Consider the following 122,678-nt stretch of genomic DNA (forward strand, 5'->3'; position numbering starts at 1 on the left):
CAAAGGTTACAAGACCCCATTTCTACAATTGTTTTCAAATTAGCTAGGTGTAGTGGTGCATGCCTTTATTCCTAGCTACTAGAGAGGCTGATGTGGAAGGATCACTTGAGCCCAGGAGGTCAAGGCTGTAGTGAGTCATGGTAGCACCACTGTATTTCAGCCTAGGCAACAGAGCAAGACCCTGTCTCAAAAAAAAAGTTGGGGGTGGGTGTGTGAAAAACAACTGTCTATATGTAGATGAGAAACCAGCAAAAAAGACTTGAAAGGAGCAATAGGAGGAGAGAAGCAAGAAGAGGTTGATGTCCTAGACACAGGTGAAGTTAGACTATACCTTTCTCTGGAACTCGCTGGAAAGACTCCATGACCGTCAACACATGATTATCTGGAATAACCAGATTGCACAATAGGAGAAAAAAATGCAAGTTGCTGGAATCCTATTTACAGATATCCTCAAATATGTTACATGTCCAGGTAACAGGCTCTTGAAGATGCTCCAAATAAATGTCCTTCCTCAATTTGTAAACCACAGAGATCTCTGAACCAAATCTTCTCTACTTTGAACTTTAGTTCTCGAGTGAAAGAACAGACAATTGAATACTTTGTAATGTTTTTAATATGAAAATTTTTAAACAATTTATTTTTGACAAAAACTGGAAGGACAACCACCATCTTACAGCCCTGAGTACAATACGAAGGCTTGACAAAGCACACAAAGAGGGCAGGGACATGAGGTCCAATCTTGTAGCAGCTTCTGAGGAAGATCTCAGTCCAACGGCAAGTTCAAGTCCACACGTGAAATGGCCAGGATGCCCTCCTGGAAGTGGAAAGTGGCAGAGCCCTGTGAGGAGGAGAGGCGTCCCTGTCACACAGCAACATCTGCATCAGCCCTGTGACATCAGAGACGAGATGGCGAGGAACCAGAGAGCAGAGGGCAACAGACACCCAGAGAAGGGGACAGAGACCCAGACAGAGGGGCACAGGAATGTGGAAGGACAGAGTCCTAGAAAGAGGAGGAAAGACAGAGCCCGAGCAGGGTCAGGGCACAGGATGGGGGTTAGACAGAGATCCAGAGAGAGTGAAGAATGAGGGCACAGAGTCAGAGAAGGGGAAGAGGGTCCTGGGATATGAACAATTCAGGGCTATGGCTTCATGTACAAATTCTGATTTCAACACTGCATGATGGAGACTTTCCACCCCCACAAGACAAGGATAATAACAGAGCCCCATGAGTTTGTAGTGGGGGCTAAATGGGATCATTCCATTGAAATCTCTGGTGGAGGACGTGACCCCCAAGAAAGCTCACCTGTTATCAGTTCTATAACTGGATGTTGAAGTAAGCCACCAGGGCATGCACATAGTCATTCTGCTTCACCTGCAGGCAGAAGCAGGGGTGAAGGTCCAGTCTCCCACCTTTACAGTGTAGATGTCCACCTCCTGCAGGACCGGAGAGGGAAAGCTCCGGATGTGTCTCCACCCCACTTCATTTCCTCCTCCCGACCCTCGCCAGCTCCTGGAGGGCCCGTGACCTTGCTGTCCCCTTCCTGCTGGTCCTCACTCACTGGTGCCCGGCCTCGGCTCCTCATTCATTTCTCATCCTGCCTGTCTGGCTCCAAACCAACTGCCCCAGGTTCAAGCCTGTATTCCTTGTTCCCTTCTTTCTCACACCCAAACCTGGGAGCTCCACCCTAACTCTGTCCAGTGCCCACTCCTGCCCCGCCCCCCACCTGGCCAAACTTCACTCAAATGCAGGGGCCTTGCTTTGTCCTCTTCCTGAACCCTTCTTGACAAGTCCGCTAACGTGATGACCTCAAATGTTGACCCAAACGCCGACCTCAAACCCTGCGCCAGCTCCCCATGCTCTCAGGAGGGTGGCTTGGGTGGGATGCCTGCCCTTCCAGCCTCCTCTCCTCTGCCACTCAACAACTTCCTCTCCCCCTCAACAACTTCCACTATCCCGCCGTACCAAACCCCACCCCCCTAGCTCCAGCTCACTAAATACTCACTATCAGCATACTTAAAACAAAACAAAACAAAACAAAACAGGGTCTCTGAAGAATAAAAAGAGAAAAAACAAACAAATAAACACTGTTGCCCAAGTTGTAGTGCAGTGGTGGGATCACAGCTCACTGTAGCCTTGAATTCCCAGGCTCAAGAGATCCTTCCGCCTCAGCCTCCCAAATAGTTGGGACCACAGGCACATCTCCGTGTCTTGGCCATGATGTGATGTGATGATGGCCATGAGACTGCAGATGGAGGCAGTCTCAAGAATTTGTAATAATCATATTCCAAAGCTGTATCTCTTCTGATGTTAAAACTCAGCAGAAAGCTGCAACAGAAACTTGGAGATAATAGGCTAGGGAACTGCTCAGTAGCATCAGACCCCAGCAAGTAGGCTACTTTGATGGGATTGACTTTATTAAATAGATAATAAGGAAATGTATTCAGTGCATGTGTTACTTGCCGTTGACTACATCTGAAGCCCTAGTTGCAACAGAGGGATCTGAGCATGCAAGAAGAGTGCACTGAATCCACAGCTACTGTGTTCTCCACAGAGCTTTTTTCTTTTTTTTCTTTTGAGACAGGGTCTCTTGCTCTGTTACCCAGGCACGATCATAGCTCACTGCAGCCTTGACTTGCTGGGCTCAAGCCCAGCCTCCTGAGTACCTAGGACTACAGACACATGCCACCAAACCTGGCTAATTTTTTATTTTTGTAGAGACGAGACCTCCCTCTGTTGCCCAGGCTGGTCTTGAACTCCCGGGCTCATGAAATCCTCCTACCTCAGCCTCCCAAAGTGCTGGGATTACAGGCATGAGCCACCATGACCAGCTAATGTTTGCATTTTTTGTAGAGATGGTGGTCTTGCTATGTTGCCCAGGCTGTTCTCAAACTCCTGGGCTCAAGTGATCCTCCTGCCTCAGCCTCCCAAAGTGCTGGGATTACAGGTGTGAGCCACCACACCATGCTCCAGAGAGCTTTTTGAGGGAAGAAAAGACATCTTTAATTTCTTATTGGAATGCTGTGATGTTTCTTATTTTTTCACTCTTCTATCATTCCTTGTGCTCTCTGCCCCCACTTTTCCTCCAACAGTCTCTTGAGTAGGATTTGTGGAAAGTATGTCTGGTTGTTTCTTTTTTTTAAGTTAGAATTTTATGAGTATTCTCATGAAATTAGGAGTTATGTGTGTATTTTGGAAGCACAGTCTTAAAACCTACAGCTGTCACTTAATAATTTCACTGTAAGTATAGCTTCAAAAAAATACTTGCACTCTTAAAGCATTTAGATGAACACATTAGAGATAAAGGAAAAATTCACATCCCAGAGCTCTCTAATGTCCTAAAAGTGGTGCTTTATGTGTGCTAGACATCATTCTCAAATGTCACAGACAGAGTCTTTCCTTGGTCTGAAGTTCGCATTTCCCAAGTGCCTTTTTCTTTTCTTTTTCTTTTCTGTTGAGACGGAGTTTCGCCCTTGCTTCCCAGGCTGGAGTGCAATGGCGCAATCTTGGCTCACTGGAACCTCTGCCTCCTGGGTTCAAGCAATTCTCCTGCCTCAGCCTACGAGTAGCTGGTATTACAGGCATGCACCACCACACCCAGCTAATTTTTGTATTTTTAGTAGAGACAGGGTTTCACCATGTTGGCCAGGCTGGTCTTGAACTCCTAACCTCAGGTGATCCGCCTGCCTCGGACTCCCAAACTGCTGGGATTACAGGCATGAGCCACCGCATCCTGCAGCCTGGTGTCTTTCTCATACCATCTTGCCCTCAGGAAAAGGGGCACACTCAGGTTCTGGTCAGAACCCTCCTCCTAGCCTCCATTCTGGCCTTGACCTCATTCTCTACAGCTATAAAAGTAATAAGTTGAATAATACTCTGAACAGAGAGATCCTGCAGCTCTGAGTTTTCATGGTTCCAAGAGCACAAATGAAATAAGAGCATCACCTAAATGTTATAGGAACATGACACTCGACTGTTGTCTAGCCTGTGTGTGTGCATGCGTGTTTTAGTATTCTGGGAAGATGAGAATTACAGTGAATGTGCTTCCAAGCAATGATGAACAATAAAACTGGGTGCAATATGGCTGACCATCTCTACGGCAACCTCTGTTGACCTGTGTATGCATGTTTTACTTATTTTAGTACACCACACTTTAAAATATAAATGATCTTATGTTGATGATCATGCATTTGTGACCATCAGTTATTTGTGACTGTGACAACTTGGCTATTTTTTTTGCTCTGGAATCTTAAAAAAAAGCTGTGGAGGAGTTTGGGGGAGAAGACACCAGGAGAGAGATGCCTCATTTTAACCTTTTCTGGAACAAAGAGGTGATTACTTCAGAAAAAGATGACTTCAGTATCTACTTCCTCCCACCACCCCCATGAGCTTTTCATGGTGATGTAGAAATACCTCAGTTGGCCCTGTCCTTTAAGCACTGACATTAGGCTGGCACTTCTGCTCTGTCACCCAGGCAGGACCACCAGGGCACGATCACAGCTCACTGCAGCCTCCATCTCCCAGGCTTAAAGGATCCTCCCACCTCAGCCTCCTGAGTAGCTGGGACTGCAAGCATGCACCACCTTGCCTGGCCAATTTTTAAATATTTTATAGAGATGGAGTCTCACTACTTTGCCCAGGCTGGTCTTGAACTCTTGGGCTCAAGTTTCCCACTTTCACCTCCCAAAATGCTAGGATTGCAGGCATGAGCCACTGCACCTGACCATCTTCTGTATTTAAATGAGTCTGGGGGAATCTTTTTGGTGAAAGGCTCTGTTGTCTTATGCTTATTTGGGACAACTCTTTGAGGGCCTCAGTTGCTAATGTCTCATCATGGTAATTTAAGAACTGCTATGAAGCATCTTCAACAGCAGTTTAATCATCATTAAACCGGATGGCCACGCAAACTCTTACATGGCAAATCTGAGGTGTCCTGAGGTCACAACTAAGACAGTGAGTTATGGATTTAGACCATGGCTGGGTGCCATGACTCATGACTGTAATCCTGATGATTTGGGAGACCAAGGTGGGTGGATCGCTTGAGGCTGGGAGTTCAAGAACAGCCTTGCTATGTTAGCAAGACTCCATCTCTACAAATAATTTGTTTTACAAATTAGCCAGGTGTAGTGACACTTTCCTGTGGTCCCAGCTACCCAGGAGGCTGAGGTGGGAGAATTAGTGCTTGAGCCCGGGAGGTTAATGCTGCAGTGAGACAAGGTTGCACCACTGCACTCCAACCTGGGTGACAGAGCAGGACTCTGTCTCTTAAAAAAACATTAGATTCAGCCACAACATCTGCAAGGCAGCAGCATTTGAGAAGTCGCTTCTCTCTGTGGTCTGGTATTGGTTTTCATCCTGGTATTAGAAATGCATCAGTGCTCCTAGGGAAGTAGCAAACATCTCTGGCAACTGCCCCATGTACTGTGAAAATGCACATTATAAGAAAGAGCCAGACAGGGCCTGAGTCACTCCTTGACCCATGGGCTGTGATAAAGGTGTCATGGTGGCCACAGGAAGCATGATTGTTTTCTCCTTGTACATTGCAGAGGACTGGAGGTTGAAGACGTGACTTGTGCTGTTGTCCTAGAAGCTGGCACTTTCTCAGGGACTCTTTTCTTGTGATACCTGAACAACCACCCAGAAAATGCGAATTGGTTACTCTCCAAAACTATTGTGAAAAAGCAATGCTTTGGGCTTGAATGCTCCATCACAGTTTCCATCTCATCAAGAAACCCTAGGCCAAGCTTGTGCAATCCTCGGCTGGCAGGCTGCATGTGACCCAGGACAGCTTTAAGTGCAGCCCAATACAAATGTGTAAACTTTCTTAAAACATTCTGAGATTTTTTTGCATTTTTTTAAAGCTCATCAGCTATCATTAGTGTTAGTGTATTTTATGTGTGGACCAAGACAATTCTTCCAATGTGGCCCAGGAAAGCCAAAATATTGGCCAGCCCTACCCAGGCTTTTCCAATTTAGCCCTTCCACGTTTCCCACAGCAGGCCAGTCTGTCACACCAGTCTCAATGGCCAGCAGGGCTTTTCCTCACAGACTGACAGCTGTGGTCGCTAAAGTGTTCAAAAGTGATGTTAACATATTCAAGACTCTTTCTTAAGGCTTGAGGGTTCCAGCAAACATCTCTGCCATCTGTCTGCCTGCTTTCCTGCTGTTTCTGTTAATCCTGAAATTCTGACATCATATCCCATAGTCAAAGCAACTGACTTCTGTGGCTACTAGAACTTTCTTTTTTTTCTTCTTCTTTCTTTTCTTTTTTCTTCTCTCTCTCTCTCTCTTTTTTTTTTTTTTGTAAGACAGGGTTTCATCATGTTGCCCAGGCTTGTCTTGAACTCCTGAACTCAGGAAATCCACCTGCCTTGGCATCCTAAAGTTCTAGGGTTACCAGTGCCGGCCACTGAGCTTGGGCCACTACTAGAACTTCCTTCCTGCTTTTCCCACTCTGCATTTCATGCTGCTATGGATGAAACTCAGCTTCTTATTTCTAGGCACTCTCAGAGTAAGAATCCATGGGAGGCTTTGATTCTCAGAGCATATAACCCCATCTTTCCTCTAGTTCTGACGTATTTTTCTGTGCCGTTGTTACTGTGGTTATACCCAGAGAAGTAGCATTATGTTTGCATTCCTAAAAATTCCTACATTTCCCCACAAAGAGATTTCACCATGGTTGTCTATTTTAACAGACAACATGTACATACATTCATTTTCTGAGTGCTTGAAAATAATTTTCAGCTTCTGATCTGCTATATTGTTCTTCCCAGCTACAGTTTTTGGAAGTACAGCAGAATAACTTGCTACTCTTTTGAAGGTCATAATAATAAAACAAAACACACCCTTTTCTATCATCACCCCAAAAGCCTTAATGCATGCAACAAAGATTGTGAAATGGTCAGAGAATAGTTTGTCATACAGAAAGGATGTCTTTGTTTTTTGGCAAAAAGCTGGAACATGAACACCTACAGCACAACAGGATTGTGACTTCCTTCCTTCCTTCCTTCCTTCCTTCCTTCCTTTCCTTCCTTCCTTCCCTGCCTCCCTCCCTCCCTCTTTCCTCTCTCTCTCTCTCTCCCCTCCCCCCAGCCCCCAGGCTGGAGTGCAGTGGCACAATCACCGCTCACTGCAACCTCCACTCTCGGGTTCAAGCAGTTTTCCTGCCTCAGCCTTCTGAGTAGCTAAGACTGCAGGTGTGTGTCACTGCAACCAGCTAATTTTTGTATTTTTAGCAGAGACAGGGTTTCACCATGTTGGCCAGGCTGGTCTTGAACTCCTGACCTCAGGTGATCCACCCACCTCGGTCTCCCAAAGTGCTGGGATTATAGGCGTGAGCCACTGCGCCCAGCCTTGACCTGCTTTCTTAATGTGAAACAGTTTAAATTACTTTCAACTTTAGTGTTAAATGGATTTTTTTGGCTTTCAAATCTTTGAAAAGTTAACAATCCAAATGTGGCATGAGTGGTATTATTTTAGTAGTTAGATGAATGAGCTACCAGATCCCAGTATTTCCCATTTTACCAAATAAAAGGGCATCCTGTAGAATTCTGCTAAACCAAGACAGGCCTTTCCACTGAGCAGTAGTGACAAAGGTGTCTAAATATGTGAACTAGTGGCATTTAAAAAATTTAATAATATTATAATAGAAAGATGGTCCCTCTACATTGCCCAGCCTGGTCTTGAACTTCTGGCCTCAAGTGATCCTTCAGCCTTGCCTCTCAAAATGCTGGGATTATAGGTGTGAGCCACTATGACTGATGGTGGCATTTTTGTCTTCTTCAAGGAAAACATTAAAAGATGGGTTGGATAACTTTGTGAAAATTTTTGTTTCTTAATTACTATTTTGGAAGCGTTTGAGAGAGAGATTGAATGACTTTCTATGAAATGCCAAGACCAGCTGCTCTGAGAGATGATGAGAGAGAGGCCACTAAGGAAAGTCAGGAAAGCAGACGGACACCTGAGGGATTACAACCCTCATCTGCTGGGCGTTAATCAAATCTGCAGTGAATATGATTTACCTTATTAGTGTTAGAGTGCAGTTGCAGCATTTTTATAAATGTTTAAGCTGAACTTTTGAAGATTTAGATTTCATTAAGTAGTACAGTATATCAACATGATTTGGCCAGACATAGTGGCTCACACCTATAATTCCAGCAATTTTTGACAGATCGCTTGAGCCTAGGAGTTTGAGACCAGCCTGGGCAACATAGCAAAACCCCATCTCTGCTAAAAATAGAAGAATTAGTCTGGTGTGGTGGTCCAGGCCTGTAGTTCCAGCTGCTCAGGAGGCTGAGCTGGGAGAATCACTTGAGCCAGGGAGGTTGAGTCTACAGTGAGCCAAGATTATGCCCCTTCACTGCAGCCAGTGAAAAGAGCGAGACCGTATTTTAATATTTCCTTATAAAATGCATTTTCGGGATCAATTCTACATATTACAATTGCTCCAAACATTTTCTTGGGGAAAATGGTGTGAGGTGTGTTATATGGCTTCTGTACTTCCATGTATAGACCTATATTGCTAAGTGTATAGATATTTTCTGAAAGTCTGCGGTTCCTAGAAATCTAAGTTTTAGGAAAGCATTTGTGCTCCATTTCTTCTTTATTTTTGCTTATGGAATTAGGATTTTCTTGCTGCAAGTAACAGAGTATTTGACCTGCAGTGTCCAATATAATAGAAATTTGTTTTTTTCAATATCAAGGAGTCCACTGTTGTTTTAATGGCTCAACAATGTCAAGCTTCTGGGCCAATTTTGTAAGGATTTTCATAGCTTACACCTGGTGCCCAAGAGCTTTGACACTGGATTCCAAATGACAATGTCCAATGCAGCAACAGCGGAGTGAAGATTTATCCAGAAGAAGAGTTTATCCCCAAAATGCCCTGGAAGACACTTTCCTGTATGTCTCATTGGCCGTGATTGGGTCACATGCCCATGTCCTAACAATTACTGGTTGGCTTGCAAAGTGAGTCTCTGTTGCTTAAAGCTTTTGTAATAGAAAGACAGCTGCACCAGTAAGGAAGAAAGGAGATGAAAGGGCTTCATAAGAAACCCACTCTCGCATCTAGTGCTCTCATTTTTGAGATTAGGAGAGTGATTATGCACTATTGCATAATCAATGGCTCAAATGCAGATTTCTCTCCATCAAAGAGCATCTCTTTACTCTCACAGAGAGAAGAAATGCTGTGTATAAGTGATGTACTGAGAGAAAAAAAGAGAAAAAGCATGTGTCATTTATAAAATGAACACCAGCATGCTAGAAAGCATTTCGAGGAAAGTAGTGGTATAACTTTGTGCCCTATGCTTCTGAGAGAGTATGTTCCATGTAGATTAAACTCATGTTTGCTTTTCTCCTTTCCTTCCTGTTTACCTGGGTGCCCCATAACGTTCTAGCAGTGGCCTTTGAATAGCTCTGGTACGACACACTCTCACTTGAGTTATAGACACGGCCCTTCCTAAAAAGGCTTTCCCCCACTGAGTCCACTGCACACACCCATTACCTTCTGGTAGCACCTGTGTGTGGCAGGGGCACTGGACATTAGTTGAAGCATGTCTCATGTAATTTCCCCCAGAGAGATATGCATTTGTATAGAATAAAACTATTTCACCAACCCTTGCAGGGAAAGGTGTTCTGGGCTGGGAGAGACAGGAAGTCTTTGGGGGTTCCAGTCCTTCTGCTCATTCCTGGCATCACAGGGATTAAGATCATGCCTGTTATGTTCCCTCCAGAGATGAAGTCTGGTGAGTCTTCATCAACTAGTCTCTGGGTCAGTCTTAAAAATGTTGGAAGATTTCTTTCTTGCTATTAGACTCTACCTTTCTTGCCTGCTATAGCCATAGCTAGTTTCCCAATGACCAAGTTTGGGCTAAATTATAAATCACTTACAATAGGTAAATATAGAGTAGTGGAAGATTTTTTTTAAAAACACAAGCTCCACTTAATCACCTTGCAGGCTCAGGTGGCTTGTGCCCCTGCCTGAGGCACCTGGTGGGACAGGCACTCACCACTGGGGCTTCTCTCCTGGTATCTTATCTTGCAAGGTTGAATTTCCCAACAGGTGTGCTGTGCATTCATCCTGAGCCAGCTGTTTTTATGCCAAACCTATTTATGGTACTGCTCTTTGTCATTATAATTATGTGGTACAATGAAATATTCTAAAAATGAATGAAATATTTTAAAAGAGTTAGTGTGACTATATAATAATAGCAAAAAATGAAAATCACTGCCAAATTAGCTGTAAGCAAGATGACTGTAAATAATGTGGGATTTTTTTTTTTTTTTTTTTTTTAGAGTAGAAGGAGCATGCACAAAGATAGACTTCATGGGTCTTAAGTTCTTGCCTTATTCTATAGTAACCAAAACCTTGAAGTTTTAGATGATCATTAAGAGTTGTTTTTTGCCAAAAAAAAGTCTCTGTTGCCTGTAGAACAAGATTCAAAAGGGAGAGTTTTAGCTCTACAGCTAAAGCTTGGAAATTAATATATATTTCCATTTTTCTGAATTAAAATAAACTGGTTAAAAAGCACTTTTTGAATTGTTTTCCTCTTTAACTGATATTTTTAAATTAAATTTTAAAAGTTGAGAGTTTTTGCTGTATCCCTTTCTTTATACCTGACATTTTTCTGTTTGAGGATGCCTTGGGATCTGGCAGCGAATGCCAGACAAGATCCTCCCTGGCTGAACTGTATAGACACCAGCTCCTGTCTCCCAGTCCATTGCAGAGAAGGCAGGTCCAGGTGTGGGCGGGAGCAGGTGATGTGTTCTATGGATCCTGGACACCATGGCAACCCTGGGTCAACTGGTAGGCCCAGTGGGAACACCCAGTCCTACTTTGTTCAGTTCAAGGCCTGGAGCACTTCATTACCTGCAGAGATGCCAGTGTGTCCCCATGCTTGCTCTGACCAAAAACTCAGCCAGTCTTGCTTAGGCTTAGGATTTCACAAATGGAGCTCCCTCACCCAGCAAATCAAAGGCTGACCTGTTTCGAAAAAGTTATGGAAGGGCTTTGAGTTTGTAAACAAATTTTTCTTCTCTGAAACTCTCCGTATAATTATGAACATTTCCTATTTGTAAGTTCTCCTAACAGTGAGGATTTAGTTTTGTTGTTTCCTTTTGATTTTTAAAAGCTCCTGTATACCCAGTTCCTATACCATTTTTCCCTATGCACTCTGGCATGTGTACACCAACATGCACTTTACACTTTACATATCTACTATTTTTACTCGGTCTAAAACTAACTGATTTTAACCTGACACCAAAGTTTTCAAACTCTACTATGAATTATTACATAATTTTATAAATATATTTCAATTATACCTACATTTGGCTAACAATATAACTTTAAATAAGTCCCTGCAAACCATGGTTTTCATGCAATTCAGTCAAACTGAGGGTAAATGCTACAATACTGTTGGGAAGACATATGTGTTCAGTGATGTGTGTATCAGTGTTGGGGGGGTCCTGTGAAGATGAAGGGCAGTAACATTGTTTCTTGACAACACTCACTACTCTGATAAAAACGAGACATTATTACAGTGATTTCTGCCTAACTGGATGTTACATGCTTGGCTTCTCCAAGCGGTGACATTTGCTTGTCACATCAATGATCCAAGTTCAAATCATATTTTCTGTGTGACAGCAGTAGGCTGTCATGGGTGAAATGAAACTTGTCAGTTTCAGGCACAAGAGCAAGTGCTGATTTTTAACACTGACACTGTCAGAATTAAGACTGTCATTTCTAGGAATGAGAATGAAAATAAATATATAATTAAATCTGTCAAATACGTGTTGGTTATTAAATTTGTGTGACCAGTTAGAGATACATTATTTTTGGGACCCTAGTGTGTAACAGCAATGAGAGGTGGCCCATCTTTACTGGAGTCCTCATTCCTCAAAAGAGGCTTCTACAGTGGCTGGGACTTAGGCTGTAAAAAGCTGGCTCTTACCAAGCTTTGTGGTCTAAAGGAGGAATGATTTAGAGTCCTCATAACTTTATTTTTTTCAAGCCATCCCTAACTTATCTACTTGATATCTATGAGACAATATAAAAATAAAAAACTATAGAAATAACTGTAATTTTAAATACGTGTATTTAATTTATATGTTTAAAAATACATGCAACTGCAAAATATGAATTTACAGGGTTTTCAATTTTTTCTTTACTTTTTTTTTTTGAGATGGAGTCTCACTCTGTCGCCTAGACTGGAGCGCAATGGTGTGAACTCAGCTCACTGTAACCTCTGCCTGCTGGGTTCAAGCGATTCTCCTGCCTCAGCCTCCTGTGTAGCTGGGATTACAGGCACACACCACCATGCCTGGCTAATTTTTGTATTTTTAGTAGAGATGGGGTTTCACCATGTTGGTCAGGCTGGTCTCAAACTCCTGACCTCATGATCCACCCACCTTGGCCTCCCAAAGTGCTGGGATTACAGGTGTGAGCCACCATGCCCAGCCAGAGTTTTCAATTAATGAAGTATATGTATGGAGGAGTGAATCATGACATTGATGAATGAGTCTTTACTGAGTGCTGTTTTCTGATAGAAAACATTTATGTCTTTTATTGGGTTTTAATATAATTTGAGTGTTATTAATAGCTCCAAGCATGCAAATTATACTTTCAAGCAGTCACAAAAGGATAGGGGACCTTCAATCTTCAGTGGTTCGTTTATTCATTCATTAAGTATGGATTGAGTGCCAGCTATGTACATGCTCTCTTCTAGGTTCTGGGAATACAGTAGTGAGCAAAACAAAGTCTTGCCCTCAGGAACTTTATATTCCGGTGTGTTTGGGAGGGAGACAGGAACAAACAAGTCAACGTACATGTGATGCTAGTAAATGCTCTGAAGTAAAATAGAGCAGATGAAAAGGACAATGAGTGCCAGGGTAGGAGTGGCCATTCTAGTATTCTACATATGGTGGCCAACAAAGACCTCATTACTACCATGACATTGGAGGAGAGACCTGCAAAAACTGAGAGGCCAGCTATGCAGATAAGTTGAGGAAGAGTATTCCAGAAAGGGAAGTCAGAACCTGCACAGGCCCTGAGGCATTATATGTTCAGCAAATTCAAGGTACCCCATGAAGGGCCATAGCTTCAGCGTTGTGAATGAAGGGGAGACAGAAGACAGAGGTGAAGTGTGTGGGGTTGGGGACTAGATCTTGTATTGTCTTATGAATGAATGTAAGGATTTGGGCTTTTACTCAAGGTGAAATGGAATCATTTGAGGTGTTTGGAACCAAGGAGTGGTACGAACTGTCTTATGTCTTTAAAGGATCATGCTGGCTGTGTTGAGAATACACTCTAGGCAACAGGGACAAGGGGAAAATGTTATAGAAAGACCAGCAAGGAAGCTACTGCCCTAATAAAGACAAGATAATGGCAGAGAAAGATGGTGATAAATGGCTGTTGTATGCACATATCTTGAATGTGGAACTCATGGGATATTCTGCTGGGTAAGCTGTAGGATGAAAAGAGTCAAGGTTGACTTCAAGGATTTTGGTCTGAGGAAGTAAAGGACAAACCTGTTTGCTGGAGAGAAATACGGTGGGTGAAGCATGCTTGCAAGATCAAAGTGGGAGAGACCAGAAGTCTGAGAAGATGTTAGATATTCAGAAAGAGATGCTACATAGTCAGTGGGATATAAGAGTTTCACATACAGGGGAGAGGTTAGGATTGGGGATGGTACAACTGATGTTTGAAGCCATGACAAAGGAATAATGGGGAGGAAGCTCTTTAGAAAAAAATCACATCTGTGGGTTAGAAATGATGACATGGTCTTCTAATTGAGTCTTTAATGCCGTTTCTATGTAAAGCCAACACTGAGAATTTACCACTTTAAACAGTTCTAGTAGAGTGATGGTAGTGTGCTCTTAAATGTCTGCTGTCAGGAACTCAATCCATTCATGGCAAGCATCACATGTACTTAGAATAACTAGCAATATACAATCTGTAATAATGGAACAGAATCAAGGAAAGCAGCCTGAGTAGAGGGTGAAGAGTCATTAGCTCCTGTTCCCACCAGCTAAGCTTGATTTAGTCCAAACGCACAGTCAGTTCTTTGATGAATTTTCCTGTTTATACTTTTTTTGTTTGTTCTTTTTGTCATGTCATAATTTGCCTCAATTACAGCATGATAACACTTGTAAATAAAGGTATACTCATCTTCCTAATTCAACTTGAAATGTGTTTATTCTTTTTTAACCTCTCTTAGCATTTAACATTATTTCTTAAAAATAAGAAAACGTGATATTAAGCTACATACACCATGCACAAAGCACCTGGCTAGATGGTATTCAACAAAATGTGCACATAGATTAAAAACTGAGAAAACATCTACAAGATATTCCAAAATCTGACAATTTACACAGCGTATAATAAGAACACAATTTAGTATTAGTGATTTTAATATTATGGATGGTGAGATGGTTGGCTCTGTGTCGCCACCCAAATCTCATCTTGAATTCTAATCCCTATAATCCCCATAATCCCCACATGTTAAAGGAGAGACATGTGGCGGTAATTGAACCATGGGGGCAGTTTCCCTCATACTGTTCTTGTGACAGTGAGTTACTTCTCACGACAACTGATGGTTTTATAAAAGGCTCTCCCCACTTCGTTCAGCACTTCTCCTTTCTGCTGCCTTGTAAAGAAGGTGCCTTGATTCCCCTTCGCCTTCTGCCATGATAGTAAGTTTCCTGAGGGCTTCCCAACGATGCTGAACTGTGAGTCAATTAAACCTCTTTATAAATTACCCAGTCTCTGGCAGTTCTTTATAGCAGTATGAAAATGAACTAATAAAGATGGATTTTAAAATCTGTGTAATAAGTGGACATTTTGATTTTCTCTAACAGTCGATTACATGCAAGTAGATTTGTAAGAGTTTTATGTTTTTTTCTTGGTACTCCAAGATTAAGATTAAGTTCCAGGTTCAGCTTTATGTTGCAGAAGAACATATAAAGCAGGGGAAATACTGAAAGACTTATGGTATCAACACAAATATGCCATTGCCCAAAATGTGTTTGTGTAGACTAAAGGTTGCATTGTAAACTGGATGTTACGGTATTCCTGTTGAATTGCAGAGCAACGCAGGGTGCCAGAGGGAAACCAGAAAAAAAACCCTGGGTTTTAAATGTTGTCCTTCCACTGACAAACTCTATGACCTTGGACATCTTATACCTTAAAAGCTGGACACAAAGAGAATCTCAAACATCATGCACAGGGCAGGGTACATAATGGGTTCTGTTAAAAAAAATAGCTGTTATTGCCGGGCGAGGTGGCTCATGCTTGTAATCCCAGCACTTTGAGAGGCTGAGGCGGATGGATCACCTAATGTCAGGTGTTTAAGACAAGCCTGACCAACATGGCGAAACCCCGTCTCTAGTAAAAATTCAAAAATTAGCCGGGCGCAGTGGCGGGCGCCTGTAGTCCCAGCTACTCGGGAGGCTGAGGCAGGAGAATGGCGTAAACCCGGGAGGCGGAGCTTGCAGTGAGCCGAGATCCGCCACTGCGCTCCAGCCTGGGCTACAGAGCGAGACTCCGTCTCAAAAAAAAAAAAAAAAAAAAAAATTAGCCAGTCATGGTGACACACGCCTGTAATCCCATTTACTTGGGAGGCTGAGGCAGGAGAATTGGTTGAATCCGGGAGGCGGAGGTTGTAGTGAGCCGAGATTTTACCACTGCACTCCAGCCTGGGCAATGCAGTGGATGCCGTCTCACCAAAAAAAAAAAAAAAAAAAAAAAAAAAGCTGTTATTACAGTTGGTCATTTAAATTGAAAGCGCCAGGTAACAGAGACTGCTGAATTGAGACACACATGGTAACAACATGAGACAACAAATAGAAATGTCATGTTCTAAGAGGGGTGCCCCATAAAGACAGATTTTAAATGTGATGCATACCGGTCACATTATGTCTTGGGTGCACAGACATGAACCGTGTAACTTCTATAAATGATCAACCATTTTTTTACACCATTTTTCCATAGCATTTGTTATAGAAATATGTTTCTAAGTAAAGTCAGTTTGTCTTAGATCTAAAGAAACTTGTTCTAGGGAAAGTCATTAAAATCTTTTCTAAAATCAAAACAAACTTCCAAAATAATTTTCCATGCTCTGAAACTAAGGGCCAAGTAAATCATGCAACAACTTTTCAGTAGCTCCAAACTCTGAATAGTCACTGCACTGTGTTAAAGCAATCCTGTCCCTCACAATGGTATTCAGGTATTAAATGGTATTGAGGTATTCAGGTATTAAAATCTGAATCGAAGTTGCCTCCTTAGTGTGGGAGGCAGCGCATCAGTCTCATAAAATCTTAATTTGAAAATTTCTTTACCACAATATTGTTTAACATTGCAACAACTATTATTTCAGGAAGGCAATTTGCAGGACGCATTTGAAATATATTACTCTAGAGAAAAGAAGAAATAATTTGAGGAATGGCAAAGTAAAAGTAAAATGATTTCTTTCATATATGGTGAGAAGAGTCGTATACACACATACATGCTTCTAATATATGATAGAGAAGTATCTAATTTAATCTGGGAGCATAGTAAAGTGACAGGTTCTGTTCTTAGGAGACACCTCCTGCCTGTAGGTGGAATACATTAGTCCGTCTGTCCTCCATCTCTAACTATGCAGGTATGTCTTGTTCATTGATTGGCTACACAACAAATAATCTGATCTGCCTCATCAACAATTCCTACTGTTTACAGCAGGTGTCAGTGCTTTATGAAGTGACACATGCTTCTTTCAAACAAACAATAATTGGTTTTGAAGTCATTCCAAACTTATGGAATAGTTACAAGGAAAGTTACAAAATGTACAAAGTACCTTTATTAGATTCACCAACATTATACATTTTGCCATATTTACTCTTCCAATCTCTCTCTCTGTATGTGTGCATGTGTGTGTGTGTATCCCTCTTTCTCTCTCTGTGTCTCACTCTTTCTCTCTCTCACTCTCTCTCTATCCCTTTCTGTCTCCCTCTCTCTGTCTCTCTCCAACCAATACTTTAATGTTATTGTCTCAGAAGAAAATCAATCTCTTACAATAACTGTACTACAACTTTCAAATTCACAAAATGTGATTTAATGCCTTAATCACATGGCAGCCTACCACATTTCAAATGTTGCCAGAGGTTCCAACATGCTGAATTTCTGTTTATGCTGAATTCATCTCTATGCTATATTTTTCTTGATGCTACATTTATTTTTATGCTATATCTCTCTTTATGTTATATTTTTCTTTATGCTATATTTCTCTCTATGCTATGTTTTCCTTTATGCGATATTTCTCTGTCTGCCATATTTATTTTTCTCCTGGCCAAGGATCCATCCCAGGCTCACACATGGAATTGGGTGGTTCTGCCACCCTGGTCTTCTTCGATCTGGGATGTTATTTATCTCTTCTTTATCTTTCACAGCATGAATATTTGTGAAGAGTGCAGGCTATTGCATGTGCCTCTTGAACTGAAGTTGCACCCCAGGACAATGTCACCCCACAACCTTAAATTCCTATGATTTATTCCTTCCTGGGAATTTCATTGCCATAACAAGGGCTGGACTCTCTACTTCCACTTCACAAAAGAAAAGCCGTGTTGACTCTTAAGAAGCACAAAAAGTGGCAGGAGAGAGCTGCTGAGATGTTTCAAAAATGCATGTCTGGCCCTTGAATTTGGAGATAGTTATGGAGAGAATGATGCGTAATTGTGGAGGTTAAATATTTTTTTTTTTTGTATCAGCCTTACCCAAGTCTACCTATCAGAGCAATGGGCACAAGCATGCATACCCCAAATTAAGCCAGAGAGGAATGAAGCCAGCCCGTGGGGAAGAGGCAGAGGAATGAAGGCACGGCCAGACCAATGAGGGAGGATGGATGTCCTTGGTCATTATCCATGGAAGACATCCCCTCTAGCCTCAGAGGAAGTGCTAATGTCAAGTCAAAAGCACTGTTTAGGAGTGCTGGCCAGGCACAGTGGTTCTGCCTGTTATCCCAGTACTTTGGGAGGCCGAGGAGGGCGGATGACCTGTGGTGGGGAATTCGAGACCAGACTGGCCAACATGGTGAAACCCTGTCTCTACTAAAAATATAAAAATTAGCCAGGTGTGGTGATGGGTGCCTGTAATCCCAGTTACTCGGGAGGCTGAGGTTGGAGAATCACTTGAACCTGCCTGGGCAACAGAGCGAGAATCCATCTCAAAAAAAAAAGAAAAAAAGAGAAGGTACACCTTTGGCAGGAACTAAGAAAGTTACTCATTTTTAGTGGTTCCCTGACTGCTGCTTTGGGCGGTTCTACTGAGGATCAGGGAAACAAACTCATGCATTATGAATGGTCCTTTCCCTCGGAATGCCAAGGACGAAACTGCCAAATTTTTATTTACATTTCAAAAGGAAATGATTATTATCTTAATAATAGGTGCAATGTTTTCTTATTTTCAAACAAGGTTCTTGATGTTGAATTAAAATAGATTTTATGGTAATTTCTTATTACAAAGCAATACATGCATAGAAAAAGATGGAAAATGCAAAAAAATGGAATATATTTTAACATCTATATTTTAATATATTTACTATATTCTATATTTCTACAATTCATAAAAATTACAGTTAACATCTCAGCATATCACCTTTCTTTTTCTACATACATGTGAATGTAATTTTTATTCAAATATGACAAAATACTGTATCACTGTTTTTGTTCCCTTTTTTCATTTTACATATTCTGAATTTTTTTCTATGTTAATAAACATTCTTCAGAATGCTTTTTCTGGCTGAAGAGTTTTCTATTTTGTAACTCTGCCACAATTAACTTAATCTGTCTTTTTTTGTTGGGAATTTAGAATATTTCTGGTTTTTGTTAATGGTATAACAGAAATTGCAATAAATATACTGTAACTAGTGTTTTCTATATCCCTGGAATTATTTTTGTGGTACTTTTGACAATATAATTTATGAGTCAAGAGTTAAAGGAAAACATTGAGAAGATCATAGTATTTATATCTAACTTGACCTATGTATATAAAAACATTTTAAACAATGGAGTTATTCTTCTTGTAGGCCAACATCATTTTAATAGACATCTTTGTTTTGGTATGTTTTTGTATTTTTCTTAACTTTTCTTAAAATAACCTAACTTTTGTCTCCAGATGCCAGCAACTTCTGTGTGCCTTGCAGAGCCAAATAATATTCTTTTTTTTAATAATGTTAAAACGTTTATTTTATGACTTGTCTTTTTACAAGTGAAGAAAAACTTGTGAAAATTTTGTTTTTTCATTAGCATACTAGCTTAAATCTTTGTTTTTGTTTTTTTTTTTCCAAAGGCAATGTCCTACTCTGTACTGTCTCAATAACTCCCTGTGATTTCTACAAATGCAGAAGGCTGACTCTTTCCATGATATCTTCCACTGCTCCACCTCTGACCACACAGCCTCTCCCATTTCTTCCAGTTCCCCACTTGCAGTAAGTAAATCTCCCCTTTGTGATTTGCTGTCTTTCCCCTTCCTCTGAGGCCAGAAGGTACACAGATTCCTGAAGTGCAGCTTCAACCTCAATCTGGCTAATCACAGTGTTTTTCTCAATTAGGATAGGTCCTTGCTCAGAATGTTTCAATTGCAGCTGCTGAGAGAACACAGTTATGGGCCTGGGGGGAAACAAACTGGCAGCATTTCTTTCTTAGAACCATGTCTCAGGGACCACAATCCACATGCACAGAATCACTCCAAGACTCAGCTGCTGAGTATCTGTTTCTCCTTCACTACTAGTGAGTGCTCAAGACTCAGGTGAACGGTGGGAAGAGGTAGGATTTTCTTCATAGTGTCTGTGATTCTCTCATAATTTTATTTTTACTTCTCACTGAATTATGACTAATTAGTAAGAATTTCCAGATGAAATATAAATGTTAATATTATGAGCACACAAATTTACATACTCATGTAATGAAATTTGTGATTTTATAATATCACATTTGAATTGAAGCTTTACTAGGCTATTTTTGATTACGATAAATTAGTATAACAAAGTATTTTATGTATTTATGAAGAATTCTATCTTTCAACACACAACAAATGGAACTAATTTAGAATAATTTAATCATATATCTTTTTTATGGTTTAGAGATACTTCAATATATTTTAATACTTTAGCACTATTTAAATAATGATGTCATAGCATAAAATATTTTCAACATTTCACAATACCAATAAATTAGCAGATGACCATAAAACATTATGTTTTATTGGATTATAGTAATTGCTACCAGAAGGATTTTTTTCTTGATAACACAAACTATCTGGCACCATCATTTTTTTGTTATATATTAAAACTCAGTAGTGTGAGTGACCAACTTACATGAATAGAGGCTGGTAATATCCAGTACAATTTCAAATATTTCTTTAAATTTAGTTTGATATTTAGATTTTCTAAATGATCTGAAACATACAAGATGTGTGTATTCACTTGTATAAGATTAGTTAGGAGAGAATAATAATTTGTGAAATCTTCTAAATTTAGTATCTCAAGTGACAAGTAATTTTTAACTCAATTGTTGAAATTCATAATTAACATTTTGTGTATTTAATAAGGTTAATGCCTTTTAGTGTCTATGTTTCTTTAAAATGAAAGACAGAGAGAATGAAAACAAGACACTGTTGCAAACAGAAGAAACAAAACGACAATGACAGAAGTTGTCCATTTTTTACTCACAAGGGCATGAAAGCCTTAAGAAATTTGATCAGTAGCAAACTTTTCTATATCTGTACCATGAGAGAATTTTAAGTTTTTCTTAAACGAGTTCATGTTAAAAGCCTTGTACTTCATGTAGAAGAGGGAAGATGTCTGAAAAGATGGGTCTTAATGGATCCTAATCATTCCTGATCAGGGTACCTGAGCAGAAAGACATGCCCTCCATTTCCTTCTTAATACAATATTTGACACAGTTAATATGAGTATAATTTTTCTGTTACTCTGATGCACAGGGATATGATGGTAAAATACCTTGAAAGCATTTAGGAAAAAAAGTCCTATATTTTGCTCAAAATTTTAGAGTTTGGTAATCAGAAAAATTGCACTGGCAGACATAATTTTATGATTTCCAAAAAGTTATAGCTCAGAATTAGTGATCGAGCCCCTCCCGGGTGGTTTTTTTGTTTCCTACCTCTGCAGTGACACTTTCTTCTCCCATATTTTTTTCTCAGATGAGATGAAAATAAAATGTCTTGAGATTGTGAATATCTGCACTTGTGAGCACTGTGCTACCATCTGCACTCTTTGCTAAGCTAAATTACAATAGAATAGTAGATGCATTCCAGTTTCATTTCTCAATGGTATCTGGAACTTGCCAAAATCATTCTTTTGTCATTTGTACAATACACAAACGATATTTATAAAATTGTTTTAGCTGGAAAAGGTGACTCCCTTTTCTGATGTTGCCAGCTGTGTTTGTCAGTTTACCAACTATTGCCAGTGAATAAAAAGACCTACTGCCCTGCCAACTAGGTCATGTGCAATTCTCATAATCACTTCATTCTTCATAATCATAGTTGATGGCCAGTAATATGTTTTAGGACACTGTTCATAGAATACGGTGAAATTGATGAGAATATGACACCTTTCATTATTAAACTAGTAAAAATAAAACAAGGTGTTATTTATTTTCTGATATGGATTTTTAAGCATAAATATATGTCAGGAAGAATGTAAAAAAACTATTAAAACATATCATTAAAAATACAATTCTAAATAGTACATATTAATATAATAATGAAAAGATAGATTTAATCAAACTTTATCTTGTCCAAAATAGCATATTCTGTAATGCAAAATAGTGACAGGTTTGTGAATGGCTTCTTTCTCTCATGACAATCTTTTCTTCTGATGTCTGATCAAGGCTGTTGACTTTATAATCAGCCTTTGGTTACTGGTCCATTGAAAGGTATTGTTTTCCCTAACATCCACGATTGTGCATATCCTTTGGGGCTTACAGTATTAAGAATATCCTGAGAGGAAAGTGAGAATAATGAAGATGAACTTTATGTGTATTATCTGTCTTCTGAGAGTGCTCAGGGGCTTCACCCTCAACCCAAAGGCAAGCTGATTGCCAGATCTCATAGTGAGTGCTGAGAATTGCTTTTAGATTTCTAAGTGTGTACTGCATCAAATAGGACCCGATTCTTACACTCAGATCAACCTATATGACCTCGTGGATTTTTTTCTTCTATTTAATTTCTCTCAGTGGTATACCATGTTTTCAGATCTCATAATTATTTTATGTTGGAATTGCCAGACTCAGCAAATAAAAATACAGAGCATACAGTTAAGTTTAATATTCAGAAAGAAAACAAATAACTTTTTAATATAACTATAAAATATTTAAACATTTGCATGTAGAATTCCTATGCATAACTATTATTACATATTACATATATATACTCACTTTTTATTTATGTGAAATTCATATTTAATACTCTTGTACTTTATCTGTTGATCTCAATCCATAAGAATCATAGTCCTCCTCGGTGTCCAGGCTCAGCACCAATGACCTAGAGTCCCATTGAGTAGAAGGTCACATGAGAGTCATTTACAGAGTAGGGGCATGAATGAAAAATGGTGAGAGGGATGTCTTAGGGGTAAAAAGAGAAAATATTAAAATTATTATTTATGTTACTTTTTCTATTACATTTATTCTCTCTCTTTGTTAGATAATCTACAATACCTGAAGAATAATAATAAAAAGATTCTGGTCCATAGTTATTAAATAATTCCATATGTGTTAGTGATTCATACTCAAATTTTGCTTTACTTGTACTGGATTGTGAACCTTATAATGTGAAGATCATTAAGACTTTCTGTCGATATTCTTCTGGTGTTTCTCCTGAATGCAATATGGCAACAGATTCAAACTGAGCTGGGGGTGCAGATGTATATTGTTGAGAACTATCAATTGGTTGGTTCTGTAAGTTGAAATAAATATGTCCCTTTAATAGATTAAGTGCTTGAATAAAAAGTAAAAATTATTTGCTGCAATTTTTTTGATAAACTCATACGCATCAAGTGGTCTCAGAGCCTTAGAGCAATGTCTACCTCAACCATTATTTTCTGAGTATGAGCCAAAAACACAGACTATCACATAATCTGCGTTGCCTTACATATTTACACTTAGGGACCAGTTAGTTTTAAGTGACCTTGAAAACAATTGAATACTTTTACATCTCAGAAGAAAAATAGAGTGCCTACAGATTTTGTTTCAGTATTATACAGCTGAATTTTTCTATACCAGTATTGAATTGATTTAATAAAATAATAATGCCAGCATCCAGAGCAAATAACAAGAGAACAATTTTTAAACTATTCAGTAAAATTTCAGAAAAATTATTTTGATACAGAGATCTTTCAATTAACATATGATGAAAATTCCCTTTACTATTGAAGAGCAAAGTGTTTTCGAAGGCATGGGAGGGTATTTCTGTATTAAGTGAAGGCTCAAGAAAAAGATCTTCACATAAGCATTTTAATGTAAAATTATGGATGCCATAAACTTGAGAAATGTGTTGTTCATTCCCTTGAAAATTGAAAGCAGGGTTTTTAGTAATTCCTTTCTGAGATGATGAGGGTTTAGATGAGGAGTACCATATTAAAACTAAGCTTCAAGAGAACCAGGACCATTTTGAAAAGATACAGTTAGTACAGCAATGTTCACATCCTAAACCCCAGATCCTGTGAATATCTTAGCTAATATGACAAAGGAAAATTAAGTACAGATGGTGTCAAGGTTAATAAGCATCTGACTTCATGACAGATTATCTTCATCATTAGCAGAAGCCTTATCTAATTAGAAGGGTACTTAAATATGAAACGGAGGCAATAAGAAAAGCATTAGAGTGATGGGATATTGGATTGATTCGCTGCAACTTTTTTCAAAAAAATTTTTGGTGATTCTTTTTCCATTAGCACAAAGTTTACCTCAGTTCAGTTGTAAAAACATCCATGATTTATTTTATATGCATGTTATTATGGGTGGTGAAAATTAAGCAAACAATACAGAAAGTAAAGAAATTCTTTTTGAGGAGTGAGCCACAGGTACTATATGAGTATAGATAATGTGCACCCTACATAGGTGTGATTGTGGATGTGTTGATATTTGATATATATATGAGTTATTTGTTATAAAATATAATACTCAGGCTGCATTTAAAATTTTTATGTGAGATAGTGAGGGTTAATCAAGATAAATGGGTAAAATTAAAATGGTAAGGTTGGTAATAATTTTGACTATACAGTAACAAACATTGATGATAAGAGGTCTATTGCTTTTTTTCAGTTATATAAAATATAATTCCTCTTCATCATTAAGATGACCATGTTCCACTTAAGGTACTGCTAACAACTGCCCTTCTTTTTCAAGCTGGTATTGGACTCACAGCCAACAACTTCCTCCTATTCTTCTGAATCTTCTCACTCCTTCAGGATCAGAGGCCTAAGCCCACGGACCTCATCACCTGTCACCTAGCCCTTGTCCACTTAGTGATGTCCCTCACTGTGGTCTTCTTGGCATCTCCAGACCTGTTTGAGTCACTGTATTTTCAGAGTGACTTCAAGTGTAAGACATTCTTCTACATGCACAGGGTGATGAGGAGCCTCTCCATCTGCACCACCTGCCTCCTGAGCATGCTCCAGGCTGTAGCCATCAGCCCTGGCACCTCCTGGTCTGCAAGGATTAAACAGAAGTTCACAGGTTACATCTTTCACTCCTTCTTCTTCCTATGGGTTCTCAGTTTGTCTCTCAGTAGTAACCTGCTCTCCTCCACTGTGGCTTCTTCTAATGGGACCAAGACCAATGTGCTAAGTATCAGCAAATACTTCCATAAGCTACATTATCAGGAGCTGTCTTTCATGCTGCCACTGCTTACGAATGTCTTCTTTGTAGCAATCATGCTGCTCTCAAGTGCATACATGGTAATTCTCCTGTCCAGGCATCAGAGACGATCCCAATACCTTCATAGAACCAACCTGTCTCCAAAAACCTCCCCAGAGAAAAGGGCCACCCAGACCATCCTCCTGCTGGTGAGTTGCTTTGTGGTCATGTACTGGGTGGACCTTATTATCTCATCCTCTTCAGCTCTATTATTGGCTTATGACTCAGTCATTGTGAGTGTCCAGAGGCTTGTGGGCAGTTTCTATTCCACTGTCAGCCTTTTCACACTTATTAGTTCTGATAAAAGAATAATCAAAATTTTGCATAATGTGTGATATAAATATAAATTTTTAATGAATTAATTATAAAATAGTCTGAAAAATAGATTGCTTTGACATTAGTTAAATTATCCAAGAAGTAGATGATTTGATATATAATCTAATGACACTTCTAATCTATCTAAATTCTTTTGAAACCTATGCTGCCAAAGTCTTAGTGGTTTCTTGAATTCAATGTCCACCCTTAGAGTCTCCTGTGTCTACAGGTTCTTTATCTTTAATTTTGATTCCCTAATTTTTCTATAAGACAACTTTTCTATCTTGAAGTGTACACTCAAGAAGCTCCTGTTGGTAAATAGGAGCTTTCTTTCTCTCTCTCCCTTTCTCTCTCTCTCTCTCTTTTTTTTTTTTTTTTTTACTTTTCCAGATAATTTAGTTTACCCTTATTTATTAAAAATATGCTAGCTATGTATCCAATTATAGGTTGAACAATACTTTTTTTCAGAACTGTTCATATTTATTTCTCAGTTTTCTGGGTCTATACGGGCTGTGGAGATTTTACTCTCACCTTGTAGGTTATCTCTCCTTCTCATGGCTTTTAATTGTCTTCATTCTATTTGGTGTTATGCAGTTTGACTGTTATTTTGTTAAATATCTTTCTTTATTGCTCTCTTTTAGACACAACACACTTCTGCATTTATGAGTTTATATCTGGTTTTTAATTTTAGAAATTTGAAAATAATTATTTTATTAGTGTGATTTATTATTTGTATGGACTTAAGTAAAATAATTGTGCTTTGTTCCTTCTTATTCTGTTACTTATATATGTATAATTACATTCATATTGCTATTATTTTGTTTCTCTTACTGTATTTGGCTATATTCATTCTGTTCAATAGTCCAATTCACTAATCCAGTTCACTAATCCTCTCGTCATCAACTCAGTCTAATTTAATATTTAACTCATACATTGTATATTAATATGATTTTAAATTATTCCATTTCTATTTGACTCTTTTCCAAATTTGCTTGTTTAGTTTTCTGATTATTTTGATATCTCCTTTTCCCCATTTGCTTAAAAATTTAAACATATTTTCAACATGCCTAGGTATTGTGATGCCTAATTTCTTCTGACCCCTTTACCTGATGGCTTGTTTTCTTCTGTTTTACAATTTTTAATTTGCTTCTCACACAAATAAAGATCTCACATTGAAACAAAATAGTATGGCTTGGCTTGTAATTTTTATTAAAAGCAGTAGTATATGTTGTATAAAGCAGTATATTGGGGGTAAATAGTTTTTAGGTTATTGATGAGCAGTTTTCCCTCAGATAGGCCTTAGAGTAGGGGTTTGTGGTCATGTAGATGAGAGGTAGACTGGGATTGAAATTTGTTATGGCAGTAATAACCTTCTGAGCACCAGGGAATTCAAATCCTTTTCAGGATACTTTGCCAATACCTCCCAGGTTTGCTGTGCCTTCCCTTCGTGCCTTTTATCAGAGATGGTCTCGTGCACAGCTGTATTTTACTGTTATTTTTACTCCTTTTTTTTTTTTTTTTGAGATGGAGTCTTGCTCTTGTCATCCAGCCTGAAGTGCAATGGCACAATCTTGCCTCACTGCAACCTCCCCCTCCCAGGTTCAAGTGATTCTCCTGCCTCAGCCTCCTGAGTAACTGGGATTACAGGCACCCACCACCACGCCTGGCTACTTTTTGTATTTTTAGTAGAGACGGGGAGTCACCATGTTGGCCAGGCTGGTCTTGAACTCCTGACCTTAGGTGATTCACCTGCCTCGGCCTCCCAGAGTGCTGGGATTACAGGCGTGAGCCACTGTGCCTGGCCAACTCCATGTTTTTAACTTGGTGGCAGGGGGTGAGGGAGTGAGGATCTCTCTGATGTTCTGAGGAAGCCTCAGACAGCACTGTCAACTGGGGTGTGTGGTTACTGACGTTTAAAGATTTTCCTGCCCTTCTGTAGATGCAATGCAGGGACACGAGCACATTTCCGTTTCTCCCCCAGTAGTAGAGAGGCTCCTAGTCCATGTTTCTAACTCCCAGTGGAAGTGGGTCTGCAACAGTGCCCTGTAAATTAACGGTTTAGTTTATTTGTTGTTGTTGTTGTTTTGAGACAGGGTCTCACTTTGTCACCCAGGCTAGAGTGCAGTGGCGCAATCTCGGCTTACTGCAGTCTCGACCTTCTGGGCTCAAGCGATCCTGCTGCCTCAGCCCCCCAAGTAGCTGAGACTACAGGCATGTGCCACCATGCCCAGTTATTTTTGGCATTTTTTGTAGAGACAAGGTTTCACCATATTGCTGGTCTTGAACTCCTGGGCTCAATTAATCTGCCTGCCTCGGCCTCTCAGAGTGCTAGAATTATAGGCATAAGCCCTGCGCCTGGCTAGGCTTCAGTTTCTTTATGGGAGATGCATCTGTGCAGAGATGTGGACGTTGGCCTTGTTTCTCCACCATCAGCTGCTGTGAGTTTTTTCACGGTTCCCTCTGGCTCATGTTTGGATGCTCTTACACTGCACATTGGGTCTTGTATTCTATAGGAGAGATGGGAGAGCTATGTCTCCAGAGTTGTAGCAGTGGGTGGGATAGTGGTCCCTCCCCATCAGCATTGTTGGGGAAGCATTCTCAGGATTCTACCTCATCTTCCCTGACAGGCCTTGTAGGGTTGCTAGAAACACTCTAACAAAGGTGTAAACCTTATGTCTGTAGACTCCAGGGTTTCACCTTCTCCTTCACCCACCTACACACAGGCACCAGGTACTACTTCAAAAGTTCTGGTTTAATTTTGCCAGTGTACATGGTCTTTTGGGTGCACATAAAAGCCTGGGGCCCCCATTACCTGCAGGCTTCTGCATCCCCTGATGTTGGGTTTGTTGTCTTCCCTGTGAATTCGGGTGTCCACATGGCTCAGAACAAGCCATTCATTCATTTGAAGTTTCTCCAGCTTTTTTGTTTGTGTAATGTATGAGCAACTCTTTGTCAAGTGTCTACATCTACAAACTTAACTCAGAAGTGAATATTTTTAAATACATTTCTTTTCTATCATACTTTTAGTACTTCTGTACAATTACCTATGCTAATTGTTCTTTAGTATTTTTTATATTTGTATGTCTTTATCACTCTATTTTATTTATTTATTTATTTATTTATTTATTTATTGAGATGGAGTCTCACTCTATTGCCCAGACTAGAGTGCAGTGGCGTGATCTTGGCTCACTGCAACCTCCGCCTCCCAGGTTCAAGCGATTCTCCTGCCTTAGCCTCCCCAGTAGCTGGGATTACAGGCATGTGCCACCATGCCTGGTTAATTTTTGTATTTTTTTAGTAGAGACAGGGTTTTGCCATGTTGGCCAGGCTGGTCTCAAACTCCTGAACTCAGGTGATCCACCTGTCTCCTCCTCCCAAGGTGCTGAGATTACAAGTGTGAGCAACTGTGCCTGACCTAGTTAGAAGTAATCTTATTTGTTTATTTTTAGTTTTGTTCCCTGGAATTTTGAGGTTAAATTCAAAATCTCGTTGCTCAGACCAATGTCATGGGACTTCCACCCTATTTTTTTTTTTGTAGCAGTTTCAGAGTGTCAGCTCTTACATTTAAGTTTTTAATAAATTATGAGTTAATTTTTATATATGGTGTAAAATGAAGGTGTTATTTTATTGTTCTCTGTGTGAATACCCAGTTTTCCCAACACCATTTATTGAAGAGACTGTCATTCTTTATTGTGTATTTTTGTTACCTTCATCTAAAATCAATTAGCAGTAAATGCATGAATTTCTGAGCTTTTTATTTTGCTCCATTAACCTATGTGTCTGTTTTTATGCCCATACCATACTGTTTTGGTTACTATAGCTTTGTACCATGTTTCATTGTCAAGTAACGTAATGTTTGCACATTTTTTTTTTTTAGCTGATATTGCCCTGATTCTTCAGGGCCTTTTTTGTATCATATAAATTATAGAATTTTTATCTTATGTCTGTAAAGTATGTCACTGATATTTTGATAAGAATTATATTAAATCTGTAGATTATCTTGTGTAATATAGACATTAAAACAATATTAATTCTAGAAATTCATGAATAAGGGACATCTTTCTATTTGTTTTTATTTAATTTTAGACCTCAATTTTTAAAGCTTTTTTTTTTAGCTTTTAATGTAGAGATTTTACCTTTTTGATTCAATTTATTTCTGAGTGTACTTTTTGTGTGTATTATAGATGGAATTGTTTTCTTGATTTCTTTTTCAAATACTTTTACATAGTTTCCTGTTAGTGTATAAAAACCTTATTGACTTTTGTATGTTGATTTTATCTCTTGCAAGTTTACTACATATCTACATTAGATCTAACAGTTTTTTAGTGGAGTTTTAAAGGTTTTCTATATAAAATTATGTGGTCTGCAAAGAGTGACAAGTTAACTTCCTTTCCAATCTGTATGCCTTTGATTTTGTTCTCTAATTTCTCTGGCTTGGATATAGAGTATTGTATTGAATAAGACTGAGGAAAGTGGGCATTCTTGTTGTGCTCCAGGTCTCATAGAAAAAGCTTGCAACTTTGTCTCATTTAATATATTATTAGCTGTTTATTTGTAATACATGTTGGTTTAGGTGAATTTATTCTATACCTAATTTGTTGAGAGTTTTTATCATGAATGGATGTTACTTTGAAAAAAATTTATTCGTATATTTAAACGTTATACTTGGTCCTGTGGTGTGTCTTTCTGATCAGAAGCTGAGATGTGCATCCATAGCTACAGGAGGGCATAAGGGCATCATTTCTCACATTCTGTCAAAATGACCTGCTCGTGAAGTCTACTGTGAGTGTCTGACTCCATAAAATAAATTGAGGCCCAGGAACTGTCATCTGCTTTCTTCGTTGAATTATGCCAAGTGTCTGAAAAAGTGCTTAATATATACATGATGAATACATAAGCCCTAACTCTCACCTCTTTAGATATATCTGACTGTGACTTTCTCAGCACCCAGGGATATCCATTCTCTCTGGGTCAAGGACAAAATCCAGCTAAAATGAAGCTCAATTGTCCTTTACAAATGTAAGAACAGGTTTGTCTTCTCTATGATTTTCCAATTATAGAGGGACATGAGTCATTGAGACATGAGAAAAAGCTTCTTGGGTGAAAGAACAGAAAAAAATATATAAATATGAACAACCAGAGCATGCCCAGCAACCTTTCCACCAAGCCAGGCACTAGGGATCCACTTTTCATGTTCTATGTCATTCATTCCTCACAAAAACCATATGAGGTTCATGGTACAATTCTTTTCAGAGATGGAAACTGAGGCTCATAGAGATGCACTGTTATTCTGAAACACAGTAGCTGGCAGAGTCTCCACTGTGCCTTGGAGAAAACAGAAGCTTGCCTACTGAACAGCTGGTCTGGGAACTGTGGAGTGGTGGTGAAGTCCTGGTAAAAGTTCAGGAAAATGGTAAAGAAGAAGATAGTTTGGCCCCGGAAGTCTGCTGCCAGGGACTGCATCAGCTTCTCCCTTGTGCGTGGCTGGGGGGTTGGCTTCATTCAAATCTCTAGGTTCAGGATAGACTCATTTTCTACTTGTGTGTGTGTTGTGGGGGTGGGGGCGGGGACAAGAAGGAACATACAGTTAGTGACGAAACCATGAAACACCAGAGGACTAGAATGTGTGGCTCAGACCAGGAGGTCCCCATCCTTTGGAGACTTGTGCATGTGGAGGATATAGATGTTCATGGTGAAGAATATTTAGTCTTCCAATGTCAAATTTGATGTGGAGGTAAAGAATAATTACTCCATTAATAACTTCAAGGCATCTTCATCAGACCGTATCAGCTGTAGAACAACAGCACTCACCTGTATTAATAACCTTTATGAAGAGCACTATCCCAGAGAGTTCCCAAAAATCATTCTCAATGTAGAAATGAGAAAACACAGGCTTTGTGATGTCAAATGGCTGCTCCAAAACACATGGGTCAAAATGAAAATCTTTCATGGTGAGGGTTGCATGAAATTTCTTCTAAGCTACCTGAGGCTCAGTCTGTTCCTGACATAAAGGGGAAGGGCATGGGGAAGCCACATTTTCTCTCTGTTTTAAAGACAGGGCACAGGGAAAGAAACCCTAGCACAACCCTTTGGACTTAAAGCAACATAACTGGGTTTTGTAACCTCAAAGGGAGAGAAACAGCTACAGCAACCCCATACCTGGCAAAATCGTCCATGCTAGAAACTCCAGGGTTGGTGAAAGCCCATCAGAGGGCCAAGGATCTGAAGAGATAACTCAGTGAACAGAAAAGCCAAATAAGTATAAAACAACTGAAAGGTAACTCAAACATACCAGTTGGAAAAGTGGAAATAGAAACATAATTTTCTTTGCCACATTGATACCAGCATATCAAATAATTCAAAGAAGGTTAACATCCCAGGGAGTCTGGATCCAAAATGGCAGATACATTCAGAAACTCCTGTTAGCAGTGTACCTGTCACAGCCCTTCTGGAACACAAACCGGCTTAGCTATTCACACTTTACACATGCCTATTCTTTCACTGAGTCATTTCTTTCCTGGGAGACTCATCTACCAGGGATTAGTACATGTTATGAGCTAAATTGTGTTCCCTTCCCAAAATTTATACTTTCATGTTTTAACACCTAGTGCCTCAGAATGTGACTATATTTGAACATATAGTCTCTGCAAATGTAAGGTTAAGTGAATTCATTGGGACACATCCTAATTCAACATGACTGGGGCCCTCATTGGAAGAGGCAGTCAGGGCACAGAAAGCACGAGAGAAGATCCTGTGGACATAGAGATAGAAGATGATCAGCTGCAAGCCAAGGACAGGCCTCAGAGAAAACACCTAGCCACCAGCTTCAGGTTGGATTTCTAGCTTCCAGAACTATGAGAAACTCAATTTTTGTTGTTAAAGCACTTCAGCCTGTGTTACTGTATTATGGAAGCCAGAGCAAACTGTCATGGCCTATTAGGACACACATAAGATGTTCCTTGAAGCATGAGTAAAATGGAAATAGAATTTATTACGTCAGGCTCCATCAGGATTAAAAGGCTAAATTACTGAGAAAAAGGCTCTCCCTTATGAAATATTATGAAGACATATGAGGGCACAGGTCCTGCCCTGATGGGGCTATAGGGATGAGTTCTGTGAGATGACTAATGCATAGAGTAACATAAGACCCTTTCTGTGTAACCTCCACTATTTGGATAAAACCCTTCTCTAGTAAGAGTGTACATTTTTAAATCTTAGAAAAGTTCTGGCAGAGAAGGCATTGAAGCTGCCTGCTGCAGGAGGTATCTGGGGTGGGTAGTTAAAACAACAAACATAGTAGCAACCTGCAAAGATACTTGTGGCCTAGTGTAAAGTTAAAACAACACAAAAGTGTTTTCTTTGATATTCTTACAAGTATATGACTGGTGACTGTGCACCTAAGTTGCTATTATGGACTAATGGAGGCCAGATTCCTTTGGGAAGGGATTGTGGGACACTTAATTGAGAAAGCTCTAAAACATTTTCCAGGGAGTCCTCATATTTGGGTCTGGATCTTGGGCCTTCTCTGGTCTTTTGGGTCTCTTTGGAGACCCCACTGTGCCCACTTTCACCCTAGACCAGCTCTGCCCATGGTTGTTGCCATGATGCATCTGCTGTTTGTCCAATGAGATAAAGTAGCTGGACTCATCAAACAGCTCCTCATGGATCTCCTGCATGGAGCTCAGCAAAGAGAGTGCCTGGAAGCCTGGCCAAAAGGTGTCAATAGCATGCCTGGCTTTCCCCACAGGGGACACTCCCATTAGAAATTCTGCCCCCCAGATCAGGCACAAAGGAACATTTGCATTGACCTCCTACCAGGGAGAAAATGAGATGACAGCTTGACGTTTTTAAATAAACATCTGAACAGATAAAGGTGGTCCCCAGCACTCAACTTTCTATCCTGCCAGGCATAACCTGGGGTATAAACTTGACAGATGTGTTAGCTTCTCAACAGCTGGAAACCTGCTCCTGTCAGAAAAGGACCCATTATCTCTTTCTTTCTCACAAGACATGGTGCTGAGGAGAGGTGTAGGGCTGCCCAGATGATATCAAAGGTGGGGCCTGACCTGGATGGGCCTGCCCTGCATGGCCTTCTGTTACCTGTGGGTGCCCCTTTCCAGAAGAGCCAGAGATGACGAATGAGCCAATGTCTACGTCATAAGAAAATGCTGTCAGTTCAAGCCTCCCTGAGGTGAGAGCCTCAGAAATCCACAGCAGGAAAACATCTTGCTGTCTTCAGAGTCTTCTTACTAAACACAGGGATATCTCTAAAATGAGGGTCCCAGTTTACCAGAGTTCTAAATTCTCTTGGAGTCTGTAACTAAGGAAGTGAGGTCACTTCAAGATTCCATCACCTGGGCTCCTTCCTTCAACAAGACCGACCCACAGGCCCTGCTGGGCTCCTGACTGCTCACCCTCCTTTCCCATGTAAACTCCTCACCTGTTCACAGTTATGAGAACCCAGCCCCTAGTCCCTTTCTCAGCTTCCTGAGAAGAGCTGGATGTGGTCGAGGACCCAGGTTTGAGACAGACGTGGGTCAGAGCATCTTGTCTTACTATTTCTGCGATCTTAGACAAGTCAGTGTGTGTTTCAGGACCTTCTCTGTCACCCAACATGCATAATGGTAACAATGCTAGAATCTTCTTCCTGGGAAACTCATCAGGTTTATATGAGGTAAAACTTATAAAACCCATGGTATGGCATCACAAGTAGATAATGCGCAAACTTAAAGATGCAAAAATTACCATAAGGGATGGGAGGTGGCATGATATATAATTTAAACAGGCCTGGGGTCCAGCAGTGTGATCTTGGGAGAGTCATTTTCTCTCTGTGCCTTATTTTTAATTTTGTGCCATGAGACGTTGAAATTAAATGCAATTCAAATATTGTCATTTTCTAACATTAACCCTTCCAGTGTTTTCTCATATTTAGAATTAGACCCATGTGCCTCACCTTGATATATAAAGTGAGCAGCTGCATAAAATCTCCCAGCATGAAGACGTTAGTGACTCACTTGTGACCAACAGAATATAACAAAAATGTTAGGATAACACCTCAAACTTCAGGCTGCCATAGCAAGGAACCATAGACTGTATGGCTGATAAGCAATGAAATTTTATTTCTTATAGTTGCAGAGTCTGGAAGTTGAATATCAGGATGCCAGTATTGTCAGCCTTTGGTGAGAGCTCTTCTGAATTGCTGACTGCAAACTTCAGGTTGTATCCTCACCTGGTAGAGAGAACAAGAGAAATCTCTCTGAGATTCCTTTTATAAAGCCAGTAATCTTATTCATGAGGACTTCATCCTCAGGACCTAATTATCTCCTACTTCCTAATATCATTACATTAAGGGTTACAATTTCAAGATATAAATTTGGGAGAAAATAGACCATCAGTCTATCATGACTCCCAGAATTACATATGAAAATGTTGTAATTTCCCTTCTACTCACTCTGTCTTGTGCTTGCTCCCTCAATCTCTGTTCCTGTCTCTGTATCTCTCTGGGTCTCTCTGTTGTATTCCTCACATTGCAGAAGCAAGCTCCAATGTTGATGCTATGAGTTGCTATGTGTATGGGTCCATGTGGCAGAGAACTGAAGGCGTGACAAGGCCAATAGACAAAGAAAAATAGGCTCTCAGTCTACACTGAATTCTGCCAACAGCCACGTGAGAGAGCTTGAAAACAAATTCTCCCTCAGTTCAGCTTCAGCCTCATGAAAGACCCTGAGTCAGAGACACCCAACCAAGCTGTGCCCCTATTCCGGTTCCAACAAATTGTGAGATATTAATAATTTATTGTTTAAAGGTGCTGTGTTTTGGGGGCACTCTTTTCAGAGAAGACCAGATTACTACCCTCATCTTTCAGCCCCCAGGATCCTCCCTCTCTCTGTTTCTCTTTTCCCAAGGCTCCCTGCAGTGAAACTGGCCTTTTGCTATACAAAATGCCTATTTTTGGTATATATAAGAAAACCGTCAGTTGTTTAGCCCAGATAGTTGAGATAAATGTCCAAAGATACAGAAAAATTAAATCCATTTTATTGTTTACCTTTATTCATGGGAACCATGATTTCTTCCTGTCCAGGCCCAGTACTGATTCCCTCAAAAGCCTCATTGAAAAAATACTAAAATGATAATCCAGAAAATCTAGTTTTTTCTAGCATGTAATCATCATGTTTAAAGTAAGGAGCATGAATCAATGAGAATGGGTTCAATATCTGCTTGAGGTGAGACAAGAAAATGCTAAAATTATTATCTATTATTTTATCAAATTTTTTGAACTATCTGGTTTTGATGTTTTGCTTGTCATGTATGCAGTATATTAATAAGATTAAATAGACATTCAGTTAATAAATGATTGAACATTTTTTAGTTCCTTCCAAAACACTTTTTTTACTAATACTATAACAAGCAAAAGTTTTTCATACTTTGTGTACATGTGTCTTTTTCATATAATGACTTATTTTATTTTGGATAGGTATCCATAGGGGGATTGCTGGATCAAATGGTAGTTCTATTTTTAGATCTTTAAGAAATTTTCATACTGTTTTCCGTAGTGGTTGTACCAGTTTATGTTCCCACCAGTAGTGTAAAAGTGTTCCCTCTTCATCACATCCATGCCAAAATTTATTTTTATTTATTTTTTATTTTTTAATTATGGCCATTCTTGCAGGACTAAAATGATATCTCATTGTGGTTTTAATTTGCATTTCCCTGATAATTAGTAATGCTTAGCTTTTTTTTATATGTTTGTTGGCTGTTTGTATATCTTCTTTTGAGAATTATCTATTAATCCACTTTTTGATGTTTTTTTTTCTTGCTAATTTTTGGGGCTTCCTTATAGATTCTGGATATAGTTCTTTGTCAGATGTATAGTTTGCAAATATTTTCTTCAACTTTGTTTGTTGTCTGTTGACTGCTGATTATTTCTTTTGCTATTCAGAAGGTTGGTTTTTAGTTTAATTAGGTTCCATTTGCTTATTTTTGTTCTTGTTGCATTTGCTTTTGGAGTATCAGCCATAAATTATTTGCCTAAACCAATTTCCAAAAGAGCTTTTCTGATGTTATCTTCTAGAATTTTTATGGTTTCTGGTCTTAGATTTAAGTCTTTGATCCATCTTGAGTTGATTTTTGTATATGGTAATAGATGAGGGTCAAGTATGGGGCAGTTTGGGTCTTTGAGGAGAGGTTGTGGACCTCTAAGGCCAGACGAGCTATAAAAAATTTTATCTCCTCTGTTTTCTGAAGTTTAGCAATTGCAAAAAAGTATAGAACTTGAATGGAAGTCCTCCAATGATACTGGGTCCCCAGGTCTTTGGACATTCCTCCTCAACCCAGAAGACAGCCACTTCTTTGTCACTTCAACAACAGCAGGAGCATGGCTGTTTCCAAACACTTTCTACAACTCTCCTCTCAACACACAATCTATACCCCTTAGATGCTGGGTACTTGGTATTGCACGGTTAGTCAGCAACATCCCATCCCTGAGCCCTAGAGGCCCCAACACATACCCTGAAATGACTGAAGCACTGAGACCCCATCTCCTGACACCCCAAACCAAGAGAAAAAGGCTGTTTGTGTCCTACGTTTCTACCAGCTACCCCAAGGCCACATGATTCACAAGTGCACTTCATGGTTCAAACCACCAGTTCCTGCCCCACCCATGGCAGAGTAGACCTTTTTTTTTTTCTCTACACTTGCAGGGCAGTTACTGACCATGGAGAAAAAACAGTCATAAATTTTGGCCCTACTGTTAAATCTAAGTCTACCCACTAGACCCAAGGAACCATGTACATGATAAAGGGTCAAGCCTTTCTGTTTGCTCATGAGAACTGCACCAAAAAAAAAAAGTGTGGTCCTGTTGGCACTCCATTAGATAATGCATGTTCTTGCAGAGCCTGGTGTTAACGCTTCAGAGACAAACTGTTCCTGGGTAGAGATTTCCTACATAGCAGAGCAGCTCCCTCACTCTGATATATTTATTGAAATAATTGCCATGAGCGTTTGTCCCACAGCACTCAAGGGCGCTCCTCAGGTTCGTACTTTTTTTTTTTTTTTTTTGGGATAGGGTTTCTCTCTTATCAACCAGACTGGAGTGCAATGGTGTGATCTTGACTCACTGCAATCTCTGCCTCCCCAGTTCAAGCGATTCTCCTGCCTCAGCCTCCCGAGTAGCTGGGATTATAGGCGCACACCACCATGCCTGGCTAATTTTTTCATTTTTAGTAGAAAAGGGGTTTCACCATGTTGGCCAGACTGGTCTCAAACTCCCGACCTCAGGTGATCCACCCTCCTGGGCCTCCCAAAGTGCTGGGATTACAGGCATAAGCCACCACACCCGGCCAAGGTTCATCCTTTCTTTCTTTCTCCACCCCGTGGGGAGCAGTGTTCATCACTGTCCTGCTGTGAACCCTGCAGTATTGATGCAATAGCTGGTCTTTTGAGCTGTTTTTACCTGTGCCAGTAGAGAGGGCTGGAGGCCCCACCTACCCTGTGGGCTTTTGGAGGTGACCAATGCATCCCAAGGCTAGGGGACAGGCATCCTGCCTCTACTCCACTTTCCTGGGGCTTGCTTACTGGCTGGGATGGATTTTGGAAGTGGCTGGAGCTGCCTCCCAACCCCTGTTTTAGGGGTGGCCACAGGCCAGGTAATAGTGAGTATGAGTGGGTCAGGAAGGCTTCCTCTGTCCATGCTTAGATCCCTTCTCTATGATGGAGGAGAGAAGGTCAGACCTGAGCCTCCCTAGAGATGCTCCTCTTTGCCCAGTCCAGGTCAACCAACATGTGGTGTGGTGGGCTACCACTGGCGGGCAGCAGATGTAACCACTCCAGGAAGTTATCAAATGGATTATATGAGTGCCATGGCTACTATGTCTTCTCAAAAAGTCAACCAGATTTTAGGTCTAGGGGTGGAGTGGAGAGAGGGCCCACACTGGCAGGTGGGCAGCCATAGGTCCATAGGTGAAATTCATCCTTAAGGTGGAATGTGGAGGGGTCCAGAGGTTTATGCCAAAAGTAACATGCCATAAAAGTTACTAAAAGTAAATTATAGAACACTGTCAATCATAAATATATAAACTAAACATCAACAATTACAATTACTATTGTTATTCATCATTACTATCATTATTACCACTATTAGAAGCAGTAGTTGTTGTTGCTGCTGCTGTTGCTGTAGGAATGGTAATAAAAACACTAGCAAAGCTCTACCACCTCCTTGCTGGCTTGCTAGTTTGCTAGTCTGGCACAGACTTAGGACCTCTAAGGAGGGAGGAAGGGAAGGGAAGTAAGGAAGTAAAGAAACAAAACTGAATCCTAAATAGTTTTCCCTCCAATTCCGGGGTCTTGTTTTTTAAGTCAAATTCTTGTTTAAAATGAAAACAAAGAATCAAGTTTTTCTAGCCTCCATGTGTGTCTGTTTGACGGAAGACAACAGAAGAGAGGCTTAGGTTCATGAAAAATGTTTAATCCTTCCCGAAGCCCGCGCCTGCTTAAGAGCCCCCTACAGGGAGCCTCACAGGAAATTTTGTGAAGCTGAAGCTTTCAGGCTCCACTGGGGCCAAGGAAAGTTTGAATCAAGACTGAGGACGGGCGGGGCGCGGTGGCTCATGCCTGTAATCCCAGCACTTTGGGAGGCCGAGGCGGGCGGATCACGAGGTCAGGTGATCGAGACTATCTTGGCTAACACGGTGAAACCCCGTCTCTATTAAAAATACAAAAAATTAGCCAGGCATGGTGGCAGGCACCTGTAGTCCCAGCTACTCGGAAGGCTGAGGCAGGAGAATGGCGTGAACCTGGGAGGCGGAGCTTGCAGTGAGCCGAGATCGCGCCACTGCACTCCAGCCTGGGCGACAGAACGAGACTGTGTGTCAAAAAACAAACAAACAAAACAAAACAAAAAACAACAAAAAAACCCTGAGGACAATGATCCTGTGTATTTGAAGGTAGCAGGTAGGGTGGTACTGGACTGCAGCTGAAAGGAAGGAGGCAGGTATCACTTAGTGAGTTAGTGGAAGCCTACATTGAATGACAGAGTTTGTTCATGAGAGAGACCAGATTCCAGTTTTATGAGCAGCGATCAGTAAAACAGACACACCTGCACAGCCGGAAATGGGGGACAAAGATAGAATGTATGTGTTCCAGCAGCAGACAAGGTGTCTACTAAGAACACACCTGCTACTTTACCTTAGAACTCTGTTCTTACAGACCAAGCAGACATTCTCATGTGAAAAACACCATATGTTTCCATCACAACCTGACAGGAAGAGACTGGTAGAGTATCCTTCTCTCTATCCTTTGCTTTCTCCTTCCCCATTTCTCTGCCTTTGTCTTTCTTTCTTTCTTTCTTTCTTTCTTTCTTTTCTTTCTTTCTTTCTTTCTTTCTTTCTTTCTTTCTTTCTTTCTTTCTTTCTTCTTTCTTTCTTTCTTTCTTTCTTTCTTTCTTCTTTCTTTCTTTCTTTTTCTTTCTTTCTGTCTTCGTTCTTTCTCTTTCTTTCTTTCTTTTCGTTCTCTCTCTCTCTTTCTTTCTTTCTTCTATTTTTTTTTTTAGAGGAGTCTGGCTCTGTCACCCAGGCTGGAGTGCAGTGACACCATCTTGGCTCACTGCAACATCCACCTCCGGGATTCAAGCGAATCTCCTGCCTCAGCCTCTGGAGTAGTAGCTGGGATTACAGGTGTGCACCACCACACCCGGCTGATTTTTGTATTTTTAGTAGAGACAGGGTTTCACCATGTTGGCCAGGCTGGTCTCAAACTCCTGACCTCAGGTGATCCCCCGCCTCAGTCCCCCAAAGTGCTGGGATTGCAAGCATGAGCCGCCACACTCGACCACCATTTCTTTACTGTTCAGAAAGTATCTGGCGTAGGTGTACAAGCATACTGAAGTTTCTGTGTGCCTGCTTGTTTTTACTAAATGACCAGTGGGGTCTGTTGATTGACATCCAGTGGAGATAGAGTGGGAACAGAGTCCCTTTCTTCAGTGGCTCCTCACTCAGCCCTTACCCTCATCTACTAGTAATTACTTTGCCCTCATTGATGTTAGAAACAAGTGCTTGTGCCACAAAGAAAACCAGCACTTAGACAGAAAACTTCTCAGCAGGATACATTTACTTCTGCAGAAGGGTGCTGCCTGCTTCCTTCTGATTGCAAGAGCACATCTAGCGGGGTAGGGTAGGAGTTTTTTACCCTTAACGCAATTCCTGTTTCTGTGTCCTTTCCCCATTAGCTGGAGTCAGACCGCACAGTCTAAGCTAACCCTATTGGCTACTGTTTGAAATTGAGTATGGCTAATTAGGAGGGAAGGGAGAGGCTGTACTTTGCTAAGGCGGGAAGGGTTGTTTACAGAAGAAGTACAAGGCATGTCTGGGCACGGGGAAAGGTTGTTTACAGAGTAAAAGAGTAAGAGGTTTGCTAGTTACAGATTAAGAAGAGAAACAAGTGCTCCTTAACAGATTAAGCAGGAAGGGCTGTGTACAGAGCAAGAAAGACTAAGGAAGCTTTGAAGAGGAACTTATTGGTCTTAACCAAAACAAGCACAAATAAACCAAAAAACAAAAATCTGCAACAATGTAAAAACTTTTGCATACATTTTTACACTGGACGATTTTAATGCTTTTTATTATTATAAATTCAAATAAATTTTGTAACTAATCTTTCTGCATATCTCCTCCATATATGACAGTATGTCTCTAGGTAGGGATAGGTGTTTCTAAAAAGAAGAAGAAGAAAGAAGAAGAAGAAGGAGGAGGAGGAGGAAAAAAGAAAAGAGGAAAGGAAGGAAGGAAGGAAAAGAGAAAAAAAGAGAGGAGGGGGAGAGGAAAAGGAGAGAGGAAGGAAAGGGAAGTAAGGAAGTAAAAAAAAAACAAAACTGAATCCTGAATAGTTTTCCCTCCAATTCCGGCAACTTGTATTTTAAGTCAACTTCTTGTTTAAAATGAAAACAAAAAATCAAGTTTTTCCAGCCTCCATGCGTGTCCATCTGGTGGAAGACAACAGAAGAGAGGCTTAGGTTCATGAAAAATGTTTAATCCTTCCAGAAGCCAGCGCCTGCTTAGGAGCCCCCTGCAGGGAGCCTCGCAGGAAATTTTCAAGTCTTACTTAGCCCAGAAGGTGCCTGTGAGGTGAGGGGTTCCTGTCCTGTATCCCCATAGACGTCTCTTTATGGTAAGATTTCTATTTCTTTAGTATATATCCAATAATAGGATTGCTGAGTCGAACGGTACTTCTGTTTTAAGTTCTTTGTGAAATCCCCACTTTGCTTTCCACAGTAGCTGAACTGAGCCCCCTCCCCGGGCCAGGCGCCAGATGGTGGGCAATGGCAGTGGAGAGTGGGCGGGGCCGCAGAGGACAGGGCTCTGCGCCTCCCTCCCTGTGTCTTGTGCTCAGGGCGGCCCGGGGCTGCGGTGGCGCAGGTCCCCGACCCTGCCTCTCCGGACACGGGAGAAGGGGAGCCGCGGGGGCGCTAGTGACGGCGGCATCAGCTGCCACAGCGGCGGTGGCGACTCCTGCGAGAGCGCGGGGTTCCTCCGAGGGCCAGGCGGGGCTATGGGCAGAAAGACGCCCAAGCCCCGCGCGGTGGAGGCGGCGGTGGCAGCGACGGCGCGGGCTGGAGATGGTGGAGTGGAGGGACCCGGGGAGCCCCGCACAGATGGGGAGAATGTATTCACCGGGCAATCAAAGATCTATTCCTACCTGAGCCCCAACAAATGCTCTGGAAAGCGTTTCCCGTTTCAGGAAGAGAGCTCAGTTACGCATCACGGAGTCAAATGCCAAGGAAACCATTAGCCGGAATCTCCAGGAAAAGAGAAGAGAAAGGAAATGCAACAAGGAGCACCAGGAAGTCAGAGGAACAGAAGATCAAACATGCCAGGAGAAGTTCCCTGGCACCTTTTCCAAACCAATAATCTGAAACAGCAGAACCTCCCAAAACTCTAACCTCGTTTTGTGATTCCACCAATGCAGCATCGCCAAGCAAGCTCTGAGAAAGCCCTTCAAGGGCACAGAGCCCCGCCATCCCCCACTCCGGAAAAAAGCTCAAGGAAAAACGCAACAGACTCGCAAACTCTCGGATTTCTACCCTGTACGAAGCAGCTGCAGGAAGAGCAAAGGTGAGCTGCAGTCTGAAGAAAGGAAAATAACAGATGATTTGATTGAAGATGGGAAGAAAGAAGGAATGAAGATTGACCTCGTTGATGGCAAAGGCAGGGATGCGATCGCCATCAAGCAGTTCTCCCAGAGTGACTTTGTGGTGAAATAACCACGAGGCCTCATCAAGACCGCGACGCCAAGATGCAGGAGGCTTTTTACGCACAGGACCCTCCGTAAGCTGCTATATCTACCGTTTTCAGTATCTGAGCAAAACCTGCTGGATGCAACTAGAGACACAAATCCCTTAGGAAGACTGATCAATCACAGCAAATGTGGGAATTGCCAAACCAAACTGCAGGACATCGACAGCTACCTTACGTCATCCTCATCGCCTCCCGAGACAGTGAGGCCTGGGAGGAGCTCCTGTATTACTGTGGGGACCGCCCCAAGGCTCCCTGGAAGCCAACCGGTGCCTGAAGCATTAACCCTGGGCCGGGCGCCCTCTGTGCCCCACCTTCCCTTCTTCAAAGGACAAAGTGCCCTCAAAGGGAATCAATGTTTTTTTACACACTTAATCTTAGCAGATTACTTCAGATGCTTTTAAAAAGTATATTAAGATGTCTTTTCACTGTAGCATTTAAATATATGTTACAGGTTTCCAAGGTGGACTTGAAGAGATGACCTTATATTACCAAAACTTTTCTCTTATAGTTGTTTTTGGACTTTTTTACATGAAGTCAAACGTTTGTGCTTCCCAGCATGCAGTCAAAGACACAGCACAGGTTTTAGAAGAAAGTCAAACACGAGCATGTTCTCCTTTCTCCAGTGGAAGAACCAGGACTGTCCCCTGACACCCCAACATCCAGGGACAGGATGTGAGGAAGATGCTGCCTTTCAACTGCCTGGATGGGATGTTTCCAGGCTCATGTTCTCCTAAAGTCTGAACAGGCACTCATTGAAGCCTGTGAATATGGTTTTAAAAGGTTTCACAGTAAGCTAGGTTTCCCCTCTGGCTTTCTCCAAAGGTTACTGAGCCTGTGGCCCTGAGCAGTGGCCAGGCATAGATTTACTCTTCCAAGCTGCTACTTTTCTGAATATCTTGAAGCATCAGGGTGCATAATAAAACTAGATGTGGGCAGGGAAACTGTTGCTTACCTTCCCTGCTGCAACAGGGTTTCCTGAAACTGGGTTAATTCTTTATAGAAATGCAAACAATAAGTTTATTTTAATAAAATAAATAAAAAACACAGAAAACAACTTATAGATGTCTTCAAGTGAGTGAAGTGGCTGTGGGTTTTGAGAGCTTTCTTTTTTGCTGTAGATTTTTATATATAAGGAAGTGATTCAGTTTCAATCTTATGTATGTGGCTAGCCAGTTTTCCCAGTGCCATTTATTGAATAGGGAGCTTTCTCCCAAATTACTTATTTTTGTTGAATTTGTCAAAGATCAGATTGTTGTAGGTTTGTGGCTTTATTTCTGGGCTCTCTATTCTGGTCCATTGGTCTATGTGTCTGTTTTTGTATTGGTACCATACTCTTTTGGTTACCATAGCTTTGTAGTATAGTTGGAAATTGGGTAACGTGATGCTTCTAGCTCTGTTCTTTTTGCTTGGAATTGCCTTGGCTATTTGGGCTCTTTTTTGATTCCATACAAATGTAAAATAGCTTTTCTTCAAATTCTGTGAAGAATATAATTGGTAGTTTGATAGGAATAGCTTTAAATCTATAAATTGCTTTAGGCAGTATGGCCACTTAAAATATTCTTAAAATATTGATTCTTTCTGTTTATGATGATAGAATATTTTTTCATTTGTTTTTGTCATATCTGATTTCTTCGAGCAATGTTTTGTAATTCTCATTTTAGAGATCTTTCACCACCTTGGTATGCTGTATTTTTAGGTATTTTTTTGTGGCTATTGTGAGTAAGACTGCAATCTTGGTTTAGCTCACAGCTTGGATTTTGTTTGTGTATAAGAATGCTACTGACTTTTGCACATCAATTTTGTATCCGGAAACTTTGCTGAAGTTGTTTATCTTTGGAGCTTTGGGGCAGAGACTATGGGGTTTTCTAGGTATAGAATCATATTGTCTCCAAACAGAGATAGTTTGATTGCCTCTCTTTCCATTTGGATGTCTTTTATTTTCATCTCTTTCATGATTGCTCTGGTTAGGATTTTCAGTACTCATTTAGTATGTTGAATAGGAGTGGTTAGAGAGAGCATCCTTGTCTTTTTCTGGTTCTCAAGTAAAATGCTTCCAGCTTTTGTCCATTCAGTAGGATGTTGTCTGTGATTTTGTCATTGATGGCTATTATTAAGTTATGTTTCTTCAATGCCTAATGTGTTGAGGATTTTTAACGTGAAGGAATGCTGAATTTTATGAAAAACTTTTACTTATGGCTGGAACCATATATGACAGTCAAAATTTCAACTGTGGACTGCATCCATGAGAGATTCAGGACCTCAGCAGTGGGCATTGTCCATATGTGAGGGTGACAAACTTAACTTTTGACTGGATATACATATGAGTCACAATTTAAATTGTATGCCAAGCATTATTTGACATATTCTGTACCATGTGAGAGAATTATACCATATGCTAGAGTTTCATAGTCCTCTGAGACTTCTGTGCAGTCAGGAAACCCAGGACATTACCGATTGCCCAAAGCCTAGGTATGGTCAATATCTTCTTTGGGCTTGGTCTAGGTACAATAGTCAAGATTGTGCTTGTGATATGGATGCAGAAATTAGTCAACATCCAGCCTATTGCCAGATCCACATATGACAGTCACAATTCCAACAGTGGACTGCACTCCACTGCACTTCACGCAGATTGTGTGAAGGTGACAATCCTAATTGTTGGCTGTATGTGCCTATGAGAGTCACATTCTCACCTGTCTGGTGGGCCCTGCTGTCACTCTTTATACAATCCAAAGGCTTTATAAAATACATGTGAGTGCTGTAATCTTCTGTGACCTTTTTAAAATTAGGAGACCAAGGACCTTACTTGTTGCACTAAGTCTACCTATGAAAGTCAAAATTTATCCTATTGGCTAACTCCGTGTAAGAAAGTCTTTATTATGACTGTTGCGTGGGCCTAGGTATAGGTCACAATCCCACCTGTTGGTAGGACGAGGGAGGAAAGTCACAACACCTGAATGCTGGGCCAGGGAAATGTCCATATTTCTCCACAAACAGGACTCATGCAGGAAAGTCACATCACCTTTGTTCTGAGGTCAGTAATATGTCACAATTAGGAAGGAAGGAAAGAAAGAAAGAAAGGGAAAAGAGCAGTTTCTAAGATGTGTATCGGGAATACACATTAAAACATATAAGCTATAGATTGGCTACATATTGTTCTTTGTATTAGAGATTCCAGGAACCTGAAGATAATGCATGAGGCAGTTAGTCAGGAACAAAATGTCTTTAAACTAGGAATGGGCAAGGGCCATGGCTGAAGCCCCATACTCATGCTCTCAGGGCCTGATAAGCTTTGCAGACCTCACAGAGCTCAGGCTGCTTTGAGCTTTTCTTCTTTTCTTACCCTTGTGTTCAGAACACAGGAACACTTAAGAAGCAAGTTCAAACAAGAAACTTGCTGAGCCACAAGGAAAATAGCCTGGCAGTGCCCTCCAGGAAGCTGGCCATCACCCTTTTTCCCCACCTTGACTTCAGCTTCCAATACCCACATACCCTGGATCACAAGACCAGCAAATCCGCTCAACAATCTGAGGAGACAGAAGCCACAGAAGGCCCTGGAACCACTGCAGGACCCCTTGGATCACCCTAGGATATACTCACAGCTGTTCTCAGCATTCAGGGGCCGTTTATTTCCATCTTCACATAACACCAAAGAATTTTAAACAGTGACAGGGTAGACTAGCTGAAACCTGGAGCTTGGGACAGCTCAGCACTGTAGTCCCTGGTACACATCTGCCCACCTGCCACCCAAGTGAAGATGCTATTGTCAAGAAATCGGAGTCGCTGCAATGGTGGCACATCAACCTATGGTGCAACAGCAACCAGCCAGTGAAGACTCAACTCAGATCCCTTTCATTATCAAGTGATTGGTTTAAACTTCACAGGATAAAATAAGATATTTTTATTAGCAATTAATATGGGTTAATAGAAAACAAATACAGAAATAACTAACTCTACATTTTTCAGAATAGCCTATCCTAATTGTTTCATATACCTTCTACTATAATTCAAATAGGCTTTGTCCTACAATTTTGCAATGGATGTTAAGATAAAATCATATTTGTTAAGTATGTGAAGATAAGCTTACCATGGAGTTCTTCACTCAGTGTGATAACTTAGAGAACACAATGTTGCAGAGAAAAAAGCAGATGTTTTTGAAAGAATTATGAGGGACACATTTTTAGGTATTGAAATGTATATTCTGACATCAGGAAAATGTGCATCTTATTTTGGACTTTGGTTCATAGTAGGTGCTACTGTACATCTGCTGATGCTGCTGAACTTGTTCTTCACCCTGCAGGTGCAGTGGACATAACCTGAGGTTATCACGCTCTCCGTGACTAGGCTCCACTGCTCTTGGTATAGCAGTGAGATGTCAGGTGAGAGAACTGGACCACAGGCCCTGCCCTGCTGCCCCCACGTTCCACCCCCACCTCCAGGCACACCTTGTTGCCCTGATGTGGTGCTCTCTGAGGAAGTCTTGCAGCTCTTCCACCCAGAGATGGAGAGAGTGGGGTTGCCGATGGCCAGGCAGCAAAAAGCAAATGGGCTGGGTGGCTGGCATGGCAGGCAGCTTCCTGTCCATTAATTGGGGCTAAGTCCATTAGGGGCACTTCTGGCAAAGCTGCACAGGAAGGCCATGGCAGAGGTGGGGTGCAGAGGCCCATCTAGCCCAACCCCCTTCCAAGGCTGCCCCTGCCTACCATCCAGCCTCAGTTTACCCTACTCTGTAGGGAGAATGTTGGCCATTCAAGCCTCTCTACCTGGACTTGATAAGGCTCCCAGGAGCCTCAACACAAAGTCCCCCAACCCCAACCCTCAGAGGTGGGCCATGCATCTTCTCTCCTTCACCTCTTCTTCCTCCAAATGGCCGCTCCTGCTGAGGCCCAGGGTGCTCCAGCTGGGCCTGGGAGTCTTCAGGGCAAAGGGGCATTGTAGGGGGTGCCCCCATCTACTCAGGGAGGCACACTGTGGCAGGCCCACCAATTGGGAGACCCAGAACTCATCAGGCAGCCCAGCTGTGTGAGTGAGCCAGGAGAGGCCTTGAAAGCAGTTAACCAGGAGACACTCCCAGACACCTGCAGAACCAGGAGCCTCAGAGGCAGCCAGGTGGCATCGGTTCACACTGGAATTCGAGACCCTGCACCACCTTCTGCAGAGCTCCAGGCCCTGGCAGGCAACGGGTAAGGATAGCGCCTGAAGCCCTACCTCCTCCTCTTCCTGAAGTCCAGGGCTGCCTCCACCCCCACCCTCACAGCCCAATGTTGTTTCCCCCCTATGGACTAAGGTGGGACCCACCTTCCTGTTTTGTCTCATGGGGAGGCTGGAGTGCATCCCCCAGGATGGAGGCATTAGGGCCCCAGGACAGGGGAGAGGTAGCCTCCTCCCAACAATGACCTCATGCCATCCACCCTCAGAGATATGCCCACCTTTAAGAGGGGGCTGCCAAGGCACAGGTGGATATAATGTGGACAGACACTAGGAAGAGGCACCTCCCAGAGCTCTGATCTACCCTCTCAGGACTCCCAGGCTGGGGGTTGGAGATCCCTGGGGTGACGGAGAGAGCCCAGCAGGCTCTGGCAGTGGTGTTTCTCAGGACTGGAAGACCACAGTGAGTCAATGCTGCCCACTGCCAGACAGTGCCTTCTGACAGGGGGCCCTCCAGTGTCCCGCACAGCCTGAGCCCACCAGGACAGAGACACCTAACACCTGCCTGGGATGGCCGGGTGGGCAGGGGCAAGCAGAGACTCAGGGCAATGGCACCAGGGTGTGTGGTGGGGGCAGGAGCTGCACAGGCAGCTGAACTGGATAAATGTTTATCCTAACCCAGATCTGATCCTTTCCTGGGATCTACTACCCTGGGTTTCCCCCAAGATCTGTCTCTTTGGCTGGTTCCTCTCACCTCCTTGCCTGCTGCACCCCAGAGGGCTCAGGCCATACACCATCTGTCCCCAAGATGTAACTATCCCCACACATCTGTCCCACAAGGACCATCAACAGCACTTGCTTATCTCTTAGCATTTCCAGTATCAGAACTCCACATCCCAACTGTCTCCACTATGGCTGGGCAAAGTCCACCCGCGACTGTTCCAAGCCAAAATGGCTGGGCATGGTTCCCCTGAGCGCTCTCTCACACCCACAGCCCATCTGCTGAGAAGTGCTGCAGCATCCTCCGTACAGCCCCCACAGCCACTCTCCCCTCCTGCTGGACTGTGACAATCGTCTCCTGCTTCCCTTAACCGTTCACTCTAGCCACCCCGTAGCAGCCACCTGAGCCCCCATGCCTGGTTGTACTCACCCCTGTGGTGGTCCACCTCACCCGGAGCCAACATCAAAGTCCCCACAGGCCAGCGCTGGCCTCCTCATGACTCTTGGAAGCCTTGGAGCCCTGTGCCTCAGTCTCTCCATCTGCAGCATGGGAGTCCCCTGCCGCCCACCCCCAGCCTGCCTTCCAGAGCCCAGGGCCAGGCATCAGAGCCATCCCAGTGGCCCGGCCCCTCCTTCATCCTGAGGAGACCCCTACCCTTGGTGTGACCCCAGGAAGTTTGTCCCCCAGTCCTCAGTCCCTTATTGGCCTCTTGGGGGCAGGGCTTGGTGGGTGGAAGGCAGGCCCCACCCCAGCCAGCCTGTGTGCCTGAAATGTAGCCTCACTGTGCTCTCTCATCTTCCTCACCTCCCGAGGATGGTGCATCTGCAATGCAGGAGACGGGGTGAGTGGCTGGTGGCCTCATGACAGCCCATGTCCAGGCACATGCAGCATCTCAGCTAGGGGACGGAGTCTTTCTTTCCCAGGGCGGAGTCTCTGACCTGCCCCAGGAGGATTCCAGGTGCCCCTCACGCAGGCAGTATCTCCTGTGAGTACCCTTCTTTCTACCAGTTATTAGAGAAACTCTGGGGTTGGGGTGCTACAGCCACACCTCTTGAGACCCCGGCAATTCCCCGGAGTGCTGGGCCAGGCAGCTACTCCCTCCCCAAGCAGATGCTGGCAGTGTGCTAGGACCACACCTCCCAGCTGATCTCCATTCAGGTGGTTGGTGGCCAGAACCTTCCTCCTCTCAGCCAGAGTCTGCTTCTTTTCCCACGCAGTCTGCCTCTTTCTACTTTTTCTGTCTGCAGAAGTGACAAGTTGGAGGAATTAGCTAGAATGACCCATATCCCTCCCCAAATTCCCTGTTGGTGGGGGAGATGGAGCGAGGCCTGCAGAAAGACTAGCTTCTTATGCTCTTGTTGCTGCAACACCTTGCACTGTCAACTACCTGGATTCCCTGGGGAATCTCAGGCAAGGGCACGGGGAATCCCAGCAGCCCCGCCTTTCTTTGCCTAACCAGTCCATTCCACCTCTCTTCAGGCTCATTCTCCTCACCCAGCCCAATCTCTGCACTCCTACCCTGCAGCAAAGTGCCTTCCCCTCCCAGGGACTTTTCCAAAACTACGGGGAGGAAGAAGGTCTGAGGTTTTATTGCCCACCTGGGCCTGATAAACCAGGAAACCATGAGAAAGAGCCCCAGAAAGAAAGACCAAGACTACAAAAGAGGCACAGAGAGAAGGCAGAGAACACAAAGGCAAAGAGAGACACAGAACAAAAAAGGAGATAATTCAGACACTTACTATTGGCAGCCTGGTTAACTAGGACTTGAGTGTGGTAGTTAGGGCTGGGACTATTTTGATAGCTGGGTGATGCCAAAGACTTGGTTAGTACAGTAACCATAGGGGCAGAGGCAGGGACTCTAGCCTAGCTCTAAGCCAGCAACTTTAGAAATCTAAGAAAATGTTTTGTTGCTTTCACTAAATAGAGAAAATGAATTGGACATAAACCCTTCTACCTTGAGAATGGAGGATCTCAGAGGAGTGGGGGACAAAAATCAGGGATTGAGAGTGAGTTCCCAGGGACAAACAACCTCACAGCTGTGTGTAGCACATAGACATGATCCATCTTGGCTCATTTGAGCTTCTTAAAGCAGCAGGGAAGGCAATATTCATCTCAGATGAGGTAACTGAGTCTCAGAGGTTGCATAAAGCCACACATCTCTATGTGGCAAAGCTGGGTCTTTAAACCGAGAGCTCTGACTCTAGACACAGAGACCTTCCAGCTCCACCAGCCCCCTGGGAAGCTCCTGAGCACTGCTGGAGGCAGGGATGGGGTGCTGCAGGGATGACCAGATGCTCCAGGCTCTGCCTGCAGCCCCTTACCCCAGCAGGCACTGCCTGCAGCCCTCTACCCCAGCAAGCCCCTCCTAGTGAAACAGAGGCTGAGCACCAGCTCAGGGTTTGGGCATGAGGAGGTCTCAGTTTTACAACAACAGCAGCTGGGAATATCTTTCTGGAATCCAACAAAAGTCTGCCTGCTGCAGTGGACACCTAATTCCTCACAAATATGCCAGGACTTCCTGGGGATCCCTGCTGCTCCCCTTCTTCCTGGATGTATTCTCCAAAATGCATCATGTTTGACGAAGCCTTCTTTTTAGGGTGTCCTCCTCAAATTTCCTCCTATTCTCCTCCTCCTTTCACTGAACCCCATCTTTCTGATTTTCAGAAAGGGGAAAGACAGCAAATGAATGACAAGGACAGGAATCCCTGATTCTTGGCTGAAGCTGGTGGTCTTTATGGGTAAGTTCACCTTCTTCCCACTGGGCAATGAGCTTCCTGAGTGTATACTTACAGCACAAGGCTGGCACACAGGAGTCTACTGAATGAATGAAAAATGAGCAAATGAATCAGATCCAGATTCTTGAGTGTTAGTTTCCATCATCCCCTCCAGCTTGGAGCTACCCGAGAGGGCCTGTTACTGTGATGTCTTCAGCAGTTGCACAAGAAGGAAGCTGCACAGGAAAAGAGCTGGTTTCCGGAAGTTCCCCTGAAATGGGAAGAAGCCTGTGGGTATGCAAAGTGCCACCTGCTGGTAGGTTTAGCATAATCAGAAGGGAAGTACTCCTTGTCCCCCACCTCCACAACACCCACTGCCTCTGGGTGGGCCTCACATGTGTGTCAACTAGCCACCCTGCCCTGCCCCTTTTTGGCTTTCTGAAGCTGCCATGCCCAGGCTGGTAGAGTTTCATTTCTTTTTTTTTTTTGAGATGGAGTCTTGTTCTGTCACCCAGGCTGGAGTACAGTGGTGTGATCTTGGCTCACTGCAACCTCTGCCTCCTGGGATCAAGTGATTCTTGTGCCTCAGCCTCCTGAGTAGCTGGGATTACAGGCACCTGCCACCATCCCCAGCTAATTTTTATATTTTTAGTAGAGATGGCCAGGCTTGTCTCAAACTCTTGGCCTCAAGTGATCCGCCTGCCTCAGCATCCAAAATTGTTGGGATTACAGGTGTCAGCCACTGTGCTGGGCCTCTATTGATTGTCTTTGAGATCAGCAGTAAAGTAAGAGATGAGCGTGGGATCCCCCAGATTCCTCCTGTCTTCGGTATGTTAAGGCTCAGCCTAGAACTGTGCTCAGCCTTCCCATTGTGGCTGAATGTGGGACTCAGGGCATGTCATGTAATCTTTCCAAGTTGAAATTTATGGATAAAGCCCAGATAACAAAAAATAACTTCCATTTATCTCCCTAGGTGTTCTGAGCCTTAAGGTATGGTTGCAGCAATGACGCATTGCAGAACCAAACAATTTAGTCCTTAGGGTAGACTATCCAAAAGCCAATAAACAACAACAAAAAATAAGCTTTCAAACTAACAAGAGAAGACAAGATTGCAGCGCCTTCATAACAGTGTTGCTTTATTGATGCAATGCAAGAAAAACTACGTTAGAATCTATTGATTCTCTTTGAGATTTAGTGATATGCTTTATTCAAATTCTATTCACAAACCACTTCCTCCACTTGTCTTTCACAGGAACTGAAATTGGCCAGTTACAAGCAGAATTGGTTCTACTGTCCTTAGAATCACAGAAGCAGACATGTTTTAGAATACAAAGACACTAAGCTTTCTTTGGGAAACATGTCCTGTTGAGGAAAATAATCTCACTTCTAAACACAAATTAAAAGCATGCCTAACTTTAGATTTATTTGATTACAGAGTCTTTCTCGGGGCAGTTTTAGAACAGGTTCCTGTTGGCATCAGAGAGCCAATAAAAAATCCAGGAGAAGAAGTAACACAACAACTTAGAGAAACAAGGTTGTTCATTTTTTAAACAGCATTGAATTCATATTTACACTGGTGAGTCAACTTATTTATACATACCCTGTAGGTTTTGCATCTCCAGAATTTGTTAGCATTCCGAGGATGATAAACTGTATCTTGAATTATTTGTGAAAAAATAGTAGATGACACCTGGTGGTGTTTATTGAAACTATTATTCAGGTGTAGAGCCAGAGAAACTCAGCAGAAAGGAAGAAGGCCAGGTTTTTAGATGTCACGATGGATGGTTAAGAATTTCAGCTTTGGGGCAGTGTTATAATACTCAAGTTATTTGCCTCTGGTCCTCATTTTCTCCATCTCTAGCATCGGTTCTGAACTCAGGGTTTTCTGCAAGTATTAAATGGAATAACGCATGCTGAGATATCTGTGTGGGCCCGCCCAGGGTTAAGAATCCAATAAATGGTAGCTCATATATCATCATTATTACAGAGAATCTTTGCATGTTTATATTTCATCTTTGGAAAAGAATTAAATTTGTTGAAAAATAAAAAAAGGAGAGTAAGTCTCAGACCTCCTTAGCATGTGTTCTCTCTCAGTTCTAAGAAGGGATGTTGTCTCCCTACGCCCCCAGCATGGAACTGGCAGGATGGAGGGGTTAGTTAGCAGGCAGGGTGAGGAAACACGCAGAGGTTTCACTTTTTCCGTCTTCCCTGTGTAGCTGCAGCATTTGGCTTGATAACTTGTGAATTCCAAGATCAGAAGACCCACCTGAATTGAATTACCAGTGCCCCAATCTTTCCAAATTATATAATGATTTTTAAAAAATTAATTAATTAATTACTTTTATTGAGACAGGGTCTCGCTCTGTTGCCCAGGCTGGAGTACAGTGGCAGGGTCTCAGCTCACTACAACCTGCGCCTCCCAGGTTCAAGGGACTACCCTGCCTCAGCCTCCTGAGTAGTTGGGATTACAGGTGTGTGCCACCACACCCAGCTAATTTTTGTATTTTTAGTGGAGACGGGGTTTCACCATGTTGGCCAGGCTGGTCTTGAACTCCTGATCTCAAGTCATCTGCCCGCATTGGCCTCCCAAAGTGCTGAGATTACAGGTGTGAGCCACCATGCCTGGCTCATGGTAATAATTATAATAATATTCTTCTTTTTTTTCCATATCACTGTGTTATATTGTAGCACAGGACACTAAAGTTGGACCAATGACCATTGGCTAGGAGCCCACTGGGATTCTGATGGTTATTGACTGCATTTGTATGTCCTCTGCAGATTCACATGTTGAAATCCTAACCCCCAATGGGATGATATTAGAAGGTAGGGCCTTTGAGAGGTGATTAGGTCATGAGGGTGGGGCCGTTATGATGGGATTAGTGCCCTTATAAAAGAGACAGGAAAGGCCAGGTGAGGTGGCTCACACCTGTAATCCCAGCACTTTGGGAGGCCAAAACAGTGGATCACTTGAGGTTGGGAGTTCAAGACCAGTCTGGCCAACATGGTGAAACCCTGTCTCTCCTAAAAATACAAAAGTTAGCCAGGCATGGTGGTGCATGCCTGTAGTCCCAGCTTCTTGGGAGGCTGAGGCAGGATAATTGCTTGAGCATGGAAGGCAGAGGTTGCAGTGAGCCAAGATTGTGCCATTGCACTCCAGCCTGGGTGACAGAGTGAGTGAGACTCTGTGTCAAAAAAAAAAAAAAAAAAGGGAAAGAGCTTGCTTCTCTCTCTGCTCTCCACCATGTAAGGTCACAGTGAGAAGGCAGCTGTCTGTGAACCAGGAACAGGGCCCTTGCCAGAATCCAATCGTGTTGGCACCCTGATCTCAGTCTTCCAGCCTCCAGAACTTTGAGAAATAAATGTTTCATTGTTTAAGCGCCCCAGCCTATGGTAATTTGTGACAGCAAACTGGACTGACAAAAACAAAGATCATTCCAAAAAATAAGAGCCCTTTTTTTGTTTTTCTTTCTGATTCTGGCTCTCAGGTACCACCATGGCAGGTTATTTGGGCTCTCTAAACAACTGATCTGGGATCAAGAGAGATACAGATTTCCCATTTGTCTGTCTCCCTCTGTGAATGACAACTCTAGATTTTATCTAATATCTGTGGGAAAAACATTCAGCAAAGGGAGAGGCCAGTCCACCAACATGCAGAGGCAGCAATGGTCAGGAGAATCCGCCTCACATCATGCAGCCCTCACCCTACCTTGTCTGAAAATGATAATCATGCTGCCATTTATAGTGACTCTCTTAGGGGTCAGATGGTGGTGGTAGTTTGACAAATTTTATTTCTGAATCTCACAACACATTTTTAGGCAGTTATGATTGCTCCCATTTTACAGATGAGGTAACTGAGGCCTGAGCGTCACAGCTAACAAGTAGAAAGGCCAGGATTTGGGCTCCAGAGCCTGCATTTAAACCATTATTCTATTTTTACTATGTGATTTTTGGGAAGGCACATAACCTTTTAGAGGATCAGTACCCTCTTAAGCAAGACAGACATAAGAATTCTATCACGCCTGTAATCCCAGCACTTTGGGAGGCTGAGGCAGGTGGATCACAAAGTCAGGCGATCGAGACCATCCCGGCTAACACAGTGAAACCCTGCCTCTACTACTAAAAATACAAAAAATTAGCCAGGCGTGGTGGCAGGCACCTGTAATCCCAGCTACTTGGGAGGCTGAAGCAGGAGAATGGTGTGAACCCAGGAGGCAGAGGTTGCAGTGAGCCAAGATCTCGCCTCTGCACTCCAGCCTGGGCGACAGAGTGAGACTCTGTCTCAAAAAATAAAAATAAAAAAATAAAAAAAACCCAAGAATTCTATTTTGCAATAAGCACAGATAAAGATGTTCAGTCAGAGAAATGCAAATTAAGGAATCCTTGCCAGAACAATCAAGCGAAAGAAAGAAAGAAAGGACATGCAAATTGCTGATGATATGATTGTATACATAGAAAACCCTAAAGACTCCCCCAAAAGACTTCTAGATTTGATAAATGAATTCAATAAAGTCTTAGGTTACAAAATCAATGTATACAAATCAGTAGCACTGCTACTCATCAACGGCCAACCTGAGAATCAAATCAAGAACTCAATCTTTTTTTACAATAGCTTCAAAAAACAAAACAAAACAAAAACAATCCCAGGAATATACTTAACCATGAAGATGAAAGATCTCTGCAAGGAGGACTACAAAATTGTGCTGAATGAAACTGTAGATGACACAAACAAATGGAAACATGTTCCATGCTCATGGATTGGAAGAATCAATATCATGAAAATGACCACACTGCCCAGTGAAATCTACAGATTCAATGTAATTCCTGTAAAAATACCAACTTTGTTTTTCACAGAATTAGAAAAAACAATCCTAAAATTCATATGGCACCAAAAAAGGGCCCAAATAGTTCAAAGCAATCCTAAGTGAAAGAACAAATCTGGAGGCATCATATTACTTTACAAATTATACTACAAGACTATAGTTATCAAAACAGCATAGTACTGATATAAAAGTAGATACATAGACCAATGGAACAGAATGGATAACCCATAAATAAAGCCAAATACTTACAACCAACTGATCTTCAACAAATCATACAAAAGCATAAATTGAAGAAAGGACACTCTATTCAACAAATAATCCTGGGAAAACTGGATAGCCACATGTAAAAGAATAAAACTGGATCCCTATCTCTCACCATATATAAAAATCAACTCAAGATGGGTTAAAGACTTGAATCTAAGACCTGAAACTATAAAAATTCTAGAAAAAAAAAATTGGAAAAACTATTCTGGGCATTGGCCTAGGCAAGGAATTTGTGCCTAAGATCCCAAAAGCAAATGCAATAAAAACAAAAATAAATTCACGGGATCTAATTAAACTAAAAGCCTTCAGCACAGCAAAAGAAATAATCATCAGACTAAACAGATGATTCACAGAATGGGAGAAAATATTTGCAAACTATATATCTGACAGAGGCCTAATATCCAGAATCTACAAGGAGCTCAAACAAATCAGTAAGAAAAAAACAAATAATCCCATCAAAAAGTAGGCAAATGACATGAATAGACATCTCTCAAAAGAAGATATACAAATGAAAAAATGCTCAACCTCACTAATCATCAGGGAGATGCATATTAAAACCACAGTGACATACCTCCTTACCCCAACCAGAATAGCCATTATTAAAAAGTCAAAAAGCAATAGATGCTGGTGTGGATATAGTTAAAAGGGAATGGTTATGTCCTGCTGGTGGGAATGTAAATTAGTACAACCTCTATGGAAAACAGTATAGAGATTTCTCAAAGAACTACAAGCAGATCAACCATGTGATCCAGCAATCCCACTACTGGGTATCTACCCAAAGGAAAAGAAGTCATTCTATCTGGAAGACACCTGCATGCATATGTTTATTGCAGTACAATTCACAATTGCAAAGATAAGGAATCAGCCTAAGTGCCCATCAGGTGATGAGTGGATAAAGAAAATGTAATATACATATACCATAGAATACTACTCAGCCATAAAAAAGAAAGAAATAATGTCTTTTGCAGCAACTTGGATAGAGCTGAAGGCCATTATTCCAAGTGAAGGAACTTGGGAATGGAAAACCAAATATCACATGTTGTCACTCATAATTGGAAGCTAAGCTATGGGTTTGCAAAGGCATATACAGTGGTATAATGGACATCAAAGACTCAGAAAGGAGGAGGGTGGGAGGGGGTGAGGGACTGAAAAACTGCATTATTGGGTACAGTTTACACTGTTTGGGTGATGAGTACACTAAAATCTCAGACTTGACCACTGTACAATTCATCCATATAACCAAAAACTACTTGTACCCCTAAAGCTACTGAAATAAAAAGAATTGCAAGTGAAAACCACAAGGAGCTGTCACCTCACACCTGTTAGGATGGCCATTATCAAAAAGATCAAAGAAAACAAGTGTAGCCAAGGATGCAGAGAAAAAGGAACCCTTGTTCACTGTTGGTGGGAATGTAAACTGGTACAGCTGCTATGGGAGACAGTGTGGAAGATCCCCCAAAACCTAAAAATAGAACATGATCCAGCAATTCTACTACTGGGTATATATCCAAAGGAATTGAAATCAGTCTGTTGAAGAGATAACTGCACTCTCATGTTCATGGCTGCACTATTCACAGCAGCCAAGATGGGAAATCAAGTTAAGTGTCCATCAATGGATAAAGAAAATGTAGTTTATATACACAATGGGGGCATATTCAGCTATTACAAAGAAGGAAATCCTGTCATTTGTGACAAGACAGATGAACCTGGAGGACACTATGCCAAGTAAAATAAGCCAGGTACAAAAAGACAAATACTGTGTGACCGCACTTCTTCTTCTTCTTTTTTTTTTTTTTTTTGAGATGGAGTTTTGCTCTTGTCACCCAGGCTGGAGGCAATGGCATGACCTTGGCTCACTGCAACCTCTGCCTCCCAGGTTCCAGTGATTCTCCTGCTTCAGCCTCCCGAGTAGCTGGGATTACAGGCATGTACCACCATGCCCGGTTACTTTTTGTATTTTTAGTATAGATGGGGTTTCACCATGTTGGCCAGGCTAGTCTCGAACTCCTGACATCAAGAGATCCACCCGCATTGGCCTCCCAAAGTGCTGGGATTAGAGGCGTGCGCCACCTCACCCAGCCTTGTGTGATGTCACTTCTATGTGGAACCTAAAAACGTTGAACCCTTAGATGTAGAAAGTAGAATAGTGGTTACCAGGGGCTGGGAGTGGGGAGTGGTGGAGTGGGGAGGGAATCAGATGTTGGTCAAAGGATACAAAGTTTCAGTTAAATATAAAGAATAAGTTTTTGAGATCTATTGCACAGCATGGTGACTGTAGTTAAAAATAACATATAGTATATTGCAAAATTGTTAAGACAATGTATTTCAAATGTTCTCATCACAGAAAATGATGTGCATGAGGTGATTAATAGGTAAATTAGCTAGATTTGATTATTCCATAATGTACACATATATCAAAATGTCACATCATACCCCATAGTTATATACAATATACAATTGTTATTTGTCAAAGATAAAAAATATGTAAAAATATATTTTTAAAAAAAGATGCTCAGCATTATTAATCATCAGAGAGATGCAAATTACAACCACAATGAGATACAACTTCATACTCACTAGGATGGCTATAATAAAACAGACAATCACAAGTATTAGCAAGTGTTGGAGACATCATATCCTTCATACATTGCTGGTAGGAATGCAAAATGGTTCAAATTCTTTCGAAAACAGGTGTTTCCTCAAAAAGTCCAACATAGGCCAGGCATGGTGGCCCACACCTGTGATCCCAGCAGTTTGGGAAGTTGAGGCAGGAGGATGGTCTGACCCCAGGGGTTTGCAACTAGCCTGGGCAATATAGTCAGAATCAGTCTCTTAAAAAGAAAAAGTTAGTGGTGTGTGCCTGTAGTCCCAACTACTCTGGAGGTTAAGGTGGGAGGATTGCTTGAACCCGGGAGGTCAAGGCTGCAGTGAGGTATGATTGTGCCACTGCATTCCAGCCTGGGTGACAGAGCAAGACCGTCTCAAAAAAAAAAAAAAATCAACATAGAGTTATCTTATGACCCAACAATCCCACACCTAGGCATATACCCAAGAGAACTGAATATATATGTCTGCACAAAAACTGGTACACAAATGTTTAGAGCAGCATTATTTATAATAGCCCAAAAGTGGAAACAACTCAAAGGTCTATCACCTGATAAATGGATAAATAAAATGCAGTCTATCCATGTAACAGAATATTATTTGGCAAAAAGAAGCAATGAAGTGCTGATACTGCTATAACATGGGTGAACCCTGAGAACATGTTGAGTGAAAGAGACCATTCGCAAAAGACTACACATTGTATGATTCCATTTATATGAAATGTCCAGAAGAGACCAATCCAAAGGGAGAGAAAGTAATTAGTGGTTGCCTCGGGCTGGGAACAGAGCAATGTTGGGGAGTGACTGCTCCTGGGTACAGGGTTTCTTCTTGGGGTTATGAAAATGTTCAGGAATTAGATGGTGACGATGGTTGTGCAACTTTGTGAATAAACTAAAAACCAGTGAATTGCACGCTTTAAAATAAAGTGGTGAATTTTATGATATGTGAATTATACCTGAAAAAAAAAGTCAATGAATGCTTAATGCAGAAAATAAGAAATGAAGGAAACAGAAATTGCAATTGCAGCATCCGGAGATAACCACTGCAAATGTTTTGATGTTGATTTCCAGACTCTTATGTAAGTCTATACATCTTTGGAAAATAAACTGGGATCATATAGCCCATATGCTTTAGTGAAAGTTTTGTTTTTATGTTGTTAGTACTTTTCCTCTGCATTAAGAAATAGTCTCCCGGCCGGGCGCGGTGGAACACGGCTGTAACCCCAGCACTTTGGGAGGCCGAGACGGGCAGATCACGAGGTCAGGAAATCAAGACTAATCGAGACCTGGCTAACACGGTGAAACCGTCTCTACTAAAAATACAAAAAATTAGCCGGGCGTGTTGGCAGGCGCCTGTAGTCCCAGCTACTTGGGAGGCTGAGGCAGGAGAATGGCGTGAACCCGGGAAGCGGAGCTTGCAGTGAGTAGAGATCGCGCCACTGCACTGCAGCCTGGGGGACAGAGCAAGACTCCGTCTCAAAAAAAAAAAAAAAAAAAAAAAAGAAAAGAACACAGAAAAAAAGAAATAGTCTCCCTAAGTATCTGTGGGTTTCACCTCTATGTCTTCTCAAATGTTTTGCCTTCCCATATTTCTCTGCCAAGCCATGCTCCTCTTCCCTACTCTCTTCTTCAGGAGAAATTTCCGAATTCATCTGCTCCACCTCCCTTTGGCGCCTCCACCCCCCTCAGTGCCTCTGTCTCCCCTGACCGCCTGCCAGAGCTGCTAGAGGAACCAAGGGGAACTGAAGCCTTCCGGAACATGAGGTTTGTGGGACTCGGTTGTTCTGGAGGACAGAGTGAAGGTCAAGACCAGCAGAGTTAGGTGGGCACGTGCACTCCAGAGCATGCATACAAGGGGAGGGGAGAGAGCGAGGTCCAAGGAACACCCAACTGGGCCCAAGAAGGAGTTGGGGAAGGGCACTGACAGGCAGATTATGTGGCCAGAGGTTCTGGTGTCAGGTCCTGGCTCTCCTTCTTCCTTGCCCTTGGTGGGCCTCAATTCCAACAGCTCTAAAAGAGGGAACCGAGTGTTAAACTTTTCCCAACAGTGACACCAACTGTCTGAGCTCCCAGGCTTGACCCACCTCCAGAGGTTCACCCAGGGAACTGGCCCTTCCAGATGCTTCTGTCATGCCACCTAGATGTCTCCATCAGAAGGAAAGGGACAGTGATGCTATCACAGGGAAAGCTGAATTTGCTCTAATTCACTGAGGGAGAGAGTTCCCATCTAATTTTTACTACTTCCAAGTTACTTGTATCCTACTCAGGGCTCTGAAGTTGGGGCCTCACCCTATCTTCCACATGTCCTCAGGCTGTGGTTCCCAAACTTGAATGTGCACCAGGATCACCTGGAGGGCATCATGAAACACACCAGCCCCACTTCCAGAGCCTCTGAGCTCATGGTCTGGGCTGGGGCTGGAGACATTGCATTTCTAGTACGTTTCCAGGTGACGCCGCAAGGAGCACCATTCAAGGAGCACCATTCAACAGCCTCACCTCTTTCTTGCTCCCCCAGCCACCTGCAGCAAATGTCTCCCCACTAAAGTGGGGGCTCCCAGTGATTTTGGTGGCTTTCACCATTCTGGGGATAGTTTGATTGCCATTTCAATATCCTTTAATTCTTTTGGTGGATAGATGGATGATGGAGAGGGTAGGGGTGAGGGGTGGGGATGAAGGAAAAAAAGGCACCAGAGCTTTATTAATAAATGGTAGATTGAGAGGCCAAGGTGGGCAGACCACTTGAGGTCAGGAGATTGAGAACAGCCTGGCCAACATAGTGAAACTCTGTCTGTACTAAAAATACAAAAATTAGCCAGACGTGGTGGCGTGTGCCTGTAATTCCAGCTACTGGGGAGGCTGAGCCAGGAGAATCTCTTGAACCGGGGAGGCAGATGTTGCAGTGAGCCAAAATCACACTACTGCACTCCAGCCTGGGCCACAGAGCAATACCCTGTCTTAAAAAAAAAAAGGATAGTCAGTATTTATTTGCACGCTGATCATTCTGATCACAAAGCTCCCTCTTGGAATCATTCTACTAGGTTCCCTTGGAAACATTTTGTTTTTTCGTTTTGAGACAGAGTCTTGCTCTGTCGCCAGGCTGGAGTGCAGTGGCTCAATCTCAGTTCACTACAACCTCTGCCTCCTGGGTTCACGTGATTTTCCTGCCTCAGCCTGCTGAGTAGCTGGGACTACAGGCATGTACCAACATGCCCAGCTAATTTTTGTATTTTTGGTAGAGACGGGGCTTTACCATGTTGGCCAGGATGGTCTCGATCTCTTTACCTCGTGATCTGCCCACCTTGGCCTCCCAAAATGCTGGGATTACAGGCGTGAGCCACTGTGCTTAGCCTGGTAACATTTTAATAGAGAACCAGCTGTTAGGTTGAAGAAACTACTTCCCAGCCAATTTCTGGCAGTGTGTTAGGGACATTTCCAATGAGATGATTCAAATAACACACTTTAAACAAGGCCTGACATAGAACCAGTATACAACACATTTCCCTAGGAGTACATCCCACAGCATAGAGATCAGCAGTACAGGCTCTAGATCAGAAGGTCTGGGGTTGGATCCTGGCTCTGCTACTTGTTAACTGTGTGACTTTGGGCAAGTTAGTTAAGCTCTCTGTAACTCAGTCTTCTCACCTGTGAAGTGGGGATGGGGATAATAGTACTCCCAGGCTTATAATGAATAATGGAATTGTTATCTGTAAAATACTTACGACAATGCCTGGCTCAAAAGGAGCATTTAATCAACATGGGCTATCAGTCCTGGTTCAATGCTTTTGTGCAAACTGAAGCATAAAGATCACTGTAAAGGCAAATCACATGGGCTGGGCCCCCACTGGGGTTATTCTAGATGCTTCTCTCCACTAATAAGGCTACTTGACAGGCAAAATAGATGCTAAGAATGTGAGTTGGAGTCATACTCCCTGGATTCAATCCTGGCTAAAAAACTCCTTCTTAGTTATGTGAGCTAGAACAAGGTGCCTCACCTCTTTTATCTGTTAAGTGGGGACAGTAGTGGTATCTACTTCACAGGATGGTGTGATGGTTAACACTGAGTGTCAACTTGATTGGACTGAAGGATGCAAAGTATTGATCCTGGGTGTGTCTGTGAGGGTGTTGCCAAAGGAGATTAATATTTGAGTCTGTGGGCTGGGAAAAGCAGACCTACCCTTAATCTGGGTGGGTACCACCTAATCATCTGCCAGCATGGCCAGGATATAAAGCAGTCAGAAAAATGTGAAAAGGCTAGACTGGCCTAGCCTCCCAGCCTACATCTTTCTTCCATGCTGGATGCTTCTTGCCCTTGAACATCAGTCTCCAAGTTCTTCAGTTTTGGGACTCGAACTGGCTTTCCTTGCTCCTCAGCTTGCAGACAGCCTATTGTGGGACCTTGTGATCACGTGAGCTTATACTTACTAAACTCCTGTATATATCCATCCTATTAGTTCTGTCCCTCTAGAGAACCCTAACTAATACAGATAATTTCGAGGATGACCCTAGTCAAACTGCAGGAATGAAGCTTAAGAACAGTGCCCAGTGTCCAGGCATGGTGGCTGATGCCTGTAATCCCAGCACTTTGGGAGGCCAAAGTGGGCGGATCACCTGAGGTCAGGAGTTTGAGACCAGCCTGACCAACATGGAGAAAACCCATCTCTACTAAAAATACAAAATTAGCCAGGTGTGGTGGCACATGCCTGTAATCCCAGCTACTCAGGAGGCTGGGGCAGGAGGATTGCTTGAACCCGGGAGGCGGAGGTTGCTGTGAGCCAAGATCATGCCATTCCACTCCAGCCTGGGCAAAAAGAGAAAAAAAAAAAAAAAAAAACAGTGCCCAGCATGCACTGCAAGTCCAATACATGTTTGACAGTATTCAGAGGGAGTCGGCACTACACATGGTTTGAGAGTCACAAATCTGTTTCTCCAAAGCACATCACCTGCCAGGTCTGTGTAAAACTGCACAGATTAGGAAGACGCATATGAGAGCACAATCGTGGCCTGAACTCGTTAGGTTCTTGGACTTATTTGTTTACAACGATCCACCCCATGTTTTATTTTTCTTATGTAGTCTTTCTCTCCAAATTCCAAAGGCCTTGGTGGTATTGTTTTTTGAACTGATGTGTGAAATGCACTACACCTCAGATGGGTTTCTTCTCGGCTTGCAACTAATGCATTTTTTATAAAGCTCTGTATCCAGTTTCCTTTCAAACTACAGAGAGGATATCCTTTTCCTGTTAAGCTGTAAAATTATTTATTTTCCTTCAAAGTAAAGCATTAACCTCCAGAGTTCTGTAAAATAGGTTTGATGTACATGTTGTGGGAGTAACAAGGAGCTGGAAGCTGAAGTTTTCATTGGAGTTCATATGATACATGAGAAGCCTCTTATTATATTTCAAGATATTTCAGGTTTTCCTGACAGTATCCAAGAAGCAAGCATTACATATATACTGATACATATACCACTGAGTTTTTTCCTTTACCGTTTTTTTAGTAAATGATATGTGTTCATTTTAGAAAACTTGAAGCATATAATTTTTAAAAATCGCATGTAGTTCTACCAGCCAGAGATAACCACTTTTTTCTGTACATGATTGTAAATACTCCTCTTCAAAATGTGATCAGGCAGCCGGGCACGGTGGCTCACGTCTGAAATCCCAGCACTTTGGAAAGCCGAGGCAGGCAGATCATGAGGTCAGGAGTTCGAGACCAGCCTGGCCAACATGGTGAAACCCCGTTTCTACTAAAAATACAAAAATTAGCTAGGCATAGTGGCGCACACCTGTAATCCCAGCTACTCAGGAGGCTAAGGCAGAAGAATTACTTGAACCTGGGAGGCAGAGGTTGCAGTGAGCCAAGATTATGGCACTGCACTGCAGGCTGGGTGACAGGGCAAGACTTGGTCTGAAAGAAAGAAAGAGAGAGAGACAGAAAGAAAGAAAGAGAAAAAGAAAGAAAGAAAGAGAGAAAGAAAGAAAAAGAAAGAAAAAGAAGGAAAAGAAAGAAAGAAGGAAAGAAAGAAAGAAAGAAAGCGGGTCTCACCATACTGCTCAGGCTGGTCTTGAACTCCTGGCCTCAAGCAGTCCTCCTGCTTTGACCTCTCAAGGTGCTGGGATTAGAGGCTAGAGGCTTGAGCCACTGCACCCAGCCACTCTCTCACATTTTTTAAAGCGTTTTTTGGGGGGCTTTTCTCCTGCCGATATGGTTTGGCTCTGTGTCCCCACTCAAATCTCATTTTGAATTGTAATTCCCACGTGTCAAGGGAGGGGCCTGATGGGAGGTGGTTGGATCATGGGGGTGGTTTCCCCCAAACTATTCTCGTGATAATGAGTGAGTTATCATGAGATCTGATGGTTTTCTGTTTGGCAGTTCCTCCTTCATTTTCTCTGTTTCCTGCCACCTTGTGAAGATGTGCTTGCTTCTCCTTCACCTTTTGCCATGACTATAAGTTTCCTGAGGCCTCCCCAGGCACGTGGAACTGTGAGTCAATGAAACCTGTTTCCTTTATAAATTATCCAGTCTTGGGTGTTTCTTTATAGCAGTGTGAAAATGGAAGAACACACCTGCATTCAATCTTTCCAATGACTTCGACTAATTTCGCCAACTTCCACCACCTCCTAAAGCTGTATGCTATCATAACGACAGGGTCATGGTGCCTGCAGGCTCCTGGCTAGGAGTCAGTGTCCAGCCAGTGTCCGGGAGTCAGTGGGACATTTAAAATAAGTCCACTCTGCCATGTCTAGTGAACTGATTGCATTGGGGCAAGGCATGGAAGGAACGGGCTGTGGTTATTGTTGCCAGGCAATATTAATGGGGGCAGGTAGGAAGGACAAATGCACTTGAACACCGCATGGTATAATGATAGAAACAAACACAAAATCTTAACAAGAGTCAAAGCTACCTGTGGCTCTCAGTCCATGTTCTAGGAAGCATCAGTGAGAGTCAGGAGGGCGAGAAGTTGGTATAGCTTCACACTAGTGAAATATTTCCCAGAAGGACAGAGCACCATTACTGTGTGCATCACCAGAGGGGGATGGGGTTAGCCTGGGTGTTGTTAATTGAGTCACTTCTGATGTTTTCTGTCTGATAGTTACAAATACATCATTTTTGGAGGGTACTTAATTTAATAATATACAGAGTAAGTATCCTCTATTTTAATGTATTCTCTTTCTCCCTCCATTGCTAGAGTATAGCAGAAAATAGTTTTTCTAACTGAATATGCAACTGGGCCACCACTTCATTGAAACAACTCAGTACACTTAATTTCCCTTGTAAAATTGATTTTCACTCCATGTTTCGAATGTTTTGGCACTGTGTTAGAGGATACGCACAAATGGAAGTCTAGACAGCTGGTTTCTGGTTTCTAACCACTCCTGCCTTGATTGTGCTTGTTATCAGCTTCACTTTTGGAAAGCATTTTAAAGGAAAGATAAAGTAGCTAGTTTCAGAGTTTAGGTTTAAAATGTCTTTCCATTTTTCAGTCAAAAGTCCAAAATGGCCAAAAATAAAACAATTAAAAAGGCCTTTAATTATCAGGTCTATTTGGAATATCAATGTGTGTAAAGCATGTGGGGCACCACCCACTCCAAGCTCCATTTCTAGAACATTTTTTTTAAACTGTGATTCATTTAAACTTTTTTAAATTTCACCAATAACAAAATAGAAATAAACAAATATGTATATACACACTTATCTGTATATATTATTTTAGGGGGGATAATCAATTTCACGCGTTTGAGGTTACAAAACACAATAGAATAGAAGTTGATCCGTGTAAATTCAAGTTGGTCTGAATCACTAGCATTTATTAATTATCATGGAGCACAACCTGCATCTCTTTGGTCGATTTACTGACACAATTTCCTCAATTATGAAGAGCGGTGAGGGGGCGGCATTAGGGGAAAAGGCAAGTCCACGTAATCTAAGACAATGCAATATAAGGGAAAGGAGAGGACCGTAAAAGGCTCCTGATGCATCCCATGATACAGCCACTGTCCAACCGGCCTGACCCTCCCCTCACTCTTGGGTTCTGTGATAAAGGCTCCCGGTTTGGGCTGATGGGAGAAGGCAAGTCACTTCCTGTAACAGGCAGCACTGGGAAGCCACGGCTCAATCTAGTCAGAACAACTGGGTTTCATATTCATAGAAATCTCAGGTCCAACTTTAATCAGTCCACTCTTGCTGGGCAAAGGGGAGAAAGGGTATCCTGAACATGTTTTCACCAGGGCCTGAAATCTTAACAGCCTGACAACACAAGGCTTAGATTCCAGTGGAAAGATGGGTGATAAACACACACATAAATAAGCAAGTAATTTCAGAGAGAGGCAAGCGATGTGAAGGGTCAGAGGCAGGGGGTCTGGGGAGTTGTCCTGCAGCGCTGACATCTATGAGGCAGCGTGAAGCAAAGGTGCAGGCCAAGGCAGAGAGGAACGGAGGCGCCACAGATGGAACATGCTGCTCCCCAATGCCAGCCCCAAGCAAAGCCAGCCCAGGGTGAGGTGGACGGAACCGCCACGCAGCTGTAACATCACGGAGGCGGAGTTGGCAGTAGCACCACATCCCACTGCTGTGGAGCCTGCCCAGTCGGATTTCGGAGTCCAAGAGGGCCATGACCTGCAGCACATCAGCGACCAGGAGATGCCCAAAGGTAAGGAGGCTACTGATACTGTTTGCCCTCAGGTGCGCCTGTGGCCACCGCTGACCCAAGGTCCCCACTAGAGGTATCCACAGCCTCGGGCTCCTGCCTTCTGCCCCTAGCCAGCTTTCCTAGACCCAGGGACCAGGCAGGAGGACTGGCCTTGCTTCGTGCCTGCCTACCCTCCCCCCGACCCCCAATTCTTTTTCCCTGCAGCATCTGGTGGTTTCTCTCCTGCTCCCGACCCCAGTGCCCAGTTCTGGCCCCTTTCTCATCCCCCCAGGCTGGCCGAAAAGTAAGTTTCCAAAATAGAAAATGTATGCTATAGATTTCATTGCTATAGAGGAAGTGTCTTACAGCTCTTCTGTTTATACTTTGGTTGGCCTCTGAATTTATTTAAACGTTAGAATAATTAAGCTTCATGATGAATGTGCCTTTGTAACTGGAAAGTAGTGTACTCTCGGAATATTGAAAAATCGTGAAAGAATGAACAAAGATAGTATGTGAATGAATTGTACCTTTATACACAAAGCATGCAAGTACTTGTGAAAGTTTTTCCTTGTTTGGTGGTGTAAGTTAAGCCTCTGAGTGGTTTTACACACTAGGTAGTAGATGGGTAGTGCTGGATGAGAGTCCAAAATAGACTCCTTGTATCATTCTTTAGGATTTACAACCCATTTCTATGTATGTCTCATGTATCACCCTGCCTCTACAAAAAAATGGTTAAAAATTAGCCAGGTGTGGTGGCTTGCACCAATAGTCTCAGCTGCAAGGGGATCGCTTGAGCCCAGCAGTTTGAGGCTTCAGTGAGCTATGCTGGCTCCATTGCACCATTGCACCACTCCAGCCCGGGCAACACAATGAAACCCTGTCTCTTTAAAAAATCGTTTTTTTCCCAAAACAGCTCTTTGTTTTAACATATTTGACATACTGAGCTGGTGTCTGACAGTAATTGACCACAACATCACTTGCTGCTTGAGACTTTCCCTGAAATGTGCTGGTAATAGCAACATACAGGAGGGTGGGTATATTTGATACGAAGAAGGAGGAGGGCATGTATATGATTCATCTACAAGTTGCATCAGTTTAGGTGTAAGTTTTAAAAAGAAGTCCCAGACACAGCCTGGTTTCATTCCACATACGTGGAGAGCTTCTGTGATTTTTTCATTCTCCAGTAGAATTGGGACATTGTGGCTTTTATTTTCTTTACATTTATTACTAAAAACTTTTCTCAAGACTGTTAAAAGTGATTAAAATGGATGTGTAGCTTTAAAAAGAATCTTTTCTACTCATCTAAATTATTACATTTTTCCTTCTTCTTCCTCTACAGATTTTGCTTCTGACCATCCAAAGGAAAGCACACTCTTCCTGAGAAAATATCAAATGAGTGGTAAGACAATATTGTTTCTTCCTCCAAGCAAAAAACTACAAACTTTCTGTTTTGTGTATTACAGAAAGTATTTAGAGGAACTCAGATATTAGTTAAAAGTTTTTCATGTTTAATATATTTACTTGTCTTATTTTAATATGTGACATAATTTCCTTTAGTTGTCATTGTTCATGGAAACATGCAGACTTTGTGTTTACACCTTTGGCGACATTTTTATCAATGCAATTAATTGGCCACATGATTTAATGTAGTAGTCATGGATTTATGCCTTTTTCTTCATACGTCTTTGCCATTTTTCGCTTGCTCCAAAGAGTACATTTTGATGATGCGTGATAGGATTTAGTCTACAGCTTGGATTTCACTTGAACAAATCAAAAGAATCCATTGTTCTAGATTGGGTCTGTGATTTTGTCCTCCTTTTTACACAGTGCTCTAACCACATGAGCCTATCACATCCGTGTTCATGCTACTCAGAACTTATTCATTCGAATGTAATGGAAATGTAAACATGGCCTGTGCTGTTTTCCAGGTTAGCCTTAGTGTGTGAAACTAGTGTAAAGTTTCCACATCCTGCTTGTTTTAGGATGAGAATTAGAACTGTAGGAGTTTTCTGTACTCCTGCTTATTTTTTGTAACATTCTGCTAAATCTTACTTTATTTTCAAAAAAGCCATACACCATGTTTTTCAGTTAATTTCACCAGCAAGAATACAAGAAGTGGGGGTTCTATAATAACATCTGAAGTAATGCAGCACAGTAAAAAATGGGTTTCTCCCCTGCATTTTCATAGTTTGTGTGGACTTTGCCTGTCTTGAGCTGGTAACTTCTGGTTAGGATTGTTGTATTTCTCAGTTTCTTCCAGAGCCATGAGCTTCTCACACACAGAGTACATGGAAGTAGAAGAAAACCTACCCCATGCCCCTGTCTCTTCAGCAGTGAGAAATGTGTGTCAGTGAGACCAGTTCAACTTCAAAGGAGGAGGCATTGTAGGGAACAAAGTGTGGCCCAAGTCCCCCTTGTAGCTTTTATTCTTGGGACCTGTGTTAGAACAAAATGATTGTGTGTGCTGAGGATACCATGCTCAATTAGGTTGGACACTCATTTTAACATTTGAGTTTAAGATAGGCTACTTTTCAGTTGTGTAAAGACCCATTTATTTTTTCAGTAACATATCAGTAGATGACCGATAAGTCCTTTGGGATGCTTGCAGGGATTCTAGTGCATCTAGAGATTGGCTCCTGGCCAGAAACTGGTTCTTAGAGCTGTCAGCTATGAGATCTTGTAATGAATGTTATGTGTAAATGTAGAATCAGAAAACACTACTGCCTAGGGGTTCAGATATACAGTAGGTAAATTTTTTATTAGCTAAATTTTTCATCTGTCCTGTATTTTGGCATTTCTATGAAGGAATACCTGAGACTGGATAATTTATAAAGAAAAGAGGCTTTATTGGCTCACAGTTCTACAGGCTGTACAGGAAGTATGGTGCTAGCATCTGCTTCTGGCAAGGGCCTCAAGAAGCTAATAATCATGGTGAAAGGTGAAGAAGTCATTTTTCACATGGTGACAGAAGGAGAAAGAGAGAGTGAGAGGTTCTGTGTGCTTTTAAACAAGCAGATCAGGCCAGGTGGAGTGGCTCACTCCTGTAACCCCAGTACTTGGGAGGCTGAGGCAGGCAGATCACTTGAGGCCAGAGTATGAGACCAGCCTTGGCCAACATAGTGAGACCCTGTCTCTACAGAAAATTTAAAAATTAGCCAGGTGTGGTGGTGCATGCCTGCAGCCCCTGCTATTCTTGAGGCTAAGGTGGGAGGATCACTTGAGCCCAGGAGGTCAAGGCTGAAGGTTGCAGTGAACCATAATCACGCCACTGTACTCCAGCCTGGGCGTCAGAGTGAGACCCTGTCTCAGAACAACAACAACAACAAAAAGCCAAGAAGATTATGCATGAACTCAGAGCAGGAACTCACTCATCACCAAGGGGATGGTGCTAATCCATTCATGAGGGATCTGCCCCTGTGATGCAAACACTTCCCCACCTCCAACACTGGGCACTACATTTCAACATGAGATTTGGAGGGCACACATGTTCCCTAATTTGTTTTGCCTTTCCTTGTGTACATGGCGATTCTTTCAGTTTTACGTAATGGAATATCTGTTAGGTCAAAACTAAAACTATGTTTTTAGCTTTTACTTTATGAGATTCATCATGCCAGATTATTTAAATTATAAATTTTGTTGGTAAGAATTTTTAAAAATGGAATTTTGTCACATTTTCTATAGTGATAATCAGATGATTAGCAACTACTTTTATTCTATGGTATTTATACCAGAACTCATTAGTTATTTTTTCATTCTTAGTGCAAGAAAAGAGGAAGAGCTCTCACCTATATTATGTAAGTAAGCTTTCGAAAAGTTAAGAAATCAATTGTTTGAATTAAAAGTCTGTCAAGATTCCTTAAAAATTTAACAGGGAGCCAGTGCTGTTAGCATGATCGTTTTTTGGTGGATTTTCTAAATCTCTTCTATTTTCCTAAGTATCAGATTTATGCAGGAAAGTCTTTAGTTTACTGTGCCCATTTTAAGGGTGTCTGACATTTAAGTTACATAATTTGGTTGTGATATAAATATCTGCCTTAAATATTTAATCTTTTGGCTGGGCACGGTGGCTCACGCCTGTAATCCCAGCACTTCGGGAGGCCGAGGCTGGTGCATCATGAGGTCAGGAGTTCAAAACCAGCCTGACCAAGAGGGTGAAACCCCACCTCTACTAAAAATACAAAAATTAGCCAGGTGTGGTGGTGCATGCCTGTAATCCCAGCTACTTGGGAGGCTGAGGCAAAAGGATTTCTTGAACCCAGGATGCAGAGAGGTTTCAGTGAGCCGAGATCATGCCACTGCACTCCAGCCTGCGTGACAGAGTGAAGCTCCATCTCAAAAAAAATTAATCTTTTTTAATCAAATCAAATGAAAAATAGCTAAGTCCATTTTCTTTAACACATTCTGCTGACTTCTTTTCATAGCAGGTGAAAGTGTAGCTTCCTCACTCCACTGTAACCTTATTTACCTCTCTGTTTCTTTCCTCCACCTCTAACACATTTTGTATTAAATAACTAATTGGTATTTACATGATTATGACTAAGCACATATTATTCACTGCTGAGTCATAGAGTATTCTGACTGTGCCTTCTCCTTGTACATCCTTCATTCTTTATCTTAAATTTAAACACTTCTGCACTTCTCCCAGATAACCCCCCTTTTCCTAGCGCATGATAGCTCATAAAGCCAAATGCAACCATTAGACCCCAGCTGGCCTCCTTGTTTTCACATCCTGCATTATTTTGTGTGTGGAATTAATTTTCTGACTATGTTCCTTCACCTCTTTTTTAACAGGTATTCTTCCTGAAGTGTTGTAACATTTGTTACATGCCTATCAAAAATAGTGTTTTACCTACTAAAACATATGTTCCATGTTTTTTCTTGAAGCAACTTTCCTTGGCCTTTGGTTATCCTCCTCCAGGATAGACTATGTTTTCCTAGGCTGTCCTTGGCCTGTTTGCCTGGGAGCCCTCTCTGAACTCTTCTGGGACCACTCATGTTGGATCAGTGAGTCCTAGATTGTGCATTGCCCTCTGCCTTGTGTTACTCCCCAGTGGTGCTAGAGCACAGTTTCTGAGGAAAGGCTCGTGGACACACATGTATAGAGATCTAGCCTCTCTCAAAACCCCTCCTTTGTTGTAGAGTATAAAATTCTAGAGTGAAAACTAAATTTCATGGCTCTGAAGACAATTTTCTATTGTGTTTTCATTATACTGTTCTTGAAACTATTACCATTGTGTGACACATCATATGTAACCAATTTTTACATTTCTCAAGATTTTTAGGACCTTCTGTATCCCTGGGATTCTGAAATTGTATAATAAAGATTGCTGGGGACCTTTTATTTTGTTGGGGCCATTAAGTCTGCAGACTATCTCTTCTAGAGAATTTTCCTATTTTCTCTGTTTCATTATTATTATTTTAGTATTCTTATGATTCAGATGTTGGGCCTCATAGACCAGTATTTCTGCATTGATCTTTAATTTCTTCCCCTCCTATTTTCCAGTTTGTCTGTCATTCTGCTTCTTAGAGATTCTTTGACTTTCTGTGCTAACTGTTCTATTGATTTTTTAACTCCTTAATGATATTTTAAGATAATTTTTTAAAGTTTTGCTCCTGACTTTTTACTGGTCCCAGGAATTCCTTTCTCCTGTTGTTTTGATCTCTTATTGGAGGCTTCCCTCAAATGTGTGGTGATCTTTGGCTTTCTCTGATTGGAAGCAGGACCTTTGTTCACTGAGGGGTCTCACTGTGGGAATTTGGAAGTCGAGCAGCTTTTCATTTGGGGGACATTAGTGTATTGTGTGAGGGTATGATGGTTCAGTTTTCTTCCAAGAAGGTCTCCCAATTTTCTGCCTTGGCAGTGCAAGCTTGGCTGCTGGTTTTCCAGAAGTAGGTTTGGGAAGGAAGGTGCAGTTTCACTTTGTGTGTGCAATTTATTCCCATTTCCCAGGTTTCAGCCATGGTAGCTCTGAGCCCAGATACCCTCAGGTATAATATATCCAGATAATACACATCCAAATTCCTTATCAGATGGGAGGGGAGGTGGACTTGGGTCTCTAAGCACAGATTTACAGTGACCTTGCTGGCTTCTGTTGTATGTTTCACCCTACCTTCCCAGGTACCATGTGCTTCTGATTTTGGAGCCTGGGTTGGGTTCTTCAAAACAAACAAGATTGCTTGTTTCTGTTCCAGTCACTCCCTGTCAGCTCCAAAGCTGTGCTTCCATGTCAGTTGCCACTCCTCTATCTGCTTTTCACCTTGTAGCATTGACTCAGAATCATGTGCCGTCAATCCTGTCTCCTGGTCCTGTGTATAATGTTCATTTTATGACTAATGCTAATGAGATTTCAGAAGGAAGAGAAAATAAATTTCTGGTCAATCCATCATATTTAATCCAAATTTAGAACCTATATATAAGTGTAAATCTAAGTTTAAATTTGACATAATTATGACATTAATTCAGGCAATTTCTATTTATACCTCCAATAAGCATATTACACTTTTCCACTCAGGCCTTGTGTAAGAATTCTATTCAAACTCCATACATGCCATGTGGTTCCATTGCTGTGCAACACAGATGGAGCTGTTTTTGTTAGTGCACAAAGTGTTAGAAATTTTTAAGTTAGCTAAAAGTCATTAATCATTTAAAAAATATCTGAAACATGTCTTGTAAAAAAACGTGGGGGGAAAAGTAGGGCTCTTGAGATCCGGACATGGTGGTCATGCCTGTAATCCCAGCACTTTGGGGGACTGAGGCAAGTGGAACACTTGAGGCCGGGAGTTTGAGAGCAGCCTGGTCAATATGGTGAAACCTTGTCTCTAGTAAAAATACAAAAATTAGCCTGGCATGGTGGCACACGCCTTTAGTTCCAGCTACACAGGAGGCTGAGGCAGGAGAATTGCTTGAACATGGGAGGCAGAGGTTGCTGTGAGCTGAGATCAAGCCACTGCACTCCAGCCAGGGAAACAGAGCAAGAATTACTCTAAAAAAAACCCACAATCCAATATACATTCATTATAAGAAATGTTAAATAGAAGAAAATGGGGACAGATATCACCTAAAGCTGTACCAACTAGTTTGTGTTTTGGTGCATTATTTTCGTGTTCTTTTTATTCTCATATATGGATTTTTTCTCAGAATTGAGTTTTGTGATGGTGTAGTATTATGCTGTATTACCCCTAATAGTACCGACCTTAAGGGATACCTTCTTTCACTTTGAATAAAAGTATCCGAATGAGTCCATTTTCATTTTTCATGCTATATTTGTGTTTTGAGGCAATAATAGTATGTACATTGACACACATACATGCTTAATGTAAAGTATATACATTAATAGAATAGCTTAAGAGATTTAAGAGTTTAGCTAGAGGTAAAACATTTCTACCTTGAAGGAGAATTTGGTCCTTCAAATAGTAATATTGTTCAAAACCATCTGGAATATTTGTTAAGAAATAAGTGAATTTACAGTAAAAAGCATCTGAAACGAGCAAAATGGTGTTAGACTGTATGGATATTTCTGATTACTGGCTACAGGCAATTTTTAAAAGCTGTGTACTTTTATAAACAACCACTAGATCTTCCCCCTTCCCTGTCTTTCATGTATTTGTGGGAGGCCTTGATGGAAGAGTGTGATAACATGATGCAAACAAGCATATTAATAGGAGGAAAGAAGGCTCATCTGAGTTATTTTTTAAGTTAAAATAATAGGTATTTTGTGGTTTTAAATAATGCTGTTGATCTTTTCAACTATTTGGTGACTGGGATTTGGTTACTGCCATTATTTTTAAGAAAGAGCATTTTTTTTCTTTTTTTCTTTTTTCTTTTCTTTTTTTTTTTTTTTTTGACAGAGTCTTGCTCTGTCGCCCAGGCTGGAGTGCAGTGGCTGGGATTACAGGCACACCCGCCACCACACCTGGCTAATTTTTGTATTTTTAGTAGAGATGGGGTTTCACCATCTTGGCCAGGCTGGTCTTAAAGTACTGACCTCGTGATCCACCCGCCTCAGCCTCCCAAAGTGCTGGGATTACAGGAGTGAGCCACCGCGCCCGGCCGGGAAGTGCATTTTCTTAACATAGATGAGGCAGTTTCCATATTGGCTATTGCACTCTTGACGAGTGAACAGATACATTTAAAGTGTTTTAGAGATAGTTTATTTTCTAGAGGGTTCAAAAGATTCACTGTCATCTCTCTGATAGCACTGCAGGTAAATTTTCATTGATTTGTAACTGCAGGAAGATTTACCTTCCAAATTGTAACTGATTTAAATAACTTGTCAAGCATTTATTGACCTCCTGAATTTCTCCCACATTCTGTGCTCAGCAGCTGCGGTTAGGAGAGGAAGGGCCCTCCCTACCCTGGAGAGGCTTACTTTCTCACCAGGGGGATCCTCTGCAGGCAATTGCTATCATGTAACACGCAGTGAATTAGACTGACGAGTACACAAAACCGGAAGTGTTTTGTGATGTGGCTGCTGGCAGAGGGATCCCAGAAGGCAGAGGAGGTGAAGCTTGCTGGGACAAGGGGGAAAGAAATAGGTATTCCGGGCAGAGAGCAGCATGAATGAGGCAGGACAGTGCCATGATGTGTGTCAAATAACTTACAGAATAAAATCAATCAACTTTTGAAATGAATGTAAAGTATTCTCGGAAGTTCTCATTTGAGTCATGTAATAGCAGTCTTACATAAACATGAAGTGAAAGTTAAATTCCCGTAGTTGTTTTCATCATCTGATTTCTAGATGTGAGAGAGTCTTAAAGCAGTACTTTTTCTATCTTCCCCCAAGGAAATAGGCCCAGAGAGACCTATAGCCCCTCACTTGTTTGGTCACTGAGCAGCGCTGGCACACAGGGTCTCTGACTCTAAAACGCTGGTTCCATCACACTGTCTCTTGAATGAGTACACTTAGGATTAGTAACTTAGTGAATGTAGTATGAGGTCTTTATTTACTGCAATAAAAATGGTCTTGTGCCAATATTATTTAATGTATGACATTTTGTTGTAGTTAATGAATAACAGAAATAGAAAATCTCAGCTGCCTTTTACTGCATAATAAAAAAACACGAAATGTTATTTTAAACTTTTCCCATTATTTATAAAGGGAGTTCATAATAGAGGCTTGCCAGGTTTGATGATTGGTATCATAGCAAGGGCGGCATTTTATAACCCATTCCTCAAACATCATCTGCGGAAGTTAAGCACCTCCAATGAGTTTCCCATAGAGCTGCTCACGGTACCACACTCAGGCAGGTCATGGGGCGTAAGAAATACCTTAATGCTTTATTGTTTGACATTTTGACTAAGGAAAAAAGCCCACACTTTTGTAGGTTCAGCCTGCTGTAAACATTTTTCTCTATCTTCCTTCTCCTTCAGATACCTCCATGGCATCTTGACAGAAAATACTGCTCATGTTCCACCATATTGCTAGGTAACAGCACAGTCAGCCAGCCTGATCTTAGACACACACTAGAAAGGTGAATACAACGAGGCTGCCAAGGGCTGAGTGACAGACCCCCATAGGCTAAAAGCATCCTGGCCATCCTCTGTCATTTCAGCCATTTGGTTGCCCTTTTCAGCAAGCAGTTTAAGAAATTGATGTCAATGATATATGGATTTCCAGGACCGAAATATGAATTTTCTGTTTCTCTTTTAATTTTAGACACTGTGTGGTAGAAGGGAAAGCTACTTAGCAAATAAGCAATCCCAGAAAAGCCATAGCTATTTATTTGATGCATTCATGTTATGAGAGTGTTGAACCTAATTGGAAGGAGAGGTGCTTTTTATTGGATGTTTCTGGGAAAAATTATTAGTTCTTTATGAGCTACAGGCCTAAGACGATGGGTACTACTTTGGAAACTACTCTTGGAAGAAGGAATGGCTTGTCCTCCAGGGGTACCATAGTGTATCTGCATTTAAATTTTCCATCATGCGTGAGCACTTCATAGGCTACAATCAGACATGCCTTTTCAAAACACCCTTGAACGATGGGTTCAAGTTTATTTAAAAAGTCACAACAAAGCCCAGTTCCACTGAAGATCTCCAGGGAACATTATTAACATCTCCTTAGATTATGAGTGTTGATTTTTGGGAAAACAGTTTGAGAAGTACTACCTTAGAATATTAATGTCCTTATCCCTAACTTCCAGTCTATAAATATGACTAGCTTACAAGCTTAATTTTGTTTCTAATGTACTAGCTTTTTAAGCTAATTTGTCAGTAACTTCTACTTTAATTAAAAATGGTAAATTTATGCTCATAATAATGTCACTTTCCTCTCTCATGTATAATAATTATCGAGATCAAATTGTGTTTCAGCAGTAACTGGAATCCACCTGTGTCTAAAGCCCTGAGCTTTGGCCTCTATGGAGTCATCACTTAATGTTTTTATTCAACCCTAAGTAAAAAGGCACTCTGTTTTGGCTAGAGTCCCTGGTTTCTTCTGATTTCAAAAGATTCTGATGTTTCAGTATGCAATTCAAAAGTAATTTTTAAGCTTCACCTTGCTCAAACAAGTAGAGATTCTACTTTTTCTTCCAGCATAGTCTAATTCTTACAAGTTTCTTTAAAATAGACTTTTTTTGTTGTTTTTAGAGACAGGGTTTTGCTCTGTTTGCCAGGCTGGTTTCAAAACTCCTGGGCTCAAGCAATCCACCCAACTCAGCCTCCCAAAGTGCTATGATTACAGGCACCAGCTACCACACCTGGCCTAGAAGTCTATTTTTGAAGTACAGTTAGTTTTAATTTGCTCTCCAATTTTAGAAGGGATCATTTGGTATATTTACTTTTGGTGAAGTGAAGGTTTACTGAGCAAATTAATACAGCAAATTGGCTTTTTGGAAAGATTTTGAAAAATGTTTTTCATAGTTAGTAGTCCATTGTTCTCAAAGGGATGAGTGAGCCACATTAGAATCACATATACATGTTTCTTCAAAATATATGTCTGCAAACACATGCATCTTCCCAGCTCCACATTCCCTCCATCTCTGGGCACTCATAAGCCTTTTAGAAAAATGCTTAAGTATGTGAGGCATCATTATATGGACAAAAGCATCCCAGATGATTCTGACCTTAACCCTAACTCAGTCATTCACAAACTTTGCTGCACATTGGAATCACCTGGGGAACTTTGCCAACAACCCTGATGTCCAAATCATACCCAATGCAAGTTAAATCAGAATGTCTCCAGCTGGCAGTGAGGCCATTTTTAAAGCTTCTCGGGTGATCCAGTGTGCAGCAAACATGGGGAACACTGCTTCCTTTGCATGGAGGAGTGATGGTTCTCATGTATAAATTACACGTTTTCCCAGTCATTTGCTCTTCTTTCTACCTATAGAGCCTTTCGTCTGTGCAAGTCATTTCTATGTATGTGTGCATATGCTTAAATTTAAACTGTGCCGTAGTGTTTCATGAACACCTGCAGTTCACAAAAGCACTATGTGGGGACCTTGGGCAAGTCAGTTTGAAGCCTTGGTTCTCTTGTTTGTAAAATGAGTGGTTCATGGAGTGTCATGTAAGATTCAGTGGTCTTTTCAGCATGTAACTTCAAATTCTGTGATTTTAAAATCAATTTGGAGATTAAACTGTTTGAGGCACTATAGAAATATCCATCTTAAATGCTAATAATGTTCTAAGGCCTACTTTTTACAACTCAAATTTCCCTTCTCAAATTATTCTGAGCCTCATTTTAAATGCTGAGGGCAAATGGAAGCACAGAACTTATCCAAGAGAAGCACCTGTTTGCTGACACACAACATCTGAGGATGACTTAGGACCAGAGTAACATACATCTGAAGAGTTGTATTTGTTCACTAATATTTTGTTTAAACAAATGTGGAAATACCTGTCATGAATATTGTATGATGCGGTGTTACGCTGTTTAGTGCTGTTTATTTCAGGATAGCTACAAATGTCATCGATTTTTGTGTGCATTTTGTTTACTAATAAATTTTCTGCTAATAAGTATGCATAGGTGATTTTAAATTACTTTATGTGGTATAAAGCACATTGATGATGTGCTTTTAGGGAAATAATGACAAATGGGTGAGTAGGTGATGGTGAACTAAATCAGCTGAAATGCAGGGCCTAGCCCCTTAAAAAGCAAAACATTACTGTATGGCCTAAATAGAAGCATATGTACACATAGATATAACTGACTTGCACAGGATGAAAGGTTCTATGGGTAGAAGAGCAAATGACAGGGAAAATATGTAATTGTTTATATGCAATAACCATCAGCAGAAACATCTTCTAACAACATATTGCCTAGCATTTTAGTTCTCCCATTTTCGCTATAAAGCCAGAGAGCTAAAACAAAAGAAAAGTGCTCATACAGTACTCTTTCAAACAAGAAGATTTCAGGGCCACTGAGAGGGTTTCCTCCTCCCCCTTTTAAAAACATATCTTCAGGCCAAAACAAATGATAAAATCAGTACTTACAAATATTTTTTTCCCTCCACAGTGTGACTTTGGCAATATATTACAACATAAAGCACAGGTGAGCTCTTTGAAAACCTGCCTTGTTACTCCAGCTCATCGCTTTGTATAATATGACACACAGTTAGGTTGTAACTATAGACATAAGCTGTAAAGTGTTTATTTTACAGTATTAAAGTGAATCATTTGTGGGTTTTTAAAGACTCTTTTACCTCTTAAATTATTGAGGGTCCCAAAGTGTATTTGCTTATGTCTTGTTTGCAATTTATTGTAAAGAAGCAATAAAAGGATGACCTGGCCTCATGCAAATATATAGTACAAAAAAACATGCATTTTTAAAGCTTTCAGGTAATTGTGGGTATTTTTAACCACACCAAAACTCCACAAGGGCTAAGTTATTAAAATAGTTATAGTGGGATTGTACATATCAATGAATTCATTCCACTAATACTCACTGATCTTTCTTGTACACTGAATGGATCTTTCCCCTTACCAGCTTTTATAATATTATGCATTGGCTATCTGGAAAATATTAATTCATGTTTATTTATAGTATGAAAACTCACTTTCATTAATATCCCCACAATTATAAAAATGTCTTCGAACATTGAGATGCTGTCAAGCTCACAGTATTAGGTATGAGTTTTCCAAGTCCTGATTTTTAGCTTGAAAGCATTAGATTTATTATACACAACAAATACTTGTTATTTTCCTTGAAATGACAAACTGCTCTTCTCTTTGAGAATGATAGTCAGTCATACTTTCAGATAGAAATGGTGCTCTGTGAAAAATTGGCTTGTTCAGCTCACAGTTAAATCACAAGTGCTTTTCTTTAACATAACCGTACTTCAGTATGCAGAAGTGCTTTATGTGAACTTTCTACTTAGAATACTAAAAAGAGAGGTCAAGATTTAATAACACCATTAATTTTTACTGTTTCATCAAGGACATTCTTAAGTGAAGCAGGCTACTTTAAGAAAAACTCCAAGGGCAGTGAAGAGTGGAATGAATTCTAGTATAATTTGGTACCACAGCCTTTATTCATACTGAGAAACCAGCAGTTTTACCCACTTTGGCTTTTATGCAATCATTACAAGTGTTGAACAGTGAGAAAGCAAGCAATGTCTTAATACTTTTAGAAAGTAATAAATTATTCTTATGTTTTATTTTCAATCAACTTCTCAGGTTGAATTGTATTCTTATAAGAACATTTAGGGCCATAGGTCGTGGTTGACACCTGTAACCACAGCACTTTGGGAGGCCAAGGTGAGAGAATTACATGCGACCAGGAGTTTGAGACTAGTCCGAGTAATGTGGCAAGACCCCATCCATACCAAAAAAGAATTAAAAATTAGCTGAGCATGGTAGTGTGCACATTTCATCCCAGCTACTTGGGAGGCTGAGGCAGAAGGATCTCTTGAGCTCAGGGAGTCAAGCCTGCAATAAGCCATGTTTGTACCACTGTGCTCCATCCTGGCTGAAAGAAAAAAACCCTGTCTCAAAAAAACAAAAACAAAGTTTTGACATCATGGGCCTCCTAGGGAATCTCAGGGGTCCACAAACCACATTTGGAGAACCACTGGTTTCCTAAATCAACACACAATGTGTTAGTTTTTTAAAGTTCATTAAGACTGGCCTCTTTTAAAATAAAAAGACAATTAAGTTTGTAACTCAAACTACTTAAACAAATATGATAAAAGTATAATAAAGAAATATTTGGGAAATCTCAATCTCATTCACATTTAATAAAAGTTCTAAAAATTTTACTGCCAACCACTACTGCTTTAAAAATGTTCTTGTGTTCCAGCATGAGGTTAGAGGAGTGAAAATAGATATAGTTTATTACCATTGCCTGTTAGCGGGGTCAATATTTAAAGGCAAGTCTGGCTCATCAATGTAGAAAAGACTTCACAGTTTAGAGTATTATGTGCTGAAGAAAAAGAGGTCAAGAAACCCTCTGAAGGCCAGGATCCAGGAGAAAAATTTGCAAAACCTGTTTTGGTGAGCAAATTTTACCAAAGCAAACAAGATGTGTCTCCCTCCACCCTCCATGCCCTACTCCCAGCAGATACTTTACTAAGATGTTAACAATTCCCAAATTAATTTCATAAATGCACATTCTTATTTTATAGATATGCAAATAGATCTCTGGCTATTTTTGACGAGCCAATACATCCACTTCCAGTAAGTGTCACTTTCTTTGAGGTTCTATTTTTGTCTCATAGAGTTGTGTTTAGTTCATGCTGAAGTAAAAATCATCCACCTTTAAGTCTTGCCTCTGTTGTGTCTAATCATCTTATATAAGGAGTGTTGTCAAGTGGGCATGCTGGAGTAAGAGCTGACTTGCAGCTTTGTTTAATTAGTGTGCTAAGGGGAGTAAATATACCATCGAGATAACAAAATGCATCATTTTAAAAGATAATTTTCTGTAGCAGCAAACAATATAAATATTTGTAAATAGTCGACAAATATGCACAATCTCTGTGAATAGAATTAGAAAACAATTTAAATTTAAATCAGTTTAAATGCTATAAAAATTTTAAAACTTCCTTCTTCAGATATGTGATAGCCACAGGGCCACTTAGCATCTCTGTTTATAGGAAACCAAAAATATTTTAAGATCCCACTGTTTATATTTTTAAAAACTGAAAGATATTTTATCCCATCCAAATTATTTTAAGGGACACGTGGGCACAAATGGGAGCACTGCCGTCTTAAGAATACTTAAAAAGTTTTCTTGAGTGGATATTTATGTTGCCTTTTTTCTTCTTTCAGCAAGGAAAGGCTCCAGGGAAATCCTTCGAGCATGATCCCGAACGCAACTGTATTTTCAGATATTTCTGTACTCTTTTTCTAGTCACAAAACTAACACCTCCATGTGCAATCGTAGCTTTGGTAAGATATTTCTTATCTATAAAGCATCTTTAACAACTGGTCTCCTACACAGGGTATGGCCGTGTTTCTAACTAAAAGTAGATTCCTGGAATTATCATGAGATCTTTTAAAAGAAACCTGTGCAAGCAAAGTAAATACACATATTTGAGTTTAATCATCATTACGGTTTAAAATGATGCAATTGCTTTTCTTATCAGAGAATAATTGCTATTAAAGGCAGCAGGAGAGATTTCTGGTTTCTCCTTCAACAGATTCCAATGTAGATCTAAGCTGAGTCCCAGGCCATATTCTCTGGGCACTTCTGATATATGCTGTGACTAGGAGCTGCTGCTCTGAATGCTTTGTTGTTCCTGCTGACCTCTTGTGCCTGCTCCAGAAATTGCCCAGGAATGTGCTACCAGTTAATGCTTGGACACAGGCTTTGCTAGTTAGCCTGCTAAGCTGTAGCTGTGTCCTTACCTCTACATCATTCTCACAGAATTCCTGTGGTGAGACTCATTCTGAATATGAAGTCCTCTTCAGATGGCTGGGATTGGTTTACCCCTCCCCACACTAACCTGTAGAGGAATGTCAACCGTGCAGCTGGGAGAGAAAAGATAATTAGAGCAGTAGCCTCTCCTTTGGCATCCGGCTAGAGCTTAGAAGAGAAGGCTTTTGCTGGGCACCTGCATAGAAACCCCTCCATGGGCAATGGATCAGATGCAGGCCTTTTCACGGAGCTGAAGGCCATTTGGCATGCTCAGCACAGCTGTCAGGAAGCAGGAGTGGTACTTCCAGCTAGAGAGCGAGCGAGCAGATGCAGGAGGGAAAGCTGGATTGAAAGAAGGGGGAGTTCACTGTAGACAGGCTAAATTTGGTGTGCCTGTAAGATAGGAGAGTGGCCGTGTGCAGTCATTATTTGGATCTATAGGACTGGAGCATGAATCTGAGCTGGAAATAAGAAATGAGGAGTGAGAGTAGCTGCGGAAGGCTTGGTGCGGTGGCTCACACTTGTAATCCCAGCACTTTGGGAGGCTAAGGCAGATGGATCACCTGAGGTCAGGAGTTCGAGACCAGCCTGACAAACATGGTGAAACCCTGTCTGTATTAAAAAATACAAAAAAATTAGCTGTGCATGGTGGTGGATGCCTATAATCCCAGCCATTTGGGAGGTTGAGGCAGGACAATTGCTTGAACCTGGGAGGCAGAGATTGCAGTGAGCTGAGATCACACCACTGCACTCCAGCCTGGGCAAAAAGAGTGAAACTCTGTCTCAAAATACTAATACTACTACTACTACTACTACTAATAATAATAATAATAATAGTGTAGCTGCTCAAATGCAGAGACAGTGTTTAGAATGAAAGTGGAGAAGCCGGGCATGGTGGGACACACCTATAGTCCCATCTACTCGGGAGGCTGATGCAAGAGAATGACTTGAGTTCAGGAGTTTGTGTCCAGCCTGGCCAGCATAGCAAGTCCCCACCTCTAAAAAGGAAAAGAAAAGAAAGAGGACAGAAGATAGCTCTGTAAGGACAACCAGCATGTAAGGGACAAGCCCCCAGTAAAGTGGCTAGAGTGGGAGGAGGAAGAGCACGAGAGGATAATAAAAGAAGAACAAAGGGTTCAAGATAGGAAAGGCTGTGGTCACCGTGCTAAATGCTGCAAGAAGTTGTCCGTTCCATAAACACCCGCTGGATGCCGACCCTGTCCCACTCTTCTAAGTGCTGGGGTAGAGAAGAGGACAGGTTGAACACATTCCTTGTCTTTATGAGCTTATGTTGTAATGAGAAAAGCATTTTTTCAGGTAATGGCAAATAGCAAAACAATAAAGCAGGATAAAGAGAGAGGGATGAGAGGGGCTCACTATTTCAGAATGATCAGGAAAAGTCTCTCTAGAGAGGTCACATTTGAACAGTGCCCTGAATATAAAGCGAGGACTATAAGGAGTGCTGGCATGACAGGCAGTGGGATGAGTGCAAAGACTGAGCTAGGAACATGTTTCATGTGTGCTTAAGGAACAAACAGCAGGGGGCCCGCATGGTGAGAGGAATGAAGGAAAGAACGGAAGAGATGAGACTGCACAGGCAGTGCCACAGCTCACAGAGCCTTTTGGCTTGCAGGCCATGGGAAGGAGTTCAGGTTTTATTCCAGTTTGATGGGGGCACTCATGGTAGATCTTGAGCAGGGGAGTGCAGTGTTCTTAATTGAAGAGGTTATGGCGACGGCTTTGGGGAGAGTAGACCATAGTTAGGAGGAAGGTTGGGGCAGAGAAGAGGACCAAGAAGCTACTAGGGTGATATAGGTGAGCCGTGACCCATGGTGGCTCAGAATCTGAAGCAGGCAGGCTACCAGTGAAGGTAGGCCTAGAGGGATTGCACACAGATTGGAACAGGGTAACTCACATGTAAGTATTAGTCCCCAGGAGCTAGGCCAATGGCAATTGCTTGGACAAGATTAGGGACAGCTTGGGGATTGGGTCCTTGGGGTGAAGGGCTCTGGTTTGTAGGTGTCAAGACTCTGAGGACCTTGGGAAGGGGCGTCTCAGGTGAGTGATAGGGGTGGGTGAGGTGGGTTAAGGAGAGATGGGAGGTGAGGAGCTGGCAACAGGGCCTGATGCTGTGAGCAAGTGAGAAGATGCCTCTGGGGAGCTGTGGGGAGCAGGATGGGAACAGGAAACACATTTGTATTGGGGGGAATTTCTGGCAGAGAGGGAGAAAGTCTTCAAGAAGAGGTGATTTGGGGAACAGTGTTCTGCAAAAGTGGGATGGGATCCACCATGGTGATAGAAGAGTTGGTGTTAAAAAAGGAACTTTCTCACTGACCCAGGAGGGCAAGAGGTATCGGTGAGTGTCAGCAGGTCCAGCTTACCAGTAAAGGTGACAGGAAGGTGAGGCCTCACCAATGCTGTTTAAGTGCTCTCTAATGAGTCCTGTGGAGTTGAACCCTGGGAGGAAGGGTCATTCCTAGGACACCCAATTGTGCAGAGTTGGGGGAAAGGGAACAGAATCTCTCATATGTACATATCACGTTCAACAGCCATTTGATTTTAAAAACACATTTGAGTTTGGAGAACATTGCCAGATCTGAGCCACCAATCTGATAATCTTCAGACAATAAATGAACTCTCTTAAAATGAACTGTGTTCCTTTGGTCTTGATACAAAGACGTCAAGTAGCATAGAGACATACTTTTCTGCAGAGCACCCTCTGGGGTAGCAATGCCTCACAGCTCACCTCTGTAACCTTCACGCAGCTGGTCCCTCACCCAGTTCTTTATGGGATAGAGATTGGATAGATAGAAAATACTTACTGAGATTGTCTCACAAACTACTTGGCAGGTTTAGAGGAACTCCAGGGATACAGAGGCCGACAGCTGTCTCTGCCTTCAAACCAACTGAATTGACTGAATGCAGATACTGTAGGACAAGAAATGAGTTTTCATGAAGTGATTGTGGAGACATGGAAAATAGGGGCTGTGAGCAGGACCCTCCTTTCACACACATGCGTTCCTTATCAAGGCACTGAATATGGAGATTATTTCTGAGCCACAGAGACCTGCACTTGTCATGCTGTCTGCACAGCAGGCATTGGGAAGTGCTCTTGACCCGCACGCAGTTCCTCAGCTGGTGTCCCAAGAGTGGGTTAGTTATTGTGAAAAGGAGAAGACAGCAGTGTTCTCAATATCACTTGGATATTACATATTCAAGCATGGCACACCTGTAAAATTCCTATCTACCTGCCAGGGAGGTGTGATGCCGCACATGGACGGCACTGGAGTGTTTCCTGAACAACCTTAATCTGCATTGGGCCTGAGTTTGTACTGCTTTTCATGAGTGTGAAGGTGCTGATGGTGCCTCTCTTCATGCCTACAGGGATGTCCAGTCATCCCTGTGACCGAAATTCATCTGGAAATGTCTACGGGCAGAGTAGGCTGCAGAGGTATCTCACTATGATTGTGATTTGGCCTCTTGCTTGGTCTGAGCAAAGTCTCTGCAGAACATAAGAATTAAAAGGCACTTACTTTCTGGTCAAAACCAGAAGAAATCTTTCATTCTTAAATGTTCGTATCACCACACATAAACTGAACTGAAATCAAAGAGCAGCGCTCTATTTTGCAGGTGTACATTGAACGACTTTTAACTAGTGCTAACATCGATCTTTGTCCTACTAATTGGAAAAAGATAGTCCACGGAGCCATGCTTCTTGCCTCCAAGGTTGGGAGAAATCGTGGTCTGTGGAGTGTGGATGACAGCCAGAATCCCGAGGACATTGCAGTTGAGAACATGTGAGTTTGTAAAATTTTGGCAATATTTGTAACCATTTTCCATGCCCCATTTGCTCTCCAAGTTAACACTGCAAGAAATATCTTTATAGGTTTCATTGTGCAGATAAAAGAAATAGGTATAAGACCACAGTCTTCTCTCTATCCAGCTTTAGTGTAACAGTTTGTATTTTCCAGCAGTAATGGGTAGGTCTTGATGTGTTATTGTTGTAATAACCTGCTTGATAAATTGAAAAGTATTTTTCTGATTGTTTTTTGGCAAACCTCTTACAAGTGTACTATCAGAATGACACAGTACAGTAAATATCTTTATAACTTTTGAGAAGCTGCCTGCCAGTTTCAGTCCCTTTTTAAGGGACAAACATCTGGCCTTTGAAATGATTGGCCACTGTTAACGTCATAAGGCCTCTGGACTATGGGGAAGTTATGGCTTCAACTTCAGTCACCCATTGTGTATTTGCTTTTGCTGGTCCTTTCTTCTCCCTTTTATCTAAAGATCTGTTTTTATAGGAACCTTGAGATATGAAGTTAAATAGCCACAGATTCCTGTGCCCTGGCCCCTCCCCACTGAGAGTGTTACATGTGTTTGGAAATTGGTCTGATGAGTTAGAAGCTCCAGCGTTCACCAACCGCAGTGTGAGAAGCATTTCTGGGGCATCACCCCATGCCCACCACACTCACAAGGCTCCATGGGTACTGAGACATCTGCAGCAGCACTCAGGTGTCTGGAGTTGCCCATGAGAGTGTGAAGAGCCTTGCAGAGTCATGGGGTTCCTCCAAGATGCATCAACACGACACTGAAACACAGCTTCACCAGGGCTCCCTTCCAATCCGGCCTCATGACTGCTGTGAAGGGAAGGGCCCTGGAGCTGGCAGGCAGGGTGAGCAGGGAGGCATTTCCAGCAGGGCCTTTCTAGGTGCCCACTAGACAGTGAGGATAGCTGTGCAGCCTGCATCTGTGCAAGACAAGGGAGCAGTTTTGTTTACATTGAGCAGCAGCAGCAGATCAACATCATGCCAGGCATTGGCATGAGTTAGTTTTGTGACTTTTACTTATGACTCCAGATAAAACTGTCATTCAGAATCACCTCAGTGTATGTCTACAATTGAAGATATAGTGTCTATTGTAGATATACCTCAGAGTATATCTAGATTCAAACATGACCACTTGGCAGCTGAGCTCAATGGCTCATGCCTGTAATCCCAGCACTTCACGAGGCTGAGGTGAGTGGATCGCTTGAGCTCAGGAGTTGAAGACCTGCTGGGTAACACAGTGAACCCTGTCTGTACCAAATGTTTTTTAAAAAATTAGCTGGGTGTGGTGGCAGGCAGCTGTAGTAGTCCCAGCTACTTGGGAGTCTGAGGTGGGAGAATTGCCTGAGCCTGGGAAGTTGAGGCTGTAGTGAACTGTGATCACATCACTGCACTCTAGCCCTGGGTGATGGAGCCAGATCTTGTCTCGAAAAGAAAAACAAAAAAACATTTTTGCCATTACTTTGCTAATAGTATAAACCAAGTGATCATGGTGATATTTCTGGTAGCCATTTTAGCAAAGAGTGTGACCGCAAATGAATTTGAAACAAGTGGAATTACTTTGGAAGTTCCAAACACTAAAGTGGCCTTGATCATAGTCATCCTTTTGCAAACTGGTCCCTCAAAGGAAGCAAGATTTGTGACTGCCTGAGTTCTCCTTGCCTGCTGCCTAGCCAGAGCTGATTTATTAAGACAGGGGAATTGCAATAAAGAGTTTAATTCACACAGAGGCAGCTGTATGGGAGACCAGAGTTTTACTATTACTCAAATTAGTCTCTCCAAAAACTCTGGGATAGTTTTTTAAAGAATAATTTGGTGGGTAGGGAGTCAGAAAGTGGGGAGTGCTGATTGATCATTCAGAGATGGAATCACAGTTAGTGGAAGGTGTCCTCCTGCACTGAATCGGCTCCTGGGTGGGGGCCACAAAATCAGATAAACGAAGTTTATTGATTGAGGTGGTGCCACCTGATCCCAGTACAGGGTCTGCAAAATATCTGAAGCACTGATCTTAGGTTTTACAATAGTGATGTTATTCCGAGGAGCAATATGGGGAGGTTCGGACTCTTGCAGCCTTCAGCCACATGACTCCTAAACCATAATTTCTAATCTTGTGGCTAATTTGTTAGTCCTCGAAAGGCAGTCCAGTCCCCAGGCAGGAAGCAGGTTTGTTTTGGGAAAGGGCTGTTACCATCTTTGTTTCAAAGTTAAACTATAAACTAAGTTTCTCCTGAAGTTAGTTTGGCCTCTGCCTAGGAAAGAACAAGGACAGCTTGGAGGTTAGAAGCAAGATGAAGTCAGTTAGATCAGCTCTCTTTCACTATCATGATTTTCTCAGTTCCAATTTTTGCAAAGCCGGTTTCAAATTTGTAATCATGAACACTTAGTTCTACCATCATGGCAGCTGAATGGTTCTCAAAACATGCGGCTCAGCTGGCTGGGGCTCTGAGTTCTAGTCACAAGATCAGAGAGCATGCAGGGCTATGTGCAGGTTTCCACAGAAGTGAGCTCCAGGAGCAGTGAGGGCAGAGGCCAGCTCCAAGAAGACCAGTTCCAAACAGTGCTGTTGGTGTGTGAACTGAGAAACACCAGGAGCTATGCTTGGAACACGCTGCTTCTGTTTACGATCTTGGGAAGATGAAAAGCATTATACCAGCCGGGTGCAGTGGCTCATGCCTGTAATTTCAGCACTTTCGGAGGCCAAGGCAGGCAGATCACGAGGTCAGGAGATCAAGACCATCCTGGCTAACACAATGAAACCCCGTCTCTACTAAAAATACAAAAAAATTAGCCGGGCGCCGTGGCAGGTGCCTGTAGACCCAGCTACTGGGGAGGCTGAGGCAGGAGAATGGTGTGAACCCGGGAGGCAGAGCTTGCAGTGAGCCGAGATAGCGCCACTGCAGTCCGGTCTGGGCGAAACAGCGAGACTCCGTCGCAAAAAATAAAAAAGGAAAAAAAAAGAAAAGCATTATACCAAAGCACTTAATAGACATTTGTCTCAGCCCCCTGCTGTTGACTGTTTGCAGTGGTCCCATTTTGAGTGTAAACTGAATAGTTAAAAATTGGTGTCTATCAGATTTTTCTTAAAATTTTCCAACATCTATGTGTCTTCCTAGAATATCTTTCCTTTCTAAAGAGTAAGTTAAACTGAGTAGCCGTTATTCCGAAAATTTGCTGTGTCTGTAAAGGTTATGCCATTCAATCATCTGGCCATTTTAAAAAACCACAAAGCGAGCTCCCAGCGTGAGCGACGCAGAAGACAGGTGATTTCTGCATTTTCATCTGAAGTACCGGGTTCATCTCACAAAGGAGTGCCAGACAGTGGGCACAGGTCAGTGGGTGCGCACACCGTGCGTGAGCTGAAGAAGGGCGAGGCATTGCCTCACTCAGGAAGCGCAAGGGGTCAGGGAGTTCCCTTTCCTAGTCAAAGAAAGGGGTGACAGAGGGCACCTGGAAAATCGGGTCACTCCCACCAGAATACTGCGCTTTTCCGACGGGCTTAAAAACGGCGCACCAGGAGGTTATATCCTGCACCTGGCTCAGAGGGTCCTATGCCCACAGAGTCTCGCTGATTGCTAGCACAGCAGTCTGAAATCAAACTGCAAGGCAGCAGCGAGCTGGGGGAGGGGCGCCCGCCATTGCCCAGGCTTGCTTAGGTAAACAAAGCAGCCCGAAGCTCGAACTGGGTGGAGCCCACCACAGCTCAAGGAGGCCTGCCTGCCTCTGTAGGCTCCACCTCTGGGGGCAGGGCACAGACAAACAAAAAGACAGCAGTAACCTCTGCAGACTTAAATGTCCCTGTCTGACAGCTTTGAAGAGAGCAGTGGTTCTCCCAGCATGCAGCTTGAGATCTGAGAACGGGCAGACTGCCTCCTCAAGTGGGTCCCTGACCCCTGGCCCCCGAGCAGCCTAACTGGGAGGCACCCCCCAGCAGGGGTAGACTGACACCTCACAAGGCTGGGTACTCCAACAGACCTGCAGCTGAGGGTCCTGTCTGTTAGAAGGAAAACTAACAAACAGAAAGGACATCCACACCAAAAACCCATCTGTACATCACCATCATCAAAGACCAAAAGTAGATAAAACCACAAAGATGGGGAAAAAACAGAGCAGAAAAACTGGAAACTCTAAAAAGCAGAGTGCCTCTCCTCCTCCAAAGGAGCACAGTTCATCACCAGCAACAGAACAAAGCTGGACGGAGAATGACTTTGACGAGCTGAGAGAAGAAGGCTTCAGACGATCAAATTACTCCGAGCTACGGGAGGATATTCAAACCAAAGGCAAAGAAGTTGAAAACTTTGAAAAAAATTTAGAAGGATGTATAACTAGAATAACCAATACAGAGAAGTGCTTAAAGGAGCTGATGGAGCTGAAAACCAAGGCTTGAGAACTACGTGAAGAATGCAGAAGCCTCAGGGGCAGATGTGATCAAATGGAAAAAAGGGTATCAGCGATGGAAGATGAAATGAATGAAATGAAGCGAGAAGGGAAGTTTAGAGAAAAAGGAATAAAAAGAAAAGAGCAAAGCCTCCAAGAAATATGGGACTATGTGAAAAGACCAAATCTACGTCTGATTGGTGTACCTGAAAGTGACGGGGAGAATGGAACCAAGTTGGAAAACACTCTGCAGGATATTATCCAGGAGAACTTCCTCAATCTAGCAAGGCAGGCCAACATTTAGATTCAGGAAATACAGAGAATGCCACAAAGATACTCCTCGAGAAGAGCAACTCCAAGACACATAATTGTCAGATTCACCAAAGTTGAAATGAAGGAAAAAATGTTAAGGGCAGCCAGAGAGAAAGGTCGGGTTACCCTCAAAGGGAAGCCCATCAGACTAACAGCGTATCTCTTGGCAGAAACTCTACAAGCCAGAAGAGAGTGGGGGCCAATATTCAACGTTCTTAAAGAAAAGAATTTTCAACCCAGAATTTCATATCCAGCCAAACTAAGCTTCATAAGTGAAGGAGAAATAAAATCCTTTACAGACAAGCAAATGCTGAGAGATTTTGTCACCACCAGGCCTGCCCTAAAAGAGCTCCTGAAGGAAGAGCTAAACATGGAAAGGAACAACCGATACCAGCCGCTGCAAAATCATGCCAAAATGTAAAGACCATCGAGACTAGGAAGAGACTGCACCAACTAACGAGCAAAATAACTAGCTAACATCATAATGACAGGATCAAATTCACACATAACAATATTAACTTTAAATGTAAATGGACTAAATGCTCCAATTAAAAGACACAGACTGGCAAACTGGATAAAGAGTCAAGACCAATCAGTGTGCTGTATTCAGGAAACCCATCTCACGTGAAGAGACACACATAGGCTCAAAATAAAAGGATGGAGGAAGATCTACCAAGCAAATGGAAAACAAAAAAAGGCAGGGGTTGCAATCCTAGTCTCTGATCAAACAGACTTTAAACCAACGAAGATCAAAAGAGACAAAGAAGGCCATTACATAATGGTAAAGGGATCAATTCAACAAGAAGAGCTAACTATCCTAAATATATATGCACCCAATACAGGAGCACCCAGATTCATAAAGCAAGTCCTGAGTGACCTACAAAGAGACTTAGACTCCCACACATTAATAATGGGAGACTTTAACACCCCACTATCAACATTAGACAGATCAATGAGACAGAAAGTCAACAAGGATACCCAGGAATTGAACTCAGCTCTACACCAAGCAGACCTAATAGACATCTACAGAACTCTCCACCCCAAATCAACAGAATATACATTTTTTTCAGCACCACACTACACCTCTTCCAAAATTGACCACATACTTGGAAGTATGTGGTCTTGCTCTCCTCAGCAAATGTAAAAGAACAGAAATTATAACAAACTGTCTCTCAGATCACAGTGCAATCAAACTAGAACTCAGGATTAAGAATCTCACTGGAAACTGCTCAACTACATGGAAACTGAACAACCTGCTCCTGAATGACTACTGGGTACATAACCAAATGAAGGCAGAAATAAAGATGTTCTTTGAAACCAACGAGAACCAAGACACAACATACCAGAATCTCTGGGACGCATTCAAAGCAGTGTGTAGAGGGAAATTTATAGCACTAAATGTCCACAAGAGAAAGCAGGAAAGATCCAAAATTGACACCCTAACATCACAATTAAAAGAACTAGAAAAGCAAGAGCAAACACATTCAAAAGCTAGCAGAAGGCAAGAAATAACTAAAATCAGAGCAGAACTGAAGGAAATAGAGACACAAAAAACCCTTCAAAAAATTAATGAATCCAGGAGCTGGTTTTTTGAAAGGATCAACAAAATTGATAGACCGCTAGCAAGACTAATAAAGAAAAAAAGAGAGAAGAATCAAATAGATGCAATAAAAAATAATAAAGGGGATATCACCACCGATCCCACAGAAATACAAACTACCATCAGAGAATACTACAAACACCTCTACACAAATAAACTAGGAAATCTAGAAGAAATGGATAAATTCCTCGACACATACACGCTCCCAAGACTAAACCAGGAAGAAGTTGAATCTCTGAATAGACCAATAACAGGAGCTGAAATTCTGGCAATAATCAATAGCTTACCAACCAAAAAGAGTCCAGGACCAGATGGGTTCACAGCCGAATTTTACCAGAGGTACAAGGAGGAACTGGTACCATTCCTTCTGAAACTATTCCAATCAATAGAAAAAGAGGGAATCCTCCCTAACTCATTTTATGAGGCCAGCATCATCCTGATACCAAAGCCGGGCAGAGACACAACCAAAAAAGAGAATTTTAGACCAATATCCTTGATGAACATTGATGCAAAAATCCTCAATAAAATACTGGCAAACTGAATCCAGCAGCACATCAAAAAGCTTATCCACCATGATCAAGTGGGCTTCATCCCTGGGATGCAAGGCTGGTTCCATATATGCAAATCAATAAATGTAATCCAGCATATAAACAGAACCAAAGACAAAAACCACATGATTATCTCAATAGATGCAGAAAAGGCCTTTGACAAAATTCAACAGCCCTTCATGCTAAAAACTCTCAATAAATTAGGTATTGATGGGACGTATCTCAAAATAATAAGAGCTATCTATGACAAACCCACAGCCAATATCATACTGAGTGGGCAAAAACTGGAAGCATTCCCTTTGAAAACTGGCACAAGACAGGGATGCCCTCTCTCACCACTCCTATTCAACTTAGTGTTGGAAGTTCTGGCCAGGGCAATTAGGCAGGAGAAGGAAATAATGGGTATTCAATTAGGAAAAGAGGAAGTCAAATTGTCCCTGTTTGCAGATGACATGATTGTATATCTAGAAAACCCCATTGTCTCAGCCCAAAATCTCCTTAAGCTGATAAGCAACTTCAACAAAGTCTCAGGATACAAAATCAATGTACAAAAATCACAAGCATTCTTATACACCAACAACAGACAAACAGAGAGCCAAATCATGAGTGAACTCCCTTTAACAATTGCTTCAAAGAGAATACCTAGGAATCCAACTTACAAGGGATGTGAAGGACCTCTTCAAGGAGTACTACAAACCACTGCTCAAGGAAATAAAAAAGGATACAAACCAATGGAAGAACATTCCATGCTCATGGGTAGGAAGAATCAATATCTTGAAAATGGCCTTACTGCCCAAGGTAATTTACAGATTCAATGCCATCCCCATCAAGCTACCAATGACTTTCTTCACAGAATTGGAAAAAACTACTTTAAAGTTCATATGGAACCAAAAAAGAGCCCGCATCACCAAGTCATCCTAAGCCAAAAGAACAAAGCTGGAGGCATCACGCTACCTGACTTCAGACTATACTACAAGGCTACAGTAACCAAAACAGCATGGTACTGGTACCAAAACAGAGATATAGATCAATGGAACAGAACAGAGCCCTCAGAAATAACGCTGCATATCTACAACTATCTGATCTTTGACAAACCTGAGAAAAACAAGCAATGGAGAAAGGATTCCCTACTTAATAAATGGTGCTGGGAAAACTGGCTAGCCATATGTAGAAAGCTGAAACTGGATCCCTTCCTTACACCTTATACAAAAATCAATTCAAGATGGATTAAAGACTTAAATGTTAGACCTAAAACCATAAAAACCCTAGAAGAAAACCTAGGCATTACCATTCAGGACATAGGCATGGGCAAGGACTTCATGTTTAGCACACCAAAAGCAATGGCAAGAAAAGCCAAAATTGACAAATGGCATGTAATTAAACTAAAGAGCTTATGCACAGCAAAGGAAACTACCATCAGAGTGAACAGGCAACCTACAAAATGGGAGACAATTTTCGCAACCTACTCATCTGACAAAGGGCTAATATCCAGAATCTACAATGAATACAAACAAATTTACAAGAAAAAAACAAACAACCCCATCAAAAAGTTGGTGAAGGACATGAACAGACACTTCTCAAAAGAAGACATTTATGCAGCCAAAAAACACATGAAAAAATGCTCACCATCACTGGCCATCAGAGAAATGCAAATCAAAACCACAATGAGATAGCATCTCAAACCAGTTAGAATGGCAATCATTAAAAAGTCAGGAAACAACAGGTGCGGGAGAGGATGTGGAGAAATAGGAAAACTTTTACACTGTTGGTGGGACTGTAAACTAGTTCAACCATTGTGGAAGACAGTGTGGCGATTCCTCAGGGATCTAGAACTAGAAATACCATTTGACCCAGCCATCCCGTTACTGGGTATATACCCAAAGGACTATAAATCATGCTGCTATAAAGACATATGCATACGTATGTTTATTGCGGCACTATTCACAATAGCAAAGACTTGGAACCAAACCAAATGTCCAACAATGATAGACTGGATTAAGAAAAGGTGGCACATATACACCATGGAATACTATGCAGCCATAAAAAATGATGAGTTCATGTCCTTTGTAGGGACATGGATGAAATTGGAAATCATCATTCTCAGTAAACTATCACAAGAACAAAAAACCAAACACCACATATTCTCACTCATAGGTGGGAATTGAACAATGAGAACACATGGACACAGGAAGGGGAACATCACACTCTGGGGACTGTTGTGGGGTGGAGGGACGGGGGAGGGATAGCATTGGGAGATATACCTAATGCTGGATGACGAGTTGGTGGGTGCAGCGCACCAGCATGGCACATGTATACATATGTAACTAGCTTGCATATTGTGCACATGTACCCTAGAACTTAAAGTATAATAATAATAAAAAAAAACACAAAGCCCAGAAGATGCATATTCTATATACAGAATGCTTTTCTTCAGTGATTAAACTTCTATTAATAGACATGTTAATTCTGTGAAGTACTGTATTTCTACACAGTTACAATGTACTAGTGGAGAAAATAAAAAGGGATCATGAAGTGCTATTAATTCCTGTAGTAAGTCGGGTCCTGATCAGCTGTCTATCCAAATATTATTTGATTTACATTTCTATAGGCTTATGGACATGTGAACAGGAAATTAATTTTAGAAGTAGGTTCAGCTGGGTTTTAAGTTCAGCAAATGAGATCACCACATCTTGGCTCATAGTCTGACTGTCCCCTTAACAGGAGAACATCAAGCATTTGTTGACTTAGCCAGTGGGTAAAATATTAGAGCTTTCAAACCAAGAAACCAAATATATTGTTCAGATACTGATCATTTTTAAGCAATTAACTCATTACAGAGGTTACTCTGAAAGCAGCCAGATTTACCCTGTGTACCTATTAATTTAGCCTTGGTGAGGATGGCTGGATGACCTTGTGGCAGAGGATGGGTCCCAGCCCTTTCCTTTCCCACTGCATTCAACTCCCCCACATCCCGTTCTGGCCAGGGGTGACAGATGCTGAGCACTTCAGGGTTGCATTCCCAACTCAGGAGCAACACTGCGTGTATAAGGCCAGGGCCCTACTAGAAATCACATCATAAAATGGGTTTAGTCTAGCCAAAATGTCTCTCCTTGATTTTTCTGCCTTTCAAACTTTAAAGAATATCCTTGCCCTGTCATAGCGGCAGTTTCAACTCTTCATAATACTAAGGTGAGCAGAAACTTGCTTTATGACCCCTTGACATAGCCTTGTGGGCTGGAGCAGAGGGAAGCGGATTCTTTTTGCCATGGAATGTAGCTTGCTTAGGTATTTATTTAGGATGAATCCTTCTTGTAGCCTTAGAGTTTTTCCTCCTCTGAGATAATAGGATGGCTCTCCATGGGTCCATTTGTTGCCTTGGTGATGTGCCCAGTCCTCCTGTTGGTGCTTCTCTACTTCAGTAAGCCCCTTTCTGTTATTGTCCTGGTAAAAATGCCTGGAGATCCTTCTGAGCTAATAAATGGCACCCATCATTCTTGTCATGTGATTGCTATTGCAGGGCTCGTGAGTGAGCATGGAGTCTGAGTTGTGCAGCTGCCCTAAGGGAACTCTCAAGAATGAGCCCTGAGTCCGCAGCAGGAGTGCAGAAGAGGCTACCACCTTTCCCTCATCCCAAACTTGGGGTGCTGGGATGCAGAAGAGACCCAAAGCAACTGTGTCTTTCTTGGACATTAGTGTAGGAACCCGACCAGGCAGCCTTTGTTTCAAAACAGAATTTAGAGCATCCTAGCAGCTCAGAATGATATTTTTTAAGTTAACCCACTTGACTAGAACTGTCTTATTGGTTTAATTGTGTTTCTTCTACCCCAGGAGCAAGATGGAGAAGTGTTTCTTGGAGCTACTTGAGTTTAATATTCATGTGTCTGCCAGTGTTTATGCAAAATATTGCTTTGACCTGCGTCATTTGATCTTGGCAAATGACCATGGTGTGTATTTTCTATTTCATCTTCTTCACAAAGATAAAGCACAGAAACTGAAGGTAAGTATGTGAAGTCACTTAGTGGAGTTTTCCATTGGCCACAGAAGCCAGCGTCTGTGACAAAATCATGTTAAGTAGTGATTAGGAAAATGAAAGCCTTAAAATTAACAGACCAAAACACTTCTATTTCTTTGGCAAAATATTTCTTTTCTTGTATGGTTTATACAAGGATCCATAGTCATTTATTTATTTATTTATTTATTTATTTATGAGACAGAGATTCACTCTTGTTGCCCAAGCTGGAGTGCAATGGTGCAATCTCAGCTCACTGCAACCTCCGCCTCCCGGGTTCAAGTGATTCTCCTGCCTCAGCCTCCTGAGTAGCTGGGATTACAGGCATGCGCCACCACTGGCTAATTTTGTATTTTTAGTAGAGACAGGGTTTCTCCATGTTGGTCAGGCTGGTCTCTAACTCCTGACGTCAGGTGATCCACCCGCCTCAGTCTCCCAAATTACTGGGATTACAGGCGTGAGCTACCGTGCCCAGTCAAGGATCCATATTCTTAAAAATGTATTGATATCCTTTCTGCTGTGACCATAATTCAGAATGTTGTTAATTAAATTTAGTCTGTTCTTAATGGGTTTTATTTTTAACCTCTACCCATTCACATAACAATACATTATATCTACATTATATCTACATTCACATAACGATACGTGAATAAATGCAATAGTATTCCTAATTATATCTACATACACAGTACACTTACTGCTCTTGACTGTCTTTTACTTATGCAGTTTGCAAATTCGTGTTATTATCTACTGTATATATCATGGTGCAGTCCCATGAGTTTATTAGACAAAGCAGTAGTGGCTGAAAGACTTGTACTTAGACTGTATAAGGTGCCAGTGTTTCAAGTACTGGGTAGGAAGGACATGGGTTTTTAATGAAAATGGTAACTTTCATGGGGCAACGTATGATTTATGGCGTATGACTCTTGGTGAGTATACAGGAAAATTACCACTGAAATACAGATGTTTAAAATTGCCACTTTCTCTGTTATCTTGGTGGTACTTTAGAATAATACATTTTTCTACCACAATGTGCATGTAAAGTAGCACATTTTGGTGTTTCAGTCATGAGACTTCTTGGGTGTTCCAAGACAGTCCAGCACACACCTGCCTCATTAAAATTTGCTTTGAGTATATAGTAACTAACAAGGATTGGGGAGAATTTGAATTGCTGAGTAAACTGATTTTTTGGCACAAGTTTATGTTTATTATGTTGAAGGAACATATACACAGGTAAGATGTGCACAGGTAACAAATGATATTTTTCTTATGTGCTTGTCACAATACTCTTGAAATCTTTAGGAGTCCTATTTTATTTTTTATGTGACAGTATCATCAAGCAATGAGCCCAATTTTAAAATAACATAATAAAATAAATTCCTCTTGGTTCTGGCAATCTATTCATAGCCCTTAAAGGAGATCACCTTAGTGAATGGGCAGGGAGTAGCATCCTCAGACCCTGGCCCTGTAAACCTCAGCCAAAGCAGCTGCAAAGGAACCATCTAAAGGAATCTGTATGTGTGGCTTCTCATCAGCGATGCCTTTTAAAAAATGTTGGAGCCCTTTTTAAAATTGTACTTGTTTTCTCTTTGATTGAATTTTCTAGGCTATGTCATGGCCGTGTGAATACAAAGACTTGCATCAAGATGCCACTGCTACGAAAAGGGCTATCAGCATGAATTTCATTGGTATTCGGTGCACTAATGCCATCTTATCTTAAAGAGAGAAATTAGCCTTATAAGATCCTGAACTTCTCAACAATAAAGAAAAGAAAATATCACTTGTCCTGCTGAAAAAAAAATTAGGATTTTCTTTTTTTCTTTTCTTTTCTTTTTTTTTTTTTGTTGTTGTTAGTGTTTAGGATTTTCATCAAGAGGAAACATCTTCCAGTTAGCCACATTGTGGAACTGGGTGACGGTGGTATGAACAGTGGGTGCCAGGTGCTTCCTGCCCTTCCTCTTCCACTGGGTCCAGATGGCATTCCTAGGGTGCCACGTTGTTGAACGACTCTTGGGGAGAAGGAGTGTCACATGGACACTGCACATCCCAGCTCAGAGTCCAGTCACCCACAGTGTCAAACAAGTGCCAGTGGTGTCCAGAGTCACCCAGTCTTAAGCAGGTGCCAGTGGTCTGAGCTGAGCTGGAGCTCAAAAAACTTTAGAATCAGCTCCAGATTTGTGAGAGCACCTGGGTTTGGTTCTCTGTCCACTGAGGCACTGAATACATGATGGCCCAAAATTCAACAATAGTGGGAAGAGAGAGTGGCATCGGGACAAGGCTGTCATTACTGCAAGCACCAGGGTGGCTCAGTCCTGCTCTCTAGTCTTTGGAGGGAATCTGTGCATGTGAAATGAGGCCCCTACATCACGAATATAAAGGAAGAGATGAAATCAGCTCATCTTCCCCCAGGTCACCTAGAGGGAAGCAGTAGGAAAGCCACTTAGGGAAGCAGTAGAAGACCTGGCCTTGGGATTGTTAGGGGAGCTGCAGAAGTGAAAACTGAATTTACCCAGTTCCGGGAAAACAACAAAGGAGGAACATCTGGGTTCAAAACACTATCAGAAGATCATTTTCCCAGCTAATCTTGCCCTGGTGCATTGTGTGATCTCAGCACTTGTCAAAAAAACAAAAGCCTCTCAATAATTCTAACACAGGGACACACCACAACTCACATTTTCCAGTGCACCTCAGTGGTTCAAGAGATTACTGGTGCTGCCTGCATCTGTCAGTCTGTTCACATATGGAGAGGAGCAGTGGTTCTCATGGGAGCAGCCTCTGCATCCTGAGGAAGTTTGTCCAGACATTGGTTGCAATAACTGGTTGCACCCACTGACGTGCAGTCAACAACGGGAATCCTATGGTGCACAGGACTGCCCCCCTTCTCAATCAAGAAGGAATTTTCTGGCTTCCAAAATAGAAAGTGCTGAAGATCAACTGCCCCAGAGTCTACAAGGGAAACACCTTCTGAGACTATTTTTTTTTTTTTCTAACAAGAACACCAGATCCCCACCAATGTGAGATGTTAGATCAAGTTTTTGTGCAAGGGTGGATGTTGGGGGTAGAAATCTAAGATACCCCATGATCCCTGCTGTCTTTTGTTACACCTTGAATCCTCATCTTTCTTTGGGTACGGCCAGACCTGTGCCTTTTTCTAGACATTTGAATATGGCAAAGTGAGGCAGTGGCTTTCTGGGAGTTACCTTTCCTTTCCTTTTATCAGGAACAATAGGAATCCCTATTTTCTTTCTTGAGTTTACTTTCACAGTGCAGTGGTTTGGAATATCCCACTGTCGGTTTGCGATTTCCTCCTCCAACCATAATCTGTGGGCCTTTATAAGTAATTGAATATTTTCATGTATTGATATTTTGTGTCTGAAGATGAAATATTAGACTAAACCTGTGAAAACATTTCATGCAAAGCCTTCAGTGGTTGTAGAGTCTACTCTTTGGTGAATACACAAATTGATCTGTTAAAAATTGTATTAGATGAGATAATGATATTTTCTTTTTTATCTTCACTTGTTAGATATACTTACTTAAATTCTTCCAAAATTAATGATATTGTATTTTCTATTTGATTTAAAATACTACTAGGATATTTAGAGTTGATAGTTGAAAATAAATGGCAAAATAAGAATTGCTGAAACTTAGCTATAATGCACTTAGGATGGGTTTATTATCTATTATCCCTATCATTAAATGTTTAAATTTCCATGCAAACCTATACATAAGAACTTAAAATTTTCTATAAAACCCTTCTTGCCCTGCACTTTAGCTCCATTGCATAACGAATAAAAGGAAAATGGATTCTCCTGCGGGAAGTTTGGCTGGACTCTCCCTTTCTTTTCCCTGCAATGTAGGGAGAGCGTTTTGAGGTCACCATGGGGTGAGGTGGCCATGAGTGGGGGCTCTGGAGATGCCGGCCTGGAGGAGTGCATGTGTGGACATGGGTTTTGTGGCCACGATTCTCCCTTGGGTCTTTCTGATTCTGGGTAGTGGCTTTGAGGATGGTGTCTGAGGATCCTCTCCAGGGGAGTTCTCCACTTGTGCAGTCTCCCTCTGGAGAGGGCGCGAGGATGTCTGGCGAGGGATTCATGGGATCACCCCTGTGTGACACAGGCGCCCTGTGCGTGGTCTCCGGGAAAGCATCCTTTTAGGGGTGGTGGGGGGAAGCCATCGCCTGAGTGGAGGGTGGGGCCTGGTCTCCCCTGTAGGGTGAGCGGGATGTCGGAGGGAGTGCTGGAGGGTCGTCCTGTGTGTCGGGGTCGCTGTGTGGGGGTCTCAGTACAGCCCTCGACCTGGGGAACTCATTGTGGAGACTCCGAGGTGGTTGGGGCGGGGAAGGGGCAGCCTGGGCGGTCGCCGCGGTATGTCAGCTTCGCTGATGCTAGGATACAGGTTTGGGAGGAGTCTTTGGAGGGGAATAATTGTGGAGTCCCCACGTTCTGGGTGGGGAAAACTCGAGGGTGCTCTAAGGCCGGAGGCCAATGCCGGGTACGCAGGAATAACCTAGTGAGGCTCGCAGGGGAATAATGGGTCCCCCAGGGAGTAAAGGGTGGAAGGAAGGGGCCTCAGCAGGTCAGGTCTTGCAGGGCACTTCTATAGGGCTTCTGGGAGATAGATCCTTGGAGCTACTGAGGTCGCCCCTACCCGGGGCGGGGTATTTTCCCGGCGTCAGACTTTCCTGGGTACTGGAGGAAGGAAGAGAAACCGGCTTCGCGGTCTCCACCACCAGGCTGGATGCGGCCAAGAGGGCGGTGCTCCCGTCTGCCCCACCTGGCGCTTGGCAAACGCAGTTCGGGGGAGTCGCGGGGCTCCTCGGCAGGGAAGCTCCTTGAGCCTTGGGGATAGCGGGGCCACCCTTTTAGGGCCGGCAGCAGGAAGGGCTGGAGCTAGTCGAGCACCTCTGCATCCTTTTATTTCGGAATTGGAATTGGGTTTTCTTGGCTGACGGTGCAGAGTGGAGGGTGGGGCGGGCGTCCCTCTGCTCCTTCTCTACCAGGCGCAGTTTCCAGCGCAGATGCGAGCCCCTGCGACGCGGCCACGGGCTCCTGGGACTGTCAGGGGCCATCTGCGCCCTGCGAGAGCCAGATCCCCAACAGCTCCTGCGCTGGCCAACGGGGGCGCCCGGTGCGGCACGTGGACCAGCAGCCCAAGCTCCCGAGGTGGACAATTTTGCTCCAGAACCAGCTGGGCCAGGTAGGGCTACAAACAGAGGGAATGGAGAGAGCTGGTCAAAAAATGAAGAAAAAAAGGCAAATTATTGAATGCGGTAGTCATGAAATGTGGGGTTTCGTGTTGGATTTGAGTGTTACACTGGGTTTCTAATGAATGACTGCAATGCAGTTTTAGGACTGGCGGTAGACAACTGCAAAACTCCAGGCAACTGCGGACAGGAGAGTCGTTGGTAACCTTTCTATGAGATGGCTCTTTTGAGCTGAGTCTGATAAGAAATATGCCCAACCCTACGAGTACAGCTTTCACATTCCTAAAAATCTGAGTCACCCTGAGTCAGAGTAGTCTTCAATAAATTACGATCATTTCCTTTGCTTTTCTGACCTGGTTAAACGAATCACATGGTTCCTGCCCATTAATGCCCCTGCATCAGTGACCAAACCTTTGCGTGTTAGCTTGCCGCCTCCCTTTTCTTTATTATGCTTTGCAATGGACAAGACATAGATTTCATTTTTACAATCTGTGCCTTGGGTTTCTGAAAGTCTAAAACAACCTTAGTGTATGTTGACATGTTGATTCTTTAAAACGCTTTACTGAGGTATATTTTATATAATATAATCACATATTTTAAGTGCAACTCCAAGCTATTTAGAATACTTATAGAGCCATGCGAGCTTAATTACCACCTAAGTTTAGAATATTTGTATCTTTTAAGAGGAAAATGCATCCTATTTACATTCGTCTTTGCCATGTCAGATCTAGACAACAATCAATTTTATGTCTCTATAGATGAGCCTATTATCAGAGTTCTAATAGCCAGGATCATGAATTATGTGGTGTTTTGGGACTGGTTTCTTTCACTTAGCCTAATGTTTTTGGGTTTCATTTCTGTTATAGCTCGCATCATTACATCATTCCTCTTGGATGGCAAGTAGCGTTCTATTGCATGGACATTACCACATGTTATGAGCATTCATATAAGAGTCTTTGTATGACTACAGGAATGTCATTCCTTTTGCATACTAACTTTGGGTTGGAACTTTTGTGTCCTGTAGTCATTTTATGTGCAACATTTTGAGGGATAGCCACAATTTTATTTCATATTGTTTTGTTTTCAAGGTGGCGCAATATTTTACATTCCTATTTGCAGCATATGTGAGTTCCATATTCTCCACTTCTTTTCTAACATTTCTCATTGTATCTTTGGTATAGCCATTCTAGTGAGTGTCAATTAATATTAATTGTAGTTTGACTTGCATTATCTTAGCAACTAATGAAATTGAACAAATTGGCAAATTGTATATCTTCTATGGAAAACGTCTATTCAAATCTTTTGTCCATTTTTAATTGGTCAATAGTTGTTTTATTATTGACTGATAAGAGTTTTTTTATATATTCTATATACACTAGCTTCTCTGAGTTTGGTTTTTAAGATTCCATATATACATGAGATTTTATATACATATAAAATATTCTTTATAAACTCTAATATACCCAAATCTTGTATACAATTTAAAATATTTTCTCCCATTAAGCAGCATAATTTTTCATATTCTTTTTGATGTTCTAAGAACAAAACTTTCCAATTCAATAAAGTATAATTCACAAGGTGTCATATCTTAGACATATTTATGTAATCCAAGAATACAAATATTAACTCTAAGATTTCTCCAAAGAATTTTGTGTTTTACCTCTTACATTTTGATATATTATCCCTTTTGAGTGTTTTTGGGCATCTGCAGTTTGAGTTAGGGGTCCATCTTATCCTTTTGCAAAGTGGATATTTGGTTTTCCCAGCAAAATTTTTTGAAACTACATTTACTTTCCTATTACAATTTCTTGGCATCTTTGACGCAATCAATTTACTTTAAATTAATGTGTTTATTAGTTGCCCTTCTATTCTATTCTATTGGGCTACATGAATCTGTACTTAAGTTAGTACCAGACTATAACACTGCAATAAAAATTGATATTGGGTGTGTGGGCATGGTGGCTGACACTTGTAATCCAAGCATTTTGCGAGGCTGAGGCAGGATAATTGCTTGATCCAAGGAGTTTGAGACTAGCCTGGGCAACACACCAAGACCCCATCTCTACAAGAAGAAACAACGTTAGCAGGATGGGTGGCATGCACTTGTAGTCCCATCTACTCCTGAGGCTGAGGTGAGAAGATCGTTTGAGCCGGGAATTCCAGGATGCAGTGAGCTGTGATTGTGCCAATGAACTCCAGCCAAGGTGACAGAGCAAGACCCTGTCGCTGAAAAACAAAAACAAAAAGATATTGGCAATGTAGGTCATTACATTTTGTTATTTTTTTTAAATTGCATTTATTTTATTTCGGTTGCATATCCACATGCATGTTAGGAAGAGCTTTAAAATTTCTATTGAAAACACTAAGGAATTTGCATTGAATCTATAGAACCAGCTTTTAGTATTTTGATGTTAATATTAAGTACTGTTATTCTTGAATATTGATGTCACTCAACATATTCAGTTCTTTGATTACTTATAGCATTTTAGAATAATTTTTCACCATAAAGTCATTGCATTTATTTTGTTACATTTATTTCTGAATATTTCTTCCTTTTTGATGCTTTTACCAATGGAAATTTTGTCTTCATTTAATTTTTAGTATAACTGATTTTATGCAGTAGTACAATTTAATTTTGTGTGTTGATCTTGTATCTGATTGTATCTAATTAACTTATTAATTCATACAGGTTTTCAATAAATTTCTTACACATATTTATAAAAAATTATGACATGTGAAATGACCTATTTCTTTTTCAATCTGAGGAAGGAGTAGGAGAGGGGTTCTGCCTAGGCCTGGCCCCTCTTCCCATCTGGTCATTGTGTGAGGCCTAGAACCCTTGTTGGGGGCTATGGAGAGGCACAGGCTCAGCCTGGGTCCCTGGGCCTGGAGGGGCAGGGATGGAGGGAGAGCCTGGCTCCCACTTAACCTGGTTAGGAGGGATGCCAGAGTCATCCTGATGGGGCCCTGGCAGCACAGCAGAGGTGCAGGTGAGGCGCCCTGGTGAGCTGGGCATGCTCCCTGTCCCCAGCTGAGCTGCCCTTAGCCTCTTGCTGCCAGCTCTATTCCCTCTGGGAGAGACTTGATTCCCTCCTGGCAGGGAAGGGGCTGTGAGGATGGGAAGGTGGAGCCGCCAGCTTCTCAGCTGGAGCTCAGAGGCCTGGGGCACCAGTGCAGTTGTCCTCTGGGAGACAGGGATGGGGGGTTCCATCCCCTCCCTCTCACCAGCACCAGTGACTCTCAGGAAGGAGGTGACTGTCAGGACACCTGCAGGAGGCAGCAGGAACCAAAGGCCCCAGCCAGCCACTAGGCCCATAAGGCAGAGGAGATGCTCAGTGTCTGTGACTGGCAGACTGGGGTAGCCCCTCAGGGCCTGGGCCCCGGTCTGCATCAGCTGTTGCCAAAGCAGTTCTGCCCGACCCTCTGGAGTGGAAGCTGTGCGGAGGACCCCACTACTGGGACCTGCCCCTGTCAGTCAGTCTCCTAGGCCCTCAATCTTGAGGGGCCCGGGTACCCCAAATGCTGGGTTCTCCTGTCCCCCAGTGGCCTTGCCAGCAGTGGCCCCATTCTGGCGGTGTAGGGAGGTGGGCCGAAGTGCAGATAGCTGTGCTTCCTGGTATCTTGGAGCCACTGGGGCCTCCTGGCCCACAGCCATCCTTCTGGCCAACCTAGAGCCAGATGCAAGGCAAGGGGAGTGCACCCTTCCTGGGGCTGCCTTGGCAGGTGTGCTCCCATTGAAGCCCAAAACCAGCTTGAGCTGCAGCCCAGGACCCACCAGCTGCATTAGGCCAAGGGTAGCAGCAGAGACAGGAGTGGAGGACACAGGTGGTACCAGTCCTGGGCCAGAGAGCTGGCTACTTTGCTACCATGGCTGTCCTGAGACCCCAGGGCCCAGGAGAGGGTGGCACCAGGGCAGCAGTGGAGGCTCATGAACAAGTTGGCTACTCTCTCACTGAGGAGGTCTGCAGGCCTTTACCCAGAGATGAGGAGACCTTCAGGGTTCTCCAGAGGAAGGAGGATGGCCAGGACAGACCCCAATGGGCAAAATGAGGCCTCTGTGGAACCAGCCACATTGCTTTGCAATCTGATCAGGGGATAGATGCCCTCTGCAGGTGGTGGCCTCCCAGGGCTGGGGAGGGAGGATGGGGCCTGTGGCCACCTGGCCTTCTCTTCCCTCCCCTCCTCCATGCCTCCCATTTCAGACATGCCAAGGAGCACAGGCTGCTCATCTAGGTCCAGGTCTCTGCCTACCTACTTCTAGGATCTCAGAGCTCAAAACTGCTGCTGCACAATGGGTAGGGGCCCTTCCTGCTTCTCCCTTTGTTCCAAGGGCGTGCCACTCAGCACAGCCTTTCTCGTGGACCTGGTAGGGGAAGTTCCTCCTCCCATCTGCCCTTCCTCTTGCTGCTTCTTGAAAGCCAACCGATCTCTGTCCCTCCTACTCCTGTCTGCTCAGTCATTAGAGTCAGGCAATTTTTCACTGTGGGGCAGGGCTGCTCACTTACCAAGAGCTTGGGGTTACCCTGCCTGGTGCTGTTGGGTCACCAGAAGGGAGAAGAAGTCCTTGTGCATCCTCCTGGTTCTTGGGGGTTTCATGGAGGGGTGACAGCAGACGCAGTTATTGAAGGCCTGCAGTGGCCAGGGTTTCGGGCAGTGCAGCAGTGTGGGGGTGTGACTGTGGAAGGGAATGTGGGGTTTCTTCTGACCACTGACCTTGGGCCAGGCTCTGAACCTTTCTGGGCCTCAAACACCCTTTTGTGGGGTGAGGAGGAGGGGAGGGGACCATATCTGAGCTCCTGGAGGTGCTATTTCTTCTATGTCCTGGGATACAGGGGAGGGAGAGTGGCTTCTCTCCATGTCCCTGGTGTGCCTTTCTGTAGTAGTGAATCCCTTGTCCAAGGCTCCTGCTCCATGCTTCCAGTGGGTCTGGTTTGGGCCCACACAGTTCTGGGAAATGCACTTTAACTCCACTGCTGAGAGCTGGATAGGGAAGAGCAGCTGGAGCTGGCTGGGATGGGTGGAGCGAGGTGAGCTGTTCTATCTGGAAGGAAGCCCAGACCCTGCTCAGAGCTGGGAACTTTAAGCTCCCAGCCAAGCCAAGCAAAGCAGACCTCCCTGGCTGATGGGCACACCCTGGGGGCCCAGGTCCCCATTTGCCCAGTGGGCATTCAGGCAGGCCTGTGTTTGCTGGAGGGTTTCTGAGAGGAGGTCCCAGCTCCCAAGGGCATGGAGGGGTTTTCATTGTTACACTGGTGCCTAGGTAAGAATGGAAGGTTTTGTCACCTACTCCCCGCTCTCCTCACAGCCTGTAAGCTGGGGGAAGGGGCGTAATTCTGCCGTCAGTGGTCATATGGGTGGACTTTTGAGAAGAGGGTTTATTTCACTAGGCCTAGAAGGATGAGTGTCTGTGCCTGAAAGAATGAGACGTAAGGGGCAGCATGGACAAAGTACAGAGGTGGGAGGGCAGGTGCGGGGTCCTCAGGCTTCTGTGCTTTGGTGCATCTAGACCTAGGTGGGAAGCAGTAAGGAACTGAGGCTGGCTTTAGGTTGGTGCCTGAGAGTGCTGGCTTAAGAAGCTCGACCTAGAGAGCAGTGGGCTTATTAGAGAGGTTCCATGTGGCACTCTTAAAATAGGCAAAACACCCATCACAGGACTGTGGCCACAGAGGTTGGGGTCCATGGGTCATTTGGGAGATTTAGGGTGGGTGATTCGATAGGGGAGGGGGACTTTCACAGAGCGGCAGCCAGTTTGTGGAGGAAGGTAAATTCCATCCCCACAAGATGAGTCTTCAGTGATGCGTAAGGGCCAGCCACATGTGATGCCTGGGAGGCAGCTGTCTCCTTCTTCTGAAAAGCCTGATCAGAGCCAGGATTGGCCATGGGAGCTTCAAGGTGGGAGGATATTAGAAGCTATGGAGAGGGTGAGGTGAGAATGAGGCGAGGCTGGGCCCAGGCACATCCCCAGCTCAGGGCTGGTATAAGGAGATGGAACTGGAGAGGGAGGCACAGGGGTGTTGCATTGGTCAGGGAAGAGGAGGAGGGAGTGTGCAATGGTGTGGGGTGCTGCTGAGAAGTCACACACATCAGGACTGGAGAAGATCCTTGGGCTGGGCCCTAACAGTGGCATTGGTGACCCTGGGGAGAGTGCTTTGGGCAGTATGCTGAGGTGGCAGCCATGCTGTGGTGGGCCAAGGAGAAGTAGATGGGAAGGGAGGGCTCAGGATGTGGGAGGGAGGAGGTGGTAGACTGCAGGGGTGCCAAGGTTGGGTGGGACTCTGGGGCAGAGACTCAGGAGGGCATGCAGACACTATTCCATAAGGCACATGCCCCCCGAGGTGGAGTGAGGTGGACTGCCCTCCCTCACCAACTAAGCCCATCTTACTCAGCTCTATTCTTGTCAACCCCAGAGCCACCATCAGTCATGCTCTTGAACAGGGACTGCCCAGAGAACTCAAAGAAGGAGGTTGGGGCAGCTAAGTCCCCCAGAAAAGGTGGGCTGGATGAGGTCGAGTTGGGAGAAAAGACCCCAGGACAGGAAGTCATTGTCATTCAGAACATGGGGAGATCCTGGCCTCCAAGATAGAGCCTTTCTCTCACAGGTGAGGTGGAGGAAGGGATGCTGGAGACCAGGCCTGAGTCTGCTGGGGAGGATGAGGCTAAAATACCAAGTCTTACCCATGCTCCTTCTGACCCCATGTCATAGGCAGGAAGCCGAGAGTCCGTGCCTTGCCCAGGGTCATTCAGCCAGTGTGCTGGACATGGGAATGGGGTCCAGACTTCGGTCACTGCCCCACTGCTAGAGCACAGCTACCAGCTGAACCTGCCAGGCCTGTTTGGGGAGAGGAGTGGGAGTGGCTTGCTGGTGGCATAGGGATCCCAGTACTCCCCAGACTCTTGCTCTGTGCCCTCAGGCAAGTCACCTCTCTCTGGGCCATGACTTCACCATTTGCCAGAGGGGAGGTGGTGTTGAGTGGTCTCCAAGGGCAGAGCCAGCCCAGAGGTCTTGCATGCTTTTAACTCATTAGGGAACCAGGCAAAGCCCTCTCATGTCCTCTGTGTTCCCAGGGTTGGGCCTTGGAGAACCCCTAATTGGAAAGTGAAAGCCATTTTTCCTGGGGCCATTAGTACCGGTTTAGGGAGGAGACAAGGCTGTTCTTTTCCCTCCCCTTGCTCTTCCATGCCCCCCAACTCTGCTCAGGGGCTACACTTGGCCTCAGGAATAGCCAGCAGGGCTGGGCTCCATCCAGCATGCACACATGAGCAGATGGGCATGGTGTGTACAGCCAGGGCCTGGAATGTAAGCCAAAAAGTGGAAACTGAGTATGTTGGGCATTTATTCTTGGAACCTGGGTATTTTGGGCTGGGGACAGGGGAGCATGTCCTTTCTCCCTGCCATATGGCCTCTTCCCCAAGTTACTGGGGGCCTTATCACTGGCAGAAGTCTTCCCCCAGGAGATGAAGCCAGAGATCCACCAGACACTCATGGACCACAGGGTCCCGTGACATTACACCTGCTTCTTGCTGCACCCAGAAGACAACACACTGGAGCACTTCTCAGTTCTGCACAGCATCCAGGGGCTGCAAGAGGGCTCAGTGCTGTGCAAGGTGGAGGTTGGTCTGAAGTTGGGTGGCCTGCTCAGGCAAGGGCTCCTGGAGGCCCCTGCCCTGCTGGGGTCTCTGTGTCACAGTATCACATGGGGGCAGGATTGGAGCACAGTTCTGCCTCTCAGGCCATCACACCTGCTCCCTCCAAATACATGGCCCACGGGTTAAGAAACAGTTATGATGCTAAAAATATCAGGGAGTACCAAGCCAGGCAGGAAATCAGCCTGATGGAATTCTGTAAGGATAAATAACAAGTCACCTAAGAAAACCAAAAAGTCCCACAGCTCCAGAGTGGGGAAGTCAGCCTGATCCAGCACCGTCAGCGGGTGTGGTGAGAGTGGCTTGGTTGTAAACTCTGCTTTCATGGACTCAGGTTCTTTGGGAAGAAGCTGCTCAGGATCCTAGGGTCTCTCTGCTTGTTAAGAGCAATTGTGGAAATGGTCTGTAGTTCAATGACACACACAGTCGATCATAGATCCTCTCTCCTCCCCCTAAATAATTGCCATTCCAAATCCCATGAAACACATGGAGGGGCAGTGTTCAAGTTGGGGACCCTGGGAAGTCTTCAGGCCACCACTGCATGCGGGCTGCCCCAGGAGAGCAGGGCGAGGTTGTAGAGGCCCCGAAGCTCTGATGGCCCTGCCCACCTGGGACACAGGCCCACACAGAGGAGGTGGCCTTGTGGGCTCCCCAAGGCCTGGGTGTCCTCTGAAAGCATTTGAGAGAAGGTTCTTTGCAAACAAGAATCCCTGCCCACCTGCAGGCAGGTGTGTGTGTGTGTGTATGTGTGTGTAAAGCAGAATTTCAGGGTTCATAGTGGAATTTGAAAATAAAAGCCTAAAGCTGAAGATTAAACCACACATGATAACACACCTGAAAACTCTGCTCTGTGCTAGGGGTGGTATTCCAGAGTGCAGGGCCCTGGGAACCCCTGACTTCCTGACAGAGCCCTATACTGTGTGTAAGGTCCACATCCATGTGCACCAGGGTGGAGACCTGCACAAGAGCACAGACCTGAACCCATATGATGCCTCCAATAGGGCTAAGGGTAGCTTTTTGTCCTTCCTGAGGATTTTCACTGGGGATGACTATCAGGGGAACCAGCCCCCAATATTTCAATGTAGGTTCTTTTCTATTTTCCCTAAGTATCAGCCAGTCTGAGAAATAAAGAGAAAGTGTACAAAGAGAGAAATTTTACAGCTGGGCCTCCAGGGGTGCTGTCACATATCGGTAGGACTGTGATGGTGACCTCGAGCCACAAAACCAGCAAGTTTTTATTACGGATTTTGAAAGGGGAGGGAGTGTACAAACAGGGAGTAAGTCACAAAGATCACATGCTTCAAAATGCAATAAAGATCACAAGGCAAGGCAAAATTAGAATTACTGATGAAGGTCCATGTCCCGCTGTGCATGCATTGTCTTGATAAACATCTTAACAGGAAACAGGGTTCGAGAGCAGACAACTGGTCTGACTAGGATTCACCAGGCTGGAATTTCCCAATCCTAGTAAGCCTGAGGGTACTGCAGGAGAGAGACCAGGGCATATTTCAGTCCTTATCTCAACTGCATAAGACAGACACTCCCAGAGCGGCCGTTTATAGACCTCTCCCCAGGAATGCATTTCTTCCCCAGGGTATCAATTATTAATATTCCTTTCTGGGAAAAGAATTCAGCCATATTTCTCATACTCACACATCCGTCTATAGGCTTTCTGTGAGAAGAAAAATATGGCTCTATTCTGCCCGACCCCACAGGCAATCAGACCTTATGGTTATCTTTCCTTGTTCCCAGAAAATCACTGTTATTCTGTTCTTTTTCAGGGTGCGCTGATTTCATAATGTTCAAACACACATGTTTTACAAACAATTTGTACAATTAATCATCACAGGGTCCTGAGGTGACATACATCCTCAGCTTGCGAAGATGACGGGATTAAGAGATTAAAGACAGGCATAAGAAATTATAAGAGTATTGATTGGGAAAGTGATAAATGTCCATGAAATCTTCACAATTTATGTTCAGAGATTGCAGTAAAGACAGGCGTAAGAAATTATACAAGTATTAATTTTAGGAACTAATAAATGTCCATGAAATATTCACAATTTATGTTCTTCTGCCTTGGTTTCAACAGGTCCCACCATTTGAGGCCCCTGACTTCCTGCAACAGGTGACCTGGGAGGTGCATGAGGCACTGGGGCTGGGAATTGGGCAGAAGAGCAGGGAACATAGGGGCCAGGGACTGATGAAGGGGCTGAGGACCAAGCCTTCCCACTGGAGTGGTCTGGGGAGGCACCCAGACCAGGACCATATTTGGGAATAAAGACAGCTGGCCCTGGATGTCCTTACCTTGTGCTGACCAGTGGCCATGGGGCCCTCAGAAACGCTTGAAGATGGAGCCCCTCGGTGGCACACCACCTGAATACATCCATCCAGAGAGCCAGGAGCAGCCATGGTGTGTCCTGCAGTCCCAGAACTGTGACTGGAGTGTGGGACTGCCAGGGGGAGCAAGAAAGAGGCTCTTGGGTGGAGTGGAGGGCCAAACTCCAGGACTCCCGGTGCATTCATGCTGGGCCATTCCTACATCCCTTGCAGTGCTTGAAAGTGCTCACCCTAAGCAACCAAAACCCATCTTCTGAAGTCTGCAGTATGCACAGGAACCTTACCTGCTTGTTTGTGATCACGGCTGAGGACCTGCAAGGCCGCATCACCGCATACACATGGGGCTTTCACCTGAATCAGTGAGTCCTTGCCAGCCAGCCATGATGCCCTGACATGTTATCGGTTCTGAGTCTGTGGGCAGACACCCAGCCATCTGCTCAGTGACCACCCTTTCCTTGTAGATCCATGGCCTCTCACCGCAACCCCAAACCTACCAGCACCGCTTCTGAAGCCCTTCCCTAGCCGAGCTGCTTAACCGTATCAGCAGGGCCTGCAGAAACTACTTTGCAGGAATGCAGAAGAAAAGATGGTGCCTGTGTCATTTCTGCCCTGCCTTGTCTCATGCACATGGAGGAATGGGATGAACCGGCCAGCCTGAACTCCAGGGCATCCACCTGAAGAAACTGTCCCCAGCCACTGGTGCCTGAGTCCCCTTCTAGGGAGTTGTCAGCCAGCGTGGGGAGGGCAGCCCTGGGAGAGGAGCTAGTTTGCTTCTGTCTGAGTTCAGGGCAGTGTCTCAGGGTGCAGAGAACCCAGAGCAGGGAGGCCTCAGGGCAGAAGGGGCCCATGGCAGGACACTGAGCTTTGTGGGCTGCCCCATCTCCCCATTGCCTGCCTGACACAGTGTCCAGAGTAATGGCCACTTTGTTCTAGATGTGCAGCTGGATGACCACCAGGGAGAACACACCATGGACTGCCTGTGCACGCAGGACACCTCCACCTCGAGGCTGGGCTGTAAGGAGCACATTTCTGGACAGGGGCCTGGGGCCTGGCCGTGTGCTTGCCAGGCACCCCCTTCCCTCCTGGGTGCCAGACGGTTCTGTTCACTCTCCTGTAGGCTCCATGCTGGACTTTTCGTTAGGGCATCTGGGCCTGTTCACAGGGAGGTGGAAGAAGGGACATTGCAGAGGTGGTCTCAGCCACAGGTGAGCCCATGTCTCCCTCCCTGGCTCCTCTGCAGACCTGGACCTGGAGTGAGAAGTTCCAGATGATGAGGAAGCTGCTCCCCAAGGATCTGCTTGAGCCACTGCTTAAAAAAAGGGCCATATTGAAGGCACCCACAGCCTCTGGTGTGTGACTGGCAGCCTCAGACCCACCTGCCACCTGCTGCCAGGTTCTCCTATGGAGAGGGGTAAAATGAGGGAAGCTGGCACAGGCCCAGCCCTGTCAGGTGCCCTGAAGGCTGGTCAGGGTCCCCTGCAAGGCCTTCTAGCCTTCTGCTTCCTGGAAGGCCACCTCAGTGTCTTTTTCTGGCCCCTCTGAGTCTCTGGGAGGAGAAGGCCCAATTTCCCACTGGGCTGAGTGCCCAGGGCCATCCAGCCTCCTGCCCTCCATTGACACCATGGGGCCCACACCTGGGCCCATGCTGTCCAGCCATGGTCCTTTAAGGGCAGGATTTCCTTTGCATAGGACATTTGGCTTGCTGGTGTTTAAAAGTGACTAGTGATGTTGCTAAGAGAAATGAGGAAAAATTGTTGCTCAGTAAAACTCTCATAATCTTACTTCCTAGAGATGATGATGGAAGAAGTAGGAGCTGGAATTTCTTGGGTTCTAACTTTACCAGGGATGATGCAGCTGCTTTCTACACGTAATATTCTATAATCTTTTGGACACCTTGTAAATGTCAATACTTTTATTGTTATTGTTTTTGTTGTTACTCAGGGATGAGGAAACTGAGTCTGAGAGGTTCCTGCCCAAGCCCACCGGGCACACAGCTGCTGCACCCCAAACTTGCTCCAGCCCTCACACTCCACATTCATTACTAAGCACTGCTGTCTCCTTGTGTTCAGTTTTTTCAAAAAATGTTTTTCTTGCCCTTTTCTATGAAGAGACTGAGGCTAAGGTTCCTGGGCTCCCAAGGCAGACCTGGTTGCCTCCACCATCTAGGTGAGCTTGGCCAGGTAGATACAGCCTGGGGCTCCTGTGAGTGAGGCCTGAACCCTCCCAACCTTGGTCCTCCCAGGTACACAGCAACTTCATAGCAGCAGCCACACAGGGGCCATGATGGTCATCACCAGCAGCGTGACAGCCATCAGCCCAGTGAGGAGACCAAGATGCAGATGGTCATCGGGAAAGGCATGTTCTTCAGCCTGGGCTTTGACCAAAGTTCAGTGCTACTACAAGGATTTTGGAAAGGTGGTGGCCTCCGTAGCACCCACCACCAACCTGAATGGTGAGCACTAATACAAGGCAGTGGACATGGAGGGGCAGTGCACACTGGTCAGGGTGATGGTGGATGACCGTGGTTACCGGCTAATGGCCCAGTCCATTATCCCTGTCACCCCAGCCTGGGAGCAGGAGCAGAACTTTATAGTTTGGCTCCACTGAATTTGGCAAGATAGTGGTATCACAATCATGGTACCTGGAGCTGCTGGAGAGCTCAAGTTGGTGCTCAAGATACTGAGGCACTGGGTGCTCAATGACCACAATGAGGAGGTGGAGCTCTGCTCCCTGGTGGGTGCAAGGACATCATTGGCAAGACAGGCACCACCACAGCCTCCACCTGCTCTGTGTCTTCCCCCAGCCACAGCTTCCTGCCTGGGCCAGGGTGGAGCTTCCACGTCGGCTTCCTCCATGGCCATTGGCACAAACTCTTCTCCTTGTGTCAGGAGCTGGTGGATGCCTTCGTGGACAACAGGGAGGAACAGCCCTGGGAGTCTATAGCAGGGGACGGCTGCATCTAGAGAGCATGGGCACCCTGGGTTGTTCTGGGACTGGGTTCTTGAATAGACAAGTTCTGGAAAGTGAAGAAGCCACACTCAATAGAGTCCCCTTCCCATCTCTCACCCACCCTGTGGTCAGTCTCCCAAATGCAGAGGTCAGGGGCTCGGCATTGATTGCAGACTAGAGAGCAGCCAAACCACTGACACAGCAGGGGCAAGCTGATCTATTAAGGAGCATGTGGAAATCTGCTGGGTGGCTGTGAATGTCACAATGCTGGGGTGGGCAGGTGGGGCACTGGGTGTTGGTGCTGCTGGTGTTTTGTGCTTAGGAGTTGGCCTCATCAAATATACCAAAGCATGAAGAACTCTCTTTCTCAAAATGCCAGTGGCATTCCTGTCACTATTGAGAGCTCAGGCCTGAATGGGGAGCCCCTTTCTGAACCCCTCATTCTATAGCTCTCTTCCTGCTTTGGGAGATGGTGGTTTTGCTGTGACCCGCTGCTGTTGGGTGTGTGCAGGCACACATTGACACTTGAACACTGGACAAGATATGACCCCATGCCTGCAGGCTGTGCAGCCCCAACTTCCCTCAACCACAGCCAGCCACGAAGCTGCCAGGCCAGCAAAGCTTTCGAATACCCTATCCCATTTCCTGCTCCACCGTGTCTGCTGTGATCCAGGTACCCTACTTCATGAAGCTGACTGCCCTGCAGCAGATACAGCAGAAAGCCAGCAAGCTGGAGGACCCCACCTCCCTGGAAAATAGAAGTCCTCTCCCCATAGAGTATTAGCTTGAAGACCCTCTGGGACCCAAGGCAGAAAATCAGGAGAAGGGCAGCAACACTGGCAGCTTGGCCAAGGGGAAGGGGCTGTCCGAGACCATTGCTACAAAGGACAGCCCAAGGGAGATTGCCATGGATGCCACGGGAGAGTCCCCAGTCTGTCCTGACAGCTTGTCCTTGACAGGCATAGCTCATGACCCAGCCTCTGAGACAGGCAGGCAGACTTCTCCACAAGGAGATGTCAGGCGAGGCTCCAACAGTGTACCCCACCAATGGTGGTGGGAGGCCACCTCCCATCAGGCCCTGTCTCCACAGCAGACTCTTGGCACCAGGAGGTGATCCTCAACATGTACGAGGGAGTCAGCTTTATCAGCATCATGGCCTTCCACATTCCCTCAACCCCAAATCTTCTCACCAGGCAAGGTGGTGACTGGTCAGCACAGGAGCCCTGGAGGACAGGGCAGAGCCTCTTGGGGTTAGAGGGAGGAACTGGGGCCCTCTGTGCTGGTGGGCCTGTCCAGCCATCTGAGCCCTGCTCCTGCCAGCCCCAGGTGGCCTCTGTCTTGCCACCCCTTTCTCCCTTCTGCCTGGCTCCAAGCTTCTCTGCTCCTCCTCCAGGGGTTCGCTTCCCCAAGTCCAGATGAAGTTCAGAACCAGGAGCAGCTGCTGAAAGATGTAGCTGCCTTCTAATGCTCTCCTGCTGGATCCCTGCTTGGAGAGGGAGGGGCCACAGGGGTAGGTGTGGGGCTTTCAGGCTTTATCACCCCAGTTGAAAGGCTTTTCCCTCTAGCTAGTGTAAGATGAATTTGGAAAGATGGGCTTCTTGCACTGTTGTTGGTGGGAACCAAGGGTGGCCTAGGGAATGTGTAGGGGCCACAGCTCCTGGGTGCTCTTCTGGAAAGATGTAGTTTCTGGAACTTTGCTAGAGTGACACAAAACAACCATGGTCAGTGAAACGTCAGTTCTTGGAGTCAGCTTGTGGTTTTAATCCCCCTTCCTCCCCAGCAGTGGATTGGGCAGGGTACTTCCTGCTCTAAGAAGCAGAGCCGGGCTCTGCAAAGCACCAGGGAGGCCTCTAGCCCACAGGCTCAGCTGCTCCTGACTTCCTCAGCTTCAAGGACTCATCTCTCGATCTCTCTCTCTCTCTCTCTCTCTTTCTCTCTCTCCATCTTCCCCCACTCCCTTCCAGCTGGCTCTGCCCTGTGGCTGCAGGGCTTGCGGGATGAACTCAAGGATAATTCTGGGGTGCACCCTGCCACCTTTACAGCCCACACTGCACAGGCTCGTTATCCCTATGGCCAGTTAGAGTACAGGGATCTCCTGGTGATCCGAGAATGCCATGCTGAGAGCACAGGCACACTCAAGGCCTGGCTCAAGGGGCACCCCAAGAACCCCTGTCCCACCTCACTCCAGTCCCCACCAGCTTTGCCAATGTGCACCAATGCCTCCAGAACAAGGTGATTTTCTCCTGTGGGGCGTGCACAGCAAGGACCAGGAGAATGGAGGACAGAGCCAGCCTTGGTAGTGACACTGAGGGCGACCCTGAGAAGGCAGAGGATGGACGATGAGGAGATCCACCTGGAGAGCATCCAGCTCAAGACCAATAAGCATGATGGTCACCAGAGCAAGGAGGGTGATGAGGATAGGGCTAAGGCGCTACAGATGCTCTGCCACCCTCACCTGGGACAGGGGCTCCCCCCTAGCCACCACCAAGGTGCTCCAACCCCAAGCCTCGCCCTAGGGCCTGGCCCTCCAGATCGCCAGCCTGGGTTACTTCATCCCAGAGCCATTCAGACAAATTCCGTCTCCCAAGGAAGGAGCGAATTTCACAAAGAGCAAAGAGCCGAGACTCGGGTGGTAGTCTGTTTTTCATCCACATCTTTCACAGATGACATATCCCCACGTGGCTTGTTTTGGGGGTGGTAAGGAAGGCAGGAGGACTGAATTCAGTTTTAGACAGTTTAATCTGAGGAAGCTTTGAGACACCTGGTGAAGCTGTTCTAGGAGTCAAAGCAAGGATAGAGACAGAGTTGGGAGGCTTTAGCATAACTACAATAACGGATGGCATGTGAGAGACTGACACTGACTAGGCACAAATAAGTAAGCCAGACAAGAGAAGAAGGTCAAGGCCAGAACACTAATATGAAAGGGGTAGGCAGAATATTAAAAGCTCACAGAGAGGAGAGGTAGCCTGAGAGGCAGGAGAAAAACCTGGAAAGCATGATGAACACTGAATGGTATTTTTCTTCTTTTTCCTTATGTGAATTTTCTCCACTTCTTTATTTAATAAACTCTGTTCTTCCCTCCCTCCATCCATCCCTTTCTTTCTCCCTCCCTCCCTCTTTTCCTCCCTCCCTCTGGTGAATTCCATCTCCCAAAAAATGAGCGAATTCCCCAAAGAGCAAAGAGCTGAGACTCAGATGGTAGTCCCTTTTCCATCCACATGGTTCACAGATGACATATCTCCACATGGTTCACAGATGACATATCTCCACATTCAGCCCTGCAAAACAGCGCGAGCCAGACAGTTTCATCCACACAGGAATCACACTCAGGCCAACTGAAGCATGATTTTGGATTCCACGTTCCTTTGCCCTCTGCAAGGGTGCCTGCTGTTGACGTCTCTCTGGCCCCTGAAAGCACGATCATGTTGACTGTTTGTTTCCCGAGCTCTGTGTGGACAAAGAAACTTCCAGGGAAGTGTGAAAAACCAGCATCATGTCGGTGCTCTCCTTTCCAGTTTCCAAACCGGCCATATTAAAGACTCCCCATGTTGCAGGAAACAGGAATCCATCCTCAGGCCCTCGTGAACGGGATGTTTCTTTTCTCTGTGGTTTTGCCAAGAGAGAGAATTCCAGTTTCCGTAGAATTCCTGGAGAACCCCAGAGAGCCAGCCCTGAGGCCCCCCTTCCGCCGCTTCTCTGGCCTCACCCCAACCCACCCCACAAGGCCCTGGTCCCTGTGGTTTTCAGCTTCATCGGGCGGGCTACACTGGCCCCTTGGGCCCCGAAGCTCATGCATATTCACAAAAAGGTGGAGCCTGCAGGGGTTTACAAGAGCCTCTGGCAAGGCCGGCCTCCTGGCTGGATGTGTGCGCAGTGCAGAGGCCTACTGAGGCACAGGGGAGCCCGCTGGCCTTACTCTGTCCGTGTCTGTCTGTGAAATTCCGGCCAGGTCTCCAGCCATGGCTCTTCCCACACGTTCCAACAGCCCTCTAGCGCAGGAAGCCCGAGGATGAGGACGACAAAGGAGGCTCCTTTGGGCCCCGCGCAATACTGATTCCTTGCGAGCATACTTTGAACGAACCTGTACCCTGGCATGCCACCAGAGTACAGCTGGCCCACGCGATCGGCATTCAGGAGCCCAGGGTCCAGATTTGGTTTCAGAATGAGAGATCGCACCAGCTGAGGCAGCACCGGCGGGAACCTCGGCTCTGGCCCGGGAAACGCAGTCCACAAGAAGGCAGGCGAAAGCTACGACCATCAACTGATCTCAGACCACCGTGTTACTCCTAGCCTTTGAGTAACATCGCTCTCCAGGCATTGCCACCAGGGAGGAACTGGCCAGAGAGACGGGCCTCCCAGAGTCCAGGATTCAGATTTGGTGTCAGAATCAAAGGGCCAAGCATCCAGGCCGGGGTGGGGTGCAACACAGGTGGCTGGTGCAACGCGCCCCTGGGCAGATGCCACTCTCCCCACACCAGGGCGTGGGAAAGGTCACTTCCCGCACCCCACATGCACAGCCCGCCTTGGGTTCTCCCACAGAGAGCTTTCGTGAGCCAGGCAGCAAGGGCCTTCACTCTGCTCCAACCCAGCCAGGCTGCGCAGGCATAAGGAATCTCCCACCCGCCTTGACACTCAGGGTTTTGGGGTTCGATGTCCTGGCCCCTACGGAAGTGACTGTCTCCCACTGTCAGACTCCTCGGTGGCCTCCGCACCTGAACAGATGCCAGGAGGACCAGGACCCACAGCACGGCGGCCTGCTGGGGGCATGCTCAGTGGGACATCTTGGGCCTGGTCAAGCTGAGTCACAGAGGCAAGGTGTACTTGCGCCCCACCCGTCCCACCTGAGTCCACGGTGGGACTGCGGCCAGGGGCCCCAGGTCACCAGGGCGGCATGGGAACCCGAAGCCAAGGTGCCTCCACCTCCACAGCTCGCGCCCGCGTAGGCCTCCGCGTGGCAGGGGCAGATGCAAACCATCCAGGCACCCTCCCAACTGCTCCAACAGCCGGAGAGCTCATCTGCACTCACCACCTGTTAGATGAGCTCCTGTCGACCCCAGAGTTTCAGCAAAAGGCAGAATTTCTTCTAGATCCAGAGCCACTGGGGAAACTAAAGGATGTGGAAAAGCCCACTCCGCTGGAACCACTTCTAAGCGAGGAAGAATACTGGGTCCTGCCCCAGGAGCTTTAGGACGCGCGATTGGGGCAGGGTGAGGGCAGGGTGGTGGACTCTTTTTGGCGGTGAACATTAGGCTCGGTATGGAGAGGCATCTCTTCTCTTTCACCTGACCTGTGTAGAATCTTTGAGTTCCAGGTCCTGTGAGTGACTACACATAGAGGAGAGTTGTCATCCTTTCCTGAGCATCCCGGGGATCCCAGAGCCCTCCCAAATACACGAAGGTGGGCCGTCTACTGCGCATGCACAGGACCGCAGGCAGCTGGCTAGTCTTTGGGATCAGCCCAGGCAGAGGTCTCATCCCTTTTTCGTCCCGCGTTCTTCAGTGGGGTGGGGGGAGAACTCGGTCCTGCGAAACACTGGGGCCGGGCAGCAGACAGGTCTGCTCTCTTTTCCTCCGCTCGCCTCCCCTGCCTCCCCGCTCCAACCTCACTCACCCACCACTGCCCCGCCAGCCTCCTCGCTATCACTCATGAGCGCCTGGTAGCTCAATGTAGAGCCAAAACCCCGCGCAAAGGAGGAAGGCAAAGGAGACTCATTTGGACCCCGACCCAAAGGGATGACCTGCGAGCGTGCTGTGAGCGGAACTTGTACCCTGGCATCACCACCAGAGAACAGTTGGCCCAAGCGATCGGCATTCAGGAGCCCAGTGTCCAGATTTGGTTTCAGAATGAGAAATCACGCCAGCTGAGGCAGCACCGGCGGGAACCTCGGCCCTGGCCTGGAAAATGCAGCCCTCAAGAAGGCAGGAGAAAGCAAACCGCTGTCACCTGATCCCAGACAACCTTGCTCCTCTGAGCATTTGAGAAAGATCACTTTCCAGGTATCAGCAACAGGGAGGAACCGGCTGGGTTCCCTTGAAAAGGCAACTCTCTGCATGGTCTCTGACTTTTGGAGGAAAGACAAATGCTTTTGAGTATATTTTCCTCTTTTATTTTTTTGAGGCCGGTTGGTGGGTGGGGTAAGGCCAAGACTGGAGTTGAATTTTGAAGGTTCAGCGCTGGTGTCCATATGTCCCACTGGGTGAGCTAACCTGTGGCCTCACACAGTGATCCTGGGCCTTTTATGCCTGCTGTCCTTCAGAACTGTTTTTACTATTTAATGGAATGATGTGTGTGCTTCAGCTTGTTTAGCAAAACCACTCTCAAATCAGTTAACTTTTGAGATTAAAAAACACAAAACTATAGCACAGCTGTCTTTATTTATTTATTTATTTTTTTTGACAGAGTCTCACTCTGTCACCCAGGCTAGAGTGCAATGGCAAGGTCTCAGCTCACTGCGACCTCCGCCTCCTGGGTTCAAATGATTCTCCTGCCACGGCCTCCTGAGTAACTGGGACTACAGGTGCATGCCACCACACCTAGCTATCATTTTTGTATTTTTAGTATAGACAGGGTTTCACTATGTTGGCCAGGCAGGTCTCGAACTCCTGACCTCATGATTCACCCACCTCGGCCTCCCAAAGTGCTGGAATTACAGGTATGAGCCACTGCGCTCAACCCGCACAG

At 43.6% G+C, this 122,678-nt stretch overlaps 1 protein-coding gene, 4 long non-coding RNA genes and 3 pseudogenes across 10 annotated transcripts; 6 read left to right on the top strand and 2 right to left on the bottom strand.

Moving 5' to 3' along the window:
- Positions 1 to 596: 596 nt before the first annotated feature.
- On the bottom strand, positions 597 to 33,501 carry LOC129050751 (uncharacterized). 2 transcript variants are annotated; one of them, XR_008514496.1, is made up of 5 exons: positions 33,317 to 33,501; positions 22,424 to 22,529; positions 10,003 to 10,152; positions 1,304 to 1,434; positions 597 to 838 (listed from the first exon to the last, which is right to left on the bottom strand). It is a non-coding gene; the product is annotated as an uncharacterized LOC129050751 (long non-coding RNA). The 2 variants fall into 2 exon arrangements; XR_008514497.1 differs by lacking the exon at positions 10,003 to 10,152 and having other exon boundaries at positions 33,317 to 33,495.
- On the top strand, positions 24,358 to 25,236 carry PONPYGV1R-PS1876 (vomeronasal 1 receptor ponPygV1R-ps1876 pseudogene; annotated as a pseudogene).
- Positions 33,502 to 33,584: 83 nt separating the features above from the next.
- On the top strand, positions 33,585 to 40,996 carry LOC129050748 (uncharacterized). Its single transcript, XR_008514490.2, has 3 exons — positions 33,585 to 33,890; positions 34,346 to 34,435; positions 40,669 to 40,996. It is a non-coding gene; the product is annotated as an uncharacterized LOC129050748 (long non-coding RNA).
- A 519-nt stretch (positions 40,997 to 41,515) lies between these two features.
- LOC100445513 (N-lysine methyltransferase KMT5A-like) lies at positions 41,516 to 42,775 on the top strand (annotated as a pseudogene).
- A 2,655-nt stretch (positions 42,776 to 45,430) lies between these two features.
- LOC129050750 (uncharacterized) lies at positions 45,431 to 65,281 on the top strand. 4 transcript variants are annotated; one of them, XR_008514495.1, is made up of 9 exons: positions 45,431 to 45,532; positions 46,799 to 46,877; positions 47,476 to 47,681; positions 49,180 to 49,352; positions 51,032 to 51,105; positions 51,257 to 51,397; positions 52,517 to 52,657; positions 60,402 to 60,532; positions 65,138 to 65,281. It is a non-coding gene; the product is annotated as an uncharacterized LOC129050750 (long non-coding RNA). The 4 variants fall into 4 exon arrangements; XR_008514493.1 differs by having other exon boundaries at positions 45,438 to 45,532; positions 49,201 to 49,352; XR_008514494.1 differs by lacking the exon at positions 52,517 to 52,657 and having other exon boundaries at positions 45,438 to 45,532.
- A 1,832-nt stretch (positions 65,282 to 67,113) lies between these two features.
- On the top strand, positions 67,114 to 99,650 carry LOC112131499 (cyclin-Y-like protein 1B). Of its 2 annotated transcripts, XM_054533831.2 has the most exons (10): positions 67,120 to 67,415; positions 68,734 to 68,793; positions 71,154 to 71,188; positions 76,765 to 76,865; positions 79,850 to 79,885; positions 81,957 to 82,008; positions 82,600 to 82,719; positions 86,819 to 86,985; positions 97,678 to 97,846; positions 99,465 to 99,650. In XM_054533831.2, exons 1-10 carry the CDS (start codon positions 67,220 to 67,222, stop codon positions 99,576 to 99,578), a joined length of 1,050 nt encoding a protein of 349 aa, XP_054389806.1. In that variant the 5' UTR covers positions 67,120 to 67,219; the 3' UTR covers positions 99,579 to 99,650. The 2 variants fall into 2 exon arrangements, with proteins under 2 accessions (XP_063573350.1, XP_054389806.1); XM_063717280.1 differs by lacking the exon at positions 79,850 to 79,885 and having other exon boundaries at positions 67,114 to 67,415.
- Positions 99,651 to 104,894: 5,244 nt separating this feature from the next.
- On the bottom strand, positions 104,895 to 108,022 carry LOC129050754 (uncharacterized). Its single transcript, XR_008514500.2, has 2 exons — positions 107,570 to 108,022; positions 104,895 to 105,290 (listed from the first exon to the last, which is right to left on the bottom strand). It is a non-coding gene; the product is annotated as an uncharacterized LOC129050754 (long non-coding RNA).
- Positions 108,023 to 119,956: 11,934 nt separating this feature from the next.
- Positions 119,957 to 121,185, top strand: LOC129050885 (double homeobox protein 4-like protein 4; annotated as a pseudogene).
- The last annotated feature ends 1,493 nt before the right edge of the window (positions 121,186 to 122,678 follow it).

This window comes from Pongo abelii, chromosome 18 (genome assembly GCF_028885655.2).
Source record: "Pongo abelii isolate AG06213 chromosome 18, NHGRI_mPonAbe1-v2.0_pri, whole genome shotgun sequence".
Classification (NCBI taxonomy): domain Eukaryota; kingdom Metazoa; phylum Chordata; class Mammalia; order Primates; family Hominidae; genus Pongo; species Pongo abelii.

Coding starts and splice junctions, on each gene's coding strand:
- LOC112131499 (XM_054533831.2), top strand. CDS start 67,220: ATGCTGCTCCCCAATGCCAGCCCCAAGCAAAGCCAGCCCAGGGTGAGG. Junction 67,416..68,733: donor CGACCAGGAGATGCCCAAAG/GTAAGGAGGCTA, acceptor CTTCCTCTACAG/ATTTTGCTTCTGACCATCCA. Junction 97,847..99,464: donor ATAAAGCACAGAAACTGAAG/GTAAGTATGTGA, acceptor TGAATTTTCTAG/GCTATGTCATGGCCGTGTGA.